Source organism: Esox lucius, chromosome 7 (assembly GCF_011004845.1).
Source record: "Esox lucius isolate fEsoLuc1 chromosome 7, fEsoLuc1.pri, whole genome shotgun sequence".
Lineage (NCBI taxonomy): Eukaryota > Metazoa > Chordata > Actinopteri > Esociformes > Esocidae > Esox > Esox lucius.
In genome coordinates, this window is record NC_047575.1 from 9,325,430 (window position 1) to 9,461,695 (window position 136,266).

The following is a 136,266-nucleotide window of genomic DNA, read 5'->3' on the forward strand; positions in this document are numbered from 1 at the left end:
AGAAGTGAGGCATATGGCCTGAGCCTTTCTGCAGCTGCTGGAATTTCTTTTCAGCAGCCAGCAGCCAATTTTTTTTCAGCAGCCAGTAAGAATTCCGGCTCTCACAGACCTGTTAGTTTTTCTTTAAGAAGCCCTCCTGTTCTCCACTCATTACCTGTATTAACTGCACCTGTTTGAACTTGTTACCTGTATAAAAAACACCTGTCCACACACTCAATCAAACAGACTCCAACCTCTCCACAATGCCCAAGATCTGAGAGCTGTGTAAGGACATCAGGGATAAAATTGTAGACCTGCACAAGGCTGGAATGGGCTACAGGACAATAGGCAAGCAGCTTCGTGAGAAGGCAACAACTGTTGGCACAATTACTAGAAAATGGAAGAAGTTTAAGATGACGGTCAATCTCCCTCAGTCTGGATCTCCGTGCAAGATCTCACCTCGTGGGGCATCAATGATCATCCCAGAACTACATGGCAGGACCTGGTCAATGACCTGAATAGAGCTGGGACCACAGCCTCAAAGAAAATCATTAGTGACACACTACGCCGTGCAGTGCACGCAAGGTCCCCCTACTCAAGCCAGCGCATGTCCAAGCCTGTCTGAAGTTTGCCAGTGATCATATGGATGATCCAGTGGAGGAATGGGAAAAGGTCATGTGGTCTGATGAGACAAAAATAGAGCTTTTTGGTTTAAACTCCACTCGCCTTGTTTGGAGGAAGAAGAAGGATGAGTACAACCCCAAGAACACTATCCCAACCGTGAAGCATGGAGGTGGAAACATCATTCTTTGGGGATGCTTTTCTGCAAAGGGGACAGGACGACTGCACCGTATTGAGGGGAGGATGGATGGGGCCATGTATCGCGAGATCTTGACCAACAACCTCCTTCCCTCAGTAAGAGCATTGAAGATGGGTCATGGCTGGGTCTTCCAGCTTGACAATGACCCGAAACACACAGCCGGGGCAACTAAGGATTGGCTCCGTAAGAAGCATCTCAAGGTCCTGGAGTGGCCTAGCCAGTCTCCAGACCTGAACCCAATAGAAAATCTTGGTTTTGAAAGTCTGTATTGCCCAGTGACAGCCCTGAAACCAGAAGGATCTGGAGAAGGTCTGTATGGAGGAGTGGGCCAATATCCCTGCCACAGTGTGTGCAAACCAGGTCAAGAACTACAGGAAACATATGATCTCTGTAATTGCAAACAAAGGTTTCTGTACCAAATATTAAGTTCTGCTTTTCTGATGTATCAAATACTTATGTCATGCAATAAAGTGCAAATTAATTACTTAAAAATCCTACAATGTGAAAATTACAGACATGCTTTGTAAGTAGCAAAACCTGCTAAATCGGCAGTGTATCAAATAATTGTTCTCCCCACTGTATAATCAAATATTTGCAAAAATATGAGGGGTGTACTCACTTCTGTGAGATACTGTATAAAAGAGGTACGTTAGGGTATACTGATAGTAGTAGTTAATATTTGTTTTGCTATTGTGTAATGATTGATTTAAATATATATTCTGATTATACATTTCTGTAAGGAAGCTACACATAGATTGTGGACTGTTAAATGTTTTCACAATATACCATCCTGCTTCTATATTCTGTATTTCACATGATAAAACGTGTAAAAATAACATTTGTCACTATTCACTCTCAACGTTTTGGATTGGACTTGCTATCTGCAGTCTCCTCTCCTCCTTTTCCACAATGACATGTCATCCATCCTTTTTCTTATGGACTAGCAAAATAAATGAAGAAAAATTATAATGAAGGTTTCAGTGCAAGCCTATATACTCCTCCTGTATGGTCTACTTTATTATAAAAGCACAAGGTCACACATACACACTTGCACACACAAACAAGCACACATACACACATAACAACACACACACACACGAACACGGAAGCACGTGAACGCTCTGATATGCAAAAGGGCAACCAATCAGTGTTTTTCTCTGTCCTCCAGGGGGACAGTGGGGATGACTGGAATGGTCAAAGGTTATATAGGTAACATGAGAAATGGTGGGTACAAAATGAGTTTCCAGTTGATCGTAGCTGCTTCTATAAATGGATGAAACAAAGCAACACCAACACTGTGCGATGATAGGTAAATACAGCATCATGTGAAATAAAAGATACAGGTAACGGCCAATCAGAGACCTTTAAGACAAAAAGCCACCATGCTGTCTTGGCAAATTGGATTTCCCCATTGTTAAGATGTTCATCCTTTGTGATAGGGTTCCTTATTGTCTGTGGGTTAAATGTGTGGATTCTTTAATGACCCTCTAATGTTTTTTCAGACCCTGTTTTTGCTATATGTTATTTAGTCCCTCTATCATCAAAGTTACAATAAAAAAATTCAGCTGCTCAATTTCAGTTCTTGAAAGTTACAGAATGGAGTTGTGAATTCATACAAATGGCACTCTATGAAAGCATTCATACAAGTTGATTTTGTGCTCAAGCTAACATAAACAGGAATCACATGACTATTTAGTGGTCAGTGTCTAGACTCGGTTTCTCCAAGCTCATTGGAGAAATACAGAAAATCCATGAAATTTTTTAGTCCTGGACTTAATCTGTGTCCACAAAACCAGCCCTTAGAGTCCTACTCATTCTCCTACCCTCTAGAGCTCAAACAGGGAAAACAGCAGAACTGCTAGAAATTGTGGAATGCATTTTAATTAATGAGGTAGAACCTCATCGTTCCTAGTAAGGACCCAGAGCTCCCAGATTCAGCAGCCATGCAGATACTACGCTCCTTAGAGCAATTGTTGCGATAGGTTTTGAGAAACACTCTTCAGCAGTCTTGGACAGAGACAGTGGTGATAAAAGTCAGTCAGCAACTGTCAATATTTGTTGTGTTGCCCAACTTCGGAAAAAACGTGAATTCAATGAGAAAAAATGTATAAACAATTACATTTGATTAGTATTAAGATATAAACATAATAAAATAATTTTGGTTTTTACTCAAACAACCCAAATACAAATAGATAATGTTGTACAGACATTAAGAGAAAGGAAGAGAGACAGAGAGAGATAAAATAAAAGAGGGAGAGTATCTCATCCAGTCAGTCATGTGCAAATAGTCTCTTGTACTTTGGAGTTTACTTTCAATTTGTTCATTCCTTTGTGGTCTTTTCTGTTTGGTGGGTTATCAAAAGATAGCTTGCTAGAGCAACAATATGGCGAGTTTTTTTTTATTGGTCATCACTGTTGGATTTATTGTGGAAAACTGGTTTTCTTCTGGAGGTAGGTTTCACATATTTCACCTCCAGAAGCATGTATGTGTTAATAAAGTTCTCTTTACTGTTTTTTATGATGTTATAGGACTGAAAAGCAAGTACAATCTTTGATTGTCCTTTTTCTGTGATATCTGCTTCACATGAACCCATTCTGTGGTTATATTGTCATCAACCTTCACCTGTCCTCTCATTTGATGGTCAGACACAGTGACACGTTATTTTGAAAATATCAAGGTACAGATCAAATATGAGAAATGCAAGATGAGGAGAGTCAGAAGAAGGAAACTTTTTTATGCAAGACCGTCTTTTATTCATCATACTACTAAACATACGCTGTAGTCAACCTGAATGAGATTAAAAACTAATTTGATATTTGTCCTCTATGAAGGAAATACATTTTAACTCATGATTGTTCATATACTAACCCCCTGACCACAACCATCCCTGTCTTTCTTTCCACCCCAGCCCATGTCTTTCTGTCCAGGCAGTCATCGGACACACTCCTCAAGAGACAGAAGCGTTACAACACAGGGGCCTTGGAGGAGTTGAAACGGGACAACTTGGAGAGGGAGTGTTTAGAGGAGCGGTGCAACCTGGAGGAGGCCAGGGAGGTGTTTGAGAATGAGGAGAAAACAGTAGGTAGCATCCCTTACATCCCCTGAAGTCCATCTGTGCCAAGGCTTTGCCAAGGCAAGTGACAGACAATGGCAATAAAATGTGGTTTTTTCCCTTTTTTGCTAGATGGAATTTTGGGTGAATTACCTTGGTAAGCACTATTGATGATTATGTGTGTGAAAATTATATCAAACTATTTGTCATGTCTCACAATCTGGTGCATTGTCTCATTTATCTGGAGTAATGTACAATCTATGGGGTCTTATGTTTCATCTAACTGGTGTCATTTTTCATCTATCTGGTGTAATGTTAAATTTTTCTGGTCATGTCTCATTTATCTAGTCTAATGTCTCATTTGTATGGCCCGATGTCAAGCTTAACTGGCATGATGTATCATGTATGCAAAATGTTTTGTGTATACTTCCTGATGTAATGTCTAAGTGTCCTTCCAGATGGTGATCAGTGTGATTCCAACCCATGTGAGAATGGGGGGAAGTGTCAAGATGCCATGAGTGCTTACGTATGCTGGTGTCCACCCAAATTCAATGGGAAAAACTGTGAGATAGGTGAGCAAATGCATTTTCCGGCAGTTGCCATGGTACACGTAAAACCAAACGAAATGAAACAGTCTTGTGCATCTTCCTTAACACAGCTGAGAAAAGTGCAGGCTTCTGCATTAACCTCTTAGAAAGCGTCCCCATTTGATCAAAGTCAACTTGTCTTTCTATGCACTGCTCTCATGGATTCCCGGCGGATCAGAGGTGGCGAGGCAGTGTGACGTGAACAACGGCGGCTGCTCCCACTTCTGCGTGGTGAAAGACCAGCACGCGGTGTGTGGCTGCGCAGCGGGATACACACTGGCTCAGGATCAGACCACCTGTGTCCCTCAAGGTGCTGATTAATCCCCCGTACATCCAGAGCCATGGGATCCCAGTGCTATTTAGTCAGGCTTGTGATCCACATCCAAGTCGGCAATAAACGTGGGAGCAATAGTGAGCGATAGTGATAGTTCCCAGAGGCAGGGGTGGATTCTGGGTTTTTCCTTATGTCCTATGTTTGTACTGTACTGATCTGGGTTTGTACTGTATATGCAGCTCTGGAAAAAATTAAGAGACCACTGCACCTTTTTCTTTCCTTTCCAAAAAAAGTCAAAAAGGAAGGTTTTCAGTGAGGAACAGAAGGGTTAAAGTTAAGAGACCACTGCAAAATTTTGCAGATAGAGCGGTTTAGACCGCTGGAACATTTTAGGCGACATGAGGCCTTTTCACACTGCATTGTTCTAAGCCCTGGGCTATCTTAGTTAGCTTAGCCTGTGTTCACACAAGAGTTTGTTAACCCTGGGCTAAGGTTAAACCCTAGGCTTCATTCACCCTTGTATTTTTAAGCCCTGGGCTAATGGACAAATACGACACAATGCATTTTACATTATATGATAAGCTACCAATGTAACGTTCTTTCTGGCATGCAAATAACTTTACAATACATCACTGACACATGATCAATCTCACGCTACCATGATTCCATTAACCACTTCATGACATCGGTTGATCAAGACGCCCACCTTGTCGGTATTTGCTTTGACAACGTTGTTAAAACTACGTAAAGAAAGAGCAAAACGTTAGTCAACCTTCATTCTTTCTATATATTTGCTAGATTTACATCCAAAGCAAGCTGCAATAACTACCTTTCTAAGATTTAGCAGGTATAATGAAATGACAAATGTTTGCATAATGAAAGGACCTAAACAGAAATACATTGTAGCTGTTGGTAACAGCACACATCAATAGCGTATGTAAAATAAATGAAAGGGCAAGTTTTGTGCGTGGACAACAAATGTTCAATGCTTTTGTTCTTCACACTGGTTATTTTGTCACCATGTTTCTGGGGCTAGCCCTGAAAAGTCAGTGCTAACCCTGCTCTGGAGCAGGGCCAGCTAGCCCCAGGCTAAGGGTGGTGCTAGCCCACTTCAAAATATGCAAGTGTGAACACATGCTTAGCCCAGGGCTTTTGGAGGCTCTTAGCTCTAGGCTAAGGTGCAGTGTGAACATGCCTTTGGTGAAAAAACATATTTGAATGGTTTAAAGTGTTAACACATGAGAGGTCCTCTAACCATCCTTTCTGTAATGTTTGCATTTGTATCCAAGTACATTTCCCCTGCGGTCGTCTTGCCAAGGCTGTCAGCTCATCGCTATCCTCCAGGTTACTCATCCAGGCCGTAAACGTTGATCAGACAATGCACTCCTATGATGAAGGCCTCAACATCACGGAGGCACTTGAGACCCACATGAACACCTCTGGAGTGTCTGCCAAGGTCAAGCCAGCCAACCCCACTCTTCATCCAGTCAGGACCAGTAACCAGTCTTCGTCTGTGTTGGGGGACCTGCCTTTCTGGGCCTTCTTTCCAACACTTGCCACCATCCAGGAAGAGAAGTCCAATGACCAACGCATCGTTGGGGGTGACGAGGTGACTCCTGGGGAGATCCCTTGGCAGGTAGGACAGCCCAGCGTGTGTGCGTGAGTCTGTTCACATAAGCCCCTTTAGCCAATTTGTTAAGACTGCTGCTGTGTGCGCTAACCTCTGGGACTCTGCCAGGTGTCCTTAATGAACAACATAACGGGGCTAAGCTTCTGTGGGGGCTCCCTTCTCAGTGAGCTGTGGGTCATCACTGCAGCCCATTGCCTGAACGAAGGCCATATTGGATCCTTATTCATCCGACTGGGTGAGTTAAAACTGTTTTATGCATTGTAGAATATATGTGAAATTGAATAGATGGAGCAAATCGTTTTTAATGCATTTTATTATGTACTATAACATATGTTATAAATGTTTTTGGAAGTATATCATTTGGCATACTCTTTAACTCAATGTCTCGGCAGGCGAGCACAATTTGGGGGTCAATGAGGGGACAGAGCAGGACCATGCAGTGGTTGAGCATCACATGCACCCGCGGTATGATGCCACAAAAAGCCTGTACAACCACGACATCGCCCTGCTGAAGCTCCAGAAGCCTGCACTTTTCTCAGACTACATCATCCCCATTTGCCTGGGGCCCAAAGACTTCACGGATTCATTGCTGAAGGACGCCTCCAACTCGCTGGTTAGCGGCTGGGGAAAGACGCGCTACCTGGGCATGGAATCCTCCACACTGCAGAAGGTGGAGGTGCCCTACGTAGACCGGACCGAATGCATGGGCAGCAGCGTGGAAAGGGTCTCCCATTTCATGTTCTGCGCCGGTTACCGCAATGGGGAAATGGATTCATGCCAGGGGGACAGCGGCGGTCCCCATGCCACCCGGTTCAGAGACACCTGGTTCTTGACAGGCATTGTGAGCTGGGGCGACGAGTGCGCCAAGGAGGGGAAGTATGGAGTCTACACCCTCGTGTCCCGCTACTACCGGTGGATCTCCAACATTACTGGGCTTGGAAGCTTCAGTCCCAACTCAGAGGCTTAAGTTTGAGAAGCCATGTCTGAAACCCCTGCTGTTTGTTACTTCTTGTTTGGGCCAAATACAGTTGTGTTCACGTGTAATTGAGCTGATAATATTCTTTTGTCGTTTTATTAAACAAGATCTGGGAATTATTTCTGAATGTCTTCTTAAACTCATTTGAACTATTCAGACATGGTTGCAAGCACGTGGGATTGGCCCACACATTGTAATGTGGTATCAGTCAACATTTGCAATATTGGCCAAAACAATATACATGAACAGTAAAGACTCTGTTTAGATTCTCTTGTGCTTCTATTTGGTAAAATAATTTCCATCCATATCATATATGCACATACATTTCTCTGTACATTTACATGAATCCCCAACATCTGTTTAAGGTGCATCATTTACATGTAAGTCCATCCATTCAACACACTTAGCAAAAGCGCTTCAGGATCCTCGACAATACCAACTGTCACTGACACTTCTCCCCCTTCTAGCAGAAAGGTGTAGTGAACATAAAAAAGAAGCATTTTGCAATGTTCAACAGGGAACTGGCTATTTACAACAACCTGTTATTCATGCAGAATAGTGAGCATAGAAGTTCAAAAATTACTGTTAGTTTTCACACTGAAATGTCGTTTTTTTCATAATATTTGGGGACAATGGGAGCGGTACAAAATGAGGTTGTTTACAAATAAAGGGAACAAGTAAACTGTACAGAAGCATGTTTTGGCACATAATATGGTTTAGAAGATATGTAAAAATCTGATCTGATCTGATTCCTCAATGATCTTGATGGCAATTCACAAATTATAAAAAGTTGAGATTGATTCACTTTCACTGGAAGTAAATATCTACGTAAATATTCATAGTGGTCCAGAAACAGTACATGCACCTTATCCACAGGAAAATTAAGACTTCATGTGTGATGATTTGCAGTTCTTTGAGGTGATGTGGTGATGTGGCACGGGTTGAAAAGTTAATCCAGTCTGTTACTTGTGCTTGAGGTTGTCTGCATCATTTGACATTGCCATGGCATTAGCTCTACCACGGCATGGTGAAATTTGCACCTTCTGAACAAAATTCAAGAAAGACGTCCTTGTGGTTTACCCACATTGGTATTAATATGGTTTACATTATTCCAATGGTATTACACTGCTGGAGATGGATGGTAAGATTCAATTGACCTCTCAGATCTGGTTTGATTGATGACTGAATGGTTTCTGGCAGCATGTTCAAGGTCCCCGGAAACTAGAGAAGAGATGACCTCGGAAGGGGAATGATAGCAGGATGACTGCAGTTGTGATGATATGTGATGATATGAGTCTGTGCCTTCAGACGGAGGACAGATGGCACAAGGTTTGCTCAGAGAGAACTGAGCTTCCTGGTTTTCTCATTTCCTTGAAGAGCAAAGAAAACATACAGGAAGTTTAGTTAGACGAAATGACAATGTTGTATTGATTTACAGCTAAAGACAGTAATCTCACCTCCCATTCTGCTCAAGTGAGCTGGCCCACTCTCTCCCAGAATCCTGTGCAGATTATCGGCTAAAACCAGACCCTCATCACAACGACTGACATTCCTAACAAGCCTGACAGAAAAACAATGAGGCATGCCTCTGTAGTAAAGCCACTACACTGTAGCAAGTTAAAAAATAATATGATAGTGATGTGGTAAGTAGTATGATGGTAGTAATGCAGTGGGTAGTATAATGGTAGTGATCTTGTAATACGTGTGATAGTAGTGATGTGGTGGATAGTATAATGGTAGTGATGTTGTAATAAATATTAGATGGTAGTGATGTGGTGTGTAGTATGATGGTAATATTGTGGTGTACAATTATAGTGGTGTGGTTAGTAGTATGATGGTAGTGATGTGGTTGGTACTATGATAGTAGGGATGTTGTGGGTAGTATGATGTTAGTAATGTGGTAGGTAGTATGCTGGTTGGTATTAAGGGCTTCTCACCACTTCCTCACAATGCCTTGATGAAGCAGCTTGGTAGTATGATGGCAGTGATGTGGTTAATAGTACAGTATGATGGTAGTGATGTGGTGAGTAGTATGACGGTAGTGATGTGGTGTACAATGTTAGTGATGTGGTTAATAGTATGATGGTAATGATGTGGTGGGTAGTATGATGGTAGTGATGTGGCGTACAATGGTAGTGATGTGGTTAATAGTATGATGGTAGTGATGTGGTGGGTAGTATGATGGTAGTGATGTGGTGGGTAGTATGGGTAGTAACGTGGTGGGTAGTATGGGTGGTAATGTGGTGGGTAGTATGATGGTAGTGATGTGGTGGGTAGTAATATGGTAGGTAGTACTGTATGATGGTAGTGATGTGGTGTGTTGTATGATGGTTGTGATGTGGTGAGTAGAATGATTGTAGTCAGAGTTGGGGAGTAACGGATTACAAATAAACTGTAACCGTAATCCATTACTTTACCAACAAAAATATTGTAATCAGATTACAGATACTTTTGAAAAAAGTTATGATTACTTCAATTGAAAAAGAATAGGTTTGAGAAATAATTACGTTACTGAGTAAGTTACTGAGTTTGAGTAATCAAGAAGTTACGCTACTGATTACAAATGTGGACAGGTAACTTGTAACTGTAACGGATTACATTTAAAAAGTAACCTACCCAACCCTGATTGTAGTGATGTGTTGAGTAGTATGATTGTAGTGATGTGGTGGTTAGTATGATGATATTGATGCAGTGGGTGGTATGTTAGTGATGTGGTTGATATTAAGATCTCCTCACCACTTCTCCACAATGCCCTGACGAAGTAGCTTGGTAGTATAATGGTAGTGTTGTGGTGTGCAATTGTAGTGATGTGGTTAAGTAGTATTATGGTAGTGATTTGGTTAGTGGTATGATAGTAGTGATGTGGTAAGTAGTATGATAGTAGTGATGTGGTTGGTAGTATGATGGTAGTGATTTGGTTAGTGGTATGATAGTAGTGATGTGGTAAGTAGTATAATAGTAGTGGTGTGGTTGGTAGTATGATGGTAGTGATTTGGTTAGTGGTATGATAGTAGTGATGTGGTGCATGGCATGATTGTAGTGATGTGGTTGGTAGTATGATGGTAGTGATTTGGTTAGTGGTATGATAGTAGTGATGTGGTGCATGGTATGATAGTAGTGATGTGGTTGGTAGTATGATGGTGGTGGTGTGGTTGGTAGTATAGGTATCTCACCACTTCCCCACAGTGTCCTGACGAAGTAGCTGGATGACATCACCAGACTTAATGATGAGGTCATGGAAACCACACACAGGACTGTCCACTAGGGCCCTGTACCTCCCAGGAACCTGTGAGAAGAAACGTGCCCTTTGACCTTCGGACCAGTAACTAACACAGACTGGCAATGCTGATGTTGGATTTAATTTCATCACACACTAGGTCATGTTAAATTCTAGTGTATTTTAAGGTCTGAAAAGATTCCATTTTTAATTTCCAAACCTGATTTTCATTGTCCACTAACTGTAATCCAAACAACAGTATTTATATTTCATGTGTCTGCAGTATTATTTTTCCTGCTATAGTACAAATTAAGATCCGGCATCTGTAGCATCGTAGCATTTATTTCACTTTATGAACTATGAATAATGTCTGGCAACTGTCTGGCAAAATTACTACAAGACTGGATTAAATTTATTTATCATCATCACTTACTATTTTACTTTATTTATTTGTCTTTATTCACATTGATATATGTTTCTTCTATTGCTTAATCTCGTATTGTTCTGTATTTCATTTAAAAAATCATGTTTGCTCTTGTTTACATTTTTATATTGTACTGTTCATTGATACATTAATAAAAATAAAACAAATGAATAAAAATTTTAATTTGCTTACCAGTGGAGTGGGGTCATCATCTTCGTCAGAGTCTGACAGGTTGGAAATATCAGTTGTACTCCAGTCCTCCAGACCTTCACAGACATCCACTGAGTGGGAGGTGCCGGGCCAACCTACGTTAAACAGACAGAACCTCTCAAATACAATCACCCTCACAAGACAAAGACCTATACATACCAAATATATTGAATAAATATCCCTAATGTAAATAAAGGGTTCCCAAAAAAAAACGTTAAACTAGAAGAATATTGCTCTTGAAGGCAGCGTGTCTCTAAATTTGAGCCAATCAGAAGCTGGAAACCCCAAGCACTACAGATGCTTGACTCTGTCCCGCCCTTCTACTTTCCCCAGTGGAATTTTCCATTGAATTATATAACTATTCAAGAAGCTTAGAAGCAGGACCTATGTAAAAACATTTGAGAACCAAACCTACCGAAATTAAACCAAAGTAATATTCCTAGAGAAAACACAGAAGATCCAAGTGAAAGATTATATTTAAGTTTCTTGGTGAGTTAAGACTCAGCTGTTTGACCAAGAAACTTTGCTAGCTAACGCCAGTGCTAAGAAAATATTACCCTCATAACAGGCAGTATTTGTAGCTAAGCTAAATGACAGCATCAGATTATATTTAGCGATTAATTAGCTTTTAAGCCAGCTCCTCTTATTATATTCATGCCATTAACTGTAAATTATGTTGAACATTAGTTTCTAAAGCGTTTTGATGATACGCTCTTAGTGAGCTAAAGCTAAGTATGAGTGCTCATACTACAATTTATTTCCAGTTCTATTTCGTGAAGCTTTGCCCATAGGAGCTTTGCTTTTGCGTGGGTCAGCTTGTGTAGCCGCTGCTCTTCGCTCTCTGATAAAGGCAACTTGAGTGGATCAGCACGCTCCTGTTCTACGTAACTAATGCAAGGCTATCCCCATTACTCATGCGCAGTGGTGTGTGCGAAGAGAATTCTCACTCTCTCTCACACACCCTGTGACGTCTTGCACTGGTTCTGGTGCTGTAGCGCGTTCTGTCTCTGTCTGCGGTTCGACAGACCAGAATGATGCAGTACTTGGGGTACATCTTGGATCTGCCTCGGGGGGCATTATGCCATAACCTCCAGCCTTTCCCGGTGTGGGAAGAATAATTTTTTCGGGGAAACCCTGTCTAGCTCCGCTCTTCGCAGGATGCAAGGTGCCTCATCACCATGGTGACGTGTCCCCGCTCGTGTCTGTTTACACTTTTTCGGACTCAGGCTCAATCGAGTTCTGTGCCGACGCTGCTGCGTGGACTCGTCCTCTCTCACTCCGTGTGAACTTGTGTGGGGATGCCCGCAGGTCTGCCTTTTCAGTCTGTGTCGATTGCCTGGAAAGTTATAACTATAACTACTTGATCTGATACTAACTTCCTTCAAAAACAGTGAGTCCCGGAGGCCTAGTGGTATGTGCCCTTGCCTGCCATCCTGGCCACCTGGGTCCAGTTCCCGAGTGAGGAATAATTTTTTCCTCAACCGTCTGACAGTGTTCTCATGGGCCCGTGCTGCGCCTGGTTGCTGTGAAGACACATCTGCAGTGGTTGCTATGCGCCCTCGCATGTTGCAACCGAGCTGTCCTTCTCCCTCCTCGGCGAGTTGTGTGAATACAGTTTGTTTTCGGAGCGTGCGCGGGCTCTGTCAGTGCCACCCCCCGCTCCTTTTCTGCTTTGTGGAACGACGATGGTTCTCCTTCCCCCGTGTTGGTGGGCGATCGTTCTTTTCACTGTCCTGACTCGTCCGTGCCTCCTGTTTCCTTTCTGAGAAGTTTTGAGCTGAGCCTCCACCTTTGGCGTTTCAGTCAGCCGTGGGAGGGGGGAGTTTAAACACTCCCGCTGGCTCAATGGTAAGATCTCCATTAGCGTAATTGGTTGACTTCCATATGGGAGATCGGGGTTTAGTTCCCAAATGCGGCTCTATTTTTCCCCAGAGCAGGGTCTGGATGGGGACGGTTTCTCCTCTTCACCGTACACAACAGGTGATTTGTACTCTGTCACGCAGTCCGCTAAAGCCTCTGTCTCCATAGTTACACATAGTAATTAATGAGGAGAGGGCTGTGTGTCTCCCCCCCCCCACGGCGGTCAGGGTAGTGGGAGTGTACAATCGGTGAGTGGCCACGGCCCCCCAGCTGCTCTTTCTGTGGTCCTCGCTGCACGCTGCTGGTCTGGTTAAGATTAGTGACCCAGCTCACTTGTCTGGGTTTTACTGTGAATCGGAAGAAGAGCGCTCCTCAGCCCAGTCAACGCATTACCCCTCTCCAGTGCGTTCTTCCTCTCATGTCTCGGGTACGAGAGGAGGGGCTGTCACTCATTCTGATAGCCACATTTTCTCCCGGGAGCGCTGTGGTTTGTGGAGATGGTGCAGATGGCCGATTCCTTGCCGACACGGGGCGTTAATGCAGGCAGATGGGTGCGGTCTCCGTGTCCACTAGCTACACAGGGCCAGTGGAGATTCTTTACGCACTGGTGAGAGGGCACGGGGGTTGACCCCTTCTGCTGTGACGTTGGCAGTGTCCTGTATTTGATAAGCAGAGGTCGCCCGGCACACTCCTGTGCATTCTCAGTGTGTCATGTGGGTTTCAATGGAGTGTCTGTCTTTAGTCATCCTTTGGTGAAACGTTTTTTGGCTGGATCTCGCCGTCTCCCGTTGGTGGCTTGGTGGTTGTTGCCATAGTGGGATTTGGCTTTGGCTCTGGAGAGATTATTTGATGCACCGTTTGAGCCCATAGATCAGATCTCGTTGGGAATGCTGTCTCTGAAAACGGCACTGTTGTTGGCTCTGACGTCCGCTAAGCGGGTCAGTAATCTGGCATATGTGGCATGGGGCATCCCTACGCTCAAGGTTTTCTGGGCACCTCACACCACACTGTAGCTGCTCTTGTCATTGTAATGTCAGATCTCCATCTTCTCATGCTTCTGCAGCTCAACAACTTTACTAAGACGTTTCTCAAGGGCACATTGTTTTTCTTTGCTTTGAGTGGCAGACATATCTACATTCCATTTTTATGTTTTGTTACTTAAGCTATCTATCTTTTGAAGTTCATATTCTTAGCAAACGAGCTGACAAGATCCGACATTACACCCTGGGGTGCCAGATTTCACTGACAATATACTGGCCAATCACCCACGGACTCCAAATGAAAAACACAAAACCCAATCTGTAAACCAAGCCCATTTTTGTCTTCACACTGTCATGAAAAATAGGCCAGCTGCGGGAAACCACTCCATCAGGCAAAACTGATTACATCCACCACATCATATATTAGCCAGTCACACAAATGCATTATGGAATCATAAAACAAGCATAAAATAATTTCTAAATCAACTAAATAGTGTCTAGCAAAAGATCATAACATAATTTTATTCTGCTTGTGGGCCCCTCTGATTGGCTGCCATGGGTGCGGCACACCTATTGCACCCATTAAAGCTCCGCCTCTGGTGCAACTAGTTAAAAGAAAGCTAACCATACCTGGTAATTTCCATTGCTTGTAAAATGTTGTACTATATTTTTATTGTTTATTGTGAGTTTATTGTGCATCATTTACAACCCATATCTTGTTCACATTTTCAATACAACTCTGCGTTATCTTTTCCATTCACTAACTGTAGTCATCATTTACACAAAGTTGCTGCGGTAGCCTAAGCCTAGACCATTCAAATCTTGAAATTGGGTTTGTATGGAAATGTCTTCTCTCGAGAATATATGCCACATTAGACTAATTCAAAACCTTTTATAAAAAACACGTTTCCATTGACTACAGACCGAAAATTTCACTGCTACACACCAGAATTTCCAAAGACAAAACCTCACAGACGAACGGCTCATTTACTAATATGTGACACAACATGTCTGCTGGTTTCCAATGCTGACTCACTGCGTCTGTTGTAGTGCTGGGACTGGGGGGATAGGACCACGGGGTCCGTGAGGACTGGGCTGGTGCGCTCCGACGACTCTGCCTCCTCCGTGCTGAGGGACCCCAACGGTGTGCTGTGAGGAAGGACATCAAAACAACCTGAGCAGCCGGCGATCGGCCCGGCCGTCCACGGCATGCACACCGACACACGGCATGCCAGACTGTCCAACGCGGCAAAGGAACAAGGCAGAAACACAACACCCAAACAAAATGGTCACCACATGACACAGAACGGTCCCCAGCTCAGCCTCAACCACTGGCCCTCACTGCAACATCATCCCCTGGACCATACCAGAGATGAGCCTGACGTGTCAGAGCCAGTACGAGCTGAAACCAAGCGAGGATTGGAGTGCACAACTAACAAACCACATGCTATGAGCAATTCTTTCTTTTTTTTTATGATCATGAAATCAGAATGATCTGATTGTCATGCAAAACAGTGAGCAAGGGAGACATGGGTTGAGGACATGAAACAAGCGTCACCTGTCAGCAGAGGGAGGATATGGAGGGGTCTGGTCCGAGAGTTGAGTAGAGGGAATGTCTTCTGAGAGAGAGGGGGGATAGAAAGGGACTTAAAACTCAGGGCAGGTTAACCGAACGACCGGCACTCAGGCAGGAACATCATTCGGGACGGCGGAAATGAACAACACACCCAACGTGGAAGCAGACAGACAATTTGACGCAAAGTAGAAACCTTGGAGGAGCCTCTGCTGGTTAGTGAGGATTTTCCGGATCTCTTTCAGCCAGGCAATCTTGATCTGGAACGTAGGGGCCTAGGTGGAACACATCCGCAGATAGGGGTGCCGTTTGCGTCAGCAAGTCAAGATGACCTAAACCGCCCGGTCTCAAGCCAAGACCCAGACTAGTCCGATAATGCTAGTTAATCCAAATGAAAAAGATTGACGATCCTCACCTGAACAACATAAACCTCCTCCCTTCCGCTGTACCAGAGCTCAAACTTTTTCACGTCTCCTTTCACATTCTCCGTAATCCCGACGGCACTCATCTGAAGAGCAAACACAATATCCTGTTGCATATTTTATTGTCTGTCCGTCCGGGTGAACGTGCGTCAATGTGATGAGGGTGGGAGGCAACGCAGGGGATGCTCCCCTCCTAGGTCATACCCTCAGGCAGTGTTTGAAGCTGTAAGAGGGAGTACGGTCGTGACCTTCGCCGTGCTCCTCGCGGCGCTTGCAGAAGAGAAGAGCGTGCTCATGCAGGAAGAGGTGCCTCTGCATGGGCTTGAAGCGGGCCAGGTCCTTCATCCTGGTGGAGCCCCTCTTATGGCTGATCCACACAGTGAAGGAGCCCTGCATCAGAACCCGACCCAGCTCACTCAGCTCCCCCTGGGGGAACAGGCGGACAGCACAACACAGGGTGTTGGGACACGGTTAAACATCTTTAGTACAAAATACACTTTCATTAAACGAGAGAGGGAGAAAAACATCACTTGCTCACTCGTTTTCCCTTAGTCACTCATACGGGCTTATACTCTTTACCTCATAACCAGTGATGGCGATCTGGTGCATGGAGTCGTTGACAGACTTGAGGAGGTCCAGCATGGCCTCTAGGGCCCCCTGCAGCTCAGAGATGTACTCACTGTCTGCACTGTGCTTCAATAGTTCCTGTTGGGAATGACCCGGAGGCCCAATGTGTTTCCAGATTTGCTGAGCTGAATGTGTTGCAATGAATGGTCGAGCTGAACAGTATGAATCATTTTGCTCATTTGAAATGTACCAGTCAAGACTTGGTTGTTGCAGCCTGAACCTTACCTTTAGCAACAGTTGGTACTTAGTCAACCTCTGGACTGGCTTTAACAGGTACGAGTCCAGCCCCAGTTTGTGCTCAAGCTTCTTCTGACACTCCTACAGAGGATGGAGAAAGAACATTTGAATTAATGGGGGAAAAAACGAGGCTAGGAGAAATGTTGGAAATGTGATGTCTACAAGACACATTTTTAAGAATATCTAACAATAGATAAGGATTACAGTGTCCCTTCTGTAGCAATAGTTTTTCACCTGGAAGAAAGCTGAAGCAGAGCACTGTCTCCAGAGCAACTCGGATTGTGGCTTGTTGTTACAGTAGCGTTCATACACCTGAAAATGTTCCTTCTGAAATGACAGAGACAAAATCGAGCCATGCAGGTAGATGGTTACAGGAGGTTCTGGCAAGTAACCCAAAAACCCATGTCAATACGCAGTGGGTGGGGGCATGATTCTAGTGCATCACAAGTTTCTCACCCGTTTTAGAAAGCAGGCTCCAACTCTCTCAGCAGTTTCCAGGCACCCCTCCAAGTCCTGGAGGAATGTCCTGCAGAGAGGACGGTGGTTGGGCGTGAGACAAGGCTGGCTCGTAACTTCAATCAATACTATCTCCTTACTTTGAAATATTTCAATGCTGTAGCTTATCAGTGCCTCGTGTGTATGTGTGTCTGCACGTTTGTGAGAGAGACAGAGGGTGTTTGTCCTTGCCTGCTGTGGAATTTGTAGATCTCAGGCATATTCCCAAAGAGGACCTCCTTCTTGTTGCGTAGCACAGGTGGCAGAAGGTCAGAAAGAGCAGGGTTGTCCATCTCTGCTCTATAACCCTACAGAAATGAAGATGTGGTTTATATATGCAAACTTTGGGTTGGTTTTTCGCACTGTGCAGCTGTCGAATGAAACTCCTTACCAGCAAGACGGACAGAAGCTCCTCTACATAGATCCTCTCTGTCTCAATAAGCTCTTTCATTATGTGTCTGAAGACACATATTTGGTAAGATGAACAGAGAGACAGAGAGAGACAGAGAAGCAGCGATAAAGGAAATTACTTTATTAAATTAAAGTTCTAGGCAGACGTAGACCAAGAAATATTTATACAGGTTTTGAAACCAATCGGGAGTGCATTCGGACTGATGTTGAGTAGAGTGGAGCGATGTTTCACCGTTTCAGCTGGTCTGGGCTCTCCTCCCCCTCCTGGCTGTAGGAAAGACAGTTGCGGTTTTCCTCATAGTCATGCATCACCTCGATCTGGATGGAAGAGAGCAGGCTTTAGTCAACAGGACAAGCTGACAAACTAACTGATGAATTGGTACAGAGACAATGTGGAGGCCAGACAAAAATGACCTATAGCAAAAGTCAAAAGGTCAAACAATGACAGCTACACTATTTACCAAAACCTCTATACCTTTTAGACTCTAGAAACCCAACATGGTTTGGTACTAATATTTTTGTTCCATTTTAGTACATCCGTCAGTAAGAGCCCCAGGTCATATGCCAATTAATGTCTTTCTAATGTGTGAATATTGTCAATGTAAACTTAGCTATTCACTTTTGGTTAACCAACTTCATATATTTTGACGTGTTAAAGATATTTAACATCCACTGAAATTGTACAATGATTCTATATGTTTGAGTTGTCCTAGTGAGTACGCTAAATTGAATGGGCCTTTCAATTTCAGTGGACAACAGGCCACATTATGTATGATTAGTCTGACATAAAATGTGGATGTTTTATCTTTTATGGTAGTCAAACATACTGCACGATTTAGCAGTTTCTAGCTCAGTTTTAACTAAGATTCCCCCTAACAAACTAATGTTAGCTACACATTTTCACCATTAATAAAGTTCAAACTGAAGAAAGTAATAGAGCAAATCAACTGCATCTCATTTTATTCTAATAAAATATCAAAGATATGCTGTTACATATATGTTACATAAAGAAAGCTCAGTCTCATCATCATTAGTTCTAGCCTAGTCTCAGGGGATTACATAACATATACTGCTCCAAAGAATGAAGGGGACACTTAAACCACACATCGGGTCTCCAAGAAGGAAATATATTAAAGATCAAAATCTTTACTGTACATTGTGTAATTTGTTGAGAACAAAATGACGTAACAGTCAATGGAAACCAAAATCACCAACAGGTTGAAGGCTGGATTCAAACTCACACTGAAAATCAAAGTAAACAATTGAAATCACAGGCTGTTGCAACTTGCGTGAATTTCATCACAACAACTCATAATGTGACTCAGTAGTGTGTATATCCTCCACAGGTCTGTATGCACTCCCAATAACATCTGGGCATGCTCCTGATGAGACAGCGGATTGTGTCCTGGGGGATCTCCAACCAGACCTGGATCAGGGCATCAGTGAGCTCCTGGACAGTCTGTGGCGCTACTTGGCGGTGTCGGATGCACTGATAAATAACATCCCAGAGGTTCTCAATTGAATTCAGGTCTGGGGAACGTGAGGGCCAGTCAATGGCATCAATGCCTTCATCATCCAGGAACTGCCTATGTACTCTGGCCACATGAGGCCGGGCATTGTCCTGCACCAGGAAGAACAACAGCTTCCAAATGCAAATGCCACACCTGGAATCAACTCCAGACCTTTTACCTGCCTAATTGATGAAGAAATAACGAAGGAATAGCCCACACCTGTGCATGAAACAGCTTTTAAGTCAAGTGTCCAATTACTTTTGGTCCCTTAAAAAAGAGGGGGCTACATATTAGAGAGCTGTAATTCCTAAACCATTCCTCCAATTTGGATGTGAATACTCTCAAATTAACTTGGTCTTATAATGTAATGATTGTGTTCCCTTAATTGTTTTAAACAGTGTATGTTTTTTGCTGTGGTATCATTGTTTTTATTGGGTATCATTTCAGTGTTTCCAGTTTCATTTCAGGACAGAGTATTTCTATACAAAAGCGGGTATTGGTAACACCTCCCCGGCCTTCCTCTGAGCAAAGGTGCTCGTCCTCCCATGTACTAGCCACCGCTGGTTCCTCGATCGCAGTTCATCACACTCCACTGGACTTGAATGCAGCCCTGGACTATCAATCACACATACAGTCAGGTCCGGAAATATTTGTTGGACACAGACACAATTCTTATAATGTTGGCACTATACGGCACCAGTGGATTTGAAATGAATCAACTGAGATGCAATTGAAGTGCAGACTTCCAGCTTTATTCCAAGAGATTGAACTAAAATATTGTATGAAACATTTAGGAATTGCAACCATTTTCATACACTCCCCTTATTCCAAGGGCTCAAATGTAATTGGACAAATAAACACAATCATAAATAAAATGTTTATTTTTAATACTTTGTCTAGAATCCTTTGCAGGCAATGCTTTAAGTCTGGAATGCATGGACATCAACAAACGCTGTGTCCTCCTTTGTGATGCTTTGCCAGGCCTTTACTGCAGCTGTCTTCGGTTGTTGTTTGTCCATGGGTCTTTTAGCCTTAAGTTTTGTCTTCAGCAAGTGAAATGCATGCTTGGTCAGGTTGAGATCAGGTGATTAACTCGGCCATTGTAGAATATTCCACTTTTTTGCCTTAAACAACTGGGTTGCTTTCACAGTATGTTTTGGGTCATTATCCATCTGTAAAGTGAAGCACTGTCCAATCAACTTCACTGAATTTGACTGAATCTGAGCAGGCAATATATCCCTATACACATCAGAATTCATCCAGCTGCTTTTGTCTTCTGTCACATAATCAATAAACACAAATGACCCAGTGCCATTGGAAGCCATGCATGCCCATGCCATCACACTGCCTCCATAATTTTTTTACAGATGATGTGGTATGCTTCTGATCATGAGCCATTCCAAGCCTTCTCCATACTTTTTCTTCCCATCATTCTGGTACATGTTGATCTTTGTTTCATCTGTCTAAAGAATGCTGTTCCAAAACTGGGTTGGCTTTTTTAGATGTTTTTTGGCAAAGTCTAATCTGGCCTTTCTATTCTTGAGGCTTCTGAATGGTTTGCACCTTGTGGTGAACCCTCTGTATTTGCTCACGTGAAGTCTTCTCTTTATGGTTGACTTGGATAATGATATGCCTACCTTCTGGAGAGTGTTCTTCACTTGGCTGGATGTTGTGAAGGGGTTTCTCTTCACCGCAGAAAGATCGTACGATCATCCACCATTGTTGTGTTCTGTGGATGTCCAGGCCTTTTTGTGTTACAGAGCTCACCAGTGTGTTCTTTGTTTCTCGGAATGTACCAAACTGTTGATTTGGCCACTCCTAATGTTCCTGCTATCTCCCTGATGGATTTTGTTTTTGCAGCCTAAGGATGGCCTGTTTCACTTGCATTGAGAACTCCTTTGACCACATGTTGTGGGTTCACAGCAACAGCTTCCAAATGCGAATGCCACACCTGGAATCAACGCAAGACCTTTTGCCTGCTTAATTGATGAAGAAATAATGAAGGAATAGCCCACACCTGTCCATGAAACAGCTTTTGAGTCAAGTGTCCAATTACTTTTGGTCCCTTAAAAAAGAGGGGGCTACATATTAGAGAGCTGTAATTCCTAAACCATTCCTCCAATTTAGATGTGAATACTCTCAAATTAAAGTTTAGAGACTGCACTTTGAAGCCAATATTCATTATTTATCTGTAACTTGAATATATTTTGGTAAACAGACAAAATAACAGTACTTAACAAAATAAAATAACAAAAATAACAAGTGTCCAATAATTTCCAGACCTAAGTGTATATATACACAATCTAATTGCCAGTCAGTCCTTGTTGAGTAGTGTTTTGTAATCTTCTATATTTAGGTACATTTGTTTGTTCCCATAGTTCTCTGCTCGCTGGTGCAAGTTCTGTTTTAAAAAAAATTTTCAGTCCGTTTGGACTTTGAATTTATTCTGTGTTTACCCTTGTTAGGCTTAGTCTTTTATTTATCTTCTGTGTTTTGAAGTTAAACCGGTTCCTTTGCAATTGCATCCTATCTCCTCGATTCCTGTTATCTATTTGTGTAATAAGCCAAAACTCACCTTTCTTGGGCTTTTCCGAGCTGCCCTCTTGCCAGGTAAGAGGTCGAAAGAAAACCTTGAGTTGAGAACTGAGTTGAAATCTACACCTGCAGATACGAAAATAAAAAACACTACCACTTCTTACATGAACACCTGAGGAAGACAAGCATCTAAATGTGTTTTCACACTGCACCTTAGCCTAGAGCTAAGAGCCTCCAAAAGCCCTGGGCTAGGCATGTGTTCACACTTGCATGGGGCTCGCTGGCCCTGCTCCGGAGCAGGGTTAGCACTGACTTTTCAGGGCTAGCCCCAGAAACATGGTGACAAAATAACCCATTTGTGGAAAAAAACATAGAACGTTTATTGTCCAAGCACAAAACCTGCCCCTTCATTTAATTTACATATGGTCTTGATGCGTGCCATTACCAACAGCTACAATGTATTTCTGTTTCGGGTCCTTTCACTCTGCAAACTTTGGTCGTTTCATTATACCTGCTAAATCTTAGCAAAGTAGTTATTGCAGCTTGCTTTGGATGTAAATCTAGCAAATATGTCGAAAGAATGAAGGTTGACTAACGTTTTTCTCTTTCTTTAGGTAGTTTTAACAAAGTTGTCAAAGCAAATACCGACAGGATGGGCATCTTGATCAACCGATATCATGAAGTGGTTAATTGAACCATGGTAGCGTAAGATTGATCGTGTGTCAGTGATGTAGAACGTAAAATTTGTAGTTTGTCATAGAATGTGAAATAGTGTTTTAATATTTGTCTGTTAGCCCAGGGCTTGGAAATTCAAGTGAGAATCCTCAGCCTAGGGTTAAACCTTAGCACAGGGTTAACAAACTCTTGTATGAACACAGGCTATGCTAACACGGGGCCAATCTTAGCCTGGGGCTAAGAACAATGCAGTGTGAAAAGGCCTTAAATTATCCTCTATCATCCAAACCAAACATTCTAACATGCCTAATAAGTGCAAGGTCAATTTATATTCACATTCAGTGTCCTTTAGGGCTGGGAGGGAGTTGTGTGGTGGTGTGTTAATGGTAACGTACTGTGTTTGGGGGAGAAGAGAGGGGATTTGCATCGGGGGGAGGGCTCAGGCCGAGGGGCCACCAGTTGGATGGGCCGCACCTGAATGTCAGCCAGCTTCCTCAGACACGCCTTTCTGTTGTGGATCATTCCCTGCATGAGAGACAGCTTCTCCGTGGCCACCCCAATCTGAGACTGACAGAGAGATGGAGAAATTGGGAGAGAGATTAGAAAAGACATAGGAGATGTTAAAGATGTAGATCAATAGGCCTGTTGGATCAGCATGAACATGAGGAAGGAGATTGTGAATAATAATATACACTTCTGGTAATAACATAACAGTAATTGACCTGGTAATGATAGAATATGTGTAATGTTTTCAGTGTAACATAGTGTTGCCATCATTAAAATAATACATTTGGGATTAAATGATCTTGTGATACTGGTCCCGGTTTGTTTTAGGAGTGAGGCTGGCTGTACTATTGAGCAAGGCTGCACACCTGTAGCTGAGGGGTCAGGATGGCCACGAACTCAAGACTGAGGACGTCAGGGCTTTGCCTGAGGCATGACGGCGCCTGCTCCTGCAGCCTTTCGATATCCTCCAACGCCGCCTGAGCTCCCTCTTTGGACTGGAACTTATCCACTAGCTGATTGGCTAGTAGGTATGCCCCCTCGTCGCACCAGCGCGTAGCCTGAAGGCAAAGACACGGACAGACACAGACTGTCACAGAACCTATAGGGTTTCTGAGGGAAAGATGAGGCAGGGCTGTCACATTTCTGTGCATGTTTGCATACCTCCTCCAAACGAAGCAGCAGGTCGCGCACGCGGGTGAGGCCGGCCTGTTTGGCTCGGATGGCGGTGGTTAGCACGTCACAGTGGTGCCGAAGCTCGTTGCAGCGCTGGACAATCAGGGCTAGGGCGTAGTGGTGGCCGGCGGCTAGCTGGTGGCCACGCAGTATTACAATCTGGGCACGGGCCATCTCCTCCTGACAACCAGCACAGAACCATAGTCGTGAATCACTGCATGTTTCCTTGTCTAACAGCGACATCTAGTGGACGTGATCAGCTGTGAGTTTTTTTGTGTAGAGGGGTCCAGACCTGTGCGCGGGTGTCCAGTGACTCCAGTTTTTCCAGTAGCTGTTCTGTGTGGACCACGGTCCCTCCCACTGCAGCGATCTCCTTTTCCTGAGCAGACAGCTGGTCCAGGGTCTCCTGCATCTGAGCACCAGCGAAAAAAGACGTTTGACCTTTGGCACTCAGTGTAAAACAAAGAATAACGGAACAACTTTTTGCAATACCACGCTGAACAACTCTACCTCGTGAAAGCTCATCTCGTATCTCATCAGTTGAAGATACTGCTGCAGCTTCAGGTGGTGTTTTTCGAAAAAGCCGTCAAAAGCCATTTCCATGTCCCGTAGTTGGGTCAGAAGTCTGATGTAAATGTACATAAGTTCAGGGCCAAACACTTAATCTGAATCTCAAATTGCATACTTGCATACTATACAGTATGCCAGATTAGTATGCAAGAAGATCTGTGTGTCCCAGAGCATAGTACGCAAAATAATTGTACGCCAAAAGTTCCCAGATGGTGTACTATTTCTGGTGGATTTTCAAGGGATGCATCCATGCATGCTTTTGGGGTAATATAGAGCAGAACCCCTTGCGCAGTAAAAGCGCAGGGGTTTCCACGATTATCTCATCTTTTCACTAGACGAAAAAGTCCATTATAAAAGTTATTGCATTCATTTCATTCACATATGAAAGAAAAACAAACATTGTGCCATGAAATGAAATAGCTTTGGCAGTGTCCCAGTCGGCCCCAATACTGGCATACCAGCTTACTATATACAAAACAGTATGTACTTCACCATCATCCGCGATGTACATACTTGTAGTATGTAGCATGTAGTATGCAATTTGAGATTCAGCCTTATAGTATTTCTAACAAAAAGGTCATTCCTCCAGAAGCACCTTTTACAAAGACACCCCATAATATAATGTACCAAGCACCAATGCTGTGTGAAAAAACATTTGTCCGACCCATCTATGTTTTGTACTATACACTACCTCTGAACCGTGTCCCAGTCCTGCTTGATGTCCCTGTCTTCCTGACCATCAGCTTTAGCTGCCTTGGCAGCCTCCAGGTTGGATAACAGGTGACGGCCCTGCCTCATCACCGACCTGATGTCCTCCTAGGATCATTGTTATGCAGTTATTCACAGCATCACATCAAAACACAACAACAGCCTCGCGCAGGGATAAAAATAACTCTTACTTTTAGCTGCCTGTATTTGTCGGTGTGGGATCTGAGGAGGAACTCGATGGCGTCGGCTTCGTCTGGCAACTCTGTTTCGGCCAGTTCCGTGCCGAACGCCTGCAGCATCTGGGCTATCTCTTTCACAGTCACGGCAAAGCTCTCGATGGCCTGCAGAGAGGACACACACCAAAGAATGTGTCTTTTACCCCAAAAACACTCTTTTGTTATGCATTTTCACAGTTTCAAAATCTAGGCTGCCTTGCTGTGTAATGGTGTGCATGTTGTTGATCTGATCCGTACTCCAAAATAGAGTCCACTCATAATCGATGTGTAGTTGTGGCTGACATTGTGGGACAGCTTTTTTACCGTACGGAGGACAATCCAGTCACTGTGGCAGTACTCCAGAGTTCCGCCAAACTCCGAGGTCAGCTGGTTCTCATCAATGTAGCGAAGCAGGTCTGTAACTGAGCTCAGCATTACCACCTGTGGAGGGACGCAGAGCGAGGGGTATCACAGAAAGCCTACAACCAACATCAATAACAGTTGCTCATCACAACAATGTCTTAGAGATTCAAGGTAGTAGACGTTAAAGCCTCTCACAGATCCCTGTTATGTCAGATTATATGTTCAATGAACTACATCAACCATAAGTCCCCAGTGCTGCCCCTTAACCACTTCCTAGAGCGGTATTTCCCAAAAGATTCCTAAAAAGCATTGGTTTCATCTTCTCCACTCCTTACAGGCATCTTGAGCATGAAGTCATCCTGGCTGAAGCGAAAGCCCAAGTCAGTGCCTGTGCCTGATGGACTCTGGAGAAGACTGGTGGGCCGCAAAACCAAAACCAGGTGGAGATTCCCTGGGAAGGACATCTGAAAACAGAAAACGGGAGAAGGGAAAAGAGTATTGAGATCATTGATACTGTAAACATGGCTTTAGTATCTGTGCTATTACTGCTGTATTGCAGTCACACTGTACTTGGTTATAGCTGTGTTCTCAAGCCATATTTAGTTCTACCTCCTACTCTGTAACAGGAGATTTCTAGTGTTGACCTTAGATCATTAGGTAACGGTTGCATAAGCTATTCTCTCTATTGCCGTAGACAAGTGCAGGAATTTAAGCTTAGTAAGTGTGTTGACATCTAGTGCTAATCGTTAAACAGCACCACTGTTGTATGGATAGATAAACGCAGGTTTTCTGTTAATAAACATTACCCTAACCAAACGCAATTACCCTAACCAAATTGGCAAGCACCTACAGACATAATGGTTTTCAAATGTATCACACAATCAAAATGAGGTTCAGGTGTATTGCAAGTTATTTGGGGAGGAGGCTTGATGACTATGTCTTGTTCAATGGACTACAATCAGTTTAAACTCTCATTTTGTCTTTGGGACCAATGATTTGTCTGAAATCCAGGACTGGTTGAAAGTTGCTTTTCGAGGGATGATCAAATGTCCAGAGTGATAAATCATAGTTAGATATGGTTCCAGATCCATTTAACAGGCTCTAATCTTACCAGAATGTTCTCATTTTTTGTTCTAGAATTTAAAGTTGGGATCCTTAATTGTAACCATAATACAGCTGTGGCCTCACCTGTGTTATAGTGATGAGCTGAGGGAGTGGTCTGGAGAAATTACACTACTCTTGTACACTACTCAATCCCAGATGTCAAGATTACAGTTGGAACCATGATTTGAGGCTATTCGGTGTGTTAAAATTGACAAATATAAATGTAAAACAGGCAGATATTTGATTTCTGATAGTGTTGCTCTCAGTTCAGTATTTTAATTTTACAAACAATTTAGGGACATAATAATTTATGTACTGTATTTATACTGTATTGTGCATATATATGTGTGTGTGTGTGTGTGTGTGTGTGTGTGTGTGTGTGTGTGTGTATATATATATATACACTAATGTTCAAAAGTTTGAGGTCACCTAGGCCTTGTTTTCAAACATAAAACTATTTTTTGTCCATTAAAATAACATCAAATTGATCTGAAATACAGTGTAGACATTGTGAATGTTGTAAATGACAATTGCACCTGGAAACATCTAATGTGTAATGGAATATCTACATAAGCGTACAGAGGCCCATTATCAGCAATCATCAGTCCTGCGTTCCAATGGCATGTTGTGTTTGCTAAGTATATCATATTAAAATGCTAACTGAATATTACAAAACCCTTTTGCAATTATGTTAGCACAACTGAAAACATTGGGCTTATACAAGAAGCAATAAAACTGGCCTTCTTAAGTTGAGTATCTGGAGCATCAATAGTTGTGGGTTTAATTACAGGCTCAAAATGGCCAGAAAGAAATTACTTTCTTCTGAAACTCATCAGTCTTTTCTTGTTCTGAACAATGAAGGCTCTTTCATGTGAGAACCTGCCAAGAAACTGAAGATCTCGTACAACCCTGTGTACTTCTCCCTTCACAGCACAGTGCAAACCAGCTCTAACCAGAATAGATGAGTAGGAGGCACAGGTGCACAATTGAGCAAGAGGGCACATCAAGAGTCAAATTTGAGAAACAAACACCTCACAAGTCCTCAACAGTCGGCAGCTATATTATATAGTACCCACAAAACACCAGTCTCAACGTCAACAGTAAATAGGCAACCCCTAGATGCTGGCCTTCTAGGCAGATCTTACAAAGAAAAAGCCATATCTCACTGGCCAATAAAAAGAAAAGATTAAGATTGGTAAAAAAAAACACTGGACAGAGGAAGATAGTTTTATGGAGAGATGAATTTAAGATTGAGGTGTTTGGATTACAAAGAACATTCATGAGACGCAGACCAAATGAAAAGATGCTGGAAATAATGCTGGCCGAGTAAAAATCTGTCAAGTATGGTGGAGGCAATATCATGCTTCTTTAGTGGTGGTGAAACGGGAGATGCATACAGTGTAAAAAGGGATCTGGAAGAAGGAAGGCTATCACTCCATTTTTCAGTGCCATGCAATACCTTATGGATAGCGCTTGATTGTAGCCAATTTCCTCCTACAACAGGACAATGACCCAAATCACACCTCCCCACTATGCAGGAACTATTTAAGGAAGAAGCAGTCAGCTTATATTCTGTCTATAATGGAGTGGCCAGCAGTCACCAGATCTCAACCCTATTTGAGCTGTTGTGGGAGCAGCTTTACCGTATGATACGTAAGAAGTACCCATCAAGCCAATCCAACTTGTGGGAGGAGCTTCAGGAAGCATGGGGTGAAATCTCTTCAGATCACCTCAACAAATTAACAACTAGAATGACAAAGGTCTGCAAGGCTGAAACTGTTGCAAATGGAGGAAACACTGATGAAAGCAAAGTTTTAAGGACACAATTATAATTTAAATTATAAATCATGAATTCTATCCTTGTCAATTACTATATGTTTTATACATTTTTCTATATTTCCTACTCAAACTAATTTCATGTATATTTTCAAGGAAAACAAGTGACCCCAAACATCACTTAGACGTTCTATTCATGGCATTCCTCTATGTCATTTCATTCGCTATCCAGGTTGATGACTTTTGAAAAACTAGCCCCTGGAGATCAAACTCTCTTCAGGTGTGCAAGGCAAGGGCGTCTTAGGCTCAGAACTATCAGGACTGGAAGTGACTCTTCAATAATGTAACTCTTCATAGACCAACAGAGATGTACTTTCATGTACTGGCCACAGTCATCCAAGAGGCAGCTTTGAGCAGTCACCTAAATGCAATCAGGTTTAGTCAATGTCAATCTGCCTGCACGACAGTTGATCAATGAAACACGCCAGCTGACACCAAGCTTGTCTGCTTTCCATCTCACTCAGTCAGTCTTGGGGTAGTCAGCTTAAGGTTAGTTTCACCACTGCAGCACAGATCAAAAACATGCATGAAAACTGAGACTGACACTTCTAAAACATGGCTTCACGTAACACAGCCATAATTTAATATATTATGAATATGCATATTATTATTATAATCAAATATATTTGTGTGGAAAATTATCAGTGTCTAACAAAACTTCTGCCTTTGCAGTGAAACCTTGCTAACATGCCTTATCGTGAACTGCTAATACAGTACAGGCCTGTCACTCAGTACCCAACTTTATGAATGATACCAACTGATATTACAAACATCCAGAAATGCAATTCGGCTACTGGCATAGGGTCTACCAATATTCATGAACCATTCATTAAAAAAAAGATTGCACTAGTATCACTGAGTATAATACCACGGCACAACTTACATTGGCCTACAATATTCTAATTGTACTGTTAATTATCCCGCAAGAATTACGCACCTTTCTGTCATTGGCATGACCTGTCCCGCCGATATCACATCTCTACCACACATACAAATATTATTTGAATTCACGCTTACTAGAACTGACAGAAATGCAAGTTCTATCTTACATTTGTTTATATTCCTTAAGTCGCAAGCGATATCTAGCTGATGCCGCAGTAGGGCACATCCCGGACAAGCAGTAGCCTATTAGGATTCCTATGCTGCAATAGACAGATCCTGTTTCCTAATGTTGGGAAACGTCTAAGAAATACTTCTACCGTAAACACCTTACCGCGGCCCTCCGCAAGCGGGGCAGTCCCCTAAAAGGATTAGCCTCCGCCATGGTTTTTAGGTTATCTCCCCTTCTCGCCGGCTCACAACTTCACCCCCTCCATCAGTAGTGCGCCGGACTCTCGGCAGTTGTGAGCAGACGCAGCATCGCACTGCAGTGGCGGGTGGGTAGCAGGCAGCGCGGTCTGCAACACCTTGAACGTACTTGTGTCAACTAAAAAAAGGGGGCGTATCATTGTCACGTGCATTTTACGTCAACTGACAGAAAATATGTAAATAATTTACAATCCATGCATAAGTAAAAAGAAAGCTAATAAAACCCGTTATTTTCACTGTAGATGCTCTATATATAGTCATACTATCAATACTATTCAAATGTATTGGAATGATGTAACAATGTAGCTGCATATTGCCAAGGCATATCCGAGAATATCAACAAACACCTGCATCCTGTGTGTAGAGGGAGATGTTAGGGTTGGTTGATAGATTACATTTTACAGAGCATCTACACATGTACTTTTGGGACTGTAAAAAATAAAGGGTTTAAATGCTTTATTTCTGCTATGAACTGTTAATCAACATAATTAGAACAGTAAATACTAGATCTCTGTCATACATGTGGTATACAGTCTATTATAAGTGTTGTGGTTAGAACTCTGAATGCTACAATTCTTGTCAGAAAGCCTAGTAAATGAGACCATATACAACAGGTAAGATAAAGCATGTATTTTTACTGTTCTTATCGGTAATCAGTTTATAGTATTAATATGGTGCATCCATGATGCATCGTTCTAATGAAGAGTTCTTGCAATTGTATATTAGCCATTTACCACACCTCCTAATGCACTCTTGCATAAATATACCAATGCTCTCAGCCAGTCAGGATTCAGTGCCTGAATTACTCAGCTGAAAATGAAAAATAATTGTAAAGTCTTAAGTGCATTTCACTAGAAACTAGCCTTCCACTAAAAGAACACAAAAATACCACAATCATTTGCAGACATAACACGATGGACTACATATTTGGCTCCAAGTAGGGATCCCTGAATGTATTTTTATCCTATAATTTATTCACCAGATGTGTCTGTTTAGTTTTGCACCCCCTTGATTGTGTGTTGGGAGATTATTTGTTGTACTGTGCTCTACACAGTCTTGTTTCAAATTTGTTAGTTTGGGGTCTGTTGATGTTGCTTTGGTTGATTTAAGCTATGCTTTACAAGGTGGGTGGGGCCTGTCTGGTTGACTTAAGCCATGCTTTACAAGGTGGGTGGGGCCTGTCTGGTTGACTTAAGCTATGCTTTACAAGGTGGGTGGGGCCTGTCTGGTTGACTTAAGCTATGCTTTACAAGGTGGGTGGGGCCTGTCTGGTTGACTTAAGCCATGCTTTACAAGGTGGGTGGGGCCTGTCTGGTTGACTTAAGCTATGCTTTACAAGGTGGGTGGGGCCTGTCTGGTTGACTTAAGCTATGCTTTACAAGGTGGGTGGGGCCTGTCTGGTTGACTTAAGCCATGCTTTACAAGGTGGGTGGGGCCTGTCTGGTTGACTTAAGCCATGCTTTACAAGGTGGGTGGGGCCTGTCTGGTTGACTTAAGCTATGCTTTACAAGGTGGGTGGGGCCTGTCTGGTTGACTCTGTTATCTTTGGGTTATAGTGACCCTAATCCCTCAGTCTCCATCCCCAGGATCTATGCTGCAATAATCTGTGGATCAAGGGTCAGTCTGTCCTATCTGGTGTTATTTATCCATTCTTATTTGGTGTCTTGTAGGATCTATAGGTATGCTCCCTTTAAATCTCTCTATCTCACTCAATCATTCACTCCTAGCTGTCCCTGCCCAAAGTCCATGTGGTTGTGTTGCTGATCTAGAGTCCACCTGAAAACTTCAGGTGTCACTGGCCACAACTCACCTGGTATACTCACATACTTAAATCAAACTGACCTATACATTATCTTGAGTAAGTATTTTTGATCCATTGGTCATCTGAATGTTTGATTAGCTTGATCAACAATGTTGTCTTAAAAGGTAATATACTCAGGGTCCCCACAGGTCATGGAATTTCTGGAATGTCATGGGATTTTAAAAAGTATATTCCAGACATGGAAAGTCAGGGAATATAATACTTTTTTACTCCAAGTCATGGAATATCAGGGAAATTTTTGCATGTTAAAATTTTTGTTACCCTTTAATCAAAATGTATTTTCCATGCCGTATTCTTCTTTATCAGGTTATTTCACGCATTTCCAATATTGCTTATTGTTATGGTTAGGCAACTTAATTTTTCAGCGTCCATTTATCCCTTCCTGCTCGTCAACTGGCAATCACTTCAGTCAAGATATGCGTGGTCCTGTACCTGCTAACGAAGCCAAACATGCCAGGAAAATGGTATGTTTGGCTACATAATGATGACTTCAAAGACTGGGTGTTAAAAGTAGATGACAGAAAAGTTTAATGTAAAAAGTGCCTTTTTCCCATAGTGCATCGTGGTGCAATGTGTTCTCCAGGTAAGTGATCCATGTGATGTAAAAGAAAACGTGAATCATTAGACCAGGCCACCTTCTTACATTGCTATGTGGTCTAGTTCTGGTGCTCACGTGCCCATTGTAGGCACATATGCAACAAACTGCGATGCACTGTGTGTTCTGACACCTTTCTATCAGTACCAGCATTCACTTTTTCAGCAATTTGAGCTACAGTAGCTTGTCTGTTGGATCGGACCACACCGGCCAGCCTTCGCTCCCCAAATGCATCAATGAGCCCAGGATGCCCATGACCCTGTTGCCAGTTCACCACTTTTCCTTCCTTGGTCCACTTTTGATAGGTACTGCAGACCAGGAGCACCCCACAAGATCAGCAGTTTTGGATATGCTCTGACCCAGTTGTCTAGCCATCACAATTTAGCCCTTGTCAAAGTTGCTCAGGTCATTACGCTTGGCCATTTCTCATGCTTCTAACACACCAATTTTGAGAACAGAATGTTCACTTGCTGCCTAATATATCCCACCCACTGACTGGTGCCATGATCACCAGTCAGTGGGTTATTCACTTCACCTGTCAGTGATTATACTTTTATAGCTGATCGGTGTATGTTTAAGAAGTGAAAACTTAGTTTTGTACTGAAAACGTCTGTGAACTAGTAAATAAAGCATGCAAATTGATGGGTTTAAAATACTGTGGGCTGGTTTTTGCCTGCTCAGTGCTCTGCACAAAGGCTGCTAGTTTTTCCTTTTATTATATGACATGGAAATTCTGATTCATAGTCAGTGAAAGTCAGGGAAAACTCAGGGAAAACTCAGGGAAATTGATAATTGACTTAGAGTGGGAATACTATTAAAATGTTCTGCACCTGGCAAAGCCAAAAGGGGACTGGCCAACCTGTCTAAGCCAGGCTCCTCTCCAGGTTTCTTAATACACTGTTGTGCAGCAGGTTAGGAGAAGTGTCAGGTTAGGAGAAGTGTCAGGTTAGGAGAAGTGTCAGGTTAGGAGAAGTGTCAGGTTAGGAGAATGAGGTTATTCAGATTAGGATGCATGGTTGTGAACTGTGGTCAATGACTCCACAACTAGATGGAGCTGTTGACCACAACTGAAGAAACGTATAATGCTTAACATACCTACAGCGTTACTTCTTGTACAACATGATACCCATGCATATGTGTACAACAAATGTAAACATGAATCTCTTGCTTCCCTTTCCTTCAAGCCAGGTATGCATACTGTTTGATGCCTAGGCCTAAATAGGATAAACACAATATAAGCACCTCAGAATCAATGCAAACACAGCATTCCATTGGAAATGAATATACTACTTCTGGTATAGCCTAGCAAAATACAATAACCCCCAAAGTTTATCAATCCTTGAGGCAGAAACTGGTCTGGTGTCAATGCCAAATAAGGTTTGTTAGGCTAGATAAAATACAAGCTTGTCTTGTTTGTGATACTGTCCACACAAATTGCCAAATATTGTTCTTACGCAAGACATTTAAATAAGAAATGTTTTTTGTGCATCATTTCATATCAAAAAAATTAGCTGTTAAGCAATAATTCATCCGTGATTTCTTGACAGGATTTAAAAATATCATAGACCAGGAAATATTGCATTGGAAAGAATTTTTACATAATGTGTCTGTAACCTTCAATTAATCTAATTTCTTTCTGTAAAAGAGATTATATTTATTAATATGTTTAAGTTTCATAAAACTTTGATAGGCGAGGTATAAATAGCTAAAACTATTGATTAACCTAATAGCAGACATAACTGCCTTAAAGTACACAGTCTTGCTTGCCAAGTTTTTATCACCTACTTTTCTACTTTTAAATATAATTATTTTAAATCCTGCATACACAAGATATGACTTCATCACCACGGTGATGCAATTTACTATAACAAATCGCAGAAAAAAAAAATCAGCACCTCGGATAGCAGTGGAAAGCCCTCGTCCAGCCTTTCAGAACCACGTAGAATTGGACAGCATTTATTTCCTCTCAGGTTCAATTCATGCTTGTATCAGCAGCAATATTTTTCAGCCAGTATGGGGCACTGTCCCTCATTAAATCGAAAACCTGTTATAGTGGAGCTGGTATACAGCCTCACTACATGCCTGTTGAGTCAATGTGACATTGTACCAGATTCATCAGAAACTAAATGTTTCCCCATTTTATATTTCCATTCACACAATAGAATGAACGCCCTCGTCGGCCATCGAGAATCAAACCTTGGCGATGGTTGGTGTTGGACGATGCCATTACCACTTACTGCAGTTACCACTTACTTCAAAAGCAGAGTTCCATCAAGGGCTGGTGGCACCTCCAGCAGCGGACAGCTGTGTTTAGCAATAAGCAGTCTGCCATGAAATAAAACAATTAATACCAAATATACAGTGCCCTCCAGAATGATTGTAAATCTAGGTAAATATGAGCACAAAGGCTGTAATGTAAAAAATAATCAGTACAGTTTTAATCTTCAGCCCACTCCGCAGTTTTTTTTATTGGATTTAGATTAGGGGACTGTGATGGCCATTGCCAAATCTTAATGGTACGGTCAGTGAATAATTTCTGTGTGGGTTTGGATGTAACCTCCAAGCCGTGGGTATTTTCCGCATGGCCCTGAATATTATTATGTCAACCTCTCCTCTGGTGTTATTATGTCAACCTCTCCTCTGGTGTTATTTGCCAACCTCTCCTCTGGTGTTATTATGCCAACCTCTCCTCTGGTGTTATTATGCCAACCTCTCCTCTGGTGTTATTATGCCAACCTCTCCTCTGGTGTTATTTGCCAACCACTCCTCTGGTGTTATTATGCCAACCTCTCCTCTGGTGTTATTTGCCAACCTCTCCTCTGGTGTTATTATGCCAACCTCTCCTCTGGTGTTAATTGCCAACCTCTCCTCTGGTGTTATCATGCCAACCTCTCCTCTGGTGTTATTATGCCAACCTCTCCTCTGGTGTTATTATGCCAACCTCTCCTCTGGTGTTATTATGCCAACCTCTCCTCTGGTGTTATTTGACAACCTCTCCTCTGGTGTTATTTGCCAACCTCTCCTCTGGTGTTATTATGCCAACCTCTCCTCTGGTGTTATTATGCCAACCTCTCCTCTGGTGTTATTATGCCAACCTCTCCTCTGGTGTTATTTGCCAACCACTCCTCTGGTGTTATTATGCCAACCTCTCCTCTGGTGTTATTTGCCAACCTCTCCTCTGGTGTTATTATGCCAACCTCTCCTCTGGTGTTAATTGCCAACCTCTCCTCTGGTGTTATTATGCCAACCTCTCCTCTGGTGTTATTATGCCAACCTCTCCTCTGGTGTTATTATGCCAACCTCTCCTCTGGTGTTATTATGCCAACCTCTCCTCTGGTGTTATTTGACAACCTCTCCTCTGGTGTTATTTGCCAACCTCTCCTCTGGTGTTATTATGCCAACCTCTCCTCTGGTGTTATTATGCCAACCTCTCCTCTGGTGTTATTATGCCAACCTCTCCTCTGGTGTTATTATGCCAACCTCTCCTCTGGTGTTATTTGCCAAAAAGCTACAATTTTGTGTCATCAGACAACAGAATCTGGTTCCAATTAAAGTTCCAATGACATTTACCAAAAGTCCAGACGTTTACTTGTGGATTTGTGACAGCAGATGATTTCTTCTGGCAACTCTTCCAGTGGCATGTAATTGTAGTTTTCTGGAAAAATGGGTGAGAACTTGTGAAATATTCTAACTGTAATCCATGGAGATTTTTGGACCTCTTGAACCATACTTCTTTCTGTGCTTGGGGGGAAATACATATGTGTTCTGTTGCATGCAGGTTCATCAGCTTTTTGGGGCAGCAATGTGGCCTGATGCTTAAGGGATCTGGCTATAGTTTCTCACTAGTTGCCAAATGCCAACTGCCAAGGTGAAAGCTATTTCATTAGGTTCCTTGCAAGGCAGTTGACCCAAATTGCTCTTCTTCTGCCTGTACCATTCCCCCCAGGTTGTTTCTGTAAATAAGAATTGGTTTGTAATCAACGTGCCTGGTAATAGTAAAATTAAATCACTGCTCCAGTTGTTTTGCATTTATTAACTATTGGCCTAGTAGTGGAGGTGAGTATTTTCAAGCATGTTATCTGTTATTAGCTATTGCCTGAGTTATGGCAGGTCTGAACAAAGGACTTTTTAGCTGATATCTTGACCGTACGTCTCAACAATTGATTGTCCATAGCATTACTCTAGATCATGGATTTCAACTCTTAACCTACAAGGCCTGAAGCCTGTTTGTTTTCTGTTCTACCTCATCATTAAACACATCCACCTCATGTCTCAGGTCTAAACAAGTCCCTAATTAGCGGGTTGTTGAAACAATGGTGTGGAACGGGCCTCGAGGTCCATAGAATGGAGTTTGCAGGCTCTAGGCAAGAATTCTGTTTTGAGTAACACGCTGGAAAGCACACCAATTCTGCAAATGTCTTTTCTTGTTTTCTTTAGAATGATTTACTCTAGGGAATTGAGCAGGTTTTTGTTGTAATACATATAGCACTTATAATACATAAAATACTTATAGTCTTCATCGTTGCACTGACAGTGAATGGATCAGAACTCTAACCCTTCTGGGTACAAGGTTTGCCAGTCGTCAGGCGTCTCGTCTATCTATAGGCATCTGAAATTGATTAAGAGATAAATCTCTCTAAATCCGTCTGTCGTCTAATTTAGCTGCTAATCGGATTGTGTTGTGGATCAGAGTTGTGTATTAGGGGAGTCAAACACACAGGAGAGATTATGAGGTAGATGACACATGGCAGAGAGGTTATCAGAACGGCACTTTTAACGACTGGCACTGCATCCTTGGACATAGCTAAGAAATGCATCAGGGTAGTTTTTCCTACGTGAAGTGCTCACACAGAACATGCCTTTGTTAAAACATAGATGCTTACTAAGGAAACTCCAGAATGACTTGTACTTTTAGAATGGGCTAATGGTAAATCATGTATCTTTTTGCCATCTAGAACTGGCCGTCTGGCCACACTAAGTAATTCAACAAGATGGGTGTGACCGAGAACCCAATTGCCATAAACAGGTCTTCAGAGTTTCTCTGCAGAATATAAAAAACATGTTTTTTATGGTCCTGCAAGCCAGTTTTGGTCGAACTGTTTATAAATTTATATTTTTATAAAAAATATATTTGGAACCCTATTCAAAGCTGAACATGAAGGGATTCACAGACTTCCACAAGTCAAATGTTGGCCCAGTGGAGTGTATGTTTATTGAAGGGATTCACAGACTTCCACAAGTCAAATGTTGGCCCAGTGGAGTGTATGTTTATTGAAGGGATTCACAGACTTCCACAAGTCAAATGTTGGCCCAGTGGAGTGTATGTTTATTGAAGGGATTCACAGACTTCCACAAGTCAAATGTTGGCCCAGTGGAGTGTATGTTTATTGGTGTGCATGAGAATGTTTATACTCACAGCTGTAGATATAATAAGTGTTCCTACTAAAAGACTGAAATGCAAATATTAATGATGTGCTTTTTCAATGAAGTGCATATCAAATCTGAATGTACTCAGAACTGAAGCAATTTTTTTATTTCACCAGAGCTAAAAGTATTAGAGCTTAGCAGTAAAGGGATTACTGTAAATGCAAGGAACTTTACTATAGCTGCATCCTCTCCTACTCATGGAAAACAGAAAACAGCACCGGTGTGGCATAAATAATTGGAGAACAAATAAAAAAAACGATAAAAGTGTACACAGCATAATTGAGCGTAATAACTCAAGAGGATAGAACTCTGTTATTCCTTGGCCAAACCCTACATATTCAGGAATAACAAACATATTCCAGTTAGGGAAGCAGGCTGGCATCTGGTGGGTTGGTCGTTCAGATCTGTCTATTGAAAACATCTGGCCAGAATGAGTTACCAGGAGAATACATGTGGGTCTCCAAATGTACAAACATCATGACCGTAGGGGACTCCTTGTTTTAAAGGTGCAGGCAGGGCCAACTTAATATTCCCATGTCTGCTGAATGTATCCCCTTCTGTTCTCTTCCTCTACTTGAGAACATCCTTAAGACAGTGGATAGGAGACAGAATAATAATAATAATACATTTCACTTGTATGATGCTATTTATTACCTTTTTTTATTATTATTAAGTTATATAAAACATTTTGTATAAAACACAATGCAAACAACATGCATTTGAAATAAAAATAACAGTAGAGGCCTAGGAGCATAGTCCATTTTAACATTGAATTAGGATAATCTTTAGATGTGGATTTAAAGGCTTGTTTTAAATTTCCTTGTGATGGAGCAGATTTCAGATCAGTCTGGGAGATCATTCCAGTGCTGAGATGCAAAGGAGACGAGAGCTCAGTAGTTTGGACATGTGTTTTCAGGTGTTGATAAAGCAGTAGGGAGTGTTTGGAAAGTGGAATGTGGCTTGTTGATGGAGATGACGTAGCTTTATGGGGCTCAACTGATTCAAGGTTTAAATACAGGCATGGGGATTCTGAAGGCGATCAGGTAGTTGACCGGTAGCCAATGGAGTTGGGCCAGAATCGGTGTGATGTGGTCTGACTTTTTGGTCCTGGTCAGGGCCCAGGCAGCATTATTTTGAAGGCTTAGCTCACTGCAAATGGCAAATCAAACAAACATACATTCGAATAACATTTCCTCTTCCTCATTTTAAAATGGCTTTTCATGTCTTAATACAACAATTTTTGTCTTTCAGAGTTGTCACCAAAACAACTGAATGAACCATAATGGTTTTGAAATATCAAATATCAAGTCACCTGAAATGACTTATAATTTAATTGGTTTCGCCAAAGGAGTTGGCACTGTTCGAATTGCATCTGTCCAAATGCAGCTTTTGAAGGCCAATGTATTGTAATATGAAATGTCTGTTGAGGAAAAGTGGAAATGTATTCGATGAAGTGGAGCATCTGGCTACATCAAGTCCTAACCAGACCCTTGGCGATGTTAATCAGGTGTCCTGCTTTTGATCTGGAACACCAGTTGTGGCCCATCAGCCCCCAACCTCCTGAACTCATCTAGAGAGGTGTGAAACTGTGAGTAAACTGGAATGTAACTTAATGCATGATATTGTGGACATCTACACTCACCTAAAGGATTATTAGGAACACCATACTAATACTGTGTTTGACCCACTTTCGCCTTCAGAACTGCCTTAATTCTATGTGGCATTGATTCAACAAGGTGCTGAAAGCATTCTTTAGAAATGTTGGCCCATATTGATAGGACAGCATCTTGCAGTTGATGGAGATTTGTGGGATGCACATCCAGGGCACAAAGCTCCCGTTCCACCACATCCCAAAGATGCTCTATTGGGTTGAGATCTAGTGACTGTGGGGGCCATTTCAGTACAGTGAACTCATTGTAATGTTCAAGAAACCAATTTGAAATGATTCGAGCTTTGTGACTTGGTGCATTATCCTGCTGGAAGTAAGCATCAGAGGATGGGTACATGGTGGTCATAAAGGGATGGACATGGTCAGAAACAATTCTCAGGTAGGCCGTGGAATTTAAATGATGCCCAATTGGCACTAAGTGGCCTAATGTGTGCCAAGAAAACATCCCCCACACCATTACACCACCACCACCAGCCTGCACAGTGGTAACAAGGCATGATGAATCCATGTTCTCATTCTGTTTACCCCAAATTCTGACTCTACCATCTGAATGTCTCAACAGAAATCGAGACTCATCAGACCAGGCAACATTCTTCCATTCTTCAACTGTCCAATTTTGGTGAGCTCGTGCAAATTGTAGCCTCTTTTTCCTATTTGTAGTGGAGATGAGTGGTACCCGGTGGGGTCTTCTGCTGTTGTAGCCCATCCGCCTCAAGGCTGTGCGTGTTGTGGCTTCACAAATGCTTTGCTGCATACCTCGGTTGTAACGAGTGGTTATTTCAGTCAAAGTTGCTCTTCTATCAGCTTGAATCAGTCGGCCCATTCTCCTCTGACCTCTAGCATCAACAAGGCATTTTCGCCCACAGGACTGCCGCATACTGGATGTTTCTCCCTTTTCACACCATTCTTTGTAAACCCTAGAAATGGTTGTGCGTGAAAATCCCAGTAACTGAGCAGATTGTGAAATACTCAGACCGGCCCGTCTGGCACCAACAACCATGCCACGCTCAAAATTGCTCAAATCACCTTTCTTTCCCATTCTGACATTCAGTTTGGAGTTCAGGAGATTGTCTTGACCAGGACCACACCCCTAAATGCATTGAAGCAACTGCCATGTGATTGGTTGATTAGATAATTGCATTAATGAGAAATTGAACAGGTGTTCCTAATAATCCTTTAGGTGAGTGTATCTGTAGTGTTTGGATTTCCTCTGTTCCCCATAAAGGGATGAATAGTCTGATATGCTTTATTGTACAATAATGGTTATGGATCAAACTTTACAAGAACATTGTAGAATGTTTCTCCATGTTGTACAACTGACAACAACAGGCGGCAGTACTTTTGCATTGGTTAAGTGGGACAGTTCCCGTCCTTTGTGTTCATTCTGTTAGCCAAGGTAAAATAATGCCAATGATCATTTGTGGGAGTGTTTTAGATATGTCTGCTGTTAGGACATAATCATTATTTCAAACAATGATTTGAGTTTATTTTCATTAAAGAGACCTCCTGACACGTTGTGTCGTTAAACGAGAAAGGAGTCTGTTGACGGAAGCTCTTAGCACACGTTCATGATAGTGTGTTTTAGACTTTTATGGTATAATTAGTAGACTTGTGAATACAGGGATGGGAAGACGTTGAATATTGCTGGTATACAACTATGTTTTGTACTGTAACTTTATTAAGTGATTGGAATAAATTGTATTACTTTGAAACATAAATTACAATGGCATTGTACCCACGTTCATAGGGCTACTGATAATTATGCAAATACAAATCAAAGCAAGCAGACTTGACATCCCTGAATCCTAGATATCAAAACAGTCTGGGTAGACCCAGGAACACATGCCATTTTAATGTAGGGTTTGTGATAAACGACCTACAATTTATGGGCGCTTTTTTTGTAAGTCCACACACATACGTAAGTCAAAGTGACCAGACTTGTCATCCCTGAGTTCTGGGTTACTGAAAAGTCTGGGTAGACCCAGGAACACATGCCATTTTAATGCTAGGCTCGTGACAAAAGGATTAGCTACCCTATCTAAGAACTAACTACATATTATGGTCACTTTATGTCATTTATGTTTACAAACAATATGGATCCAGATTGTGTATATATATCAATATATATATATATATATACACAATCTGTATGTATACAATCTGTATATATATATATATATATATATATATATATATATATATATATATATATATATATATATATATATATATATATATATATATTTATATATATACACGCACATTTTTCACGAAGGTTATATTCCCTTGCACTAATTTTCTACGTGGTAAACCTTCACTCACCCCTAATACACCAGTGTAACAGTGTTACTGGGGCTTGGCCAGCTAATCTGTGTTAGGAGGCCAGCTGGACTGAAGTGATCCATAAGGGACAAACAGGGCTTTTCATTTGTCAAGTGGAGATTTACAATTGCCAAGACATCAGGAAACATGTATATTGTGAGACCTTCAGTATCTTTCCTCACCCTCAGGTACTTAATTGTGACCCCTGACAGGAGAATCAAAGGTCAAACACAACATGGATTAACAGAGTGTTTCCATTATCAGGAGGCAATTATCAGGTGATTGTAGGCCATCTGTTAAGGGTCATGGACCGACAAGACCCTGCAGGAGGTGATTGTTCTTCTATTCTCTATAGAACTAAAATGTAGATACCAGTATGATGCTGTCTCTGTATCAGCGTCTCACTGGAAGTCCACATATGACTTTGCTGCAATTATTTTACTACGTCTGGTAACAATTTAAGTATCCTGGGTCCTGATAGTTAAAATGTTACTGTAGAGCATACAGAGATCTATTAAAATGTTACCGTAGAGCATACAGAGATCTATTAAAATGTTACCGTAGAGCATACAGAGATCTATTAAAATGTTACTGTAGAGCATACAGAGATCTGTTAAAATGTTACTGTAGAGCTTACAGAGATCTATTAAAATGTTACCGTAGAGCATACAGAGATCTATTAAAATGTTACCGTAGAGCATATAGAGATCTATTAAAATGTTACTCTAGAGCATACAGAGATCTATTAAAATGTTACCGTAGAGCATACAGAGATCTATTAAAATGTTACTGTAGAGCATACAGAGATCTGTTAAAATGTTACTGTAGAGCATACAGAGATCTATTAAAATGTTACTGTAGAGCTTACAGAGATCTATTAAAATGTTACCGTAGAGCATACAGAGATCTATTAAAATGTTACCGTAGAGCATACAGAGATCTATTAAAATGTTACTGTAGAGCTTACAGAGATCTATTAAAATGTTACCGTAGAGCATACAGAGATCTATTAAAATGTTACCGTAGAGCATATAGAGATCTATTAAAATGTTACTCTAGAGCATACAGAGATCTATTAAAATGTTACCGTAGAGCATATAGAGATCTATTAAAATGTTACTCTAGAGCATACAGAGATCTATTAAAATGTTACTGTAGAGCATACAGAGATCTATTAAAATGTTACTGTAGAGCATAGAGATCTATTAAAATGTTACCGTAGAGCATACAGAGATCTATTAAAATGTTACTGTAGAGCATACAGAGATCTATTAAAATGTTACCATAGAGCATATAGAGATCTATTAAAATGTTACTGTAGAGCATACAGAGATCTTTCAAAATGTTACTGTAGAGCATACAGAGATCTATTAAAATGTTACTATAGAGCATATAGAGATCTATTAAAATGTTACTGTAGAGCATACAGAGATCTTTTAAAATGTTACTGTAGAGCCTACAGAGATCTATTAAAATGTTACTGTAGAGCATACAGAGATCTTTTAAAATGTTACTGTAGAGTGTACAGAGATCTATGAACTCGTACTTTAACCCTTATAGCATTTTCATATTGTCAGATAATTTTTAAATGTCAAATGTACTTAATTAAACTAAATTGTATAGTTGATAAAGTATGACAGGTTTAGTGCAGATATTATAGCTATTCTACTAAACATAAAAACAAATAAATATATTTATACCCACGCCAAATTTTGAGCCATATTGAATTATTACAGCAGTAGTTCTCTAGTCAGTTACTAGTCAACTGCAAGTCATGGCTAAAACAGAAATAGTTACGTTATTCATTTGTATCTCCAAGAAAATGTCTTATTGTGTTTTGTCACTTGTTTATGTCATTTCTAGCCAGAAGAAACCTGGTGGTCAAATAAAAATTCACTATGGCTCAAAATTTGGTATGGGTACTAATACTTTTGGGCTTAACTATATACAGCTCCGGAAAAAATTAAGAGACTACTGCACCTTTTTCTTTCCTTTCCAAAAAAGTAACTTTTTTTTTCAACTTTTTTGGAAAGGAAAGAAAAATGTGCAATGGGCTCTTAATTATTTCCGGAGCTGTATATACAGTATCTCACAGAAGTGAGTACACCCCTGCAAATATTTGATTAAATCTTTTCATGTGACAACACTGAATAAATTACACTTTGCTACATTGTAAAGCAGTGAGTGTACAGCTTGTATAACAGTGTAAATTGACTGTCATAAACAGAATGAGAACATGGATCCATCATGCCTTGTTACCACTGTGCAGGCTGGTGGTGGTGGTGTAATGGTGTGGGGGATTTTTTCTTGGCACACTTTAGGCCCCTTAGTGCCAATTGGGCATTGTTTAAATGCCACGGCCTACCGGAGCATTCATCCCTTTATGACCACCATGTACCCATCCTCTGATGGCTACTCCCCGGCCTGTAACGGCGGCTCCGGGTGCTGGGCCTCCGCCTCCCCGGCCTGTCCCGGCGGCTCTGGGTGCTGGGCCTCCGCCTCCCCGGCCTGTACCGGCGGCTCTGGGTGCTGGGCCTCCGCCTGTCCGGGTGTCATCGTCCCGCCAACCCTGCCCGCTGAGTTGTTCCCAGTCTTGCGGTCGGTAGCCCGCGCCTTTGGGGGGGGGTACTGTCATGTCCTGGCTATGCCCCTAGCCATCTCTGCGCTGGGCTGGGGGCATAGTCAGGACAGGACAGGAGGTGGCACCTCTAGCCACCTCCGACCCTTGTGGTCTCCCCAATTGGAGGCAGGTGTTGATCGTTGCCTCCAATTGGGGATCTTATTTATGTTCCATGTTTAGCCACACCCATGTGGTTCATTTTGGTTTTGTTCCTGTTTAGGATAGCTCACGTCACTGGTTGCTGCTTTTGTTTTGTCTTGTCTTCTTTTTGAATTAAACATGGATTATTTCCACTTCATCGACTCTGCACCTCTGTCCTACCACAACCCCACGCGTGACACTAGCAGATCTGTAATAGCCAATTATTTTATTTTTTATCCACAAAAACACAGAGCTATTTGTTAGAATCAGAATTGTGTTTGATTGGTAAATAAATCTACATGTATTTAGAATTGTACTTGTTGTTATTGGTGTCATCATGTTGTTATTGGTGTCATCATGTTGTTATTGGTGTCATCGTGTTGTTATTGGGAGACATGGCTAGTAAACATAATACAGATGAGCAATAATTATGTTATATGGATTTACAGTTGATTTACACAACTATAGTACCAGTATATTATCTATAAATGGAGGTGTGGTGTATACAGCAGTTATTTAGTTTTAAGTTTGGTATTGCTTGGGACAGTTTCTTTGGCCTCTATACTGTATTCCAGAACTTTGCAATTGGAAAGATAAAATGACTATGGGGTTTAAGTGGAACAGAATGGTGATTGTAATATCATGTTGTGATATACAGCGGGGAGAACAAGAATTTGATACACTGCTGATTTTGCAGGTTTTCCTACTTACAAAGCATGTAGAGGTCTTTAATTTTTATCATAGGTACACTTCAACTGTGAGTGACGGAATCTAAAACAGAAATCCAGGAAATCACATTGTAGGATTTTAAAATTATTAATTTGCATTTTATTACATGACATAAGTATTTGTTCACCTACCAACCAGTAAGAATTCTTCCACCAGGAAGAACAGTTTCAATGTGAAGAACTGTCACGCCTGCTCCTCCTCCCCTCCTGCATCAGTGATAAGAGTTGCCAGGCTACTAGTTATGATCAAACACCCTATCATTAATCACATCCAGACTTGTCGTCGTCATTATGCACAGAGGGTTAGTCCTTTCCCCTCTGGTAGAAGGTTGATGTCTATCAGGACCAAAACATCTTGTCACAAGAACAGTTTCTTTTCAGCAGTAGGCAGGCCTCATGAACATGTCCCTGGAGCCAAACTGACTATAGGCCGCTCCACCCACCCACCCACACACAAACACACACACACACACACACACACACACACCCCTCAACTGGATAAATCTATAACCCCTCCCACATTCTAACACAACCCTCAACTGGATAAATCTATAACCCCTCCCACATTCTCACACAACCCTCAATTGGATAAATCTATAACCTCTCCCCACATACACACAACCCTCAACTGGACAAATCTATAACCCCTCCCCACATACTCACACAACCCTCAACTGGATAAATCTATAACCCCTCCCCACATACTCACACAACCCATAACTGGACAACTCTTGCACCTTACATATTTATTTTCCAATTTTTTTAAATATATTTTTGTAATTTATTACAAAAATATTTAGCGATATATTTGTTCTTGTTGGTGTTAATCTACATATGTGTTCTTGTTGGTGTTAATCAATATATGTGTTTGTGTTGGTGTTAATCTAAATAATCCTATGAACATAAGGTGTTCTACTGCTTAGAATAATTGCATGCGAGATGCTCAGGTAAAAATGGCACTGCTCAATGTGAGATCACTCTCCAATAAAAGTTTCATTTTATATGATTTCATCAAGTAGTTTAATCTGGACTATTTTCTAGTAATGGAGACTTGGATGACAGATGGTGACCAATGCTTATTAAATTATCTCTGTCCTGCTATAAATCCATAATCAAGCCTAGGGTTAATGGCCATGGAGGGGGAACTGCTGTAGTTCACAAAAACCAGTTCAAATGCACCCCCATCACATTGTCAGAATATTACTCGTTTGAGGTGCTTATATTTTCTATTCAGTGCCTTGAGACAGTTTTATGTGCTGTGGTTTTTCATCCTCCAAAACCAAACTCAGTGCTAGAATTTTCTGAATTTCTTTCCTCCCTGGTGGTGAAACATTACCATATCATTGTTGCAGGGGATTTTCATATTGATATCCCCTCAAATATAGCAGCCACCAACTGTATAAATCTGAGACAATGACTCAGAATAATTACACAGAATGTCTCTGGTCAGACCCACAACCATTTTCACACATTGGATTTGGTTTTTACTCTAGCTCATACCCTGAATACTCTTGTAAAGGAAGATATTTTTGTGTCTGATCATCTTAGTTATGTTTTAATGTCCTGCTTAATGTTTTTGCCCAAAAAGGAAAATCATAACATTCACTCTCACATCATTAATTCTCAGGGTGGCTTCAAAATGTTCAGCAATTATTCCTAGTCATACTGAAAACATGTATGCTGCATGGTGTACTGATGTATCACTAAATAGATTCAACAAACTATGTCAAATCACTCTTGGTGAAAACTGCAACATTTAGATCTAGGTCAAGGCTTCCTCCCAAGTTAATTGAATGCGTCTTGACCTGCATTGCATTGTGTGATTGTTGACATGCTGCACGCTGCCTGCTGTTAACTACCTGGCTACTTGCCAAACTTTTACTCTCTATAAACCAATTTGTCAAATTCGACTTCAAGAAATACCAACGCAATATTTTGTATCTATTGACCTCTTACCCAACTTTTGTACACCGGGACTCTTTTTGGACATAATTTCCGGAACTAATCACCCCTGAACACCCGACGCTAAGTATCATTACTATGCCTTATCAATGTAATTGTTGTAGCTACAACATGGAGGAGAACTATCGTCTTCAGGTAAAGATAGAGGTAAGAACTTTCTCTTGGTCACTGGAAAGAAATGCCGTTGACCAGTTAAACATGAGTCGATGCTAGAGTCGACTGAGATTTTCAACAGGTTTTCCCCACTGGAGTCTGAGTCAATGCCCGAGCCGTCTTCGGAGGGGAATGAGCGGCAGGCATGTTCTACTGGTGGCCTGAAAACTGAAAACTTCATCGATTCCATTACCCGCAGTATTAGACTAAAGAATCAGCCGGCGATCGTACACTGTTGACCGGGGGGCAGAGCCACCGACGTAGCCACAAATCTGGGGTTGGTGCTAGAGAAGTCTAAAACTGCAAGTATAGAGAGTACAGAGATATTGTTATTCACATTGGCACCAACGACGTCAGGATGAAACAGTCAGAGGTTACGAAGCAAAACATAGCATCAGCATAATATCTAGCTAGAAAGATGTTTGGGCATCGAGTAACTGTCTCTGGCCCCATCCCAGCTAGGGGTAGTGACGAGCTCTACAGCAGACTTGCGCAATTCAATCGCTGGCTGAAAACTCAGTTCTACCAGTTGCAGAACTGGCTCTCTTTTTGGGACTCTCCCAGAAATAGGGCCAGGCCTGATCTGCTGAAGAGCGACGGACTCCATCCTAGCTGGAGTGGTGCTCTTCTTTTATCTAGGAACATTGACAGGAGTCTCACTCCTATAGCCTCACCATGAAATAGGGTGCAGGTCAGGCCGCAGGCTGTTTAGCCAGTCTGCTAGCATAATGTAGTCCGTCGATAGCAAAGCCAGTGTAGTTAGTACAGTTTTATCTATTGCCTCTGTGACTCCAGGCTGAGAAAAGTTAAACAAGGTAGTGCTAAGTTTTACTCATGAAAGTTAACCAGGATGATAAATCGTTTTACATAGCTACTATTTACAGGCCCCCAGGGCCATACACAATTTTCTTCAATGAGTTTCCAGAATTCTGGTCTAACCTTGTAGTCATGGCAGATAGTGTTAAAATTTTTGGTGATTTAATTATTCATATGGAAAAGTCCAATGATCCTCTTCAAAAAGTCTTTGAAGCCGTAATTGACTCGGGTTTTATGGGTTTTATCCAACATGTCTCAGGTCCAAATCACTGCCACAATCCTACCTTAGATTTAGTCCTGTCACGAGAAATAGATATTGTAGATCTAATAATTTCCCCCCAAAATCCTGGAATATTACTGTTATATTACATTTACCGTTAAAACAAGATATCCTCTTATTCCGCAAACAATGAGTTTCAAAAGCAGTACTATAAATTCTCGGACAACAAATAGATATCCTTGATATTCTTTCAAGTTTGCTTATCAACGACAGAGTAAATTAATCCCCAAATGATCAAATCGAGGATCTAAACTCAATACTGCGAAATACTTTAGATACTGTTGCACCACTAAAAACAAAAGAAATATGAAATGAGCGAAAGTGGCGCTCCACCAAGTTGGAAGTATTTAGACTAGCCTGGATAGACAGTACACTACAATACCGAAAATCACTCACATTTGCTCGATCAGCTTATTTCTCCAACCTGATTGAGATTAACAAAAACCATCCAAAATGTTGATACAGTTGCAAAGTTAAAAAGTAACGCTTTCACTTTAGCTGTAATGAATACATGAACTACTTTGATGAAAATATCATCACCATTAGAAAACAAATAACTAACTCTTCCTTGAATAATTATAGTCCCCAAAATCTCAGTTGTCCTGAGAACGTCCTGAACCGCCCTGATGAGGTGTCAATGGGGACACTGTATCGCTCAACATGTTCACAAAATTTGTAATGAGTTCTAAACCCACAAATTCTCAGCTAGACCCGATTCCAACAAAATTACTTAATTAGCTATTTCCTGTCCTAGGTCTGCCAATGTTGAACATAATAAATGGCTCCCTTTCCTCCGGATGTGTACCAAACTCACTAAAAATTGCGGAAATTATGCCTTGTCTAAAGAATTGGAATCTGGATGCAGACATGTTAATCCCAACAATTGAATGCCTTCCTGAAGACAAATAATATTTATGAAATGCTCCAGTCCGGTTTCAGACCCCATCATAGTACTGAGACTGCACTCATGAAGGGAACAAATGACCTTCTTATGGCCTCAGGCAAAGGTTCCGCATCCATCCTTTTGCTTCTTGACCTTAGTGCTGCTTTTGACACTATTGATCACTCCCTTAGAGAGACTGGAAACCCATATTGGGCTACGTGGACATGTTCTAGCCTGGTTTAAATCTTATTTATCTGAAAGATATCAGTTTGTCAAGTCAAAAGTATGTTTTGGTGTTCCTCAAGGCTTGGTTCTTGGCCCATTATTGTTCTCACTATATATGCTGCATCTGGGTGATGTAATCCGAAATCACAATGTCAACTTTCACTGTTATGCTGATGACACAGTTATATATTTCAATGAAGCATGAAGAAGTCCCAAAATTAGCTACTTTGGAAGCATGCATTACAGATATTAAGAAGTGGATGACAGAGAACTTCTTGCTTTTAAACTCAAGAAAAACAGAAATGCTTGTTTTAGGACCCAAGAAACGAACAGCTTTGTTAACAGATCTCACTGTGAACCTCGATGGCTGCATGGTCGTATCCCAAACAACTGTAAGAAACCTCGGCGTTACCCTTGACCCTGACCTATCCTTTGATGAACATATAAAATGTCTCAAGATTTGCTTATTTTCATCTTTTCAAATGTTTATCAAAAACTGATGCAGAAACACTAATCCATGCTTTTGCTACTTCTAGACTAGATTACTGCAATGCTCTTCTTTCCGGTTACCCTGTCAAATCAATAAATAAACTTCAATTAGTGCTGCACACGGCTGCTAGAATCCTAACTAGAACAAAAAATTGTGAACACATTACTCCTGTATGAGCGTCCTTACACTGGCTGCCTGTTAGGGTTAGGGCTGATTTTAAGGTTTTATTGTTAACCTATAAATTAATACATGGACTTGCTCCTACTTACCTCGATGAAATGATCCAGCCATACATAACTACACATAACCTACGATCATAAGATGCAGGCCTTTTAATTGTACCTAGAATTTCTAAACAAACAGCCAGAGGCAGGGCCTTTTCTCATAGAGCTCCACAACTGTGGAATGATTTGCCAATTAAGGTTAGAAATGCAAACTCAGTGCAAACTTTCAAGTGTCTACTAAAGACTCATCTCAACAGCGCGGTATATGATTAGGTGTAGCCTGGCCCAGGGACGTGAAGGGCTGTGTAGCCTGGCCCAGGGCTGTCTTGCCAGGTGGGCTCTCATTGCCACTGGGATGCCCTCCCTCCAATGCCTCTCAGGGGCGGAGTCACTGGCTTGTTGTTGTCTTTCTGTTGTGCACTTGTGCAGTTGGGCTGTACTCTGCCGGCCCTCATTCAGGGTGGTTGTGGTTGGTGGGTGTCCTTTTGGTTGATTCTAGGCAATGTGGGTGGATTGATTTCCTGCCTGTTGGGCCATGTCCGGGGCCTCCCCCAGATAGGGCCACAGTGTCGCCGGACCCCCCCGTCTCAGTCCAAAGGTCTTATGCTGCTATATTGTTGTGCTGAGGGAGTAGGGTCAGTTCTCCTTTTCTACTAAGTTCTCCTTCTCCTCTATAAATTCTTCTTGATAAATTATTGTTCATTTTCTGAATTTTCCAAGTCTCCTCCCATATTGAACTTAGAAGGATATGAGGTCCTAGCCCACACCTGCCGGAGTACCTGGCATGAAAGACCCGTTGCTGTCCCTGTCCAAAGTCGTCCTGGTTGTGTTGCAGATCAAGACGATACCTGACCATTTCAGCTGCCACTGTGCTGACACCTCCCCATCCCCCGTGTTGTCCCTTTCCTTCTGGTCATCCTTCCGAACTGGAAGTTTAAATAAACTCTAGACTCAGCCTACATGCATTTATTAATTATTACAACTGTATTCTTAATATGTTCACCCGGCACAGCCAGAAGAGGACTGGTCACCCCTCTGAGCCTGGGTCCTCTCTAGGTTTCTTCCTACATGTTGGCATTCTTAGGGAGTTTTTCCTAGCCACTGAAATTCAACACTACTGTTGTTTGCTCCTTGGGGTTTAAGGCCAGGAGTTTTGTTAAAGCACTTTGTGACAACTGCTGATGTAAAAAGGGCTTTATTAATACATTTGATTGATTGATCAAATCTAAACTTTACCCTTGGTTAGATGAGAATATACGAAACCTTAAGAAGACATGTAGGAGAGCAGAGTGAAAATGGAAAATGACTAAACTACCTGTCCATTACATCTTTCCCCATGGGGCCCGGCTGGGCTCAGCCCGAAGGAGCGACGTAGGGCCGCCTTCCTGTGGGCTCACCACCCACAGGAGGGACCATAAGGGGCCGGTGCGGAGAGGATCGGGCGGCAGTCGAAGGCGGGGGCCTAGACAACCCGATCCCTGGACACGGAAACTAGCTCAAAGGGACGTGGAACGTCACCTCGCTGGCGGGGAAGGAGCCTGAGATCGTGCATGAGGTTGAGAGGTTCCGACTAGAGGTAGTCGGGATCACCTCTACGCACGGCATGGGCTCTGGAACCACACTCCTTGAGAGATGATGGACTCTTCACCACTCTGGAGTTGCCCATGGTAAGAGGCGGCGGGCTGGTGTGGGTTTGCTTATAGCTCCCCAGCTCTGCCGCCATGTGTTGGAGTTTACCCCGGTGAACGAGAGGGTCGTTTCCCTGCGCCTACGGGTCGGGGATAGGTCTCTCACTGTTGTTTGTGCCTACGGGCCGAACGGCAGTGCAGAATACCCGACCTTCTTGGAGTCTCTGGGAGGGGTGCTGGAAAGTGCTCCGACTGGGGACTCTATCGTTCTACTGGGGGATTTCAACGCCCACGTGGGCAATGACAGTGACACCTGGAGGGGCGTGATTGGGAGGAACGGCCCCCCTGATCTGAACCCGAGCAGTGTTCAGTTATTGGACTTCTGTGCTAGTCACAGTTTATCCATAACGAACACCATGTTCAAGCATAAGGGTGTCCATCAGTGCACGTGGCACCAGGACACCCTAGGCCGCAGGTCGATGATCGACTTTGTTGTCGTTTTATCTGACCTGCGGCCGTATGCCTTGGACACTCGGGTGAAGAGAGGGGCAGAGCTGTCAACTGATCACCACCTGGTGGTGAGTTGGATCCGATGGCGAGGGAGGAAGCTGGACAGACTCGGCAGGCCCAAGCATACTGTAAGGGTCTGCTGGGAATGTCTGGCCGAGTCTCCTGTCAGAGAGATCTTTAACTCCCACCTCCGGCAAAGCTTTGACTGGATCCCAAGGGAGGCTGGAGATATTGAGCCTGAGTGGACCATGTTCTCCACCGCCATTGTCGAAGCGACCGCTTGGATGCTGTGGCCGCAAGGTCTCCGGTGCCTGTCGATGCGGCAATCCTCGAACCCGGTGGTGGACACCGGAAGTAAGGGATGCCGTCAAGCTGAAGAAGGAGTCCTATCAGGCCTGGTTGGCTTGTGGGACTCCTGAGGCAGCTGACGGGTACCGGCAGGCCAAGTGGACTGCAGCCCGGGTGGTTGTGGAGGCAAAAACTTGGGCCTGGGAGGAGTTCGGTGAGGCCATGGAGAAGGACTAGTAGAACCTCGGATTCAGGAGGAACAGTGTGGTTTTCGTCCGGGCCGTGGAACACTGGACCAGCTCTATACCCTCTACGGGGTGTTGGAGGGTTCATGGGAGTTTGCCCAACCAATCCACATGTGTTTTGTGGATTTGGAGAAGGCATTTGACTGTGTCCCTCGCGGCATCCTGTGGAGAGTGCTTTGGGAATATGGGGTCCTGGGTCCTTTGCTAAGGGCTGTCGGGTCCCTGTACGACCGAAGCAGGAGCTTGGTCCGCATTGCCAGCAGTAAGTCAGACTTGTTCCCAGTGCATGTTTGACTCCGGCAGGGCTGCCCTTTGTCGCCGGTTCTGTTCGTAATTTTTATGGACAGAATTTCTAGGCGCAGCCAGGGGCGTCAGGTTTGGGAACCACACGACATCGTCTCTGCTCTTTGTGGATGATGTTGTCGTGTTGGCCCCTTCAAACCAGGACCTTCAGCATGCACTGGTACGGTTTGCAGCCGAGTGTGAAGCAGTGGGGATGAGAATCAGTACCTCCAAATCCAAGGCCATGGTCCTCAATCGGAAAAGGGTGGCTTGCCCACTTCAGGTTGGTGGAGAGTGCCTGCCTCAAGTGAAGGAGTTTCAGTATCTAGGGGTCTTGTTCACGTGTGAGGGAAGGATGGAACGGGAGATTGACAGACGGATCGGTGCAGCTTCTCCAGTAATGCGGTCGATGTATCGGTCTGTCGTGGTGAAGAAAGAGCTGAGCCGCAAGGCGAAGCTCTCGATTTACCGGTCAATCTACGTTCCTACTCTCACCTATGGTCATGAGCTTTGGGTCATGACCGAAAGGACAAGATCCCGGATACAGGCGGCCGAAATGAGCTTTCTCCGCAGGGTAGCTGGGCGATCCCTTAGAGATAGGGTGAGAAGCTCGGTCACCCGGGAGGAGCTCAGAGTAGAGCCGCTGCTCCTCCACATCGAGAGGGGTCAGCTGAGGTGGCTTGGGCATCTGTTTCGGATGCCTCCGGATCGCCTTCCTGGGAAGGTGTTCCGGGCCCGTCCCGCCGGGAGGAGACCCCGGGGAAGACCTAGGACACGCTGGAGGGACTATGTCTCCCGGCTGGCCTGGGAACGCCTCGGTGTCCCGCCGGAAGAGCTGGAGGAAGTGTCTAGGGAGAGGGAAGTCTGGGCATCTCTGCTTAGACTGCTGCCCCCGCGACCCAGCCCCGGATAAGCGGAAGATGATGATGATGATAGACTGCTGTAATACTTTCTTTTCATGCCTCAGTAATAAGTCCCTAGATAAACTCCAACTTAGAATTCAGCTGCCAGACTTCTCACAAGGACTAAATAAAGGTCTTATATGACCCCAGTGTTGGCTGCTCTACATTGGTTACCGGTGAATTTCAGAGTAGATTTAAAAATTCTACTTATCATTTTTAAGGCACTACATGGTCTGGTACCTGATTACATTAGTCACATGCTATACCCATACTGCACTGATAGGCCTTTCGGATCAGCTGTAAAAGGACTTCTGGCTGTCCCGGAGTCTAGACCGAAAACAAAAGGGAACCAGGCCTTTGCTATACGAACATCTAGACTCTGGAACAGCCTACCTCAGAATGTCAGAGATGCTACTTCACTGCATTCTTTTAAATCATACCTAAACCTCAGTTTTCTAAGATGGCTTTACAAACATTTTTATCATTGTGATTTTATATTTAGTTTATTTTTACTTCCTTTATGTATTTTTTTATAATATATATGTTTTATATAATTTATTATGTTTATGTATTTATATTTGGATTGTGTTTAAAGCACTTTGTGTACTTGTACTACAAAAGCGCTATACAAATAAATGAATTACTATTATTCTTGTCTGTGACATTTAAGATTGTGTTCCCTACCGTGCTTTTTTGTTTCTTTCTTCTTTATTACAGATAGTTGTGCCGGTATAGAAATGACACCACAGGTTAAACAACACTGAGTGAAAAGTATATGGCTAATGTTAGGTTAGCATTGTTTTCAACAGCTTACTAGCTAGCTACAGCTAGCTAGCTGCATTACATCAATAAAATCAAAGAGATTAAAAAAACAATTATACTAAAAAAAGTCAAGGAAAATCTAAAACAAAACAAGGAACTGTGAGGTTCTGTTTTGTTTGTTTTTTTGTTCACAATTGATACAATTGTGAACAAAACTGACCGGTAAACACAGGAAGTACCTATTTATTTGAGATGAGAATTATTTCGCAGAAATTAAAACTTTATTTCGAAGAATACAACATTGTCATGTTCTTTGAGCTAAACAACAACACTTTTGTTTGAAGTGTTTTAGAGTAGTTTTCTGCTTGCAATGCAGCTTTGCGATAGGGGTATGTACGGTTTCCGTTCATGAATTTGTACGATGCTAATAACGCCAATTACTGACTGAGACAGAACTGAATAATGGATTGTTTTGACTCTGTGTGGCTTTAAGGACGAGCTGGGGGTAAAGGGACTGTGACCAGAATATGATTTTTAGACGAACTATCCCATCTGTCAAGGGCAAACCAAATTGACAGATCTTCCATTTCAGTCTCCCCCTCAAGTTGCTTCTTGAGAGCCCTTAAATTCATCCCCTGACGAGGTCTCCATGTAGGGGTGGGGCTGGCCCTGCTGGTTGCCCCCAGAAGGTTCCGGAAAGTGACAGTTTGGAGGTGTTGTTGGCACGCTGATGCAGCAGGTTGGATGCATTTACACCACAGTCTATTCTAAGATTATGGTGAATCTGACAATATTATGTTAACGTTCAAGATGCATAGAACATTTATGTATATATATTTTTCATCTATGCAATATAAAGCTTGAATTCAGGGCAACAGGCTTCACCGCTTCATTGCTACAACCCAATGTCCCAAAACTCTTTGCTGCTTGAATGGTAGGGCATGGAAGTGTTTTCTTTCTGTCCTGTCAAATGTATTTGTACAGCCTGGGGCTATACAGTAGGATCCCCATTTACACAATTTTTTTGTTGGTGGGTTTTGAAACCCTTTTGAGATAGTTGCTGTTAATATGTCAATTTGACATCAAGTTATCAGCACTTTCGGTCAGTGAGAAGTAATCATGTTACTGTGTAATTTACTTGTCAATTTTGGCCCTGAAAAATGTGGATCATAATAATGCTGCACAATGAAACGCTGTCTAAAAAGTTTAGATCAGTTTGGTTGGAGGTTTTTCTGTACACTTGGGTCACTGCATAATCAATTCTGCAGATTCCAACAGCAGTTACAACATCAATGAAGACAAGTGAGCCATTTCTAGTGGCAGCTGTACACGTACAAAACAGAACCCCCCTCCACATTATTTCACTTTATACTTTTCTCTTGCCATCACTCCAGTCTCTTCTGTCCACAGCGACCTGCTGAAGGGATCTTGAACTGATAAACAGATCACATGCACAGATGGAGCACCTTATGTACCCGCATATGGTTGTAACTAGGTTGTCAAAACAGCTTAGAGAGGTCTCTATGGTAAGAATACTTTGAAGATCCATCTACACTCTGAATGTAGATTTAATTTAACATTTAACTCTTTAGAAACATTTATATAATTACCAGACTTCCTACCCTTCAGAATTCTATACATGCAGCTTTTTGTGTTTTGAATGTTATTATATTGGTTTACATTAACGAATAAGGCATGCTTGTTAAAGTGTCCTGACCTACAGTACCAGGCAAACGTTTTTTGACTGGTACTCAATGCCTTTAACACCACAATTGTTTCACTAATTGTGAGATTGATGCTGGGTTCGATAAATAATGAAAACAAATCCATATTGTTGATATTGATCAGTGAATTAAAATAAAACGTAGAATGTGAAATGTTAGCATACTGAAGGTCATTTTGTAAAACTAAAAGAAAATATGAATATTGTCTTAAAATCTCAATAAAACAAAATTATACTGCTATCAAATGTTGGAAAACATGCCTTTTACTACTAAAATTTCATGAAAAAGTATTTTTAGGAACATGTATTTGTTTTAGTATTTTGTCTAATATATACAACAATATTATGTCTTATAAGTGTATCCAATAAAGTTTATTTATATTTTGTTAAAATATATAAATACATGTTCGTGTGCTTAAGGACAGATATCATATCAAGATTGATTTCACCAATGTCCATATTTTAACTTTAAATGTAGAGTTCAGCACAGTATTAACAGTATTTAATCATTTAAATGATTCCAACCACATACATCATGTTTATCTAACTCAAAATATTATGTCACCCTCAAAGGCCAAAGGTTGTGCAGTCAAATAACAAGGATGGAGTTATTCCTATTCAGTGTAATCCCCTATGAGCATTAGACTTTCAGCCACATGACCAGGTCTTTGGAACATCTCTGTTCTTCATGTTTACCATACCACAGGGGTCATGACACTATTACTACGGTGACTTACTGCAGATTGCACGTTTTACTTCGGTTGGCTGATGGTATTTTTAAACCATTTGTGTTTAAAAAAAGATGTTTAGTAATTGAATAATTGGATTTAGAGACAGACAACAGCTTCAAAAACGGGATAGGTAAGTGGAAGGAGGGGGCAGAGGTCTAGGTATAAATGGTGATGTCAACAGTCAGAGAGTGTACTCTGATCGCAGAACACTAGCAAGGAACTTGAGCATCGGTGGGGCTTTGATAGCTTTCGGAAAAGGTAAGACATTGCCATACTTTTTGCTTCACAGTTGTGTAGTTTTGGATATGGGAGTGGGAAGGAAGAAAGATGAGACAACACCTTACTCTGTGGATATCTGAGGACATTATGAAAAAAGAAGGCATTATAACTGCATGTAGAATGAATCACGGAAATGTTTAAGCACAGTTTTCAACTGGATTTAAACCAGAATCAATGCAGGCAAATGCTAACCCAATTTAGCCAACCAATTACTTTATTATTTTAACACAACTTCTAGACAGTGAACATTATTATGCATCAAAGGTTATAATCTCATGGAAATGCTCAAACTTGTCATTAGGATATACATATGTATTTAGTGTCTAACTTGCTAAAACCTAATTCATTCAGATTTAGTTAGGGGTTGTAAAATATGTGAAGTTTAATTTATATATATCTGTTATTGGAAATGCAAGGTTTGCCATACACAAGAGAATGTCCTACTATTTTTCTATACAAAAAATCTTATGAAGCTGACAGAGTAAATGTAATGTCTGTTAGTTTGTTGAACTGTCATCTCATGTTAAGATGATTTTCTTTGTACACACAACGCGATGAACAGGAATTACCTTTACAGATCAATGCCCGATGTGGCACAGTCATATTGATATCAGCACCAACGACATCTTCTGCGTTCATGGTGTCGTACTGTACCAAAATACGAGCAATCTAAATTATAAGTGCGACTGGTTGACTAATATGTCTATTTCAGTCAGAGTAAAGTAGATACCTCAACCACATTTTATTATCTTCATGACTCTTATATAAATGTTTCAGGAACATTCAACACACTGACCTTGTGAATGCTTTTAGTGGCCTCCTTTTAGACTGATGGTGAGACAAAAGAGAATTAGATAACAGTACCGTGTAAAGCCTGCAAGTGCTTTGAGGAACTGTTAGTGTCTCTGAACACTCTATTGGATGAGGGTTGTCAATAGCAGCGGTGCAACAAGCTAATCCCCAGCCAAGAACATAGTGATGCTGTAATCTCATTCCACCCGATTAGCTATTCACCCCTCCGAGCACTCAGCTCTGATAAAGCATGCCGATATCCTTAACGCACTGGTGGATCCAGGGTTATGCCTGGCGGTGATCTTGATAATATGGCAATTCTAAAATAGTCATTTTCATAAGTTCACACATTAAATGTTTTGTTTTCTCTTCCCTAGGTACTCCTGACATTGCTGAAAAATGGCGAAGTGAGTCTCTTACCTAATTTTCAGACTACATAAAAGTAACTAAATGGTAGTAATACTAAAGTTTTGTTTCATAGTTTGGCCTTGGAAAATACGAATGTGTCTGACCTTGTTAGAGGTGAAGGGCCTAGATATACAGGCTCCATATAACTTATATATCTTAGAAACTTTCTCAATTAGGGGGTAGCAATACTGGAAATGTCCTTGTTTTTGAAAGAACATTGAAATAACATCAAATAGATCAGGAATAGTGTAGACATTATTAACAAACAAGTGAAACACAACATAAAACACTATCTAGAAACTATGGAGGATTATTCCATAAATAATTCACATAATTAACCACCAAATGAAGACACCAATTGGAGAGAAATTACTTTTGTAGATAAGAGATAAGGAGTCAAGCAGAGGTAACATTTAGAAAGTACTACACCCAGACATTAAAGCATGACATTAAATAGTAACTCATCAATTAGACCGCTAGGGAAAAGAGTATTTAGTGTTGAAATCCAGAACACTTCACAGCTTTTTAACAGAAGATCTAAATCACCACCTCTCGGTTTCAAGGTAACTTAGTCAATGCCACAAAAATGAAGAGTGAACATATCCTGTTTTTCAGAATTGAAAAGAATTGCAAAAGTGTAGTTGCGGTCATTTCTACGGATTGTACTTGTGTTCAGTATGGATGGGAAACCGAGGCTTTCTGAACCAGAGGTGTGTTTTGAAAAAACGCTTCATTACTTGAAGTTTTCCAACACAGTGTACAGCAGGGACATCTGCTGGACAGAATGTAATATGACATGTTTCATTTGGACGCATTGTATTTTGTATTCAAAGTAATGTAAGGATGAATGAATAATGAAGACACTTGAAAAGGGTAACCTCAATAAAACAGGAATTTGTGGAGGGAGAAAGCATTTTGCGTTCCAAAAATGTTAATTAACCACAACCGGAAGAATCAAACCCTTGACCATGTAAACAGCAGTAATGTAAAGTAATGCAGTTACACCACAGTATTAGATGGAGTAATGCAGTTACACCACAGTATTAGATGGAGTAATATGGTTACACCACAGTATTAGATGGAGTAATATGGTTATACCACAGTAATATGGTTACACCACAGTATTAAATGGAGTAATATAGTTACGCCACGGAGTAATATGGTTACGCCACGGAGTAATATGGTTACGCCACGGAGTAATATGGTTACGCCACAGTATTAGATGCGTCCATTTTCCCAGAAATAGGAAAATGGACGTCACCATCACGTGATTTATACTAAAATATCTTTGTCACATTTATATAATTTGAATAATGATTGAGCCATTTTAGTCAACAAAATGCCCTTATGTTTTAGTCACATTTCAGTCCAATCACAGTTATTGCCTCATTAACCTATAGTTGCCTAAACATATCACCATATCAAATAACGCTAATGGGACATATCATAATGTTTCACTTACAATGTTGATATTCACTACAATTAGCATAATAATGAAAATTGTAAGCACAGTATTGTGCACATTATGGAAACGTGAAATGTCCAAAATGTAATTCACTAGTGGAAAAAGCATTTCTGGATGCTGGAGGAGTGATGGACACCAATGGTCAAGCATGGTGGAGGCAATGTGATGGTCTGGGGGTGCGCTTTGGTGGTGGTAAAGTTGGAAATTAGTACAAAGTAAAATGGATCTTGAAGAAGGAAGGCTATCACTCCATTTTGCAATGCCATGCCAAACCCTGTGGACAGCACTTGATTGGAGCCATTTCCTCCTACAACAGGACAATGACCCAAAGCACAACTCCACACTATGCAAGAAAAATTAATGGAAGAAGCAGTCAGCTAGTATTCTGTCAATAATGGAGTGGCCAGCACAGTCACCAGATCACAACCCTGTTGAGCTGTTGTGGGAGCAGTTTGACCCTATGGTACATAAGAAGTGCACATCAAGCCAATCCAACTTGTGGGAAGTGTTTCAGGAAGGATGGGGTGAAATCTCTTCAGATAACCTCAACAAATGACAACTAGAATGCCAAAGGTCTGCAAGGCTGTAGTTGTTGCAAATGCAGAATTCTTTGACAAAGAAAAGTTGGAAGGAACTAAAAAATAATTATTTCTAATCTTGTCAATTACTATATTTCCTATTCATTTAATTATATTTACTATTCAAACTAATTTAATTTACAAACCCAATTCCAAAAAAGTTGGGACACTGTACAAATTGTGAGTAAAAAAGGAATGGAATAATTTACAAATCTCATAAACTTATATTTAATTCACAATAAAATATAGATAACATATTGAATGTTGAAAGTGAGACATTTTGTACTGTCATGCCAAATATTGGCTCATTTTGGATTTCATGAGAGCTACACATTCCAAAAAAGTTGGGACAGGTAGCAATAAGATGCCGGAAAAGTTAAATGTACAGATAAGGAACAGCTGGAAGACCAATTTGCAACTTATTATGTCAATTGGCAACATGATTGGGTATAAAAAGAGCCTCTCAGAGTGGCAGTGTCTCTCAGAAGTTAAGATGGGCAGAGGATCACCAATTCCCCCAATGCTGCGGCGAAAAATAGTGGAGCAATATCAGAAATGAGTTTCTCAGAGAAAAAGAGTTGGAAGTTATCATCATATACAGTGCATAATATCATCCAAAGATTCAGAGAATCTGGAACAATCTCTGTGCATTAGGGTCAAGGCCGGAAAACAATACTGGATGCCTGTGATCTTCTGGCCCTCAGACGGCACTGCATCACATACAGGAATGATACTGTAATGGAAATCACAACATGGGCTCAGGAATACTTCCAGAAAACATTGTCGGTGAACACAATCCACCGTGCCATTCGCCGCTGCCGGCTAAAACTCTATAGGTCAAAAAAGAAGCCGTATCTAAACAGGATCCAGAAGCGCAGGCGTTTTCTCTGGGCCAAGGATCATTTAAAATGGACTGTGGCAAAGTGGAAAAGTGTTCTGTGGTCAGACAAATCAAAATGTGAAGTTCATTTTGGAAAACTGGGACACCATGTCATCCGGACTAAAGAGGACAAGGACAACCCAAGTTGTTATCAGCGCTCAGTTCAGAAGCCTGCATCTCTGATGGTATGGGGTTGCATGAGTGCGTGTGGCATGGGCAGCCTACACATCTGGAAAGACACCATCAATGCTGACCGTTATATCCAAGTTCTAGAACAGCATATGCTCCCATCCAGATGTCGTCTCTTTCAGGGAAGACCTTGCATTTTCCAACATGACAATGCCAGACCACATACTGCATCAATTACAATGTCATGGCTGCATAGAAGAAGGATCCGGGTACTGAAATGGCCAGCCTGCAGTCCAGATCTTTCACCCATAGAAAACATTTGGCGCATCATGAAGAGGAAGGTGCGACAAAGAAGACCTAAGACAGTTGAGCAACTAGAAGCCTGTATTAGACAAGAATGTGACAACATTCTTATTCATAAACTTGAGCAACTTGTCTCCTCAGTCCCAGATGTTTGCAGTCTGTTATAAAAAGAAGAGGGGATGCCACACAGTGGTAAACATGGCCTTGTCCCAACTTTTTTGAGATGTGTTGATGCCAGGAAATTTAAAATCAACTTATTTTTCCCTTAAAGTGATATATTTTCTCAGTTTAAACATTTGATGTGTCATCTATGTTGTATTCTGAATAAAATATTGAAATTTGAAACTTCCACATCATTGCAATCTGTTTTTATTCACAATATTACAGTGTCCCAACTTTTTTTTAATCGGGTTTGTATGTTTTCATGGAAAACATGAACATTTCTCAGTCATCACAAACTTTTGAATGGTAGTGTATCTATTTCTTGCAGGTCTATCTGCTCTAAATCATATTGCTGGTGGAGGAGATTAATTCAGCATGTTAATTCTTTCAAGTGCAATCATTCCCAAAGGTTTCATTCAGTTTGTCAGTGGACATTAGGTTTATGTCAGGGCTGTCATCTCACATAAGGACTACATTAAATCGTCTTTTTTCACATGGGCTTTAAAACACAGCTTGCCATAAGTTGCTAGTGTAAGTCAATTAATAGGTGTCACAGAGGAATACTGTGAAGAACAGGATTAGTGAGGGAGGCAGGAAAGAGTGCAGCGTTGACTTGAGCGTCTGTGAACACCACAAGCACTATGTGATGAACGGTCGCTCATGCAAGAGGGGCTTACAGCTCAGGTCAAATCCAGACCGTTAGGTAACACCATTCTCAATGGTTAATACCTCATTCTGATCCATCCCGCTGTTCTCCGTATGGCCTGACAAACACATACGCAAAACTCAGGAAACATTTTGGAAATTAAAGTCAGTGATTTGTTTTTAAAGAGTTGTGAAATGTGTCTTTTACACAACATTTGAGGATTTACTAAACTGAACCATGTGTTTAATCCTTAAAGTGCATTTAATTATTTAGTTAAATTGCTAAATTTGAATGTTTTTTGTTTTTTCTGTGATCTGTTGTCAGGGTTTACAAGAAAACCTCTGGAAATGGTGCTGTAAGTGAACATTCTGTTTCTTGATTACACTTGAAACGTGAATTGAGGCCATCGCTATTTGTGATTACAGGGAAAGGGCTCACGCTGCATACTGTGACAATGTATTTCTTCTTATACTCAGCTTACCCTTTACCTGGGGAAGAGGGATTATGTTGATCATGTTCAGCAAGTAGACCCTGTTGGTACGTCTTTTATTCGTACTTTGCACTTTTCCACAGTCTTTTGTTTAGACATGTGTTGAGGGACAAATCTTTAAAATCTTGATTGTCTTTGTTGCAGAGGGTGTGGTAAAAATTGATCCTTCAGAACTCGGAGGCAAGAAAGGTAACCTTTTACAGTCCTATTTACGCACAAACGTTAGCAATTCTTTGACATGTTTCTACTCTAGTGAACGTTCATCCTGTTTTCTTCAGTCTTTGTGCAGTTGTGTTGTGCCTTCCGTTATGGCCGAGAGGACCTGGATGTCATCGGGCTGTCCTTCAGGAAAGACATCTGGATCAAGCACATCCAGTTGTACCCTGAAGCTGGCCACAAACCCACCCTTACTCCCATGCACGAATGCCTGCTCAAGAAGGCTGGGGAGCAAGGCCATGCCTTCACTTTTGACATTGAGACTAACCTTCCCTGCTCAGTCACACTCCAGCCAGGACCAGACGATACTGGGAAGGTTAGAGCCTCGTCATGCTTATAGTTCACCCCAAATCCCATGATACATTATATTTATGTTGACATTCTTGTGTGCGGCTAGGCTTGTGGCGTGGACTTTGAAGTCAAGACCTACATCGCTGATGTGGAAGACCCCGAAGAGAAGCTTGATAAGAAGTGAGCAGCCATTCTAAGCCTTGTCTTGTTTAATGAAAAACTACACAGGCATAAAACGAAACAATCCCAACATCCGAAAACAACTGCTTCTTTCTGGCAGTCTTTTTACATCTCCACCAACCTGTCTCCTTCTGTACTTTTTGCTACTCTTCCTGCCTTCTTTGTAGAGACACTGCCCGTCTGATAATCCGTAAAATCCAGTTTGCTCCAGATGCTACTGGAGGCCCTGGGCCCAAGGCAGACATCTGTAAGAGTTTCATGATGTCTGACAAGCCAGTCCACCTGGAGGCCAGTCTGGATAAGGAGGTGAGTCCACTTCTACAGACTAGAGTCCTGTAGCAACAGTGATGTAATTTGTTATGAAAAGGGGATGCAAAATGTTTTGTTTTTTTTCTCTTACCGATATCAGATCTACTACCATGGAGATCCGATCAAGGTCCACGTCAAAGTCAATAATGAAACTTCAAAAACTGTGACCAAAATTAAGGTCACAGGTGAGTTTATTACAACTGACAGTCAATGTGAGAATGGAAATAATCTACTCAATTCGGTAACAGTGGGCTCTTTCTTCTAGTTGACCAGACAACGGATGTGGTGCTCTACTCAGCAGACAAATACACCAAAACTGTACTTAGTCAAGAGTTTGGGTAAGAAAGAAACCCATTCCAAGGCAACCTATTCCTCATCCTCATCTTTGGTGCTTCTTTCCTGATCATTCTTTCTCTAACATCTCCAATGTTCTCTTACAGAGAGACAATTAATGCCAATAGCACATTTGAAGGGTCCCTCGCCATCACCCCTCTACTTGTAGAAAACAAGGAGAAGCGTGGTCTGGCCCTGGACGGCAGACTGAAAGACGAGGACACAAACCTGGCATCCAACACTATGTGAGTCTACATTTTTGTATCATTCACAATCTAAACTACCTGAGTACATCACTCACTGTCATCTCCTTTCACCCACAATCAGTATCAGACCCGGTATGGATAAAGAAGTGCTGGGAATCTTGGTCTCCTACAAAATCAAGGTCAACTTGATGGTGTCTTCTGGAGGGTAAGGTTTAGCGTCATCAAGTCTTTCCTTGGATACCAGTGCAGAGATTAATTTTTATTTGAACCAATATTGTTGTTTTTTTACCTTGATTCAGCTTGTTGGGTGGTCTCACAGCCAGTGATGTACAGGTGGAGCTCCCTCTGATCCTGATGAACCCCAAACCCCAAGGTAAACTAACAGTTTGAATAATAGGATCTATTATGAACCATTTGAACTGAAACCGATGTAGTGATGGTGAAATGACTCTTTACTCATTCAAAGCTGTTTTGTTATTCCATTTTTTGCTAATGTAATCTTTCAATTCTTTTTGCTTCTAACAAACCCTGGTAAATGAGCAGACGTGTAAGTATAAAATAAAATCCCAGGTTTAGTAAATGTACATTTAAATACGTGCCTCAGAATCAAAATGTAAAGTTTGTAACATGTATTACGAATTTGATTTGTAACATAAATAATTCAGCAGGTCATTTTTTACATAGTACACAATTTGATTGCATTGTACACGAAAAATAAGGTATTGCTTTAGCTCGTGAGCACTACTTCAAAAAAGCTAGTGGCTGAAATTATTAAAAAAAAGAGTGCAACTTCAAACTTAATTTTGGACTTCTTTTGGAATGGTTCATGAGCTTTTGTTGTTCTTATGTTTCCTTTATGATCTACAGAGGCCTCCCGGAGTAGAAACTCTTAAAGTGAAGGTGAGATTCTATCTGATAGACTTTTAGACTCCAATGAACAACACACGTCTTTTATGTGAATTACCTGTTCATTAGAATGAAGCAGCATTTTAGTTTTACATTCCGATATTGTCCAATACTGGCCAAAAATACGGGATCGGGTGTTGGCGCTAGTCTATGTAATAATACATTTTAATAACAACGTGCATAAAACACCTCGTAAGTTGTTGATGATGGGCAGACCAGAAACATGCCGGCCATGCTTAGTGAACTTCATACCAATAACAATTACATCTGCAGTCTGGAATTACTTTATATTTGAAACAGCCACTAGCAAAACTAGTAGTTGCAAATGTTGCAAAGGAAGTGTTTCAACGGTTGACAGTAGAGAACTTTAGGCTAGCTAGTCGGCTAACGCTAGCTAAGTTGACTACGGTTGGTTGATGCTAGTTAACACCAAAGTTAGCACCAGGCAAAATCAATTTTAACTGAGGTTTATAATCTAGAAATCCATTCATAGTTAAATAGCAAGCGCTACCTGTTTGGTGTTGTACGGACTTTCCTTTTAATTTCATTTTCAATCTCCTAAAGAGCCTAACATTAGTGCCACTTCGATCACGTTGTAATTGGACAACAACAAGCCAAATGTGGCAGTTCACGTGGAATTTCATGATTTTAATCAAATACTGATAAGAAAATGCTTTTAGGAAAATTGTCAGTTTATCAATGCCTAGTTTTCATTGCAGTGACTTATTTGTCCAATACATATTCACGTTCCCATTTCACATTTCTATAGAATTTCCACAAATGTCTTGCTTTTCCTGGGAGTGTCTTTTCACACATTTTAATAGACTCTCTGTGTACCAGCGTAGTGAGGAACTTTCGCTTTTGTCTAGAAGTCGGTATTGCAGTTTCCGGTTTACTTACTAATACTCATCCGCATTACCATACCATACCATACCATCTTCTTCCGCTTATCCGGGGCCGGGTCGCGGGGGCAGCAGTCTAAGCAGGGATGCCCAGACTTCCCTCTCCCCAGACACTTCCTCCAGCTCTTCCGGGGGGACACCGAGGCGTTCCCAGGCCAGCCGGGAGACATAGTCCCTCCAGCGTGTCCTAGGTCTTCCCCGGGGTCTCCTCCCGGTGGGACGGGACCGGAACACCTTCCTAGGAAGGCGTTCCGGAGGCTTCCGAAAAAGATGCCCAAGCCACCTCAGCTGACCCCTCTCGATGTGGAGGAGCAGCGGCTCTACTCTGAGCTCCTCCCGGGTGACCGAGCTTCTCACCCTATCTCTAAGGGATCGCCCGGCCACCCTGCGGAGAAAGCTCATTTCGGCCGCCTGTATCCGGGATCTTGTCCTTTCGGTCATGACCCAAAGCTCATGACCATAGGTGAGAGTAGGAACGTAGATTGACTGGTAAATCGAGAGCTTCGCCTTGCGGCTCAGCTCTTTCTTCACCACGACAGACCGATACATCGACTGCATTACTGCAGAAGCTGCACCGATCCGTCTGTCAATCTCCCGTTCCATCCTTCCCTCACTCGTGAACAAGACCCCTAGATACTTAAACTCCTCCACTTGAGGCAGGCACTCTCCACCAACCTGAAGTGGGCAAGCCACCCTTTTCCGACTGAGGACCATGGCCTTGGATTTGGAGGTACTGATTTTCATCCCCACCGCTTCACACTCGGCTGCAAACCGTCCCAGCGCATGCTGAAGGTCCTGGTTAGAAGGGGCCAACACGACAACATCATCTGCAAAGAGCAGAGATGAAATTGTGTGGTCCCCAAACCTGACACCCTCCGGCCCCTGGCTGCGCCTAGAAATTCTGTCCATAAAAATTACGAACAGAACCGGTGACAAAGGGCAGCCCTGCCGGAGTCCAACATGCACTGAGAACAAGTCTGACTTACTGCCGGCAATGCGGACCAAGCTCCTGCTTCGGTTGTACAGGGACCTGACAGCCCTTAGCAAAGGACCCAGGACCCCATATTCCCCAAGCACCCTCCACAAGATGCCGCGAGGGACACAGTCGAATGCCTTCTCCAAATCCACAAAACACATGTGGATTGGTTGGGCAAACTCCCATGAACCCTCCAACACCCTGTAGAGGGTATAGAGCTGGTCCAGTGTTCCACGGCCCGGACGAAAACCACACTGTTCCTCCTGAATCCGAGGTTCTACTATCGGCCGTATTCTCCTCTCCAGAACCCTGGCATAGACTTTCCTGGGGAGGCTGAGAAGTGTGATCCCCCTATAGTTGGAACACACCCTCCGGTCCCCCTTCTTAAAAAGAGGGACCACCACCCCGGTCTGCCATCCCAGAGGCACTGTCCCCGACCGCCACGCGATGTTGCACAGGCGTGTCAACCAAGACAGCCCCACAACATCCAGAGACTTGAGGTACTCTGGGCGGATCTCATCCACCCCCGGTGCCTTGCCACCGAGGAGTTTCTTGACCACCTCAGTGACTTCAGCCCGGGTGATGGACGAGTCCACCTCTGATACCTCATCCTCTGCTTCCTCAATGGAAGAAGTGACAGCGGGATTGAGGAGATCCTCGAAGTACTCCTTCCACCGCCCGACGACATCCTCAGTTGAGGTCACCAGCTGCCCACCTCTACTGTAAACCGCGTTGGTAGGGCACTGTTTCCCTCTCCTGAGGCACTGGATGGTTTGCCAGAATCTCTTCGAGGCCAGCCGATAGTCCTTCTCCATGGCCTCACCGAACTCCTCCCAGGCCCGAGTTTTTGCCTCCACAACCACCCGGGCTGCAGCCCGCTTGGCCTGTCGGTACCCGTCAGCTGCGTCAGGAGTCCCACAAGCCAACCAGGCCTGATAGGATTCCTTCTTCAGCTTGACGGCATCCCTTACTTCCGGTGTCCACCACCGGGTTCGGGGATTGCCGCCTCGACAGGCACCGGAGACCTTACGGCCACAGCTCCGAGCGGCCGCTTCGACAATGGCGGTGGAGAACATGGTCCACTCGGACTCAATATCTCCAGCCTCCCTCGGGATCCAGTCGAAGCTCTGCCGGAAGTGGGAGTTGAAGATCTCTCTGACAGGAGACTCGGCCAGACGTTCCCAGCAGACCCTTACAGTACGCTTGGGCCTGCCGAGTCTGTCCAGCTTCTTACCCCGCCATCGGATCCAACTCACCACCAGGTGGTGATCAGTTGACAGCTCCGCCCCTCTCTTCACCCGAGTGTCCAAGACATACGACCGCAGGTCAGATGAGACGACAACAAAGTCGATCATCGACCTGCGGCCTAGGGTGTCCTGGTGCCACGTGCACTGATGGACACACTTATGCTTGAACATGGTGTTCGTTATGGACAAACTGTGACTAGCACAGAAGTCCAATAACTGAACACCACTCGGGTTCAGATCAGGGGGGCCGTTCCTCCCAATCACGCCCCTCCAGGTGTCACTGTCGTTGCCCACGTGGGCGTTGAAGTCCCCCAGTAGAACAATAGAGTCCCCAGTCGGAGCACTTTCCAGCACCCCTCCCAGAGACTCCAAGAAGGTCGGGTACTCTGCACTGCCGTTCGGCCCGTAGGCACAAACAACAGTGAGAGACCTATCCCCGACCCGTAGGCGCAGGGAAACGACCCTCTCGTTCACCGGGGTAAACTCCAACACATGGCGGCAGAGCTGGGGAGCTATAAGCAAACCCACACCAGCCCGCCGCCTCTCACCATGGGCAACTCCAGAGTGGTGAAGAGTCCATCCTCTCTCAAGGAGTGTGGTTCCAGAGCCCAAGCCGTGCGTAGAGGTGATCCCGACTACCTCTAATCGGAACCTCTCAACCTCACGCACTAACTCAGGCTCCTTCCCCGCCAGCGAGGTGACATTCCACGTCCCTAGAGCTAATTTCCGTGTCCAGAGATCGGGTTGTCTAGGCCCCTGCCTTCGACTGCCGCCCGATCCTCTTCGCACCGGCCCCTTATGGTCCCTCCTGTGGGTGGTGAGCCCACGGGAGGGCGACCCCACGTCGCCCGTTCGGGCTGAGCCCGGCCGGGCCCCATGGGGGAAGGCCCGGCCACCAGGCGCTCGCATACGAGCCCCAACCCCGGGCCTGGCTCCAGGGTGGGGCCCCGGCTGCGCCATACCGGGCGACGTCACGGTACACATAATTTTAATCATCATTAAGGGGTTTTTGAACCGCTCTTAGTCTGACCCGTCGCCTAAGACCTGTTTGCCTTGGGAGACCCTACCAGGGGCATATAGCCCCAGACAACATAGCTCCTAGGGTCACTCGGGTACTCAAACCCCTCCACCACGTTAAGGTGGCAGTTCTTGGAGGGGTCATCCGCATTAGTAAACACCTAAACTCACAACAAGATGAGTGATGCTGTTGTACGAAAAAAAAGAAATATAATGTACGTGACTCATTGAAGTTTCAAGGTACAAGTGGGGCATCATTTTAATCAGGAGAATGTCCTCTTTTTAATAAAATATGGCTTGCGCCATTCAATGACTTCAAACGCTAGACTAGAAATAGTCAGAAAAGCCAATTTTTTATATACTTAAATACTTGCGCCATTCAATGACTTCAAACGCTTGACTAGAAATAGTTAGCGTTTTTTTATATACTTCCACGTAACGCAGGTTTAAGCACAATACCATATAGGACCAGATGTTTACTTCCTATTCCAGTTGTTATTTTTCAGTTTCATTGTGAAATTAGGTTACAGTTGTAAAATAAAAGAGGAGACCTGTTTTGGTGCTTTTTTGATGCTATGGAATTTTAAGTTTCATTCAGGTTGAAGAGGCTGAACAAAGGTTCGTTTCAATTTACTTGCTATGGGGACGCGCTAGCGTTTCAGGTCAGCCAGCGTTATTTTGCTGTTTTTGAGGCTAGGGTGAATTTTTATGCATTCTATTGTCCTGCCTAATACTACACTAAAAAGGACTACGTCGCTAACTAGCTTAGCCGATAGCTGGCCGGCACACCACAGTAAACTACTTACCCTCGTAGTTGTGCAGATAATGCGATACGTAGAGTTTGAATCCCTTGTTCCGCTTGCTTGTTGGAGCAGGGGACCAGGCATCAACAATTCGATGGACATCACTAATGCTTATTTTAGGCAGGTCTTGGAGACATCTACTAAAAACTGAAATTTTGGGCGACGCGGGTGATCGCCTTAAGTAAACCGGAAAATGATATGCCGAGATCTGGCTAAAGCAGAAGTTCGTCCATACGCTTGTGCACAGAGCCTAAAAGCTTTGACATTGTACGTTCCATATTCGAAAATATTCATTTGACAATAAAACATTGTATGATAATTCAGTAATGTAAAATAATTATGGCGATCATAGCTTGTCAATGAAATAAAAATATCTGTATTGGATAGTACTCGGTATCGGCAGCTACTCACAGTTCAGTAATCAGAATCGGTATCAACAAGGAGAAAGTGATATCGGTGCATCCCCAGTTTTAGGCTTCACTACTACCTTGCTAAGCCTGGCATAACATAAGCATAAAGGCCCCAACATGTGTATTTCAATGAAGTTCCAACAACTGTAGATTACTCAGGTGACTGAATAGAAATAATTCTTATCACAGGATTTCTCTACACCTTTTGCTATTGTTGTCTGTGACACGAACAGCAATAATTTACTGTATATGGTTTGTGAATCCCCAGAAAAGACATTACCTTCGAGGTTGAGTAGATTCCAACCCAGATGCCCAGCAGAAGACTAGGAAAAAGGAACTGCACAGTAAAGCGGATGAAAGCTGCCCAGATTGAAAGCCATACCATACCAACATACCAAACAAAGAAGAAACTGTAACATAATAAAAATGGTGTCAACAACCACATATATTCTCATATCCATGATGTCAGTCTGTCTGGCTATTAAAGAGACACATGTTTCTGTTAGTTTTCAGTAGATTTGTCAATTTGAGCCTTTATTTTCTGCACAGCACATACATTATACTAAACAGCTTTACCATTTACCTGCACAACACATAAAACCATGGAATTAATTATCACATCCAGTATAAAACAACATAATTGGTTTGTGGATAAAATCCACTACATAAATGATTCCAACCCAATGGGAGTCTGGAAGTACTAAGTTCATCATTGTCAATTCACTATGTCTTTCTGTGATATATATGCATGTTTTCCGCTGATAAGTCAATGAACCAAATAAAAACACCATATGTAATGTTTGGCTTAGTCATCAATTCATCCATTCATATTGTAAGCAGCATGCTATACTAGCTGAACAACATTGGGACCAAAGCACACCAAGCACATGTCCAAAGAATGTACAACTTTGAAGACCTTAACAAAAAATAAGCTGTATTTGCTATCTGCCAAGGATATAAAAATAACAGATGTGAACATTTTCTGCCATAGGACTAAAGGTAGGGGAACTGGGCCAGAGCAGGAAGCAATGTGTGGTGATAATTCACAAAGAAATAACTATTACAAGGAGGCAAGACAGAGAACCTGTCTCATTACACAATATAGTTTATTACACTTTCAAGCAGAGAGATGTATTTCAGTTTCAAACTAAAACTCTGAGGCGCAGCCCAGCAACTTCCCACTAAATGAATAAACTGTAATGAATGCACTCAGATGACAAGGAGGTAGTTGGACCCAAGCGCAGAGCGCAGGATGTTTATTATAAACCCGACAAAAGGAAAAACCAGGGGAGTAGGCTGTTTCGTAGTCGATGGGCAAGCAGAGGGTCGTACATAAGAATCAGAATGAGCAGTCAGAAGTACCAAAAGGGATAATCCAAAAAGTCGATGGTCAAAAGGCAGGCACAGGTCAGGGCACAAGGAGGGTAGTCAGGCTTTCTATTACAAGGAAAATGGCATCTTAGTATGGATGCACACAAGACTAACAATACATCACAACAGAAACCAGGCACAGACCTGCACTAAACAGGGAACACAAAACGAACACAGGTTCACCTGAATTGGCGAACGACATCACATAAACATGTTCACCCCCCAAGAGCTGGTTCTAACCGGTTCTCTGCGTACCAGTCACACAGCAGGCATGGCTTCCCTGCCTATGTTCAGAATATGTACTGTAGAGACAGTGAGAGGTTACAATGACATTTTCAGACATTATGTTGATTCTCTACTCCCTTATCTTAGTAGAAACGTATGTAGATTGCACTTCACACCCTCAGTACTTTAATCACTCTGCCAGGTTTTCATCATTTGACCAGCAAGCGACCTTGTACATCTCATGATAGAAGACACAGAGACAGATCAACCTAGTAAACTTCCATAACAACCACCACTCCAGAGTTGTAGGTTATACTATTATGAATTTGTTCTTGAATATTGTACTCATAAATATTTTTCTGAATACGTATACTGATAGGTGTGTCACCGAAACGCCCTAGAATGACAACCATGTCTACAAAACCACTTTTAGCTCCATCAGTATAACAGGCTGTGCGAAATTAAACATAACTTTAGTTTTTCAGATCTTCCATACACATTCTGATATAATAAAGTGTATTTATCACACAAATGTCAATTCCCTTGGTGTCAATGTCCTGTCCCTTTCAGTGTCTCCTCTATACATTACTACCCGTTTTATTTCTACTTATGTGACATTTTATAACTTTTTAAAATGTGTCAAGAGGAACATTTAAAGCTATGTAATTAATATATGTTCTATTAAAAAACAGACATTGTCCAAATATCTAAATCCTGTGAACACATAAGTAGGCTATACTGATATTTCACACCTTAGACACACTTTGTCTAGAGCAATTTGATTGTGACTCAAAAAATGTTAGGTCCAGAAATAATTGGACACTGACACAAGATTGGTATTTGGTCTGTTTACCAAAATATATTCAAGTTACAGTTAAATAATGAATATGGGCATAAAGTGCAGTCTCTCTGTCTTTAATGTGAGGGTGTTCACATCCAAATTGGAGGAAGGATTACAGCGCTTTAATATTTTTCAAGGGACCAAAAGTAATTGGCCTCAAAAGCTGTTTCATGGACAGGTGTGGGCTATTCCTTAATTATTTCTTCATCAATTAACCAGGTAAAAGGTCTGGAGTTTATTCTAGGTGTGCAATTCATAGTTGGAAGCTGTTGCTGTGAACCCACAACATGTGGTCAAAAAATGCTGCCTATGACCCCAAGAACACCATCCCCACCGTCAAACATGGAGGTGGAAACATTATGCTTTGGGGGTGCAAAGGGTCAGGACAACTTCACCGGATCAAAGGGACGATGGACGGGGCCATGACCTTAATTCCATAGAAAAGTTGCCAAACGTCAGCCTGGAAACCTTAATGACTTGGAGAAGATCTGCAAAGAGGACAAAATCCCTCCTGAGATGTGTGCAAACCTGGTGGCCAACTACAAGAAATGTCTGACCTCTGTGATAGCCAACAAGGATTATGCCACCAAGTACTAAGTCATGTTTTGCAGAGGGGTCAAATACTTATTACACTCATTAAAATGCAAATCAATTTATAAAATGTGTTTTTCTAGATTTTTGTTGTTGTTATTCTGTCTCTCGCTGTTCAAATAAACCTACCATTAAAATTATAGACTGATCATTTCTTTGTCAGTGGGCAAACGTACAAAATCAGCAGGGGATCAAATAATTTTTTCAGTTAATTAGCACCACTGTCAATGCTAGTTATGCTACGTGCATACTGTCCGCTCACTCAACTTGCAAATCACTCAATCTCTGGCAAGCTATTAATGAGTCGAATCTGGCGTGCACACGTATTTTCCTTGTTTATTCCAGCGACACCTGTCAGCCAGTATAGGGGAAACATTCATCTGCAAATACTAATAACTATTTAGTATTTGCACTCCGCTACTAAAAACATATTACGACGATGCCAAGTCAATGATTTGTCAATATTCAAATAGCAATTAACTTTTTTTATATTATACATGTATCACTCACCTGTGATCTCAACGATCTCTGAAACTTTCCATGCATACATTTTGAATTATATCTCTGTATGAATCCAGAGAATCATCATAAATAATGGAGAAACCGGACACCTCAATTATATGTTTCTCTCTCGTCAATGTTTTTTAGCCCGCGAGTAAATTTTTTGCTAGCAAGTAGAAACCAGTAAAGGAACCAGGCAAGCCTAGTTCTGCCAGCCCGCAATTAAAAGTGAAAAATATTGTTGCCCTCGCTGGATTCATACCTGTGAGAGGCTGGGTCTTTAACACTACTATAAGGGTGCGAGTGTCAATATAGCATCTCGACATTATAAAAAAAAATAACGCATTAACATTACACCAAGTCTGAATATTTCGCTAGACACCATTAAGCATTGTGTTAAACTGACTAACATTTCTTAAGTTTACCTCCACCACAAATAATATATATGAACTGTAAGGCTTTTGTCACTGGTCGTTTTAACTTAATAATTGGAATAGTCAAAAGATATGAGCAATTTCTAGCGAGATTGAATATGAACTTTATACTGTCAAAGAAATTTCATTTCATGGCACAACACTGTTCATTTTCTTTCATTCGTGAATGACATTGATACAATAACTATCAATACAGCCTACTGTAACACTTTGAACCCAGTTGGGTTAATTGAAAACACATTAGCTAATGTGTTGACATTTCATTTCCTAATATCAAAATGATTGTCAAAACTAAAAATATTAAATTTTCTAGCTGTGTATCATGATTATCTTTTTTATCGTCAGTCTAAGACTAATTATACACAGCTACTCCCACACAGCAGCTACATTTTATTCAGGGTGCAAAGAATTCAGAGCACATGACCTCGGGGTCTTAAATGGTAGATATACCAGACCCCATGGTGAAATGCCCTGTTAATTAAGTATATTCCCCTGAGTGTGTTTCCAAGTGGTGTTGACATTGGAACAAATTGGGGTTGTAAAAATAACTAAGATTTCTTCACTCCAATCGATTTGTATAGCCACAGTAAAGTTTCAATTCTATATTTTCTTTATTCCACTGTTTTGGATTTAAGATTAAATCTAAGATTAAATCTTTAATAATCAGGCAACAAAGCAGAATGTACCCTTGAAATTGAGTGTATGTTTGTAGGCATTTACTATTTACAAAATGAAAGCAATTCATGTGTTTAGTAGTTCCCCTATGCAAAGACGTCAGCAGTGTTAAAATATATTTACTTATATCTTAGAAAGTAGTAACATGTTTACCATCTGGCTCCACACCCTCATATTCCTGTAGTGATGATGTATATTTTTTCAACTAATCCACAGTATGTCTTCCGCTTTAACTTTACTTCGGTGGGGGGGTGTATAAAGTAGTGCCACTGATAAATATGTGAACACGTCCCACTAAACAAATTTGTAGTCTGGCTTCAAGCTACCGTCTGGTATTAGATGGTCTGAGCCCCCATAGTAACCGCACACTCCTCTGGGTTGGCTGAGTTTAAACAAATTAATTCTCCATTCACATCATAGGCTTAAAGCCTGAAGCCCATGGCTGTTGAAGCAGTCACTATCTAGGTAAAAGCCAGCAGTACAGAAGATGGCTATGAAGAAACTAACAGCCAAAGTTTCTCCATCCTCTCCCTCGACTGGTCTTCCGGACATCCGACTGCCAACACTGCAGGGTGAGTAGATTGAACAGGTTTCTCCTAATGACGCTACATCTACTACATCTACTACATCTACTACATCTACCAACTCTATGTGCAATTAACGGTGTGCAGTAAGTGTGGCATAACATACTGCAATAGAATATTATTTATCAGTTTCACTTCTTTTAGATAATATTTATACTGTATTGAAAAAGCACACACATCTAAGACTGCATGTTGTTTTTTAGTAATGAAATTATGTGAACAAAAATAACATGCAAAGACATTCCTTCAAGTAGAAGTTCTTACTAACAAGGCTGTTAAAAAATATCTGCACAAACTTTCAAATTAGATATTTGTTGTGTATGTAAACAATTTCTGGGATCTTTTATTTCTTCTTAAGAAACGAAGAACCAACATTACAGAATGTGTTTAAATTTTTGTCCAATTAGCTACCTTTCCCTTAATTACAATTCTATTAATTACCTTTCCCTCTGAAATCAGATGTTACCTGTAAGTGTAGCTTTTTGCACCATATCATCTAATACAAAAGGATCATTTCTCTTGATTTGCCATATAGAAGAAGTCAAAAGACAATGTGGGACCCAGGCCATGGCTGAAGATGGGCAGCCAAGAATGAAGACAGAAGAGTGTTCGGAGGACAGTCAGGTCTGCTATGCCTGCTGCTCGCTGAGAGCAATACGTCGGGCAGTGTTGGGGCTTTTACTTGGGTGTGGTGTGGCTCTGGCATGGGCTGGGGCTACACACTGTGCCAAGCAGTCACTGGGGCAGTTCCCTGCCCCCTTCTTCATGACCTGGTTCTGCGGTGCATGGAACATCCTCCTGTTCCCCCTCTACTACCTGGGACATACATTAGGGGCAGTGGAGTGGCAGTGGCCCAAAGCCCACTTCAGGTAAAAAAAAACGGTAGAGTAATCTGACAGGACCCTGAATGGAAGGAAGTCTTTATCATGTTTTTTGTTTCAACTCTCATCAAGATTGTTTCACTATGTTTGGATAGAGAGTTGAAAAGAGACTGTATCGGAGTTCACCTATTGCCACAAACGTTGTACAAAACAAAGCAAAATATTTTAAGTGTCTTTGTGCTTTAATATCGATTGCTCTGCTTTAGCTAGCAGATAAACAAACACATCGAAATCAACCCTGCTGTTTTTCCAGGGAAGCTAATCAGGTCACCAGGTGTCTTTGTGTGTCTCAGGCAGTGCAGTGGCTTCCTGGTGGCGGAGGACATGACAGTGAGAAGGCTCCTGAAGGGTGCTGCACCATTCTCTGTGCTGTTGAGTCTATCGGGCTACTTATATCTCCTGGCCCTCCGACGCATCTCAGCAGGTGACGCTAGCGCCATTCTCTGCTGCAGCCAGGCCTTCGTTTTCCTACTGTCCTGGATTGGACTCAAAGACCGCTTCATGGGTGTGAGGGTGAGGGTGTCCACTTTGTTGGTACTGGATGAGCAATGTTTTGTTTACTGGACACATTCATGTATTTTGAGGCTGTTTTTGTTTCCATATTAATGTGATTGCTGGTTTGTTTGTAGTACTGCTGGTTTGTTATAGAAGTGATGGTTTGTTGTAGTATTACTGGTTTGTTTTAGAAGTGCTGGTTTGTTGTAGTACTGCTGGTTTTGTTTTGGAAGTGCTGGTTTTTTGTAGTAGTGCTGATTTGTTGTGGTAGTACTGATTTGTTGTGGTAGTACTGATTTGTTGTGGTAGTACTGATTTGTTGTGGTAGTACTGATTTGTTGTAGTAGTGATGGTTTGTTGTAGTAATACTGATTTGTTGTAGTAGTGCTGGTTTTTTGTAGTAGTGCTGTTTTTTTGTAGAAGTGCTGGTTTGCTGAAATGTTAAGGGGACAGAGTGGATTGGCAGCAGGTCTTACATCTTTTGTGGTAAAATTGAGTAAACATAGAGTTAATGGAAATGCAAATCTGTCATGAAACTACAGTATACAGCGATCAGCCATAACATTAGGACCACCTCCCTAATATTATGTAGGTCCCCCTTTTGCCGCCAAAACAGGCCTGACCCATTGAGGCATGGATTCCACTAGACCTCTGAATGTGTGCTGTGGTATCTGGTACATTAGCAGCAGATCCTTTAAGTCCTGTAAGTTGTGAGGTGGGGCCTCCATGGATCGGACTTGCTTGTCCAGCACATCCCACAGATGCTCGATTGGATAGAGATCTGGGGAATTTGGAGGCCAAGTCAACACCTTGAATTTGTTGTGTTCTTCAAACCATTCTTAACCATTTATGCTTTGTGGCAGTGCGCATTATCCTGCTGAAAGGGGCCAATGCCATCAGGGAATATTGTTGCCATGAAAGGATGCACATGGTCTGCAACAATGCTCAGGTAGGTGGCATGTGTCAAAGCAAACGTGATTCTTCAGACCAGGCCATCTTCTTCCATTGCTCCATGGTGCAGTTCTGATGCTCATGTGCCCATTGTAGGTGCTTTCGGCAGTGGACAGGGGTCAGCATGGGCACCCTGACTGGTCTGCGGCTACGCAGCCCCATACGCAAACAAACTGCAATGCACTGTGTGTTATGACACCTTTCTATCAGTACCAGCATTAACTTTTTCATCAATTTGAGCTATAGTAGCTCCTCTGTTGGATCGGACTACATGGGCCAGCCTTCACTCCTTACGTGCAATAATGAGCCTTGGCCGCCCATGACCCTGTTACCAGTTCACTGCTTTTCCTTCGTGGCACCACTTTTGATAGGTACTGACGACTGCAAACCGGGAACACCTCAAAAGGGGCTGCAGTTTTGGAGATGCTCTGACACAGTTGTCTAGACATCACAATTTGGCCCTTGTCAAAGTCGCTCAGATCCTTACGCTTGCCCATTTTTCCTGCTTCTAACACATTAACTTTGAGGACAGAATGTTCACTTGCTGCCTAATATGTCCCACCCACTGACAGGTGCGATGATGATGGGATTATCAGTGTTATTCACTTCACCTGTCAGTGGTCATAATATTATGGCTGATTGGTGTATGTGCGTTAACGAGCAGTGCTCCATTTCATCAGGGTTGAGCTGTACGTGTCCTATCTTTTATCTCCGACAGATAGTGGCCGTCATCCTGTCCATCACAGGAATCGTCATGATGGCCTACGCTGACGGTTTCCATAGTGATTCAATCACGGGTGTGGCCCTGGGAGTAAGCTCAGCATTAACCACTGCCCTCTACAAGGTAAGCTCCTGACTCCTCCACCGACCATAGACTTGTCTGACTAGGCGTGCATATTCACGTTGTTGTTTGTGTTCAGGTGCTGTTCAGAAAGCGAGTGGGCGAGGTGCAGCCGGGTGAGGCCAGTGTGCTGCTGTCCTGCGTGGGGCTGTGTAGCTGTGTCCTCCACTCCTGGGCTTGTGTTCTGCTCTACCTCACACACGTGGAATACTGGCCCCCAACTCAGTCCATTCCCTGGGACACAATGTGCATGATGGCCACCCTGTTTCTCGGTAACACCCTCCGGCTAATTTCTGTCCAGATTTCAAATGAGTTCATTTGAATGTCGGTTGCTAACGTTTCCTTTGCCCTAAACCCTACCCCTTTCAGTGTTCAATGTGTTGGTGAGTCTGGGGAGTATGATTGCCTCCCCGGCCCTCATTTCAACTGGAATGTTACTGAGTATCCCGGCTAACACAGGTACCAAATATTTCTACAGCTCTGGAATAACTTAAGAGACCACTGCACCTTTTTCTATCCTTTCCAAAAAAAGTCGAAAAGGAAGGTTTTGAGTGAGGAACAGAAGGGTTCAAATTAAGAAGCACTGAATTTGCAGTGGCCTCTTAATTTGAACCCTTCTGTTCCTCACTCAAAACGTTCCTTTTCAACTTTTTTGGAAAGGAAAGAAAAAGGTGCAGTGGTCTCTTAATTTTGTTTTCCGGAACTGTATGTGTACGTATAACACCTCAGAGATAATTCAATTAACAACAGTGTCATGAGAGATCTTCGTGTCTAATTTCATGCAGTCAATGTGAGCTCCCCAGGCAGTATTCTACTCTGGCTGACCTCCCCTTTCTGTGTCTCCATAGCTGTGGATTTTTACGTGTCTGCGGCCCGTCCAATCAGCCAGGTCAGAGTGTCTGCAGCGTGTGTCATCGGGGCGGGCTACCTGTTACTGCTGCTCCCAGAAGGCTGGGATGACAGTGCTTTCCGCTGGATAGATGGTCTGTGGCGAGGAGGATGGCAGGCTGACAGTGAGGTCGGAGATGAAGCAGGAGCTGATATAGGAGCCAATGCAAAACACAAGACTAAACCAGCAGGCATTGCTGCCTTAACTTGACTCTTTGGTTTTCCAGGGGGAAACTCTGTGTCAAAAACCTCTTGAGAAAATGTAACCATTGCCTGTCTTAGCTTAGGTGCCGGGTGACCCTATGAACCACATTGTGGATGTTTTCTTACCAGGCTACAGTAAAGATCTGAGATATGTTGAAGATACCTACATGCCATTGGTCGCGGTTTTTCACCCTGAGCCAAGTTGCACACATTCACACTTTTTTGGGAATGTTTTCTTTTTCTGCCGACTAATGAACTATTCGACAAGGAATCCTGGACATTTTCCCATTCTTCATTTTACACTTCCCTAAATCTGCTTTGGATTTAACACAAAGATTGTTTGTTTTTGTGAGAATATAAAAGAAGACATGAGTATATTTCAGGCCTTTGGCTTACTAAACATTATGTTGTTTGGTAAGCACAAGATGTCATATTTGTGTTAACCCCCTATAAATCAGGATTGGATGTTAAATGTGGACTGTTGCATAAGGAAAAAATGACATTAATTAATATTAGTTGAAAAGATGTTACAATTATTTAATGCCTCTTAACATACTAACGCTTAAATATGCCATCATTTAGATATCTTGAATTACAGTAATGTCAGTTGAGTGGCCACTGCCACTGGTCCCATGACCAAGGTGAAGAGAAATGGCCTTACAGCAAGCTGAGGGCAGACTTGTCTCATGACTCAAGATAGAATACAAGGGCTGGAGTTCCACCCTCTGGCTTTGAAAGAGCATTATAGTGTTTTGACCCATGAGCAAAGAATAGAACAAATAACTCTCTGTAACACCAATAACACATAATCCCATTCAACCCTATTAAATGACCCTTTAAGAAGCAGTATCCCTTGGTGATTAAAAGGTTTTGATGCAATTTAATGGGATTGTCTTTTATTGGTCTTAGATGAGATTAGTTTGAATGGTAAATATTATTAAACCATCTAATTCAGAGCCTGGATGAACACATTTTGATGAATTTTTTTTTTTTACTAATTATTGGGTCCACACAACAAACCTATTAATAACCTTTGTAATAATCGAATGAATGTCAACTATTTTTAATATCCTTTTTCTTTACCAGTATAAATCATTGGGATTTAAGTCTCTCTAAAAGTGTACTATTCTACAGTGCTATAGTGACCATTACCTTGATTGGGTTTAGCAGCCTTTTAGCTAAATTGTCATGGTACTCCACTGAGAATCCATCAAAAACTAGTGATTTTACCCTTCTATTGGACTTTAACCAACTTAAGGATAAAAATTATTTTATGAAATACTTTTTCATCTGACAATGTAGACAATACTATATAATTTCAAAAGAAAATGCTTTAACACCTTCAGTACACAGAACAGAAAAGATGGAAGTTAATTGATGTTAATGTAGCCGAAACATGCTGTTGTGCTAAATAGGGATGTGGCTCATATGAAATAGCCTACTGGCAAGTGATTGGCCAGTAGTAAAAAGTATCAGTTTCAAATTCCTTGCCAAAAAGTTTTTGACGTTGTGCACATGAGCAAGGCACTTAACCTTACTTGTGTCAGGTAAATGACGTAAATGTGAAATTTTGATACTATAAAAATAATGCATTAGTCTTAGATCAGTGATTTGTCTCTATGGGTTGGACTGTTCTGAGCTATACTCTTCCAGTACAGCAGGTGGCGGTAGCGCAGCTACCTCAAACTTGGTGCACGCATGTGTACACTTCTGCAAAGAAACGGCGTGCAGCAGCCAACCAGGAGGTATAGCGGTAGAATCATGGCACTGAACGCAGGTAAATTAGACAGTTGCTTTTCTTTAATGTTGATGCTTTATCGGTAGGCTAAATAGCACGTTTATATTCTTAATAATATTTCAGCATGGCACACACCATTTATGTGAATATTGGTGTTGCCCGGAAGCCCCTTTTGACAGCTAGCTTGGTTAGCTTAGCTAGCTAACGTTAGCGAGCTAGTTGTTTTCATTTAACGTGCCGGTGTCTCCAGTTTAGTTAACACGACCTGGCGTGATCATGACACTGGCTTACAACTGTAAATATCTAGTTCACTGGTATATAAGGTTTAATTGTTAGAAAATGGCTAACTACCTGGTGGTGTAGGTAACTAGTCATCCAGCTGTCTACATCATGACTTGAGTTCTCATTTCGGTTTCCTCTACTCGCACACCATGGTTTCCCGGTCAGACGACGATGACTTCGAGTGGACACCCCCTTCAGAATCTGAGATGAAGGTTATTCATGCTCAGCGGGAACGACAGGACAAGATAAGCAAGCTCATGGGCGCCTACCTTCTCAAAGGCTACAAGATGTTAGGAGAATGCTGCGAGCAATGTGGGGTAAGTGGGTGAGAATGCTGATAAATCTAGGTGACATAGCCTATTTGATCTTTGTGCTCTGGGTAATAATTAATGACATGTACAGAAGTATGTTTGAATGGATTTAGACCAGCTAAGTAATGCGTCTTAGAACTGAGTGGATACTATGATATTGTGTTGGGAGATTTTAGTGAGTGTCTAGGTATGGTAACTAATAATGGGTATGACATTTGATCTTAAATAATTAAATAATTAGTATTTGTCTCTCCAGACAATTCTACTTCAGGACAAACAAAAGAAGAATTACTGTGTTGCATGTCAGGAGTTGGATTCTGATGTAGACAAGGACAATCCAGGTAAGTGTGATTAGGGCTAGGATCATCTGTGTTCCCTCAAGATAGGAGTTCCCTAAGCTAACTGTGGGCCCTGTTTACAACTCATTTAACATTAGTTCTAAACTGAACATTGTTTTTAAAAAAATTTTATTTAATTAAACTTTGTTCCCCAATTGTCTTGCCCGGTCTTCCTTCTCTTCTATCCTGCCATTACTACTCTTTTCTCATTCAGCTCTGAATGCCCAGGCTGCCCTCTCTCAGGTCAGAGAGAGACAGCTGGCCTCTCAGCCGGGACCCCAAGTTCAAGCCAATGACGCCCTTTCGAGTGATTCCCCGCTCTCCATCACAGGGCAGCCCAGACCAGAGCACTGTGAGGGTGCTGCGTCAGGACTGAGAGGACCCCTACCTCCATCGGCCAACCCATCCACTGCACCCATAGTGACTCCCAACTTCCTCCCTCCGTCCATTCCCTCCATCCAGCCAGTCCAGGCCCCCGCCCCCCTGGTTGCCCTTGTTCCTCACCCAGCCCTGTCCAGTGCTGAGGAAGCAGTGCTGCACAAGCTGCGGTGGGCCACGCAGGAGCTCCAGCACTCTGCCTCAGTAGAGGCCAGCATCCAGCTGTGCAGCCTGATCCGCAGCTGTGCAGATTCACTGCGCAGCCTGAAAGAGCTCCACCAATCATGAGACTGAGCTGAGGGCGATTCTAAAAACAGAAACAAGGCATAAACACACGCTGCTTGATTCCCTTTGCTAAGGTTTTGTGACGTTTGAAAGGCCTACCCTCTAACGGTATAGGTTATTGTAATAAACTTGGACAACTTTCTCTGAATGCATCGTTTGCATTTTGGTTATACATTGCTGTTTTTGGTTTGCATTCTTCAATGTGGATTCAAGGTAAAGTTTTGAACAGACTTGCATGATGAGAATGGGCACTTCTGAGTGGTTGAATATCTTTAACTAAATAATAGTTGAATGGTGTTTGACTGATTGGTATAAATGTATTTCAGTTGTTTATAAAATCAGAATTTATCCACATTACAAGTTCTTTGTGGTTATTACTTTATTTGAAAATGAATTTGTTTTATGTGGCCCTATAAAAGTTGACAATTTATGTTGAGATTTTTGTAATTTAGCTGACGCTCTTGTCCAGAACTACCACCACCATTATATTCACAATCATATTTCTTATAACCTTTTCAGACATGGACTGTGGCGCCTCAAAAGTGTTGTGTTTGCAGCGTAGTTGTTCATAAAACGTCCTATTATCAGCAAATTCCGCAGCAGTTTTGAAATATATCTTCTTTTTTAGTGTATCAAGTTGTCAATGTTTTTTGTTTATTGGTGACAAAAATGTAGACAAGAATTTTCGGTTGAAGTACGTTCAGCTAGCTGGTTAGCAACATAGCTAAGAAATACCACACCTCGTCATTGGCCACCGTCTCGGTTATCGGATGCGTGTTTATTTTCAATGACATATTTGCTCTATATTTTTTGTTAAAAAAATTACACATCTCTGATGTGTTTACTAGAAATCTAGCTGCCCTGCTTGCCTTGACAGTAAAATAAAATGGTCATTTTGATATTATATGATGTCTGTGCTGTCCTGCAAGTCAAATTTCGCGATTTGCAACTTGTCTTACATTTTCAAAGTATTTTTTTATTTGCATGCCTTTCTATAAAAATCGGTGGTCAGCTAGCTGAAAGAGTTTTTAATAGTAAAACGTTTCCTAGTGCATTTACATGTTGACTTTCGTCACTAGGCAACCAGAACCTTCAATCAAATCTGGCTGCCTTATAACGATCGGAAGCTCGACTCTTTCTACTGACTCGGATCTTGTCGTGTCGTTCAGTAAAAAGTTCGATTATTTCGAGTAATTGTGTTCATTTGAATCAGTAATGCCTACTGCCCCAGCCACCCCCCACCCCCACCCAGGGCCAACGAAAACTCATCATAATGCCGTCTTCTCTACTTAAGCAAACGCTTGTTTTACTCTATGATTTATCACTGTCAAATACTACATCATTTACTTTAAGCAATGCATATAATTATCTGTTGCAAACATGCTGCTTTCTAGATAAACTTTTCCATGAGAAAGTCAAACTAATAGCTGTTGGACAGAGAGTAGGCTACTGAGCTGGAAGCCAGCGGTCAGGGTAGAACTCCGATGGCAAACAATTTTTTGGGGATGTTTTCGGCACAACCCTGGCAAAAGCAATCGTTCTGATTACTGCACTTTTACCCCGGTCCCTAAGTGGTCCTTTCTCCGGCCTGTTCATATAGCCTTGTCTCGCCCTCCCAACTCTGCGGTCGGTAGACCAAAGACACCGGTACTTGGGAGTAGTCGAATGTGTGAATTTAAAATCTTTACTGTGGTCTTAAAATGTTGCTGTTAGTGAAGCTACGATTTTGGTTAGGAGTATTTAGGATACAGTAGTATTTATTTATTGTAATACTTGCTTAGTCGATGCAGCAGTCTGCTACTGGACAAATGTGCGTTTATTTATCATTATTTAGAATTTAAGTAGCTTTAATATTAATACATAAATCCAGTTTAGAGCAACTGATTTATGAACCAATGTACGAGAGTTTTCAGTGTTTATTTTTTCTCTTGAGAAGGTGCTGAATGTATTGCAAGAATATAATATAACAGTGGCATCAACATTATATACTTTACTTCCTCGTTACTATTCTTCATGATTTCTTCAGGACCTGGTTCTAGTTTTCTCTATAATCAAATATAGTGCGTGTTTTTGACAGCTTAGGTGCGGTACAGAGCACCGGCATCGCAACGATGAAGTAGGACGGGGCGGGGAATATAGAGGCGAGCTTGTCAGCTGAGACAAAGAAAAGCGTTGTGAGAAGCAAAGCAAGGAAAAGCAAGCATGATTTCACCTCCATATCAGTGATTTTACTTAGGTTATTAATGTTTTCATTGTCGATGCTTTCATCCACCACACGACGGATAATGTGTGCAAGGCGCTTCTATTGTGTTTTTGATGGGTCGTGGGACATACAATGCGATTCTAGGTGAAAAAACCTTTTTATTGAAACAATTTGTTGCATTAGATTTCCCTAAATCCTACATCCTGCGTGCTGCTCTGTTCTACTAATTTAACGCTAATTGTTGGTAGAAGTATATGCCTTATCTTGGGCCATCTATAAAGACTACAATTTAGAATACGTGGAAGCTTGCTTCTATTACGCTCGATATGCATTTCATTTAGTAGCCTATTCATGTCGTTTACATATGTTTAGCTAGTATATATTGCATATCATTTACGTAGCCTAAAGGTTTTTTCCGAAGAGGCTTTTATAAAGATTTTGAAAATGAACGGATTTCAGTCAACCCCTCAAGAATGTCTAGGGAGCGTCTGTTCAGTCGAAGGACTACCCCCTTTGCCAAAAGGCCTCAGCGGGATCCTTAACTCCAGTGGCGGCTCATGGAGGGACATCGAAAAAGTATATCGTAAACTGACCCGCATTCAGGCGGACATCAGCAAGTCTAGAGTGAGCGACTCTCTCAGCCGGTGCAAGCCCTCAAGTCTGGACGCCGCGCTCGCTTTGCTGCGAAAAGAAATGGTATGAGAACTATTATGCAGACTATTCAGCAGATATATGTTGTTCTATTCCTGTTTCATTTGTCACTGATTTTTATTTCAATATCACAAGCAAACAGCAACATTTCGAAGACATTCTAGAAAATGATTTGATGTTACATCAAACATTTACAACTGGAATCATAGCTGTTTTTACGCAATTGACAAGTGCTGTAATAATGACTGCAAATACGGCCGCTCTGTTCCTATTTGTTTAAGGTGGGCTTGAGACAGTTGGACATGTCTCTGCTCTGTCAGCTTTGGTCTCTGTATGAGTCCACCCAGGAGTACAAAGGAGCCTATCAGGATATCTCGTCCTCTCTGATGTCTGAGAACACATTTACAACTGAAAATTGTTACTCTGAGGAAGAGGATGATGAAGAAGACAGCGATGGTGAGAATGTCCCTCGAGATCCACCTGGCACTGCACTGACTCTCCAGCCCACTGAAAACTCTCGGGATCAGTGGATCAAAGAGTCTTTCCATATTCCCTTATAAATCGACAAATGTTTTTCTCAGAACGCTGTTAAATGTTCACATCTAGGTTATTGGCTGCAAAGCATATTCATATCGCATTATTCATATGCAAAGAACATATTTCATCACAAAAGTGGCTGACATTTTATATTGCAAACTTTCTTTTTTAATATACAATCTTTAAAATACCTTGCTAATAGTTATTGGCTGATTGTAAACTTGAAATGAAAGTTAATATTTCTAATACTGGATACATTTGAGGTGTTTGAATTTGGTGCCCTTTGTCGCCAACATCTGGATGCTAGTCGGTTACACAATGCCTGAAATTAATTGGTCTCCAATCAAACGTAAGATTGTATAGGTCTTTGTCTTGTAACTGTCTTGTAAATTGCATGTAGAATTTCAGGATTGAATGTAGACAGCCACATATAGTCAAGCATATAAAACAGTTTTGTTTGTTCTTGGTGCAATTTAATCTTTCTACTTTCGTAAAATAAAGATGCAATGGATATTGTCTAATAAGGAGTACCTCGCCTAATAACGCTACTTCATTTGTCTGGTAATGGACAAGCCTGAGTGGTTTGGTTGAAGTGGACAGAGTTTACCCATCCATTCTCTTACCTTTACTGCGCTGATGGTTCGCCTGTAGCCTAATGATCTGATTTGGCTGGGAAGGGTTTACTGGCTAGCTCCTTACCACTAGATGGCAACATTTCTTGTGACATTTGTAATACCTGAACGCTCGTCAATGTTATGCAGAAAATGTACCGTTTTTATTTTTAAAGATCTGAACGTCTACTACTATGAAATCAGAGACTTTCAGCTCAATTACTTATATAATGTTGCTAATTTATAAATATTTTGGTAATGACAAACAGGCAAAATAAGTTCTGTATGAGTGCTTCTAAGAGTTTTGATTCAGTACATCATCACGCTCCAACTGTTTTTCCAGTATAAACAAACCATTCTATCCACCCATGGGCTTATTAGGCAATGATTCCGTTATCTTCCTGGGAGGAGTCACTGCATAGAGATGGTTAGAGGTCTTAGACAATAGGAAACATGTTCTCGCTTGGACATCGTCATTGAAAACAGCCACCATTTTAATGTAGTCAACTGGGTGGGACTTGCAAATTCATTTACTCATCCCTCCTGATGACCTGGCTAGTACAGTACCAATTAAATTTTGGATCCATCTCCTCATTCCCTTGAATCTGTGCATCCAAACTTTTGATGTACTGTACATTACACAAACATTATCCCAGCATAACCATAATAACATGTGTAATCCCAGTGTAATGTGAGTACTAGGACAGTCTTTGCTACTATTCATTTTATGTCTTCAAAGACATCTAAAAGCTAGTCTACAGATCTACTAAGCACCAGGAAATGACTAGTTAAAAACAGGAAGCCCCCTACATCCCTTAGACATCCATGTTTTTTTTCCTAATAGCCACAGTGCAAGGCCATCTCTCAGTACCCTTTGTTAATATTTAAAAAATGTCAGTCTTTCATATTTAGTTCCTGTTTTTATTTTACAGTCTTTTACTTTCCTTTTAGAAAGTCCCATGTATTTTTCTTTTTTAGACCCCCAGATGCTATGAATAGTGTTAAATATACTTTATAGACTGTTTGGACATCAAAGTATCATCCTGTGTGTGTGTGTATATATATATATATATATATATATATATATTGGATAGGATTCGGATTATATACAGTTCCGGAAAACATTTTGAGACCACTGACCCTTTTTCTTTCCTTTCCAAAAAGGTTGAAAAGGAAAGTTTTGAGTGAGGAACAGAAGCGTTAAATTTGCAGTGGTCTCTAACCCTTTAACCCTTCTGTTCCTCACTCAAAAACTTCCATTTTGACTTGTATGGAAAGGAAAGCAAAAGGTGCAGGGGTCTCTTCATTTTGTCCAGAGCTGTATATATTTATTTATATATATAATCTGATTGAAGTGTTTTTTTTCTAGATCTAGATCCAAACAACTGCTACTATCAACAATGGTTCTTGTGATTTGGTTTTAGAGTAGAAAAGTTTGCATTACCACTGAACAATTATTACCACTGAATTAAAAATAATTTTAATTCAGTGGTAAAAAAAATTACCACTGAATTAAAAATGATTACTTCTCATTGCAAGTGATTGCCTGGCTTTATATCTCTCAGACACTAATGAATAATGAGTTTTTTTCTGCTTGAGTCACAGTAAATGACATGTTAAGTCATGACTTGCACATCCGCTTGTTGCACCCAGGCAGAACACTCACTCTGTCTCCGAGAACAAGGTGGGGTTGAGTTGGGAAACACAGCTAGCCAGCTGTCTACCTCAATGATCTCTGCCCTGAATGGAAGTGGATCCTTTTTTAGTTCCATATATTTGGTAATAGAACCCTAAACATACTTACACACAAAAAATCCACAAGATCCTCAAAACATTGACAGAACATCTTACAGCCTTCTTATGCATTCTGTCTCAGTCACTGTTGTCATGAGGCTGTTTTGAACAGTTGAAAGGAACACATAATACAAGCTTCTACTGGCATATGGATTCTAGGGTTCTGATGAATCACAAGTGTGTTACTTCCTTATGCCATGGCCCCAGCTGCCTCTGTCTGTCCATCCTTCTGCTTCCTAAAAATATACCTCACACAGCTAGGGAAAATCCCTATGTTAGGCTGCTCCTAATAAGCAGTGGACTACGACATCACTCTTCATGGAAATCCATGCATCATTTTGTTGTTCAATGTTTCTGGGCCCAAACTAATTCACAAAGCTTGTAAATAAGTATGGACATTATGGTCCGGTTTCACAGACAGATTAAGCCTAGTCTAGGACAAAAAAAACAAGCTCAATGGAGTTTTCTACTGAACCTGATTTTTTAGCCCTAGACTAGGCTAAATCCGTATCTGTGAAACCGGCCCAAAGAGTTATTCCTAAAATAAATATAACATTTGGATTAAGAAAGCTTGAAAGGCTACACTATTCCCTGTTGAATTCATGAGCAGTTTGGCTAAACAAATTCAGGCCAACAGAAAAGACGTTAATGAATCTGATACGCTTCCCATCTTATTACGTTGAATAATTACGATTTTGAAGTTGGGATAGCCAAAGCATGTGAAATACATTCGCTTTGGTATCTGGTTTAACTGTTTAAGAGAAATAATAAAGCACAGAGAGCTATATCCTATATATAATAAAGCTCCCTATGCTTTATTATTTCTCTTGAACCGTTAAGCCAGATACCAAACATTTCAAAAATCGGTATATATATATTGATTTTTGAACATTATATATTTGAACATTATAGGTTCAAATATATTATGTCAAATCCATATTCTCAACCAACCAGAATCACAACAGTCTGGACGTTTAAATGTTGTTTTGAGTTGGTTTTATGTCGATATTTTTATCGTTAAGGCTGTTGAGCGGAATAAGTTGTATTCATAAAGATATTATACGATGAGAATTTAAAGTCGAGCTTTGATTTTGGCAAGCATCTAATTATTGATTTCGAATGAAGTTGGGTAAGTGTCATTTTAATCTTCACTGGTCATATGGAACTAGCAGCGATCAATGGACGGAATCCAAAGTCTGATAAGTTGGGTTGTTACTGTTGTACGGATACAGAAAAGGAACTTTGCATAGCATGCTCCTACATCATTGCTGTTTTGCATACCGCTCCCCTTGTCTATCTGAACCAAACAGACGTAAAATGATGATTGCCTATAGGAGCTTATTCGACTAATCATTTAAAATGTGTTATGTTGACTTAGTAGGATAGAGGTTACATCCATGGATGAAGGACAGAGTAGAGTATACCTGCAAGAGTGGTTGACACTTTTATGAGCCAACACATTTTGTGGAATAAGGGTTACATTTATTTTACTTCTCATCACGTGGAAGTGTTGAAATGCGTGTGAAAGTAGATTCGGTTCCGCTTATCTGTCGTTAATAATTACGGTAGTTCGTAAATTGTTTTTCATTTAATGCGTTAGTTCGGATGCTATAATCAGTTATGGCGACAGTTATGTGACTCAACTAAATGAAACTTCATCGGCTGCGTGTCCCCGTTGAACACCGCTGCCCGGAGACAACGGTTTAGCGCACCACAAACTGTCATTGTACTACCATCCTTGAAAGGAGAGAGAAGTGGAACTTAATTTACTAATAAGTGAATAAACTCAATTATGACTTCGGTTTGGAAAAGATTACAACGGGTTGGCAAGAAAGCTTCGAAATTCCAGTTCGTTGCGTCCTATCAAGAGCTTGTGTTGGAATGCACCAAGAAATGGTAGGTCACTCATGTAATTTATTTAGCCTACACGAGCAAATTTTTCACATTATATTGTAGTGTTGTCTGAACTGCTCCCATGAAGGGCGTTTCTTCTGCTAATAATTAAACTTTAAAAGTAGGTTTGCGAAACTATATACCCTTGCCATTGCGTTCGACTTACAATTTCCTTGCCAATAACTTATTCCATTTATTTGATCATACTATCAATCCACGACGGCCCGTAGCCTATTTCCTCACATTTGAGAGAAGAGTTACAGGAAGAGCGTGGTTGTGTTTCTTCAGATACAGATATTAATATTTAAAAAAGCATCGAGCCTTTACATTTCCTCGTTTACGATAGTTACCACATATACAGTAAGCGGGCGGTATACGTGCTGCAGTACTTCCTACCAATAGCCTTTTCATCAATTTCATAGGCTAATGGTAAATGATAGCTATTTCAGTTCACTCAAACTGACGGCAAGATCTTGATAACAATAAAGAGTATAAAGATACTCTGGCTGGACATGACACTGGCAGCAGGGCAATTACTTTCCAGAGGGATACATTACATCTTTTGAAACTTTCCCTTTTCACAATAATTGCATTTATTTGTATGTATTTGCCATGTTTATTTGGCTACCTCTATTTTTATGCGTTATTTAACAGAAAGAGTGCGAAAGATACAGGTTTTTGCTGGAGCACCCTAGGCCACAGGCGACCTATGCCGATGTCATCATTGTTGTCATGATGTAATCAACAGTTCACCTACTTTAATCTTCTGTAAATTAAGGAAGGGTCTTAATCAATAGCCTATTGATTCATCATTTAAAACATAGCAGAACTCTAAAGTAGCATAATAGCGAAATAATACTGTAGGCTTACAACACGTTTTTGGGCATCAGGCTGGCAAGCCATGCATGTCCTCGCTTATATTCTTATGTTGCAACCCAACTATATGCTGTTGTATACTTTACAGTAATGTGATTAGATAAGTATTTCTTAGTAGATCAGATTTGCATTAAAAACGGATCCAGTGTCGTAGAGCCTATGAGCTCTGGGCCCCACCAGTGACATGTATCAGTGGTCTTACTGTAAGTGAACTAGATTTTTATCTCTCATAACAACACAAACATGAAGAGAGGTCACACCATCAGATAAGTCATTTTAGCGTGAGAGCCAGTGATGGGTTGGCAGTCTTAGAAAAAGCCTCCTTATTGGTTGTATCTTGAGGCAGGTGGGTCAAAGTCTTCAGACTTCTACTCAACAAAGTATGAATCCTGCCTCTGTTTTATGACAGCTGGAGCATGACACAGCGGCCTGGTTTTAGATGTGAGTCATTCTTCTAACTCGGAAAGGAGTATGGACACGCTTTCGCCTGTTCTAGTGGGTTTGCCACAGTCTGACGATCTATTTCTGTGCCCTGTGCTGCCAAACGAGCCCCCTCCTCACTCAAACATGCCCTTTGGCTTCCGTCTGCTGCTATAACTAGCCTGCAACCCGACACACACAAATCTGGCCCAACTTTTTGATGTTCTCCCAGACATGCTGCATTAGTCAACAGAACCTTTGTGAGGAGCCCCTTGCAAATGGGCTTCAGTACGTCACAAGAGATCCGACAAAGGTGACAGGTTTGCTTTGCCACTCAGCTGTGTTACATTTTAAATGAGTGAGCATATCAGGTTTATTGCATCCACTCATTATAGTTACCATAGAAAGGGAGGGGCTTCCAGTAATATAAACAGACAGCGTGGGAGGGAGGGGCTTCATACGGGAGGTTAATAGGGATTAAGCGCTACGGGTCCTTCCTTGTGTGAGGCACCCCACCCCACTCATGAACACAGAGCTGTGGGCCAGGTCACGTGCCTTGGTACGATTTCCTTCCATTCTTCCTGGTTTGCAGAAGCCTTAGCTTCACCTATTTACAAACACAAAGGACAAAACAGCGGTCTGGAAACCTTTCCCTGTGCCTTCAACACTGGGAGGGTAAAAGGAGAATTTAGCTGCATAACAGTGATCTATGTGTTATGTAAGTGTGTGATGACATTCCCTGCAGTCCAATTTCAGGAATGCATTAGGGTGTCATGTAAAATACATGCCAATATTTCCCTTTGACATTTCAACCAATAGAAAACTATTACCAATATTGCGACCAAAACGCTGTTGTATAGTAAAGAACTTAAATAGCAAAAGGATCATTGCTCCAAACAGACACACACACAGATGCACACACATTGTGTTTCTCCCAGGCATTCACAGTTGATTATAGAGTGATTATATGTGACTAGGTTTATGTGACTCGTATAAGACCTTGATTACTATCTTCCATCCAACCATGCTTGTTATTTATCTGTCGTGTAATATAACGTTTGTCAGGGCCCGGTTCCATTGTTCTATTTGTGTAAAACAAAACTTGCTTTGGAACTAAACCCACAAGGCCAACAGCGACTCAAAGAACAATCCCTTCTTTTTCAAACATGATTTCATACCAAACACAAAACACAGAGCTTGTGTGCTGATGTTTCCATTACGGAGTGTTTTTGTGTGTAAAATGTATTCCATTAGTTTTCAATTTATTCTATTATTTTTAAACCATAAGAACTAATGCTGAACCGACTAAAAGGAGTTACAAACGTACGCCTTTCATTTCCCAGTCTATTATTTTCCCCGTTCTAATATTTTGATGTGTCATTTGTCTTCTATGATTTCAGGCAACCAGATAAAGTCAGGGTGGTATGGACCAGAAGAAATCGGCGTATGTGTTCCAAGGTAAATACTAATCCTGTTTGACTGAACTTAACAGATCACATCTCATTGGACTTGTACCGCATGTTGATGATATCTCTCCTTGATTTGTACTGTATGTTGATGTAGTCATGTTGTCTTGATTTGTCTCACTAGCTTCATGGGTGGCAGCCAGGCATCAAGAACCCCTACAGGGGAATGGTGGTGTGGCCAGTACCTGAGAACATCGATATCTCAGTCACACTCTTTAGGGTAAGTTTCACCTGAGTGGTGTTTAATTTAGTACCCTGGGACAAAATTGCTATAATAATTAATCTCTAGTCTTATTTACTTACAAATGTGTCCTTTTTCCCGTCGTCACCTTTCTTTCTCTATTACCCAACTAGGATCTCCATTCTGATGTGTTTGAAGACAAAGACTGGACATTTGTCATTGAGAGTGTGAGTGTCCTTCCTGGCTCTATTTCATTACAAATGTTGGCCTTCTTCATCAGGAGTGTTTTTCTGGAAATGTCATCCTTAAAGTAGAAATTATGGGATTAGTGAACTCAGCGTTGAGAGTGGAGCTTATGTCACAACTCGGAAGTCCCAGAAATGAACTAAAAATGTAAAAGAAGTTAAAGGGTAAAGGTTAGGGTCATATAACTGATATGGTAAGGGGTGGGCTTAGAGTTTAAGATAGAGGCAAGCACAAACCATTGGAAAATATCCAACAGTTGGCATTAACAGTTGGCATTAATTCCAGCATCTCCTAACAGTTGGCATTAATTACAGCATCTCCTAACAGCTGGCATTAATTCCAGCATCTCCTAACAGCTGGCATTAATTATAGCATCTCCTAACAGTTGTTATTAATTACAGCATCTCTTAACAGCTGGCATTAATTATAGCATCTCCTAACAGTTGTTATTAATTCCAGCATCTCCTAACAGCTGGCATTAATTATAGCATCTCCTAACAGTTGTTATTAATTACAGCATCTCTTAACAGCTGGCATTAATTATAGCATCTCCTAACAGTTGTTATTAATTCCAGCATCTCCTAACAGCTGGCATTAATTCCAGCATCTCCTAACAGCTGGCATTAATTATAGCATCTCCTAACAGTTGTTATTAATTCCAGCATCTCCTAACAGCTGGCATTAATTACAGCATCTCTTAACAGCTGGCATTACAATATGAAAGCTCCTCATAGGAATCTGAAGGGTGATCGTCAGTGTGTCCATTCCTGGTTACCTTACAGGAGACTAAAGGTCAACGCAAGGTGTTGGCTTCAGTGGATGTCAATATGAAGAAGTTTGCCAGTGCCACGCCCACACAGCAGGACCTAACACTGAAGATGAAGCCGCTGTCCGTCAAGGTGGTAGAAGCTACGTTGAAGCTCTCATTGTCCTGCGTGTTTCTCAGAGAGGGGAAAGCCACGTGAGTCTTACGTCGCGCCGACGACAGATTGCTGATTACCACCCGTGCTCTACTCACAACAATGGTAATAACTTAATTATGTGTCTAGCTAACAGTGCCTTGTTACTCTCCCACAGTGACGAGGACATGCAGAGTCTGGCCAGCCTGATGAGCGTCAAACCCACAGACATCGGCAACCTTGACGACTTCAATGAGAGCGACGAGGAGGATGACAAGAGGTCCAGTGCTGGAGCAAGCGTAAGCAAAGCTGCCGCAGGTAATACATCATTAACGGTGTGCTCCGTCCACAGTACGTCTCTCTGTTTTCAACCCTTCTTTCTCGCTCCTGTGTTGAATAATGGCGTCCTCCCTTTTGTTAAATACATTTCATTTCCTGTGCCTGCCTTTCCCCTTTCGTGGTTTCTTTCTTTCTGACAGCCCCCTCACTTCCTGCTGGCCCAGGGTACCCTCCAGAAAAGAGGTCTACTCCTCTAAAGACTCCCACTATCATAGGTACCATGCTTCCTCTTGTTCAGTTCATAATCTATTTCTGACTAATTTCCTGTCATACTACCATTGTAACTCATGAATGAATGACCTGCAGTAGAAATCATATTCAGGGTCTTTCATGTGAATGACATTTGTGGCATCACATAGAACAAATCAATCATGAGTTATATGAGTGACATTTTTCATCATTACATCTTTAAATCTTCCACGGTGAATTGAAAGCAGGGGTGCAAGGTGGCCTAGCGGTTAGAGCATTTGACCAGTAACTGAAACGTTGCTTCTACGAATCCCAAAGTTGCACAGTGAAAAATTCAATGTTTGACCCTGAGCAAGGCAGTTAATACTAATTGCTCCAAGGTCATTGCTGTGAAAGTCATCCCATTTCACTACTTTGCTTTGTCTTTTCATTCTTCCCTTCCTCTGTCTCTTTTTTGCTCTTCTACTCTTCTACTTCTACTCTCTACCCTCCCCTGCATCCTGTAGCCTTTGGAAAAGATAGAGGGAAAGCTGGCACTGCTCCTGTCCTTCATTCGAAGCCCCCTCTTCCTGTCCCTTCAACCCCTTCTCCTCATCTTCCAATCCGCTCTAGACAATCATACTCTGTGCCACCCTCTTCTGTGACCGCCAGACCGCCATTGCCCTCAGTTCCATCATTGCCCTCAGTTCCATCATTGCCCTCAGTTCCATCATTGCCCTCAGTTCCATCATTGCCCTCAGTTCCATCATTGCCCTCAGTTCCATCATTGCCCTCAGTTCCCTCAGCGCCCTCAGTTCCATCATTGCCCTCAGTTCCCTCAGCACCCTCAGTTCCATCATTGCCCTCAGTTCCATCATTGCCCTCAGTTCCATCATTGCCCTCAGTTCCATCATTGCCCTCAGTTCCCTCAGCACCCTCAGTTCCCTCAGCGCCCTCAGTTCCCTCAGCGTCCTCAGTTCCCTCAGCGCCCTCAGTTCCCTCAGCGCCCTCAGCCACAGTGCCATTAAGGTGTTTAGAATCTCCAGTTTCCTCAGTGCCAGATCTGATCCACTATCAACCTCCCTCAGTATCATCAGTGCCTTCACAGCCAGCCTTTGGGCACTACCAACCACCTGCACTGCCCAAAATCTTCCGTCACAGCAGCAGTTCAGGTATCTGCAGCCAGGAGGATACATGCAGGCTGAATTTTGTTGCATTCACTACAGCTTTACTGGACCTTCAATAGTTTCTCTATCAGCATGCCTATGAATTGCCTTTTGCCTTTTTTAATTTCCATTTGTTAAAGTATCCCGCCAGCAAGTGGGTGGAGCTGGAATGTCTGGGGTGACTCATTTCAGTGATTTCTAGCCATGTTAAAGTGTGTAGTGGCGTCAACCATTGGCACGTGCTTACTTTAGAAATCTTGGCCAGTGAATACCAGGGTCTCTGCACTATTAACAGGAAGTTGTGGTTTAGAACCAGTAACAGCAACATCAACGCATGTTGTGAAGCACGCCATCTGCAGGATCCCTCACTGGGTTTTCACTCTCAACCGTTGGTTTCGGCTATTCATGTTTGAACCTACTCTTTTTCTTTCCTCTTTTCACTTCCTCATGTCCTTGTTTCTCCTAGCCCCTGTGTCTTTTCTGAGTAGTCTCCCAGGGGCTCTGAGTGGCCCTGCAGTGGAATTGAAGGCCTCCAGTCGGCCCCAGTTCAGACGAGCTGAGCCCCTGACCTCTGACCTCTCTCAACCCCCCTCCCTACCCTCTGACTCAAAGAGAGGTATCAAACGCATGGCAGTTCAAAGTTCAAAGGCCACCTCCATATCACATAGTTCAATGTACTATTTTTCTTTAAGTTGGACTCTTAGTGGCTTCAGTATGTATTTCTCTAGTTTCTCCTGTCTGATCTTATTTTGTCTCTGATCTTATTTTGTCTCTGTCCTTTCTTCTAATTTCTGTCCTTTCTTCTAATTTTCCTTTCCCCCTCTTTGACAGCTCGCCCCAATGTCTTCAGACCTCAGATTGTTTCAACCCATCAGCGTCCCTCCTCCCCATCTATCTTTTCCTCTGCCATATCTCAAGACAAAAACCCTTTCCTATCCCAGCCAGACCCAACCCTTCCCAAACCCCAGCTCCCCAACACCCCGCCAGGTACGAAGACAATTCCTGTACATAGAGTTCCTCACTGCAGTTGACTTCTGTGGTTGTGTCAGTCATATTACCTTGAAGCGTGAGCCAAAGTCCACTTGCATCTTTGTCTTCATTCCTAAGACTCACTGCTGAACTAGTTATATAATTGTCTTTTTCGTCTCCCTCCGTCTACCCACAGTCATAAATCTTTCTCTGCCCATTCACACTCTCTCCTTTCTCTGTTTTTTCTCTCTTTCTGTCCCCTTCATCAACTTTCTGCTCTCAGTCTCTGTCCGGCAGAGGGAGTGGGGGAGACCCAGGCCCATGTCAGGCCCCTCTGTCTCCTGCCCGTCTTGTTCTTATCCTTGTCCCCCTGTCAGGGATTCCATGACCCCTGTCCCTCTGCTGACAACCCCGGACCTGGACGCTCTGTGTGACCCCCATTCCCCTCCGCCCATTCCCTTCCCAAAGTCCTCACCTCCTGTCAAATGTCTTTTCTCTCACAATCCCCCTTCTTCTCGCTCTAACCTCCGTCAAAAACCGTCTCTCATCGTTGCCCCTCTCTCTGACCTTCCATCCGAGCACGACCCTTCACTTCCTGCTACTGTTCCCGCCCTGGGTTCTCTTACTGTCAGTACCACCCAGTCAGGTACGGTACCGGCAGGTCTCACAGCACGAATGCCGTCAAGGAGATGAGGTCTATCGCCTTCATTTAATCTGTAGAACAATTGTGGACAGTTAGTCTGTTGCCATACACCTCACCCTATCATGGTAAAAGACCATGATAATACTGTTGTTCCCCCGGCCAATTTCAGCTGTTGCTAGAAATCCTATACAATGCCTGCAAGTGGAGCTGAAGGCACATTATTTTGTGCCTGGTAAGAATATATCCTGCACAAAGTCCCTGCGGACGGTACAACACGGCCCGCTGTGCCTGAAATCGAGTAGATCACACCGCTGCCAGTAAAATCTCTGTTCAGACAAGACGTTCATTATGAATTATGTCATGCTCTGTTGCATCAGCCACGCAACACTGTATCAACCAAGGCAGTGTTTAGATGGAAACAGCATAACACTGTCGCTCCGTTCTCCCTATGGCAACACGCATGTTTTTTTCCCTCCAGAGATGCAGAGAGAGTTGAACAGACTAACTGAGGAGGACCACTGCAGTCCTTTTACACTCGGTGAGACATTCTGCTGTCTTCTGGCTGGATACACCAAGACTGTAAATCGTTTACTGATTTAGACACTATAACTGTGTATCAGGTGAAATTGAGTGAATTGCCTTTGAAACAGTCAGTATACCCTTCAAAGTGCATAGTGGATTGATAACAGCAATAGCATGTTGTCCCTGCAGCGGAAATTAGTGGCAGAGATTATGTGTGAAGCAGTGGACTTTAATTCAGGCTTGAAGTTTGGGCCTAACTAAGAGTTGCTGAGCATCATAAAATGTTTTGGTTTCATGTAAAATATATCTCTTTTCATTCATACATTTGCAATTGCATTTATGTACAGTATAAATGATCCATAAAAAAATAAAATGTTGTTAAACCTTGTTGGACGTTTCTCTGTTCCTGACCCCTCCAGGAGCAAAACGGTCCGAGCAGACGGCCGTGTTTCTCTCAGGTGATTCCCTCCCCCTGTCCCTGAACAGAGCGGGGGAGTCTCTCCTCCATCCCAGGACCGCTGGCCCCATCAGGAACACCAGCCAAACCGCCTCTGCATCGCTCGAGAGAAACAGAGAGATCCGACCAGATCCGGAGAAAGTGGTTGGTTTGAAAGTTGCCAGCACCATTAAAGGGTGAGTCTCTGGTGACTGTTATGCTACTGTGCAGCCACAACGCAGCTTGTCTTTGAGGCCTGTTGTAGCTGTGTGATGTCAGGAAAAGGTTATGTGGTGGCCACGCATTCTGTGTGTGTGACAGTATGGCTGTGAGGCTAACGTCACGGTTGAGGTTTGTGTGTGTTAAAGTCATAGGCTAACGTCACGGTTGAGGTTTGTGTGTGTTAAAGTCATAGGCTAACATCACGGTTGAGGTTTGTGTGTGTTAAAGTCATAGGCTAACGTCACGGTTGAGGTTTGTGTGTGTTAAAGTCATAGGCTAACGTTTTATGGGTGGTTTTCACTATTTGATGGAGCTTTGTCTGCACGTCTCTGTTTCGAGACCAACTTCAAAATCGTTGTCTTAGCGGAGCAAAGGAAATAATTGCAGTGATTTCAGCTTTGCGCCGATGCTGCAGAGATACGCTGTAGTAAGGCCTGATTGATTGAGCCCAAAGCTTTGCCTTTTTATGGCCTCAAACAGGGAGGAGTGACAAAGAGAGCGTGAGAGTTGACTTAATGTCTGTAGCGGGTTGTGTTTTCCGTTTATATCCAACCTAATGGCATGCTTCCATTCCCATAATAACTCATCCCCTCCTTCTGTTTTCCAACTTCAACTTTCATTTAACTTTCTGTAAAACACTCTCTAACATCATTGTGTGCTTCCAATCACGACCCTGCCAATGTGTGACCTGCCTGCTGTGCGTCCTGCGCCCTGCCTGACCTCGACGTCTGAACTCTGACACCGACTATCTTTGTTCCGCAGTTCTGGGCATGATAACGGCCCAGCGACTGGTGTCCCAGGCCCCACATCCACAGAAGACTCTGAGCCAGCAGAGATTATTCCAGCACTTCCTCCTCCATGGCCTTTCTCAAGTCCAGAGTTAGAAGTGCCAGAGAGCACTAGCCCTAAAAAACCTTCTAGAAACATCATAGCTGGAAAGAAGCCAGACTTAAAGCAGACTACCAGTGAGACAGAGTTGCCTTCTCAAACTGCCAAAACAGAGTACACCTCTCCCTCCATCCTGGAGAAAATGCCTTTCAGCGTAGACAAGCCACCATTGGCTGTGCCTGAACTAGACTTTGATGATATAATTTTAGAGATTCCCGATCCATCGGTCACTACTGGCAGCCTGTTTCTGGAGGAAAATGCTGGTGAAGAAATGCCAAAAGTGGAGACAATAAAGAGGTCGCCATACAGCAGCTTGAAGTTTGAATTGGAACGTCTGGATGGAGGGTAAGTGCAACGTTCTATGAACAAGCACCCACTGACCTCGCTGCTGTTCTCATGGTGATGACCCCACTAGTCTAAACATTATACTTGGCTATTTTACACAAGAACTCTTTTTGTATTTATTGAAAGCTCTTTTTTGTTTATCCTGTTCAGTCCTGAAAAAATATTGCCCTTGCACATTTACAAACATACACACACACACACACACACTCACACACACACGCAGACCTTTGACGTCTGTGTCCCTGTCCCTCAGTGTTGAACGGAAAGCTGATATAAAGTCAACCAGAGAGCCATCTTCACACATCCAAATAGAGAACAGACCAGAACCGATCACGTGTCAAGTCACAGCTGAGGAGCATGCGAAAGGCCTTGAAAAGGAGAACAAGCAGGAGCAACAGAGCAGAGTCCCTGTTTTTCCATGTTCATATGACCTCAACAGGTCAGATGAAGACAAGGAAATTCTGAAAAATATGTCTGCCCTCCAGGCAGGCCAACCCAGCGTTACATCCACACCAGTTGGGACACCCAGTATTTCTACCCAAGAGCTCCCTCCTCTGGAAGAGAAGCCAATCAAAGCAAAGGGGCCATCATGGACTCAGGAGAAAATAGACAATGAAGGAGATAAGAAACAGATGGACCACCAACAACAGGATGAGAAGGCATCATTGTCTCAAGCCGATGGACACAAATTGTCCCCCCTGAAAGTGACTGCTGACAAGAGTGAAGAACTGTCAAATAGTTCTGAAAAGAAGACAGCAAAAGTGGAAACACAGACAGTAGCGTCTGACCGTGTGCATAAAAAGAGGTAAGTGGTGGCCCACCTAGTTCAACTCTTTCTCCAACCTGTCCTTTAATCATGTCTGCTATTCATTAATTCTGTCTTCTCCTGTCCTTTTCCTGTTTCATTTTTAACCCCCCCTGCCCCGTTTTCAGTACTTCTGACCATATGTCATCAAAAGCAGCCGCGTTGACCTCGTCAGGCAGTGTCAGTGTTGACAAAACCGTTGAAATCGATTTCCTATCTGACAGCAGTACATCGACTTCTATTGATAAAACCATGAATGCGGCCTCTGAGCGGCTAGAGACAGCCAAGATGCCTGAACCCTCTCGATGTGACGTCTTTGAGCATATGATCCAATCCAGCTGTACATTAGAAACCATAGCTGAGGATGCACTGGAGCCTATCGAACTGCCAGGGATGTCAGTTAAACAGCCCCAGCCTGCTACAGAGGCCCTGGCACAGGCAGAGGTTCCGCTCTGGGAGGCCCTGGAGGAGAAGGCCTGGGACCAGAAACCAGAGCGGGACTCAGGGGTGGAGAGGGTCAGAGGTGATGACCTTGGAGAGGAACAGGGGACAGTAGATGAGGATGTGTTAGTGCCAGACATAGAATCTGTGTGGACAGGGTGAGTAACGGTGACGCCTGTGACCTCAGATATATACCTCATTAACATATCGCTGTGCATTATCATCCAGTGGTTTTTCTTGGCAGCGCGACCGCGTCCTAGCGTTATTTTGAATGTGTCCAATCTGTAAATATTGACTGCGCGTGGGATAATGATACAGTAACACCAATGTCATTCCCGTTTGCCCTCTCAGCTCAGAGCAAGATGTTGAGACAGAAGCGGCAGTTTCCAGAGAACGGAAAATCACCTCGGAGAAATCAGAGAGCCTCCCTATGCAACCTATTCCAGGGCTCTCAGCCCAGTGTTCTGAATCTCTTGGAAAGGAGGCAGTTGTGAAAGAGAGAGAAGACACTGAACCATCTCCTTCACTGTCTGCATGTACTCTTGATCTACCCACGGAGGTGGTCAGTAGCCCCACCGTGCAGGGCTCATTACAGACAAACACACTTGTGTCGTTGGAAGGACCCATTTCTCCAGCCGGGGGGTCAGACGTAGAGGAGGAAGAGCCCTGCGAGGTGAAGCCTCCTCCCAGTAGACCAGAGGCTGAGAGGCCTCTCTGGGCTGCTTTAGAGGTGAAAGCTAAAGTGAAGGAAACAGAGGAAGTAGGCTTGAGCATTTTGGAGCCAGCCAAGATTACCTTGCAGAGGGGGTAAGTTAGCGGGGGGTCGAACTCATTGCACGGTGTGAAGTGTTCATGTGACACATATTTACAGTAGACATGCAGGTTTGTCGTGGTGTTGATATTTTATGCAGGTTTTAATGCTCGCCAGAAAGTGCTAATAACCCTGCGTTGAGGCTTTAACTTCTCCGGAGACCAGTCATATTTTCCGTGCTAGAAGTGGTGACCTGCTCTATGGATTCCAGTCCATTTGCTGGTGCTGGACTAGTGTCCAACCATGTGTCTCATCTGTGTCCATGTCAGCCCATCTGGACAGGGGTCTGTAGCAGAGATCCTGGTGACTGATTACCTGGATGACTGTCCCCTCCCATCGTCCGCCAAGGGAAATAGAGAAACAGACATTTACTTTGACTGTGACAGTTCAGTAGCCTTTGACAGGCCATCAGCTGAAGACGCTCCTGTTCATCCTCCCCCTCCAAAGAAGACATTTCAGCTGGGAAAGTGTTCTGTTGTCATCCATGAGAGTGAAGAAGGGGCCGGTCAGTCTTTTTCCTCCACGGTCTGCCCAGGGCAAGCAAACAATGATCTGCTGGAAGAGCCAGCTCTGACGAAAAGCTCTATGGACACATCAGAGATGATTACCACAGAAGTGTTGGAAGAAGAGCAGGTTTCGGGCAGGCAGGAGCACGTTCCTGTTGCTGTGCAGGAGGAGGGTTTTGATGTTGATGTCTTCATGAGAGCGTTAGTAGGTGCCCTGTACAGAGGGTGAGTAACAGGCAACAGAGGCTTGCTCAGTGTTGTCAGCTTTTATCAGCATGGCCACAGGCGTTTTTTGTAACATTTAGTACTGTTGACTCTGGGGCTAAATCTGAAAAAATGACATGTATCTATTTAACGGCAGCTCTTGCTTGTGAAAACCTGTTATCAATAACATGCAAATCTTACATTAGAAAGATTGTTTGAAGCAATTTCCGTAATCTGTGGATCCAGTGCCACTTGAAATGTGTCCATTAAAAAAAACTGCATCTTCCATGCCTGCTGTAAGTGTGACCTGTAAAAACATTGTAATATCCCCCCTAAATACAGAACATGTTCAAATATTCCCATTCCATAGTTATGAGACAGTGACTTCCATACTTCAGCCATCTGGCCAAGTGCCTACTGATGAGGAGGAAGAAGAACCAGACTCAAGACCACTTTCTCCATCTTTGTTTGAGATTATGCCACCTGAAGCATTTTCTGATGCATTAGAGGAACTTCCAGTTGTGGAACATAACTTATCACTCACAGAGTCTTCCCTTATCCAGTTAGCCCACAAGAATGATGCAAGGTTCTGCCGAACAGAAGAGCCTTGCAGGCCAAGCTTAGTGCAGATGTTGCGTTTAGCTGCGGTGAAGCAAGAGATGGACCCAACCTACAACAATGATCAACAGGCCATACCACCCAAGGAGTTCACAGGACCACCAAAGACAGTCACAGAAACGACAAAGGAGATTGCAGAACCAGTACAGGAGGTCACTGAACCAACAAAGAAAATCACAAAAACATCCAATGTAGATGTACTCCCGCTAGCATTACCTCTTGTAAGAAATGCAGATGCAAAAAGTTATGTAGACGATTTCCCACCACTCAGAGAAGCAGAAATGGATGAAATAGCTTACGAAGACCGGTCGGAAGACAACAACGATGAAGCCACTGCTACTGTTAATTACCCTAAGAAGATCAAGGAAAAGACCAAGACAGTGTTCATGCCTGACAGTGATTCAGATGAGTTGGAGTTTGAGATGGGGCAAGAGGATATAGGCACAGTGTGGCTAGCAGAGTTGTATATGGATGACGGGTAAGTGCCCGAGCTCCTGTTGCTCTCTGCACTTTTGATTTCCTGCATGCCTTGAGAAGGCTTGACATAGCAGGTTTTATTTGTGCACTTGGAATGGAGCTCTGTCAAGTTGTGACTCTCTGGTTTTTGTCCTCAGTCCTCTGAGATGGTACAGCCATTTCTTTGTTCATAATGAAGGTTCTTTTAAAGAGTTCTGGTGAAGTTATTTACCATAAACTTTTTTTCATATTTGCGTCCAGAGCAGACTACCATGCCTGAGGAGAGAGTTTAATTGCTGGTGTATTTTAGTGCATTTGTGTTTGCATGTGAAAGTTAAAGTTATTAAACCCAGTAAATGTAATTTGGGTAGTGTGAATGGACAAAGCTGATAGTGAGATTGCTGTGACGATGTTCACTGCTGTGCGTTTTCATTGGTCTACGGCGATATGACCATTTTGTGGCTGTCTGCATTTTGGGGAAATTAACTGTTATTGTAGCCATGCCAGGTGGCTAACATTGATATCTCTATTTCACAGTCCAGAGGTGTTATCTTCACCACCTCCCACACATGAAGACAACCTCTCTAGTAGTGTGTTCACACAGCAGGCCATATCAGCGGGGCCGCCTGTAGGAGGACTTGTTACTGGAACCATTGAGTTGGAGCCACTTCCCCGTCGTTGGAGCAAAAACCGAGAAAGCTCTCCGCCAGTGCCTCTTCAGGAAGTTGGTCCAGAGAGGCTTAGTCATGCCACTAGTCATGTTCCACCCCAGCAAAACAAAGAGAAAACTGCTCCACCGCCAGATGCAACAGATAATGAGGCACAAGAGAGCAGACAGTGTAGCTTAATGAAGGAGAACGTTGACAATGATGATGAAGGAGAAGGCATTCCAAAAGCAGTAATCCTCGCAATGGAAACAAGTTCCTCAGATAGCATTCTGGTGACAGCCAGAGAAAGCCAAGCCAATGAAGAACAATGTGTAATAAAGGATGGTGTTAATGACAAAGAAGTACCAGAGAAAGATGTTTCTGTCAGCTCAGTGGTCCCCTGGCCTTTACCTCCCTCTCAGCCTGGAACACCTACAGCATGTCCCAAAGTCCCTCATGTTAGCCCAACGGAACCAGCCAACGAGGACCTAAGCTTCATAGCGGAAGAAAAATTGCTTTTGGCTAAGATCAGTCAGATGGTTGTAGAAGAGGTCTCAGATGAACCTGTGCCCATGCCTGCCCCTCGTGTCAGGAAGCTCCTAATCCCCTTCCTCAGTAAGGATGAACCTTCTCTGAACTTAGAAGGTCTACCATCCTTGGATGCCAGTGAGGAACAAGAGACTCCAGTGATCCATCAGAAAGTCGGTCTAGATGTGCCTAAGCCAGACCTCCAAGATCTAGGCCTGCAGGAAATCATTTGTATGCCCTCTACCATGGCCACTGTCTCCTCAAATAGTTGCCCATCTAATACTTTAACTGAAAGTGTGATATCATTAGACTCAGCTTTGAAATTGACAGGCCGGTCAAAGGATAAGATGGAGGTTAAGGACAGTGTGCGGGTGACTGATGGGATACCCGTTGACACAAGACTTGAAGCAGACAATGTTCCACTTTCCACTCTTTCCTGTGTTTCTGCCCAAGAGGCGGGTTTATTATTGACGGAGACAGGGGAGACAGTCCCCAAAGAGAAGGTGCCTGAAACAGGTGTTAAGGAAGAGGAGGGTCTTGAGGTAGAAAAGGAGGCTACTTTTTGCACTGTAGATGCCTCAGTGGATAAGGCAGCTGATGAGTAAGTTGGCAGGACAACCTGTGACATTGTTAATCTTTGGATATGCTTGATTTGAAGTTAGGCAGATCATCTGCCTGATGTTAACTCAGTTGAATAGTATTGACCTGGTCAGTGCTTAATATTGTTTTGTTTTGCAGGACATACTATACTTATACTGTATCTAAAACGATATATATCAGCTAACTTGATTTACTGTTCCTTTCGCTATAGCTCTGAGACAACAGAGGGGGAAAAGAGGTCCAGCAGCATTGCTGTCCCAACGCTTGAAGATACCACAACACAAGGGACCATCGAGCCTCCAGCCACTGGCCCAGAGAGTGAAGAGTCACAGTCCAATGGACAGGCCCCAGCAGATAAGGAGATTCTCTCAGGTCAACCATCAGATACAATTCCGCTTCCCAGACGCGGCAAGAAGAAAGCCCCTCCCTGTCCTGTGGTCCTTCAGGAAATTGCCCTAGAGACGCCCACTACCATAGAGAACAAGGATGAAGCCAATCAGAAGTCTGATTTAGTCAGTAGCCAGGAGGTATGTTCGATTCCTAGATTTCTTTATTATATATTATCAATACACTTATATTAAAATTGCTGAACATGAATTAATATGTACATGTGTAAGTCCTGCACTATAACAAAATTCTCTCCCTCTCATGTTTGTCTTTCATTGTCTCCTCAGATGGCCGTCCCTCTTCCCAGTCCCGGTCTGGTGACCTCTAGCCAGTCTTTGCTGGAGTGGTGCCAAGAGGTAACAAAGGGTTATACAGGAGTGAAGGTCACCAATTTCAACACCTCCTGGCGTAATGGCTTGGCTTTCTGTGCCATCCTGCACCACTTTTATCCTGACAAGATGTAAGCACACAGTCGGTTAAATCACCCCCACAATATTCAATCCTGGTCTGAATGTGAAAACGTCATTAGAAATACACATATTTCTTTTTAACTTTAAATCTAATTAAGCAGCTATTTTAGGGTAGTTATTATTATTTCTTTGTATTTACTACCAGTGTTTTGTTTTTTTTCTCAGAGATTTTAAGACCCTGGAACCCAACGATATCAAGTTAAACAACAAGAAGGTGACATTAGCATATTATTTGCACATCATTTACTTCGAATTAGTCTTTTCCCATGTATGATGTCAATCGACTTCTGTTTCATGATCCCCCTCCCTCTCTCACAGGCCTTCGATGGCTTCGCGGCACTGGGCATCTCTCGCCTGATAGAGCCCTCGGACATGGTGCTGCTCTCGGTGCCAGACCGCCTGATCGTCATGACCTACCTGTGTCAGATCCGCACCCACTTCACAGGCCAGGAGCTGAGCGTGCTGCAGATCGAGCACAACAGCAGCCAGTCCAGCTACGCCGTGGCGGAGCGCAGTGAGGAGTCCGACGTGGACGCTGCCACTCGCTTCTGCGCCCGCAAGCTGCAAGAAGGAGGCGTCTCCCTGGAGGAGGGCGTCACGGAACAGGCCCCGAAGCCCAACGGGGGCCTGGTACCACCACCCCGGACTAAAAGGTGGTCGAGGGGGGAGGAGAAGGGGAGCGGAGCTGGGGGTGCGGACACGCCCGTGCCTCCGCCCAGGTCCCACGGCTCCTCTGTCAAATCTGGATTTGGTCACGTGAGAGACGCCGACCTGGTGAAGAAAAGGCGCTTGCGGATGAAAAGTGAGTCCATGGACGAAGGGGACGGGCCAGAGCAACACAGCAGCCCACCCAAGAGCACAGAGGTACATGCTGAATGCCAGCCGTCTTGCATTTCAACTGAGATTCGGCTTCTATTCGTTTGTCATTTTGTGGCCGTAGAGACCAGGCCGTGTTTCACCTTTCAGGTGTATCGTGTTTTTGTTTCCTTTCCAGTCTCATGAAGCTGTTTCCGAAAGAGGTTTGAGAAACGGCTCCTCAGAATCAGGTAGGATGTTTTACCAGGATTTTATCTGAGCTGAGGGAGCAGACTGCTAAAAAGTGCTTAATTAGGCATTATATGAAATGATGCATTCTTTGCTATTACATTTTTGTTAAATATAATAATGACCATTCTTACAATTTGATCTGCATGCAGAGTTAACGAGTCCAGCACCAGCGCAGGAGTCCAGTGTCCCAGGCAAAGAGGAAGAAACTTTGGTCAGTTTGTACTTATGTTATTATTCACCTGACTTCTTATATTTATGTTTACCTTCTTTCTTTTTTTACCATTATGGCTAGGTCCATGTGGCTTTTAGTCTTAAACTACATGTGTTTGTTTCATGTTTATTATCTGTTTTTCCCTCTATTTCACTTCCTGTTTCTCCCTCTAATCTCCTGACCATTTCCTGTCATCAATGTGGGTTTGTGTATCTCTCCCTGTATGTTGTGTCATCTGTCGGGTTTCTGTTTGGTTTGGCAATGTCTGTCTGTATGTTCATGGTCAGCATCTGCAGGACACCAATCAGTATGTGTTGAGTGAGCTTCAAGCCCTGGAGACAGAACAGAAGCACATTGACAGCCGAGCAGGAATCGTGGAAAGGAGACTCAGAAGGCTGATGGAAACAGGTGAGTAAAAGAGAAACATATTGAATAGTTACTAAACATGGCTCCCGGATGCTGCAGCAGTCTTAGACGTTCTTTCGTTTGGTCAAGCTATCCACCACAGTCTAGGTTTGAGCCTTTACTGTGCCTCTGGCTTATATGTAGCTTGTTGTTCCATAGGCTCCATTATGCATATTTGCCTAGTATAACCCCAGAGTGGGGGCAAGCATCCTCAGGATTTCCTCCATGCGCTCTAGGGACTCCCTCAGGTGGGATTGGACCCCTGCAAATAAGCCAACTAAAGTCGTAAATTGTGGGATTATATCCAGATGTTCCAATCATCTGACTGACTTTCTGGTTGGATGAGCAGTGTGGGTAAAAAGGCTGACTAGCCTGGTGCTGATGTCTAGAAGGAACACATGCCACAATCCTCAAATCTTTTGGGACCATTTGGAGTTGCAGTGACGAAACGGCAGTTTTAAGTGCAAAATCATGACATTACATGAAGTGTTAGGCTAAGCTTTATTTGTTTTTATCATAGTAGATAACACAAAGTCTCTCCTATGAGGCACCTCTAAGGTACCGGTTTAATGATGGACTTTGTGTCCTGTCCCTAACCCAGGTAGCGACCGTGACGAGGAAGAGAAGCTGATCCAGGAGTGGTTCACTCTGGTCAACAAGAAGAACGCCCTGATAAGGAGACAGGACCATCTGGAACTCCTGTAAGACACGTGCCTCAGCCCTCACAGATCTCTAATTGTCATGAGTACCTAACCACTGCTGCTACTAGACTGTTCCAGCCCAAGTGTGCCATCACATATTAAGTTCTGTTGTTTTGTTGTCGTACGCAGCTGGGGGTTGCTAACGGAATCTGTTGTATTTACAGGCAGGAGGAGCAGGACTTGGAGAAGCGATTTGAGCTGCTGAACAGAGAACTCAGAGCCATGATGGCCAATGAAGGTTAGGAGGGTGCACCAAGTCAGCCTGACTCCTGTTTCCAACCTTGTTTACGACTGTTGGCGTATAGCAGTTTTCCAAACAGCGTGTGTAATATTAACCCCTCCCCCCATTCAGAGTGGCAGAAGACAAAGGCCCAGCAGCACCGGGAGGAGCTTCTGTTGCAGGAACTGGTCTCTCTGGTCAACCAGCGGGATGAGTTGGTCCGAGACATGGACGCCAAGGAGAGAGGGTGAGCCGTAGTAATTTGTTGGTTACAGTAGCGTCACGCAGCCATGCACATACAGAATGACAGAACGACTGTGCCTTTTACATTCGTCTGATGCGATTATGGCATTGTCGGGCTGCTTCCGTTTTCCCCAGAGCCATTGAGGAGGACGAGCGCCTGGAGCGGGGGCTGGAGCTGAGACGCAGAAAGTTCAGCAATAAGGACAAGTGTGCGCTGCAGTGAGATGCAGGATGACAGCGACAACTAGGGCGGGGCCCTAAATAACCGTCCATCCAAAACAGTCCTCCACAGTCTGTGCTTCATGCCAAGCTCTCATTGACTCAGCATCCTGCCCTATGAAACACTCCATAGGTGAACCATGCGCCTCAGCAATCAATACAATCATCATTATAAAGTTCTCTGGAATGTGCTTAATTTGGACTGGGGACGGATCTTTAATGACCAGAGACATCCTCTGGGAGGATGGTGTGCAGCAGTGCAGGGGAGATCTCCTGTCCATGGAAAAGTTTGATTGAGAGACATTACATCTGTGCCTTTGGTCTGTCATTCAAATGAAATCCCACTGGACCAGCATTAGACCCTCGTCATGATCAGGTTCAAATGGAAAGTTTGCCATTGTATCCTCATACATCTGTAAACAGCTCACTGATCTTTTCTGGTCCAATTACATACAATAACAAACTAAATGTGCTTGCCATAAAGCTTAACCTGGTGGTTTCATGCTAAATAAAGAAGGTATCTTGTATACAGGAAGTTTAAGACAATTCTGTAGTTTGCTTTGGACCCAGATGTTTGATAAGACTCAAGTATAAGAGTATCACAACATGCTGGCCTTTGTTTCTGTTCATATCAATCTTTATTTTATTCATGGAATGGACCTTTGCATAACAAACGTGGGTTATGTATGTCATATGTCGTGTGGCATGAACCATCAATCAGTCCATCCAGAAATTTAAGAGAGAGGGGATGAAACATGAAACTTTGGTTGTAGAATGAAACTATAAGTTCTACTTTGAATACATACTCCACATTAAATCCTGTAAATATTAGTACACTGTATGTACCTCTATTGTTACCTTGGCACTGGAGTTCTTCGAATGTTTAATTTTGTTATGAACCAGTGGTTATGATAATTAATACATTTCAGGTTTAGAAAATACATAAGTTTGTTTGAATATGTTTCTTCCTATCTGTTTTCATATCTTTTGTGGTCCTTGTTCAGTTTTTGAGAGATGTCATTGTGTTCTGTGAATAAGGGTTTCTAACTGAATATCTATGTTATCATGATCTTGCACTATTATTTATTACATTTGTGCACAATTAATAAATAAGCATGCCTTGGTGTTTCAGAAACGTGTATTTTGTCAGTGTCTCAGGTAAACCAGGCGGAACCAGAGAACATTAGGGCTTAGGTTCAACTACATTTCCCATATATAGAAAAAGGATTTGACGTCATCACTCACTGACGCGCAGAAGGTTGGGTATGATGATGTAGCAACAAGTAAAGGGAAGGAGACCTAGCCGAACCAAGGGGAAAACAAGCTTCAGACAGGATTGTTTATATAGCAACACTATTGATTCTAGCAATATTGATATAAATAACTAGTTGACGAACCACTATATAACGGGATAAACAATCGTTTGCCACGTGAAATTGCAGATTACTTTGTTTAACGCGGTTTGGTGAGCTACAGTTAGCAACAAGTCTTCCACCGCTAACGTTAGCTAGCTTACTAACTTACCACGAAGATAAGTGTGTGACCCAGACAATCGAACATAATTCAGACACCATGAATCCTGAATAGTGAGTAAAGTTAGTTGGTAATATTTGTGGTTAATGTAAGCTTCAGATCAAGCATGATGGATGACAATGTCTAGCTATAGCTAGGTTAACGGTACATCTAGGTTAACGTTGCCAATCAAAAATACAAATACATATTAGTTGCGTCATCACCTGTTTACATGCTAGTTTGTTCTCCTTGGACCGAATATCTGCAATGACATCGGCTTTTACACGAGACAGTGTTGTCATTTGCATAGCAATGTCTAGGTACGGTAGCTTGAAGACAACTGAGTCTCTGTGGCTGATCCGAAGACGAGGTTTAGCAATAACTTTGCTGAATCAAAGTCATGTTTATCTGTAGTACCTCGTTAATTTGTTGGAAGAACCCTCTTTCTGTGTTTTACATCATACCTATTATCTTGCCAAACTCCACAGAACGAATTGAAAATCAATGCTTTGGATTTGATAGTAAAAATGTTAGTTTTTAATTATTATTTGATTGTCTGGTTTTTACACCTAGCGACTACCTGTTCAAACTGCTTCTGATTGGCGATTCAGGGGTGGGAAAGTCTTGCCTCCTGCTTCGATTTGCAGTAAGAATTTTCAGTGTTTAATGTTATTGGCTTGTTGGTCAGTGTTCAACATTTGAACACTGTGTGTCTGTGTGAGTTTGTGTTTTTGTATTTATTATTATTCCTTTCAGGATGACACCTACACGGAAAGTTACATAAGCACCATTGGCGTGGACTTTAAAATCCGAACGATTGAATTGGACGGCAAGACCATCAAACTACAGATTGTGAGTTTAATACAGCCCCTCTGTCCTCTGAAGTGGCATTGCAGTTTGCTTGGAACCATGTCCTTTTTTCCGTTCATGAAAGTATTGATTTTCTTTTAACTTCCGTCCTCAGTGGGATACAGCTGGTCAGGAGAGGTTTCGCACCATCACCTCCAGCTATTACCGAGGAGCTCATGGCATTATTGTGGTCTACGATGTAACCGACCAGGTGAGTGACGCCTCTACAAAGACTATTAAAGGTTCTCCACGTAGGATATTTGCATTGTCATTTCAGGAAATATCCAAGATATGTCTGATAGTCATGAGAGAAAGTAAATACACAGCCTGGAGTAGCCTTTTTTCTTATATTTAGACACATGGTTATTTCAGCTACATTCCAATCATGTTTGTTGATTAGGCAACCCCATTTAAAGAATCACACCAAACATTGTTTTGAAACTATGCAATTAAAATTAAAACGAGCCTTCCATAAACTGTTGCAAAGTCATTTCCAAGCAATTTGAAGTACATTGTTTGAGTCTCTGGAGGATCATCTTCAAATGGAGACAATTCCAGAGCCCTGGCAATCTACATAGTACAGGTCATCCCACTCAAGGGCTGACCTAAAGATGCGTATGGAAGTCTCGACCCCAGGGTAATATCAAAAGATCTAATGGCCTGTCTTGCCATAGTTGACGTCGTGCGTTAGCAGACTGTCAGAAGGAGACTGCACAAACCTGGCTTGACATGGGCGGCCAGGAAGGAAGACTTTCAAAAAGATAGACACATGACATTTGCCAGACAACACAAGATAAGGGCTGTCAACGACCGAGATACGTGGCCATACTACAACCACCATATGAGTGGGGAACAGTGTGCTACATAAATATTTGGATACAATTGCTCACCTGTGCCTTGGGCAACAGAAAAGAACACTGATAAATGGGGGGGTATGTTTGATGTCAGGGTGGGCGTCACACACAGTACCAATTTGGAAAATATAAGCAATCGATTTGTCGGCTGAATGTGGTCAGACCTAGTAAAGATCAAAACTACTGCAAACATTTGCTGAGGTAAAGGTAAAATGGTTTGGCCGCAATGCCAGATGCCATGTTTGGCAAAAATGAAACACTGACTTTAAACCGAAAAACCACATACCAATCTTTAAACTTTGAGGCGGGGGCATTATGGTTTGGGCTGCTTTGATTGCTCAGGGTCTGGCCAACTTGCTCTCATTGAGTCAACCAACAACATATTGTACCAGAGAAATGTTATTTCAGTCAGAAGGGGCTTTCACACCGACAAGTAGTAATGATACCACCTTTATAGTTTTCAATTTATGCACAATGACAGATTTGCCTCTCAGAATGGCAGTTGGCCAATCAGAGACAGAGACAGAAGGGTTTGTGTAGATTTACGAAAACGTTAAGGGCAGCAATAGAAAACTGGATTTATATTGGTGTCTGAGTATCTGGAATTATGACATCACTTGGGAGCCATACAGAGAAGCCAACAGAAAAACCTAGGTATGGGGAGGAATTTGCGCAAGACAAGACTTTGAATCCCTGGTAAAATGTGACCACATATAATATGCCATTTCGGGGAAAATCATTTTAATGAGACCACAAGTGCATCGTTTCGACCACTCATGTGGTCACATCGCGATTAAGGGATTCTTGTGCAAATGTTTCCCCAGCTCCACCGACGGGTGACGTATTAAAGGAAAATGTAAGGAAAAACGAACAGTGTCTTAGTAAAGATTTGGGCCACCACATATCGCCAAAACAGCTTCAATGCGTCTTGGCCTTCCACGAGTTTCTGGAACTCTCCTGGAGGGATGGAACCATAGATATAAAGCTGTTATCTATGGATGGAGTCCATTCTTCCAGAAGATATTCCCTCGTTTGGTGTTTTGATCATGGTGGTGCACGTCTGTCCAAAATCTCTCATAGGTTTACAACTAGTTTGAGATCTGGTGACTGCCAAGGCCATAGAATATGATTCACATCATTTTCAGACTCATCAAACCATTCAGTGACCCCGTGCCCTTTAGGAGGGGAGTGTCATTTTGCACCATAGGATAAAGGTCATCACTCATGGTTTTTCCTTTTATTTGTCACCCGCCTATACGTTTGATTTGTATCACTTGTATTTCAGATGCCCTTTATTTTACTCCTTTAAATGTATATAGCGTACAACAATTGTCTCAGGTCATGACAGTTGAAGCTGCCACAAAGGAAGTGAAATTGTGGTTCTAAGACCGCCCACTTTGGCCTTCTCTTACCACCCCAAGTCAAAAATAAACCTTTCACCAAAAGGCTATACTGCTGGCATTTTCCTCTTATAGTATGTTAGCACTTACAAGGGACAACACCAGCCATTGAAACTACAGTTGCACTACTTTATGCTGATTCTTGATGAATAAATGTTTGTGAAGTATAACCTTTCAGTGTGATTTGTTGAATTAGGTTACCTCTATCTTTCAGTTGTTTCGAAGTGAACATCATATATAATTGTGTCCAAATATGGGGGGAAAAATGTATTTCCATGACATGCAACTTGGGCAAGCTGCCAGTGTAGACATATCTGTTCCTCGTTGGAAAGGTTCTACACCTTTTTGCTCTAATTCAGTTATGAATCAACAAGCCCAGGGTAGTGTGGGGAATAGTACCTAAAAGAGTACCTAAATCGCTGTGACATGTCTTCTCCACAATGAAAATATGTTTGTACAGCTGTTTAAAGCTGGTGCTCGTTTCCCCCCTGTTATGAAGAAATGAAATGCCAGGGAATAATTGTTTTGAATGTGGACTAGTCTAGTGAGGTTGCAGTTCATCTAGCTTCCACATGGGGGAGCTAGGTGTACCACCTGTAATGTCTGAAGTATATGTAAAGGGGAGTAATAGAGGTTGCAGTTCATCTAGCTTCCACATGGGGGAGCTAGGTGTACCACCTGAAATGTCTGAAGTATATGTAAAGGGGAGTAATAGAGGTTGCAGTTCATCTAGCTTCCACATGGGGGAGCTAGGTGTACCACCTGAAATGTCTGAAGTATATGTAAAGGGGAGTAATAGAGGTTGCAGTTCATCTAGCTTCCACATGGGGGAGCTAGGTGTACCACCTGAAATGTCTGAAGTATATGTAAAGGGGAGTAATAGTTACTGAAGTGTCTGGGTTCTTGCTGCATACGCCTGCTTGTGAGGGAACTCTTTTGGAAAGACAGAAGCCTTTCTTTATACAGGCAAGATTCCCGGAAATGTTGGTGTCACAATTATTTTATGATGGCTAGTGTCATTTTACCCCCCAGACAAATGTCATGTTATCACTTGGTGACAAAACACAGGACGAATGTTAGGATGTGAACCTGCAGCTCAGATGTATCCAATAAAATGTATATGCCAGATATTTATTTTTTTCAGCAAATGTTATTATTATACACATTTCTGTACAGCATTTGGAGGGGGAGCTGTATCACATTGTGATCTGCTCTAGCACTGCCTTGTGAGCAAGAGACCCATTTTGACAGACTCCAAAAATGAGTTTGAAGTATTCAGCTACATCCTTAATATTTGCTCATGTTCCCTTTTAACTGTGATTAACATGGAGGGACTTTCTCTGTTGCCTAGGAGTCTTACAACAATATAAAGCAGTGGCTGCAGGAAATCGACCGCTACGCCAGCGAAAATGTCAACAAGCTGCTTGTGGGTAACAAGTGTGACCTAACCACCAAGAAAGTAGTAGACTACACAGCAGCCAAGGTGAGTCCACCAGAGACGTGGAAACTGACACACATTTGTTGCAGCATGTGAATTACGTACACTCTGTGGCCTTTGTAGCAGTCCACATGATCGCTTATGAACCCTTCGGACATACTGTGTGTCAGTTACAATACAGGCTCCCAAGCTGGGGCGGAGGAGTCCAGAGTCAATTCGGTAGAAAAAAAAATTTCATTTGTACCTAAGAAAGTGTTATAGTGTCTGTAAACACCACAACACATATACAGTGGGGAGAACAAGTATTTGATACACTGCCGAATTTGCAGGTTTTACCACTTACAAAGCATGTAGAGGTCTGTCATTTTTATCATAGGTACTCTTCAACTGTGAGTGATTGAATCTAAAAACAAAAATCCAGAAAATCACATTGCATGATTTTTAAGTAATTAATTTGCATTTTATTGCATGACATAAGTATTTGATACATCAGAAAAGCAGAACTTAATATTTGGTACAGAAAACCTGTTTCTTCTTAATTTTCCCCCCTCAAAGATTTCAGCTTGTGTTTCAATTGAATTGTTTACATTATAGGTCACTGTAAAGGTGGAAAATGTTCTGACATGATTTATTTTTGTCTCATTCTTTTACATCACAAGAACCTGGCATTTTAAGGGGTGTGTAGACTTCTAAGGGGTGTATATCCACTGTATGTTAACATTTAAATGCAAATAATTGCTATGTCAAAATTACAGGTCAGTTAATTGATACAACTGTTCTGCACAAATAGTAATTAATCGACACGTCTGTTCTGCACAAAGACAAACTTCTAATTACTACATCGTAAGTGAAAGTGATTTAGGCCTAGTGTATAACGTAGCTGTGTATGCTCTCACTGTCGTTTCTTTCAGCTGCAATGACAGGCAGGTGTGGTATTGAAGTTTCTATTAATGACATTTATTACCGTAACTAGTTTCTTACTTAGTTCAGACAGACGTGCATGTTACGGAAATTGCTTATTTTGAGAGAACCAAAGCAAAAACCTGCAAGGTGTGTTGTTTGACTGGGTCTGGCTCTCCTCACCGCGTAAACCAGACGTTAAATCCAGTAATTGTTTTTAAAGGTATTTTTTCAACAAATCCACAGAAAATGGACACTGCCAAGCTATATTCTGTAGGTCAGAGCAGGATTTTTAGAGCAACATTTGTAGCTAATGCAAGCTAACGTTACCTGCTTCTGTAGTTGGTAAAAGCACTCATTTTAACTTGCTAGCTCTTTGTGACTACAGTGGACATTACTAGTTAGCCAGTTATCCAAAAAGGCAAAGTTATATACTGAACTAGCATTTTTCTCATCATAAATGACCTATATGTACACTCAGATTCTGTTGAACAGTGCATCTTGTTGCCGAGGTGGTAGCAAGGAGTACAGCTGACACTGTAGGGTCAGTCTGGCTGATTCAATGGCTAAACCTGGTGGACATTTGTAAAACTGTGCAGAGATAAATGGTTGCTGCACCCTGGACTCATCACTATTATATTTGTTATATGCTTGACATGGCTCTCTACAAACTTAAATCAATCCCTGATATTAAAAAGCAAGGAAATGCTTGGAGTAACATTTCACAATAGCAATGCATATTTCTGACATCACTTTTACCTTTCAAATTACTGAAGAAGATTGCCAAATTAGGTTTACCGGCCCTTTAAATAAGAATGTGTTCTCAGTCATAAGGGTGGAAATAATGCTAATTGACTTCTGCCCCGCTCAAAACAGGACTTTGCTGACTCCCTCAACATCCCGTTCCTTGAGACCAGTGCAAAAAACTCAACCAACGTGGAGCAATCCTTCATGACCATGGCGGCAGAAATTAAGAAGCGCATGGGGCCCGGCGCCACTGCGGGCGGAGACAAACCCAACCTGAAGATCGACAGCACTCCTGTGAGGCAGTCTGGGGGAGGATGCTGTTAAGACCGCCCCCGTCCTCTCACATGGGTGTAGTGACTGAACTAGGGTCCTGACAGAACAGGGGAATACGGTGGAGGTGGTGGGATCTTCAAGACCTGACTGACATATTTTCATGTTGACTGGGTGACAAAGGTTTGTGCGGAAGGAATAGTTTCCCCCCCTGCCAAACACTCCCTCTTTTTATTCACTTTTTATACACGCAGAAGTGGAAACATCTTAATTGAAAAAATGCGGTTGGCATTGTAAGGCTCCAAACGGATTTTTTTTTTGCTTATTTAGCACTTTCTGTTTCTCTCAAAGATATGTTGGTCCGGGTGTTAAAATGCACAAATGCACATTTACATAAGTGCTTGATAGGAATCATGAATGTTTTTTTGATATTATCCCAATATTTGACTGTATTATCCCAATATGGCCCTCAAACGTCTTCTTTCTTGCCTTGATTTATGTGGGTTTAATTCTTTTTCAGCTAAAACTCAAAACCAGCAGGCTCCGGACCTTGTAGGGCAGGGATCAGCAACAGTTTTTTTTTCATAAGTAAGATAAGGGTAGTGATTGTGTCTCAATGTATTCGAGGGATTCATTTTAATGTTATTTTCCATTACAGTCTCTTTGGACTTGTCAATTAGTGAACATGTTGTGTATATATATAATTATGATCCGACCCCCTGCACATCCACTCTGACCAAAATCGTCCCGCGGCAGAGTCTAGTTGAATCCTCATGTTAAACACCTCTGCATCATGGCCTAGTCTGACTGCAAGGAGATGAATAAGAGCCATTGAACTACACAGGCACAGGCAATTCTCATTTTTGTATTTTTCTTTTATTAAATGTGCATCTTGTCTTTTTCAGAGCTGGTTGTACCAGCTTGTGAACCGATATGAGAATTTCTCTGCCTGTGCCAACACAGCCACTGTGACCTTTAACCCAGAGGCTTTATGGACACTCCAGAATATATTGTGAGAACAACCTCCATACGCATATGTTCTTCAGAATTCAGATTTACAGGTAGCCATGTGGCCCATACACAAAAACCTGATATACGTAACCATTAGGCCAATGAGAAAATGAGAACAGGGTCCAGTAATTAATACGAAGTTCACAAACTAGGGGCAGTACAGCCAATGGATATCTGCTATCAAGGTGTCCCAATCTTTGTTTTAGTCATTGCTGTTAAATGCTGTTATTACATGTCGGTTTGATTCTGTTTTTTGATCTACAGCAGGTGTAACTGTGTTACCACTTATGTTTCATGAATGAAAGCCAACCCGATGGCCAGTAGTATTGGACTATTTCTGTCACGAGTTCTAGCTGCCGGCCATAATCGTAAGTGGGTTTCAGCGTGTCCAACGCTTCTGTGTTTAGTTTGTCTTCATTTCACGTCCCAATGGTGGTGAGACCTTAACTCACCCTGACGCGGTCTGGGCCACCTGTGGTTGGTGATCAGGCAACAGCTTCATGTACTATTGTTACGGTTTAGTGACCAGGATCCAGCCTAAACGATGGTTAGACTTTGATATTTGTTTGAAAATATCTTTGGTATGGCGCATACACAGTCGTTTTTATGTTTTACTGCTCGCTCAAACTTTAATTGCACATAAGTCTGTTGTGATTGAGGGAAAGGAGAAAAACTACGCCTGGGAACAGACTTTGAAAATGTTCCTGTATTTGCCACTTGGATGGAAATTGTGCATAGAAATAGAATGACTAGAACAGACTGGTGAGTTGAATCAGTGTTTCCATTATGTTAAGTCTGTATCTATGCTTTTAATCCTATCATTAGCTGTCCCAAATAGCAGAGTAAATACAGCCAAGCTGTTAACTGTCTAATAATTCCATATGCCTTTAAGTGTCACCACATCCTTTGCCTTTGTTGATAAAGAAGCATCTTCATGTTGGATGCTAAACCAGTGAGCGTTTGATTGTTGTTTAAATTAGTAAAACATGTTACGTTTAAATAATGACTAGACAGATAAGGCTTCCTCAATGGATACAATTTGACATTTCCCCTTTTTTATTATCAATCACTGATTTTATAGCCACTAATTCAATTGTTTGGCTATTGTTCCGGGAAGGGATGTACAATAATAGATCGGTATTGTTGATGATGGTTATTTCTTATTTGCTGTGGACAATGTAAGACGCTCTCAATTTCAAGGACATGTTGCAGTCCATAGTAATAAAATATATTGTTATTATTATGATTATGAGTTTATTGTGGTCACTGGTGTATCTGTCTATTCTTCATGAAAAGTATCATGTAATACCTTTTAATGACCAGCAGAGGTCAGAGTGAGCACTGAAACTTTACCTGGACAGTGGCTATAGTAAAGCTATTATCAGTTACCTATAATCCCCTAGAGCCACATATCTGTCATAGGAGAGTTCCCTGAAACAAGCCAGGTGTATGCTCACGTTGTTCAACATCTCCTGTAGGCCAGCCCCTTCTCAGGTCGGGGGTGACCTGCAATCTGAATGGTCTCAACATACATGTGCCAGTTGAAAGATAAGGATGGGGGGTGAATTGTGTCCATTCTGTCCTGCTTACTCTTCTTATGTTGGGTGTGTGTGTGTGTGTGTATGTGTTTTAGGTCTAACTATACTCATGGGGACCAAATGTCCTAATGAGTATTGTAAAATCAGAAAAAAATGGGCTCATGGGGATCTTTTGCCGGTCCCCATGAGGCAAAAGTTAATTTCCGGCTCAGGGTTTAGGTTTAGGGTCAAATTTACAATGACTTTTAGAGTTAGAATTGGGGTTTCTTTAAGGTCCAGGTGTTGTTGGTTAAGGTTAGGCATTACATCTAGGTAAAGTTCAGGGATAAATGTTACTTTATTGGGGTTAAGGTTAAGGTTAGGGTTAGGTTTATGGTTAAGATTAGGGCAAGGGAGCATGCAATTTCTATTTTCATACAAACTTGTGTGTGTGTGTTACATATATGGCGGAGCAGGTTGCCAAGGTACCTGACGGGGACAGCATTCAGGAAATTCTCTAATAGCGTTATAGTAGACAAGCACATTATTGTGTGTTGCTGGGTGCGTGTGCGCCGAAAGACAATTCACCAGCGTTAACATGGGTAGACACAGGTTCCTTCCGAACTGGCACTTTACATTTGCACCAATGTCCGTCTCTGTCCCCAACTGCAGCCCATTTCCACCATGTTATTGAGCAGCGGCCCCTCTGGACACTGAACGTTCTCCTGCCCTCTGCATGTATGCACCCAGCTGCTGAAACCAGACTCTCGTTTAATGCACAAATACCCCCCACATACAAAAACACAAACACATTCATTTAGGCTTTAAAGTATGTGTGCAGTTTGTCATCCTGTTTGTAAATTACAGTGGTATGATTGCTGTAGTGTTTTATGTTGTGGTATTCCACGTCTGTGTTTGGTGCCTGCACTGCCTTGATATTCATAAGGGTGTGTCTGTGTGTGTGTGTGTGTGTGTGTGTGTGTCTGTGTCTGTGTGTGTCTGTGTTCCTGGTTTTACATGTGCTAACCAGAAGATAGTAAAACCTGGCAATGCACCATAAAGATGGCCTCATACTGTATGTGCATTAATTTCAATCTCAAACTTTCTATCTGACCATAGCTACTAAAACGCTTGAATATATGATTAATACCTTCATGCGCAATCTATGAGCTAATAGGTAGGTATGCAACTAACCCTGCTGTTTTCTCTGCCTTTCATCCATCTTCTTCCTCTGTAATGGTAATTTAGTGGGCCCGGTGCTGTGTCACTCCTGCAACAGCATGGGCCTGCGTCCTATTGGCTCCGTTCTGGGGCGCCACCAGAGCTTCTTGGTTCTGTTCTATTTGCTGGGTGCCATTCTTTTTCTTATCCTACACTTCCTCCTAACAGACCTGTTCCTTGGTATAGCAACTGTCTACAGCCTGGCACCTACATCACACATTGCATGCTCCTGATGTCACCATAAGATTCTCACCAATGAGCTTGTTCTCTGTGAGTGACATCTTGCATGCGTGGAATAAGAGACTGCTGAGCTGGTTTCTCAATTGACATGCTGTTGCCTTTTTCTTTGTGGGAACTTTGATGTTTCCCTTTGTGACTGTTTGGTCTGACAGTCTAAAATAATTTATATTGTATGTGGACAAATTTTAACTGAAATACAGTGCCCTCCATAATTATTTAGATGGTAAACTCTTCTGTTTGATCTAAATCCAAATTCTTGCAGTATAAAGTGAAAAATTACTAAGAGATTTTTAGTAATGATTCCCAGCTATTATTTAGGCATTTTGGTGTTGTACATACTACTTTTACATTTCTTTTAGAAAAGACCACTTCCTAATTTGCTTTCAATTTTAGTTTTAGTTACAGACAATGCATTCAAACCAATGCTCCCCTTGAGTAGGTTTACTTGGTTAGGAACACCAACATACAAAATGTATGCTTTTAATAATGCTGATAGAAGAGAGGGAGGATGCCACAAGCTGGTGTTCCTTCTTTTAACCAACACAAATAATGTACATATAAGGCACTTAGGTTTGGTACAGTGGCTCTCAAAAGTATTCACCCCCTTTAGACCTTTTACCATCTTACTGTGCTACAATATGAAATGAAAATGGATTTAATCAGGAGTTTTTTTCTCTGTTCAACACCATCCATCCATCCATCTTCTTCCGCTTATCCGGGGCCGGGTCGCGGGGGCAGCAGTCTAAGCAGGGATGCCCAGACTTCCCTCCCCCCAGACACTTCCTCTAGCTCTTCCGGGGGGACACCGAGGCGTTCCCAGGCCAGCCGGGAGACATAGTCCCTCCAGCGTGTCCTAGGTCTTCCCCGGGGTCTCCTCCTGGTGGGACGGGACCGGAACACCTTCCCAGGAAGGCGTTCCGGAGGCATCCGAAAAAGATGCCCAAGCCACCTCAGCTGACCCCTCTCGATGTGGAGGAGCAGCGGCTCTACTCTGAGCTCCTCCCGGGTGACCGAGCTTCTCACCCTATCTCTAAGGGATCGCCCGGCCACCCTGCGAAGAAAGCTCATTTCGGCCGCCTGTATCCGGGATCTTGTCCTTTTGGTCATGACCCAAAGCTCATGACCATAGGTGAGAGTAGGAACGTAGATTGACTGGTAAATCGAGAGCTTCGCCTTGCGGCTCAGCTCTTTCTTCACCACGACAGACCGATACATCGTCCGCATTACTGCAGAAGCTGCACCGATCCGTCTGTCAATCTCCCGTTCCATCCTTCCCTCACTCGTGAACAAGACCCCTAGATACTTAAACTCCTCCACTTGAGGCAGGCACTCTCCACCAACCTGAAGTGGGCAAGCCACCCTTTTCCGACTGAGGACCATGGCCTCGGATTTGGAGGTACTGATTTTCATCCCCACCGCTTCACACTCGGCTGCAAATCGTCCCAGTGCATGCTGAAGGTCCTGGTTAGAACAAAAATCTCAAATCGAAAAAATAAAATCAACAAATTGTCCTAAATTAATTACTAATGTCAGGCAGAAAATACTTGTATTATTAAAAAGTATTCACACCCTTTGCCTATGGCAATTTTAAAGGTGTTACAGTATTCCACAGCTGAGCTGCAACAAAAACACACATCATATCTCGGTTAGAGTTTGCCTTGAGGTATGTAGGAGACACTGAGACAAAGTGGAACAGGATTTAATCAGACCATTGAATCCTGTTCCACTTTAACCTCTAAGAGCAAGCTAAACACTACACATCATCCTGAGAAGACCATCCCTACTGTGAAGCATGGTGGTGGAAGTAGCATCTTGCTATGGGGACGCTTCTCTGCATCACGGCCTGGAAAGCCTGTGGAGATAGAAGGCAAAATAGATGCAGCAAAGTACAAATCTTGGAAGTAAACATGCTAAGGTCTGCAAGAGACCTGAAAATGTATCTTCCAGCAGGACAATGACCCCAAACATTCAGACAAAGCAACACAGTAATGGCTTAAAAACCAAAAGGTCCAGACTTCAATCCAGTTGTGAATATGTGGAAAGAGTAAATTGATGTTCACCAAATGTATGTGGGTATAAATTGCTGTGTCCTAATATGCAATCAATTATTTTCTGTTTAGTATTTGTAATTCCTTTAGAACACTTTCTAATAAATGTTTCACTGATCAGTTAAATCCATTTTGATTTCATACTGTAACACAGCAACATTTGGGAAAGTACAAGGGGGTACATTTGAGAGCCACTGTATTTGGTCACATATCAGTTGCATGCAATAACTCCCTGAAATGTGTGACTCACTGAGTCTTCTCTGGTGTTACCCTGTCAGGCCTGTACTGCAGCCATCATCATAAGTTTGTTTTAAAGTATTTCTTTAACACCAATCTTTAAAAAATAAAAAGCGTGTTCAATTAAAATGAAATCTGGAGATATCTTGGCCAGTCACTATATTTTACATTCCTATTGCCATCACTTGGGGACATATTAACCTTTCAATTATTTGTCCGCAATACTTTTTCCCTTTTCCCGATTTTTAAAGCCTTTAACTTTTTTTTTCGTTGTCATTGTTGTCACTTTCATTGTAGAGACTAACAGGGCTTCCTTGACTAACCAGGTCAATTGTGATTTGTCATCTCAACTGGGCTTTTTAAGGATGTCCCAAACTATTGTTTCTGATAAGCTTTAGGATTTGGCTGTTTTAAAATAATGTTTTTAAGCACTATATTGGCTTTCTGTAATGTCATTGACACCTTTTCAGTTTTCTAAGGGCAGTTGTTAAGACCAGGCATTGACAAATATCTTGTGGTTGCATAAATGAGTTGTGATTGCATCTGAGTTATATGGAAAAAATAAAGAAAAAATAATTTCAGAACTATGTAAATTTGAATAATTATTTTACTATTTTAGGTCTCAAGTAAGTTGTTCCTTCAAAATACATTGAGTCTTCTAAATGTTTTCTTTCTTCATGTCCCTGGAGCTCCATAGACTAACAATAACAACCTCTCAGACCAACTGTCCCAACACTTATGCTGCCATGACTGGGGGGACTATGTATAAAAAGTGTTGTCATTTGTAAGTAATGAAACTAATATGAACGAATATGAACATAACTTATATACAGTACTTTAGAGGTCATAGTTTAATGTCCATAGTTTTATTTTGAATCCAAACTTTTAAAGCATGTACCCAAAAGGAGAAACAAAATGTTTCCCTGTCTCAATACTTCCAGAGGGCAATGTATAAAAAAAAATTCTGTAACGACTACAGACTAACGGTAATTTATATATTCCATCTCCCAGCATGAAAGAAAGAAAGAAAAACAACTGTTTTCTTGGAATATTTATGTTTTGTCCCTGGGGTATTTAAAATGCCCATAAAAAATCCATTCAATATTTATCTTTTGTCTCTGGGGTTTTTAAATGCCCATAACAAATCCATTCAATATTTATCTTTTGTCTCTGGGGTTTTTTAAATGCCCATAACAAATCCATTCAGCTTGCTCAGTAGATATTTCACACATGGTTATTGGTGCATTCCCCTGACTCAGCTTTGCAGGGAACAGCGTATGGTTTTACTGTCTAAGCAGGGCAGGGTTTTTATCACAGCTTAAGCATGGTGGGAGGTTTTGAACAATCAATTATCATAAACTTTTAGAGAGAGAGAGAACTTGCTTATATTAATAGCTAAATAGTTTTCTTAACTAGATTGCCTTAAATTGCTAAAAGTGTCCGTGAAGATTAACTTTGCGGCCCTAAAATGATCCCCAAATCTCCAGTCGTACATATCTGGCCCTACGTCCCCCTAATCCGGCCTATTATATTAATCATTGTGGACCGCCGGGCTTCAGTCCTGGTTCTGAACAGCCACAGGGGACTACATGTTGTGTTTGTGTTCCAGTGTGAATATATCAAAGAAATGTCGGTTAGAACATCGGCACACCAGGAAGAACTTTTCCTGAAAAGACAATAATGTGGAGTAGGATGCAGAGCAATAACTTATTCAAGCTTTGCAAGAGCAGACATTTCCTGAATTAGTGAAAATATTTCCTGTCTCTTGTGCTGCAGAACCTACTCTCCAGTACAAGGCACAAAGGCTGATGTACACTGATCATACGCGATGTAAGACTGTAAACGCAGTGGAATGCTCTGTGGTTATTTTGTTTCATTCTTCCTCAGTGTCCAGCATGTGTTCAGCAGCTGTCAGCTTTTTGCCCAAGGTGTACTTGTCATCTTAACAGAATAGTGCACATGAAAACGATTGATGTGGTTTGAAACAACAGAAACACATTTTAAGCCTATAAAGCTCTCTGAATGGACTCAGACGCCCTGGTTTAAGATGGTGACTGCCTGAAAAGGAGACTATTATTTCCATTCTTTCTGTTTTCTCAGGTTTGAGAGAACCTGGCTCAGAGAGGCTGCTCAGAAAGCTCAAGGTCCAGGAAACTTTCATTCCAGCGTCCTCATGAGGCAAAGTGGAAACAGAGCATGAGGACAAAGAAGCCCCATCACAGAAAGTAACTGGAGACTGCCTGGAGTTTATTACCATAAGGTAACGGTCGAGCTAAAGCCCCCCACTAAAGCCAGTTCACAGGCCAATGGCCTTTTGAGACATCCAAGTGACCCCCAGACAGCAGGTTCAGAATCAAGAGCAGAGATCAGTGTGTCATTCTTCTGTGAAACTAAATAAATACAGACCCCTCAACTATTCTATGAATATACCTAAGATCAAAATGGGTATTGCTGCCTATGAATGTGCGTATGATGGAGAGAGAATAAGGTTACGTTTCATTGTTAAATCGAGAGAGAACTGACAACCCCTGTCAAGCAATAAAACAATTATCGTCTGGCATATTTAAAGATCTACAGTTTGGAATCCCTTGTTAAGAAATATATAAAGCTAGCACAATCCAACTGGAACATATTGTTCACAAAATCAGCAAAAGACAGAAGGGTTTCATAATGATCAATGACTATACCAAATTATTCTAGAGACAACAATACACTGTTACATTAAAACAATGAACCATTTTGACAGGAGAGCAGTTCAACAGTAGAAAAGTAGTCAACTTGGTCTTTTGCATCTCCCAGGGTGACTCACCAGTCTCAAGGACTTGATTCCCGTAAAACTTTCATATGGCTATCCCTTTTCTGGAATCACCTCATATTGTTAATGCATTTAGCATGATCCAGTCACGTTATACATTTTAGAGTCCTTCAGATGTCAAAATATTTCCTTTGCTTACTGAGAGAGAGGGAGAGACAAGTTGATGTTTGTAAGTATCTCATCTGGTAAATGAGATATGATTTTATTTTGCACCCAGAATATTCTGCATTTAATCCCTTAAACTTTCCTTTGGACAGGAATTGTATTACTTTTAAAAGCATAGCAACAGAAGGTGTTATTGCTTCTGTTTAAAGCTGTAATAATTTAGAGATGAAAATATTTCTGGCTGTGCTGAAAGGCTCACTGTAACTCATTGACATGATAGCTTTAGTCATCCCACTACACAGGATGGTATTCACTGCTGTAGTCTATTGAAATAAAATATGTACATCTGTGAGTACAGAATGTGTAGGACTATAAAGAGACAGTGTTTCCTCTATATTTTTTTGAGTAACGGTGGGCCACCATTGCATTATGTCAGAGGGCATTATTACATTTTCAGAAGTGTTTCCAATACCATCTGCCTGGCCAAACATGAAACTGATTTAATTATTGGCTTGTAATGGGAAAAAAATGGAAACAGGAAAATTAAAACATATTTTTAAATGTCTTCAATTGTTGAGCTGCTGTCAGAGCAGTTTGAGCAAAAATACAAGTTTTGTTACTGATATGCCGTAACACTAAATGCCTACATTTAGGAAATCACTGAAATCTTTTTATTATTTGTGTAGTTATGACAGTAAAAATCGCTTGGAGACTTGGTAATTAACAGCAGCTTTTACCTAACCTGTTTGTGTGGCATATAAATTAGTAACTTTAGCTTGTTGGCCAAATAGCGAATTAAGTTGGAGGAAGACTAGTTCAGCTGAGTTAGCAAGCAAACTACATGTTGAAATAGACATTATAAATACTACTGCTACAACCAGCGTACTCAGCTGAGCAAGTCTAGATGTAAAATTGGGTATTTACTTGTCGTTTTCTTGTAGTTACTACCAGAAGATGTGATGTGATGTGACCACAATTTATTTTGTTGTCTGCTAGATAAAATCGGAGTCCTTAGAGCGCTGCTATGGTGGAAGTTTTTTCCATGAGTATTTGAGTTATCAGACAGATCAGCCTAGTTTGACAAAGGCTATTAGCTGATATCCCTGATGAGTAGCCTACACTGTCTGGCTCTTAAACTGGACTGTCTTAGCACAAGTGGCGACAGCCTGAATTAATGTTGGAAAAACTATCTGTCCACTACTACTGCAGATTCTTAACATTTTCTGATATTTTAATGCAAAAATGTCACATCCCGATTGTTTAAATCAACGATAGGCTGTACAAGAGCACCCATGATCAAACACCTCCTCCTAGTGCCAACCAGAGACTGGGATGAAAGGGTGGCCAAACTCAACTTTAGCCAATCGCAAGGTAATGTCACAGTGAGAGTGACCAATCGAAGCTCATCATATCTTCCACCCCTTAATGGGTAGGCTGACAATGGCCCTGCATTCTATAAGGGCAGCCGGGCATGGCCCACCTGTCTGATTACCAACACTGTCATTACCAGCGAATTTGGCAAGATGAGTTCCACTCCCCTTTCATTTTCAGCAAGGCCATGCAGAGAAAAATGTAAAGAAGATTGTGGGAAGACAAGCGGCACAAACCCAACTATTTGAAGCAGCCATAGCTGAACAATCTTCAGGTTTGCCACCCAAGGCTGGAATTCTGCAATGCTCAGCAAAGACAGCTGACACAAATACTAGGATGGAAACTAATGTTAATAATTTTGACATAACAAATCAGGTCAATTATTTACAGCTAGGAGAAGTATGTTAGCTAATGTAGAAACAATTACGCAAGTTATTCAGTCACAAACTACATTTACAGAAGCATCCTATTTTGTTTAAGCAAAACACTGTCAATAAGAAGAGTAGGCAATGGTCAATACCCCCCTGTTATGCTACCTTCATGACCATGAGCACCACTTACCATGCTTCCTGAATAGAAATAGAACTCCAGCCCAGAGTAGTTTTAATTGAAACTGAATGCCACCCCTCTCATCCACAAATTGTCTGTTTGCAGTCGCCACGACAACAAATGTACTTTTTCTGTGAAAGAAAACCCAGTACTGGTGCCAAAAGCCCCTTCCTCCCAAAAAAAGAAAGCATTTTAGTAATAAGCTGACACTCAATTACGGTGAGTCTTATGTATTATATGTATTGCGTACATGTGGTACCCAGAGTACTTCACCAGTTTTTTTTTGTTTTAAAGGAGGAGAGTAGATGAGCCCTTTGGATGCTGATTAGGTTGCCTTGTTGATTTGAAGGCCTGGGTTGAAAATGTAGACACAACACTGGCATTAATAACCCAACTGTTACAAGTTCCTCAGAATCTTTGTGGCTACAGAGAATCACAACACCAGATTTACATTCCATCACAATTCCCTTTTCCATCTCTTCCCTGGGGGATTGGGATTTGATCTTTAGACAGAGGAGTGCATCTGTTCTCCTATCCAAGGGCCAAACAGGTCCAAGCCTATATAGCTATATATAGAGGAAAGCAAACATTTGGAGGCAGGGTGAAATAACATCAAATACCATCAAAAAGTAGAAAAGTATAAAAAAGCAGAAAACTATTGTGAAATATTAGATAACAAACCAAAGTAGAATTCTGTTGAAATATTGAGAAGGAAAAAGTTGAAAATTAGAAGCGAAACAAAGAAAAAAAAAACACTGTAATAAAAAACCCAGGGAAAACAGTTTAGTGGAAGAATTGGTGGAGTCCTATTTCAAAGGAAAAAAAGCCTTATTAAACCTGATAAAATCAGACATTGTTATGAACTCTTTCATGGGTGAAAGATCAGTCTCTATGCTCAAGTAGGTCAATCTTTATCATATCAATCTTAGACCCCCACTAATACACCAACATAAATAATTGTTTACATTTCCACCAAAGATAAGTCCTGAAAGCAATGCCAAAGAAATTGTTGATGATGGAAACAGATACAGTATCTCACAAAAGTGAGTACACCCCTCACATTTTTGTACATATTTGATTATATCTTTTCATGTGACAACACTGAAGAAATTACACTTTGCTACAATGTAAATTAGTGAGTGTACAGCTTGTATAACGGTGTACATTTCCTGTCCCCTCAAAATAACTCAAAACACAGCCATTAATGTCTAAACCGCTGGCAACAGAAGTGAGTAAACCCAAAAGTGAACATTTCCAAATTGGGCCCAATTAGCCATTTTCCCTCCCCAGTGTCATGTGACTCGTTAGTGTTACAAGGTCTCAGGTGTGAATGGGGAGCAGGTGTGTTAAATTTGGTGTCATCGCTCTCACACTGCCTCATACTGGTCACTGGAAGTTAAAATTGGCACCTCATGGCAAAGAACTCTCTGAGGATCTGAAAAAAAGAATTGTTGCTTTACGTAAAGGTAAACAGGACAGGTTCCACTCAGAACAGGCCTTGGTCGACCAAAGAAGTTGAGTGCTGCCAGCATTACTGCTGAGGTTGAAGGAGTGGGGGGTCAGCCTTTCAGTGCTCAGACCATACGCCGCACACTGCATCAAATTGGTCTGCATGGCTGTCGTCCCAGAAGGAAGCCTCTTCTATAGATGATGCACAAGAAAGCCCGCAAACAGTTTGCTAATTACTGGAACGATGTCCTGTGGCCTGATGAGACCAAGATAAACGTATTTGGTTCAGATGGTGTCAAGCGTGTGTGGCGACAACCAGTTGAGGAGTACAAAGACAAGTGTGTCTTGCCTACAGTCAAGCATGGTGGTGGGAGTGTCATGGTCTGGGGCTGCATGAGTGCTGCTGGCACTGGGGAGCTACAGTTCATTGAGGGAACCATTGATGCCAATATGTATTGTGACATACTGAAGCAAAGCATAATCCCCTCCTTTCGGAGACTGGGCCGCAGGGCAGTATTCCAACATGATAACAACCCCAAACACACCTCCACTACCTTGCTAAAGAAGCTGAGGGTGATGGACTGGCCAAGCATGTCTCCAGACCTAAACCCTATTTAGCATCTGTGGAGCATCCTCAAATGGAAGGTGGAGGAGCACAAGGTCTCTAACATCCACCAGCTCCGTGATGTCGTCATGGAGGAGTGGAAGAGGACTCCAGTGGCAACCTGTAAAGCCCTGATGAACTCCATGCCCAAGACGGTTAAGGCAGTGCTGGAAAATGATGGTGGCCACACAAAATATTGACACTTTGGGCCCAATTTGGACATTTTCACTTAGGGGTGTACTGGCTTTTGTTGCCAGCGGTTTAGACATTAATGTCTGTGTGTTGTGTTATTTTGAGGGGACATGAAATTTACACTGTTATGCAAGCTATAGACTCACTACTTCACATTGTAGCAAAGTGTCATTTCATCAGTGTTGTCACATGAAAGGATATAATCAAATATTTACAAAAATGTGAGGGGTGTACTCACTTTTGTGAGATACTGTAGATCACACTGCGTTCGATAGAGAATGTTGGCCAGAAATCTGAGTCTCCCCTGTCTGAGAAGTATTAAGCCCTGCAATTAGAGAAGGTTTGCAAATGTTCCTTTTTTTGCAGTAATTACAAATGAACAGTTAAGACTAGAGAGCAACATTGTAATTTCTGGCAGATTTCACCTTAGCTCTCAAAACACAAACACAAGTCTAGCTGAAATATACTTTCTTACGGATATCTTTCATTGGCAGATATAGACTATATCCTTCACTCATCGATTCTAGCAGAGACCCAGAGGGGCTTTAACCCACTGTTGTTCAACTATATTTATTTGTACAGCCACTGCTCCTGCAGCCGTGGATTTTGGTATGGACCGTAAAGACCCTATCATTTTTATTTCATCCTATGGTGTAGACATTTCCCACAGTGATAAATAGGGCCATGTTAGGGAGTTCTGCTGACACTTCACCCTAATGGGACGTCTAAGCCCTGTCATTAGCAGGGTATAAACAGTGAATTCCACAATGGATGACTTAACTCCCTGAAATGTCTGTTCACGGTCAAGGCTTCAGAGTTCAACTTAGTTTTGATAGCTCCGTCATTTTTTATTAATGAATCCGCATATATAATTCTTCTTTGTTGAAGAGTGATACCCTGAAAACATTTGCTTATGATTTTCAAACAGTTTGAGCCATAGGGCTAAGAGAAGACGTGGATATTATTATCTTCTTTTTCCATCACTCTGTACCAAAATCAATGGGAATTTGTTCCCTTCCATTAGTTGACCACATGGCTTTAGTTAATTGTTTCAGTGTGTATAAGGCGAGTCCCCCAGCGTGTGGTGTCTGGAAGCCAATGTGAAGGACATGGACAAGCCCTTGGGCGGTCTTACTGACAGCAGAAACCACTGCTGTTTACATTAATACAACATTTGCACATTTGTATTTAAACCTTGTCCTTTCGTCCGAAGGTTTAGGAGAAAGAGACCCATGAAGTAACATATTGAATTATGAAATTACAAAAACAAAATTATATTTTCCAATACCAGACTAGAAAGAATAAAAAGAAACCTCGAAAATAACACTGGAAGAGAAAAAAACCCAATAAAAGTCTGTTTTTTTGTTCCAATCTACAAAGAATACAAATATAACACTGACAGCCACTGAAAGCAAGCAGAGCTGGGACTGATTACCTGGGCTGTTTAAACAGACATGCACTACAGAAGGCAAGACAACTGGCCATCCATCACCTAAAAATGCAACTTTTTTGTATCTATTGTGCCTTAGTCTGTAGATCAGAAAATGTCTATGGTATTTGCACACTGACTCCAAGGTCCATAGAGACCCAGTCAGCAAATGGTTTACACATATGCAGCAGTAGGGACGACACATGCTATATGCATCACAGGTGAGGAGTAGAAAGGGATGGAGGTGAAAGAGTAAGAGAGGTCACAGACTTTATTGCTCCAGGGAGTTATTCAATTGGATACTACATCTCAACATGATTATATGCAATTGATTCCATTCTGTGTTTAGACAACCATGTGTTCAACCTATTGGTATACTAAAATGCAACTGCAGTTGTAGTGCTTAGAAAAAAATAGGGTCAGTCTGACTGTCTTTGGAAGCAGGAGTGAACAGTACTGACTGTTATGCAGACTAATTGAAAAGCCAGACAGAGCGAGTGAGAGGGGAGGGAGAAAGAGCGAGCCCTGCTTCAGACTATCTTTCCTGTGTCTGAAAGCAGCGCCAGAGAGGTCCGTGTGGGTCTCCGGGCTCTGTCTCTGAGCTGGTCAAATTTATAATGTCCTGGTGTCCCTCCCACTGCTGTTGCAGTGGTGAGGTCAGCAGGAGAGATGTAGTTCTCAACACCCCCTGCAGTTCTGGTGTCTAAAATAGGACCTCAAACATAATTCCACATACTGTAGCCAACATACCATTCCAACACAGAAACAAAAAGTTTAGAAAATGAGATGTTTAAAAATGATTAAGTACCGTGACTGGTTTCTATCGGTCAAGCCAGAGTGCTTTTCAGTCTACAATTATTACTGTGCTCAACATTTCAGACACACTTCAGCTAGGACTGGATGGCTGGTATTACATAACAGGGATGCATGTTGCTGACTTGGTGAATTGGTGTATACCATGTCAGCCAAGCTAAACACATCCCAAAGAACAGAATAATCCACAGACAGTGTTAGCATAACTTCAAGGTGAGCTCTAGGCCTACTCCAAGTTTCAAACCATGCAAAGATAAATTATTCTGTGCTGCCAAATCAGTGAAAAAAATAAACAGTTTTTCTAGTCAATGCAATAAAAGTTATTTTATGATTTTTTTGCTATTAATTTAATACGTTTGTTTTGATGTGTTGATCAGCTGCAGGCAAGGGACTTTTAAGCTGCAGCAGTGACGTATTCATGGCTTCAAACACAAACGTGACATTTTAAAATATATTTGCAAATAAATTACATTAAAGTGATTCCTTTTTGCTCAATACGATCTGTTGAGTGCAGGAAGTGACTTCATATAGCTCAAGTTTCCTATTTGTTTGCATTATAAACTCCAGCCAGCCGAGCAGGTCAATCTGACACATCTGGAACTTCCTACGCAGATGCCCTTGCCTGCATTCCTTCTTAATACACTGCCATACGTAGAGAAGCATTCCAACCTGTTGTTTTCCATCACAATGTCAACACATACTGTAAGAGGAATCCTGAACCCAGATCTTTAACCAGTGTTTTGTTACTGATCTGTTAATTGTATTTGGTTATACAGTGGATATAAAAAGTCTACACGAAGATAAATCATGTCAGAACTTTTTCCACTTTTAATGTGACCTATTATGTAAACAATTAAAATGAAAAACAAACTGAAATCTTCAAGGGTGAAAATGGAAAATAAAAACCTTTCAATAACCTGGTTGCATAAGTGTGCACACCCTCTTATAACTGGGGATGTGGCTATGTTCAGAATTAACCAATCACATTCAAACTCATGTCCTGACAAAGATATAAGTCAGGAGAAGGGTACAAAATAATTTCCAAAGCATTAGATATATGGAACACAGTGAAGACAGTCAGCATCATGTGGAGAAAATATGACAGAGACATTACCAAAAACTGGACATCCCTCCAAAATGTATGAACAGATGAGATGAAAACTGGTCAGGGTGGCTTCTAAGAGGCCTACAGCAACATTAAATGAAATGTAGGAATTTCTCGCAAGTACTGGCTCTGTGCTACATGTGACAACAATCTCCTGTATTCTTCAAGACAGAAGCCTTTTCTTACAAAGAAAAACATCCAGCCCTGACTGAAGATTGCTAAAACAAACATCAAGTCCCCCAAAAGCACGTGGGAAAATTTGTTATGGTCTGATGAAACCAAGGTTGAACTTTTTGGCCATAATTCCAAAAGGTATGTTTGGCACAAAAACAACACTGCACATCACCCAAAGAACACCATACCCACAGTGAAGCATGGTGGCATCATGCTTTGGGGCTGTTTTTCTTCTGCTGGAACCGGGGCCTTTGTCAGGGTGGAGGGAATTATGAACAGTTCCAAATACCAGGCAATTTTGGCACAAATCCTTCAGGCGTCCATTAGAAAGCTGAAGATGAAGTTCACCTTTCAGCATAACAACGACCCAAGCACACATCCAAATCCACAAAAGCATGGCTTCACCAGAAGAAGACAAACGTTTTGGAATAGCCTAGCCAGAGCCCAGACCTGAATCCAATTGAACACCTGTG

The 136,266-nt window shown here is 42.1% G+C and overlaps 8 protein-coding genes across 29 annotated transcripts; 7 read left to right on the forward strand and 1 right to left on the reverse strand.

Moving 5' to 3' along the window:
• Positions 1 to 3,101: 3,101 nt before the first annotated feature.
• f9b (coagulation factor IXb) lies at positions 3,102 to 7,310 on the forward strand. The gene is made up of 8 exons (XM_010895232.4): positions 3,102 to 3,250; positions 3,709 to 3,878; positions 3,985 to 4,009; positions 4,311 to 4,424; positions 4,618 to 4,749; positions 6,003 to 6,349; positions 6,452 to 6,578; positions 6,736 to 7,310. Exons 1-8 carry the CDS (start codon positions 3,184 to 3,186, stop codon positions 7,308 to 7,310), a joined length of 1,557 nt encoding a protein of 518 aa, XP_010893534.1. The 5' UTR covers positions 3,102 to 3,183.
• On the reverse strand, positions 6,758 to 29,860 carry LOC105024927 (proto-oncogene DBL). Of its 10 annotated transcripts, none has more exons than XM_020048658.3 (28): positions 29,685 to 29,860; positions 28,833 to 28,973; positions 25,867 to 25,995; positions 25,493 to 25,609; positions 25,145 to 25,294; positions 24,937 to 25,061; positions 24,186 to 24,300; positions 23,968 to 24,087; positions 23,664 to 23,855; positions 23,369 to 23,560; positions 22,892 to 23,063; positions 21,862 to 21,947; positions 18,008 to 18,093; positions 17,756 to 17,822; positions 17,557 to 17,672; positions 17,326 to 17,395; positions 17,104 to 17,196; positions 16,858 to 16,950; positions 16,585 to 16,710; positions 16,210 to 16,431; positions 15,999 to 16,091; positions 15,780 to 15,858; positions 15,569 to 15,629; positions 15,047 to 15,246; positions 11,153 to 11,265; positions 10,493 to 10,605; positions 8,777 to 8,880; positions 6,758 to 8,689 (listed from the first exon to the last, which is right to left on the reverse strand). In XM_020048658.3, the coding sequence occupies exons 3-28, from the start codon at positions 25,993 to 25,995 to the stop codon at positions 8,655 to 8,657; spliced, it is 3,069 nt and encodes a 1,022-aa protein (XP_019904217.1). In that variant the 5' UTR covers positions 28,833 to 28,973; positions 29,685 to 29,860; the 3' UTR covers positions 6,758 to 8,654. The 10 variants fall into 10 exon arrangements, with proteins under 10 accessions (XP_019904217.1, XP_019904219.1, XP_019904224.1 ...); XM_020048660.3 differs by having other exon boundaries at positions 29,680 to 29,698; XM_020048665.3 differs by lacking the exon at positions 28,833 to 28,973 and having other exon boundaries at positions 15,047 to 15,159; positions 15,569 to 15,626.
• A 27,477-nt stretch (positions 29,861 to 57,337) lies between these two features.
• Positions 57,338 to 71,933, forward strand: arr3a (arrestin 3a, retinal (X-arrestin)). The gene is made up of 16 exons (XM_010895234.3): positions 57,338 to 57,465; positions 58,656 to 58,685; positions 63,174 to 63,204; positions 63,326 to 63,386; positions 63,484 to 63,528; positions 63,618 to 63,871; positions 63,953 to 64,026; positions 64,194 to 64,332; positions 64,436 to 64,520; positions 64,601 to 64,673; positions 64,776 to 64,913; positions 64,996 to 65,079; positions 65,174 to 65,247; positions 65,418 to 65,421; positions 65,742 to 65,774; positions 71,404 to 71,933. The coding sequence occupies exons 2-15, from the start codon at positions 58,678 to 58,680 to the stop codon at positions 65,755 to 65,757; spliced, it is 1,086 nt and encodes a 361-aa protein (XP_010893536.1). The 5' UTR covers positions 57,338 to 57,465; positions 58,656 to 58,677; the 3' UTR covers positions 65,758 to 65,774; positions 71,404 to 71,933.
• A 4,983-nt stretch (positions 71,934 to 76,916) lies between these two features.
• LOC105024936 (solute carrier family 35 member F4) lies at positions 76,917 to 81,574 on the forward strand. The gene is made up of 6 exons (XM_034293458.1): positions 76,917 to 77,226; positions 77,532 to 77,751; positions 79,403 to 79,528; positions 79,605 to 79,797; positions 79,895 to 79,984; positions 80,374 to 81,574. The coding sequence occupies exons 1-6, from the start codon at positions 76,925 to 76,927 to the stop codon at positions 80,622 to 80,624; spliced, it is 1,182 nt and encodes a 393-aa protein (XP_034149349.1). The 5' UTR covers positions 76,917 to 76,924; the 3' UTR covers positions 80,625 to 81,574.
• A 706-nt stretch (positions 81,575 to 82,280) lies between these two features.
• znrd2 (zinc ribbon domain containing 2) lies at positions 82,281 to 84,303 on the forward strand. The gene is made up of 4 exons (XM_010895235.5): positions 82,281 to 82,394; positions 82,803 to 82,954; positions 83,205 to 83,289; positions 83,501 to 84,303. The coding sequence occupies exons 1-4, from the start codon at positions 82,316 to 82,318 to the stop codon at positions 83,950 to 83,952; spliced, it is 768 nt and encodes a 255-aa protein (XP_010893537.2). The 5' UTR covers positions 82,281 to 82,315; the 3' UTR covers positions 83,953 to 84,303.
• A 1,674-nt stretch (positions 84,304 to 85,977) lies between these two features.
• fam89b (family with sequence similarity 89 member B) lies at positions 85,978 to 88,980 on the forward strand. Its single transcript, XM_013134348.4, has 2 exons — positions 85,978 to 86,848; positions 87,085 to 88,980. Exons 1-2 carry the CDS (start codon positions 86,597 to 86,599, stop codon positions 87,361 to 87,363), a joined length of 531 nt encoding a protein of 176 aa, XP_012989802.1. The 5' UTR covers positions 85,978 to 86,596; the 3' UTR covers positions 87,364 to 88,980.
• A 2,079-nt stretch (positions 88,981 to 91,059) lies between these two features.
• On the forward strand, positions 91,060 to 112,078 carry ehbp1l1b (EH domain binding protein 1-like 1b). Of its 13 annotated transcripts, none has more exons than XM_029120974.2 (31): positions 91,060 to 91,641; positions 94,335 to 94,392; positions 94,525 to 94,620; positions 94,755 to 94,808; positions 95,610 to 95,788; positions 95,905 to 96,044; positions 96,206 to 96,280; positions 96,761 to 97,405; positions 97,866 to 98,015; positions 98,231 to 98,386; positions 98,652 to 99,014; positions 99,490 to 99,549; positions 99,953 to 100,166; positions 100,954 to 101,424; positions 101,678 to 102,229; positions 102,358 to 102,828; positions 103,022 to 103,477; positions 103,751 to 104,212; positions 104,562 to 105,287; positions 105,803 to 107,041; positions 107,252 to 107,567; positions 107,715 to 107,887; positions 108,063 to 108,111; positions 108,216 to 108,761; positions 108,892 to 108,943; positions 109,094 to 109,155; positions 109,443 to 109,563; positions 110,162 to 110,261; positions 110,426 to 110,499; positions 110,614 to 110,728; positions 110,860 to 112,078. In XM_029120974.2, the coding sequence occupies exons 1-31, from the start codon at positions 91,538 to 91,540 to the stop codon at positions 110,945 to 110,947; spliced, it is 8,367 nt and encodes a 2,788-aa protein (XP_028976807.2). In that variant the 5' UTR covers positions 91,060 to 91,537; the 3' UTR covers positions 110,948 to 112,078. The 13 variants fall into 13 exon arrangements, with proteins under 13 accessions (XP_028976807.2, XP_019904037.3, XP_019904042.3 ...); XM_020048478.3 differs by having other exon boundaries at positions 109,452 to 109,563; XM_020048483.3 differs by lacking the exon at positions 104,562 to 105,287.
• A 121-nt stretch (positions 112,079 to 112,199) lies between these two features.
• On the forward strand, positions 112,200 to 120,928 carry rab1bb (RAB1B, member RAS oncogene family b). The gene is made up of 6 exons (XM_010895236.4): positions 112,200 to 112,529; positions 113,029 to 113,101; positions 113,212 to 113,307; positions 113,420 to 113,515; positions 116,910 to 117,041; positions 118,773 to 120,928. Exons 1-6 carry the CDS (start codon positions 112,516 to 112,518, stop codon positions 118,965 to 118,967), a joined length of 606 nt encoding a protein of 201 aa, XP_010893538.1. The 5' UTR covers positions 112,200 to 112,515; the 3' UTR covers positions 118,968 to 120,928.
• The last annotated feature ends 15,338 nt before the right edge of the window (positions 120,929 to 136,266 follow it).

Bases quoted from the DNA above. Each gene is read 5' to 3' on its own strand.
- LOC105024927 (XM_010895230.4), bottom strand. From the start codon at position 29,735: ATGGCGGAGGCTAATCCTTTTAGGGGACTGCCCCGCTTGCGGAGGGCC. The intron at 25,295-25,492 runs GTAAAAAAGCTG...TCCTCTCTGCAG, and splicing joins ACTGGATTGTCCTCCGTACG to GCCATCGAGAGCTTTGCCGT. The intron at 24,301-24,936 runs GTAGTGTATAGT...CATTTACATCAG, and splicing joins GACTGGGACACGGTTCAGAG to ACTTCTGACCCAACTACGGG.
- znrd2 (XM_010895235.5), top strand. From the start codon at position 82,316: ATGTGTACACTTCTGCAAAGAAACGGCGTGCAGCAGCCAACCAGGAGG. The intron at 82,395-82,802 runs GTAAATTAGACA...TTTCCCGGTCAG, and splicing joins AATCATGGCACTGAACGCAG to ACGACGATGACTTCGAGTGG. The intron at 82,955-83,204 runs GTAAGTGGGTGA...TTGTCTCTCCAG, and splicing joins AATGCTGCGAGCAATGTGGG to ACAATTCTACTTCAGGACAA.
- rab1bb (XM_010895236.4), top strand. The intron at 113,102-113,211 runs GTAAGAATTTTC...TATTCCTTTCAG, and splicing joins GCCTCCTGCTTCGATTTGCA to GATGACACCTACACGGAAAG. The intron at 117,042-118,772 runs GTGAGTCCACCA...CGCTCAAAACAG, and splicing joins TAGACTACACAGCAGCCAAG to GACTTTGCTGACTCCCTCAA.
- ehbp1l1b (XM_029120974.2), top strand. From the start codon at position 91,538: ATGACTTCGGTTTGGAAAAGATTACAACGGGTTGGCAAGAAAGCTTCG. The intron at 98,016-98,230 runs GTATCAAACGCA...CCTCTTTGACAG, and splicing joins ACCCTCTGACTCAAAGAGAG to CTCGCCCCAATGTCTTCAGA. The intron at 104,213-104,561 runs GTGAGTAACAGG...CCCATTCCATAG, and splicing joins GTAGGTGCCCTGTACAGAGG to TTATGAGACAGTGACTTCCA.
- LOC105024936 (XM_034293458.1), top strand. From the start codon at position 76,925: ATGGCTGAAGATGGGCAGCCAAGAATGAAGACAGAAGAGTGTTCGGAG. The intron at 77,227-77,531 runs GTAAAAAAAAAC...TGTGTGTCTCAG, and splicing joins TGGCCCAAAGCCCACTTCAG to GCAGTGCAGTGGCTTCCTGG. The intron at 77,752-79,402 runs GTGAGGGTGTCC...TATCTCCGACAG, and splicing joins ACCGCTTCATGGGTGTGAGG to ATAGTGGCCGTCATCCTGTC.
- arr3a (XM_010895234.3), top strand. The intron at 63,205-63,325 runs GTAAGTGAACAT...TCTTATACTCAG, and splicing joins AAACCTCTGGAAATGGTGCT to CTTACCCTTTACCTGGGGAA. The intron at 64,521-64,600 runs GTGAGTTTATTA...TCTTTCTTCTAG, and splicing joins GACCAAAATTAAGGTCACAG to TTGACCAGACAACGGATGTG.
- f9b (XM_010895232.4), top strand. From the start codon at position 3,184: ATGGCGAGTTTTTTTTTATTGGTCATCACTGTTGGATTTATTGTGGAA. The intron at 3,251-3,708 runs GTAGGTTTCACA...TTTCCACCCCAG, and splicing joins AAACTGGTTTTCTTCTGGAG to CCCATGTCTTTCTGTCCAGG. The intron at 6,350-6,451 runs GTAGGACAGCCC...GGACTCTGCCAG, and splicing joins CTGGGGAGATCCCTTGGCAG to GTGTCCTTAATGAACAACAT.
- fam89b (XM_013134348.4), top strand. From the start codon at position 86,597: ATGAACGGATTTCAGTCAACCCCTCAAGAATGTCTAGGGAGCGTCTGT. The intron at 86,849-87,084 runs GTATGAGAACTA...TATTTGTTTAAG, and splicing joins CTTTGCTGCGAAAAGAAATG to GTGGGCTTGAGACAGTTGGA.